Raw genomic sequence first — 144,179 nt, 5'->3', positions numbered from 1 at the left:
TGTATTTCAGTTTTTGAAATTTTTATTGACAAAAAAAAATCTTACTTCAAGCTTCCTGATTCTTTTCTTGGCTGTGTCCAGTCTGCTGATAAGCCCATGAAAGCATTCTTCATTTATTTTACCAAGTTTTTGATTCTCAGCATTTCCTTTCGCTTCTTAGAACTTTTAATATCTCTGCTTACATTACTCATCTGTTCTTTCATGCTGTCTACTTTTCCTCTGAAGCTTTTAGCATATTAATCATAGTTATTTTAATTCTTAAATCTCTGCCATGTCTGCATCTAGTTCTGATGCTTGCGTTGTCTCTTAAGACTGTGAGTTATTTTGTCTTTTGCCTTTAGTTTGCTACATCATTTTTTATTGAAAGCCAGACATGATGTACCGGATAAAAGGAACTGAGTAAGAGAGGCCTTTGGTGTAAAGTTTTATATGTATCTGACCAGGAGTTAGGTGGTGTTTATCGTCTGCTGTAGCTGTGGTGTCAGAGACAAAAATTTCCTCTAGTGCCCTGTTTTTGTCTCCCCTTTTGTTTTGGGTTTTCCTAGAAACTTCTTAAATAGGGTCTGAGGCCTGTAGTTCTTTTAGCTGTAATCCTCTATTATTATACAGGAACTAGATTGATGTGGTAGTGAGGTGGGGGTGGGGGGAAGTTTTCTATAGTCCTATAATTAGATTTCAGTCTTTTAGTGAACATGAGTTGGGTATTTCCCTTTCCCCAGGGTGGTTAGGGTTTGGTAAAACCTCAGTAGATTAAACACTTGTAAGTTAATTTCCCTTGAGGGTAGGTCTTGTTGAGAACAGAGAACTCTGGGCATATTTCAAAATGGTTGCTTTTCCCTTCCCTCTGCTGGAAGCATGAGGGGATTTTTCTCTAGTCTTCACTGTGACAAACTGATAAGATGCCTGGAAATAAAACTCACAAATGTGTGGAGGCCCCCTAAAACTAGGCTCCTCAGAATTTTTAACCCTCATGCTTGTGTCCACTGAGTCTTCAGCAATTTGTCAATTACAATTTAAAATACTCCTACCAACACTAATTACATCGAAGAGTTTCTGCTCCTGGGTTTCTGTTCCATGTAAGCCACAGTTTTCTATATCCACACCCCTATCTCTCCTGTTTTCAGGACAGCAGTTTCCCCTATGACTTCAATTCTCTGAGGGATCTAAGGAGAGTTATTGATTTTTAGTTGGATCAGCTTTTTTCTTGTTACGAGGTCAGGAGCGATGACTTCCAAGCTATTTACATGTTGGCCCAGAAACCAGAAATTCACCAGGTCTATTTTTGAAAGTTAAATTAAGATAGTGAACCACCATATGTCCATATTCGCAGGAAGTAGTATGCCTTTACATCGGAACCCCTGACTATATTGTCTTAGAATCCTGGCACTTCATCTAGTTGGTTGAGTTTTCAAATATCCCATAGGGAGGAACTGCAGAATCTGACCAGCCCACATACAGATTTCCGCTTTTACCACTGTTTCTATCACAGCAATGACTATATTAGACCATGTCACATGGCTTGTTCCATGGCTTTTCCAGTCCAACGTATCCCTGCCTACAACTGCCATAATGCTACTCATAGTTGAGACTGCAGTAGACTTTTTGTTTTTAATGTCAGTGTCATGATGTGTATATGTACTTCACTCTTGGACTTCTGAGGTCAGAACTGCCCCACTTACATGTATAGCCAATGTTCCAAAGTGAACCCATCATGCCAGGGAGATCCTTTCATCAGGGCATCTACAAACCCATATTTCCCTATCTTCATGGTACATTCCCTCTCACTTGAGCTTCCTTTCCTATAAGTAGGCCTCACTCAGGACTACCTCAGGTCATCAGATCTTCAAAAGGGAAGGGTTTAGGTTTAGATCCATTTGATGTACTCACTTGCAATGCAGAGACTAGTTCTGTATTCCAAGAGATATATATAGAGATAGAGCTAGTTAAGGCTGCTGTGGGTGTTAGAAGACTACCCCGATGCTGGAACTAAATGGCTTGCATTAATTAGCACAAAGCTAGAAGTGCCTGGGAATTTTCATCTAGCCTCCCCCACCAACAGTGGCCCTTTACTGATCCGGAAAACCCAATTCCCTTGCGTCATGTTGGACAACTATGAGATGTAATTAACACTCCAAGGCTCCCCTGTGGGATCAGAGTGAAGCTGCCTCATATCCTGGCTTAGTTTCCTTCCTTTCCTTGTCGTGTTTCCTCCACATCCTTACCCATTTCCCCTGGAAGCATTGCCCTAACCAACTGCTTCCACATGGCTGTCATCACAGAGCCTGCTCCTGGGAAACTCAAGACACTGTCCCAAGGGTTCAAGGTGGTGAATGTCTTCTTGTCTTACATTTTCTTAGCCAAAAGAGTCCTGCTAACCTACTCCAAAGTGATCTACTTTCTCTAGTTGAAGTCGCTGACACTGGTTAAATGGCAGCGGCTCCTACAAACAAACTTTTCTGTTTCTGCCCAACCAAATTCTTTGCTATTGGCTCTTTCCAATCTTTTTACTTAATATTTTTCTTGTGACTAGCCCCTTAGAGGCCTGAAAAGGTTAGGGCCCGCAGTCGCCAAATAATTCATTTGCTTGACCGCTATATTCAAGGAAGCTTGCATGAACATTTACTCTGAAATCAGTTAAGACTTTCGAATCTGGCCTTTCCAGCTTCTCCTTTTCTCTCTTAGTGCCTTCATTCAAGCAAAAATGTTACTCATCTCTCTCCCCATTTGCCCAGTCAAAACTTATTCATGAGAAATGATTAAACCAATTAGTGGCTGAAATGCAGTTTTTCTTTCCTTTTCCTTTCTCTCTCTCTCTCTCTTTCTTTTCTTCTTCTTCTTCTTCTTCTTCTTCTTCTTCTTCTTCTTCTTCTTCTTCTTCTTCTTCTTTCTTCTTCTTCGTCTTTTTCTTCTCCTTCCTCGTCTTCTTTATTCTTCTTCCTCTTTTTTTTTTTTTTGCAGTGGGTTTTGGGGAATTTTTATGGTTTTTTTTTCAATTGCAGCTGACATATAAAATATTATATTAGTTTCAGATGTACAGCATAGTGATTATATAACTTACAAAGTGATTGCCCCAATAAGTCTAGTGCCCACCTGACACCACACATAGTTATTACAATAATATTGACTATATTCCCTATGCTGTACTTCACATTCCCATGATTGTTTTTATATCTGGCAATTTGTTCCTACTTTTATTCTCTCAGGAAGGGATGGGAGGGGAAGGTCAGTGTATTTAAAATACACTTTTTTTTTTTACATAATGAAAAGCTCTGGATGTTATTCAAGGTATTTCAGGGACCAGACAATAACATGAGGAGAATTTTGGAGCACAGGGGCCCTTGAAGGTACCCCAGGCATCTGTCCTTGTTGAGTGAAAGCTAGTTGTAGGCAATTCCTCATTTACAAAGTTTGTAGATTAATCACAGTGTAAATGGGAGTAGCTCTCTCTGGATGGACCTCCCTCTGCCCCCTCTCTGTATCTCAGCTGGTGCTGGTAAAAGCTCAGCAACAGGTAACTTCAGCTTCTGCTCAGCAATGCTAGTGGCCAGGGATAGTCTACAGGTATGGTAGACACGGCATCAGGTTCAGCAGAAGACAGAGACTTGGTTCAAATTGTGGCTTTGCACTTGGTAGCTGTGTGATCTTAAGAAGGACACTTAACCTCTCTGTGACTCCCCCAAAATATAATAAAGACAACGATACCTTCACAGCCTGTTACAAAACATAAACATGAGATCAAGCATGTACAATGGCTGGCACCAAGTAAACACCTAAGGAATATGCATCCCTCCTTTCCCTCTGTTTCACACGTTTCAGCAAATGACGATGGGTTTATCTGAATCATTTTCTGCTTCCCTCGTTCAGAAACTGACCCCCAGTTAACTCCCAAAATTAACATTCTGGAACATCAAAATTAGAAGTCAGTTTCCTATCATCTTGTTCAACTTATCCATTTTGCAGATGATGAAACTGAGGCCTACTAGGTTTAGGGGCCTTGTTCAAAAGCCTGCTGTTCATCCTCTGTTGCTCTCTGCCCCACACCTCGTTAATTATCACCTTTTTAAAGTTTGTGTTTACGAATCCTGGCTAACCTTTAGCTGTTTGCCTTTCCAGTATTATTTTGTGAAGCATTGCCACATGGGGTTATTTTAGGTCTTTTGCAGTAGTCTCCTAAAAGGGTCATGCTGAGGGTTCCTCACAGCTCACCAGAGGTGCCAGGCTGGTGCATGGCCACTGACCATGGGTCCCAGCTGCTTCTTTCCTGAGAGAGGGCTGTTCTCTCTGGGCACATTTGTCCTCGGGCAGAAACACATTCTTTCATGGCGGCAGTGCTGAGGCTGGTGGAGACAGCCTCCAAGAGACTAGAACAGTTCATTCGGTTTCCTGGCCTCTAATGGGTGGCTTTGCTCTGGGGAGGTAGCCTGCCCTTTGTCTCAACCCCATGGTCTGTTGGAGATCCAGAGATACAGAGGAATATCTTCAAGGCCAGAGGACTCAAGCAGCCTCGAGAGCTTCCTCGCCTGCCAGCTTGCCCTTTTCCACAAAGCAGCCCCACCAGTGCTCGGGGGCTCCCCAGTGTCTCCAGTGTCCCCAGTATCCCTCCTAGAGGGATAACATTGTGAAAACGGCCCAATAAGTCAGGAGGGTCCAGAAGCCTCCAAAAGAGTTGTCCTCACAGTGTGGAATGCTGTTAAGTTCCTACAGGCAGAACAGGAGAGACCCTCGGAGACTTGTCAAACCACAGCACCCCATTGCAATGTCACCCTCACTCCCTAGCTTCTGGGAGAGCCCTGGGAGGAGAGAAAAATCCTGAATGTTGGCAGGTAGGCAGGTAGACACATTAGGATCTGGTTGGGGGACAGAGGACAGGCTGGGAAAAAGTCCCCAGGTGACTGTGATGAGCTTCTCCCACTCCCCAGGGGAGCTGGATTTAGCAAATAAAAAGACAGGCCACCCAGTTAAATTTCACTTTCAGATAAACAATGAATGCTTTGTAGCATAAGTATGTCCTATATGATATTGGGGGCATGCTTATACTAAAAAATGTTGTTTATCTGAAAGTCAAATCTAACTGGACATCATGTATTTCATTCATCTGGCAACTGTCCCATCCTCCCCTCCCCCAGACAGGAAAGCGACATTTTCAAATGCAATTCTAAAAAAATCATGCACTCACTGTTAAACACGTAGAGAAATATGAAAAATAAAATTATAAGTAGTCATAATTTTACTATCCAGAGTTGTTAACCAATGTTAACATGTTATTTTTTTGTTTATTAAATATGTGCATGCACACACACACACACACACCTGTGTATGTGATTTATTGTTAGTTATATATTTATAAAATTTGGATTATACCAAACATCCCAATATTCAGTTTTTTGTTTTTTCTTCCAATATTCAGTTTTATATTTTGCTTTTTCCCTATGACATTATAAGTATGTATATATACATACATATAATATAATGCTTTATTTCACATTTCCTGTCATACAGTAGGTGCTCAGTAAATATTGAAATAGAAGTCTGCTTTTTAGGGATTTATACTCCACCCAATTCCAAAAAGTTTTGAAATTGTGTACAAAGCTACATATATCATTAAAACACAAATATAAATGAGGAAATCAGAGAAAGGGAATGTGAAGGAAGGGAAATAATATAAAACTAGGGTGAAAGCGAGTGGTTAAAAACCCTTAATGAGTAGTTTTGAACAGAGGTGAATTACAAAGTCTTCTACAATAGCAGCCAGTGAAAAGAGTGCAAAGGTCATTTGCTAGATCCACAGAAACAAAATTAAGAACAGCCACAAGAAGCCAGTGGCTCGGGAAAAGGCTAGCTTTTTCTACTATTGAGTCTAAGCCATTTTTTTATGGGTCTTCATAAAAAGATTTTCCATGAAACAGTATATAATAACATTCCTACAACAGTAAGGTTGTGAGTTTCAAATGGCTATTTCTTGAAATACCCTGGGAGCATTATCCAGGCATATCTGAGCATAATTCCATCAAGATGCCCAGGCTGGGGTGAGGTGGGGGAGGCACTGTATGCCATTCTGATCCACATCTTGCTGGGGACCACAGTGTAGGACAGTAGAGGGACTGAGATGGGGGTGGCCGGGATGCCAGTGTTTGAGCTCCGTGGGACCAGGTGCATGCAGGCGTTCGCACATCTTTGGAAAGGAAAGGAGTAACTCAGAATGCAGGCGATGCCTCCCTCTTACACCTGCGTTGGGCCATCTTCTGCCCTCCTGGAGCAAAATGATGGGAAGGGGAGAAGGCCTCCACAGAGGAGGGATTTGTAAAGGGGGATCTTCAGGAAGTGCTATAGTAAACACCTCATATTTCAACTCTGTGAAGAAAGAGTCTCCTGGCAGACAAGCTCATGAAATGTGCAGTTAGTGATGGGGTCGTCCTGGGCCTGCACGAGCTCCATCAGGGCACCCCATTTTCTGGGCCACAAAAGCATGCTCCTGACTGACGGCTGACATACGAGGTGATAGGCAAGGAAATGGTTTCCTTTGGCTGCATATGTGTGTGTGTGTCCCAATTTACAGCTCCCCTGGAATTAGCAAGGGCAGATGACTTCACTGCTATTGCATAAATATAGACCCCAGTGGCTTTTTCATGGAGGAGAACCCTTGATTTGGAAGACAAAATCATGGTGAATTCAAAACAGAAAAGTAACGTCTCTTTTAAAAATATTGTTATTTTTGAATGAATCGTAAGCATGGTTTACATTCACTGGCTCTACCAAGATCTGAGTGTCCAGATGTAACCTGGGCTATGCTCTGAGGCTGTCGTGCACTTGAGAGTTTTGTCTTTTGCCAAGTGCATTGTCTTGTTGGATCCTAACATTGCCTGTAGATGGGAAAATGGGGGCGTGGCAAATGTTACACAACTTCTCCAAGGCCATACAAGGTGGCTCCTAACCCCGTTTCCCAACTTCTAGTTGAGACCTCTTTCCATAGGATACTGTCGATGGAGTACCTGACACTAGCAACAGGAGTCAGTAACTATTCATTTTCCCACCTCTTCTTATCTTCCTCTTCTCCTTTCTACTGAAGGGACACTCTTAGATTGAGGGCTGAGGGTGTAGCTGCTTCCATGGTCTTACCTGTTATTTCTGCTTTGGTAAGATGTCTGCTTTTCCACCAGTCGCAGCTGGAAATGCTCCAAACACGCGTGCTTCATAAAATGTCAAGGAGGGTTGTGGAAGGTTGTCGAGGCTCAAGTGTACAAAGTTGGTGTTGGAATCCCCTCCTACCCTTCTGACCCAAGCTTGTCACTGACTGTCTGCCCCCAGACCTGCCCCCATGTCCCTCTTCTCCACACAGCATTCCCAAAACCACCAAGGGTTTTGTTAGCGCTCACATCTGAACTGGGAGAAGTGAAACATCAGTGTCACAGGCTGTACATTCCAGTGAGGAGTACGAGGCAAGAGACACATTCATAAATTCTCAGACAATAAGGTCAAGGAAATACCAAATTCTACGGGTGACACTAAGGGGTGGTGGTGGAATTTATTAGCGTGATTATAGTGCTGAATTTAAACTGTTTTCAGCTTAGATTGGAAAGTCAATAACCATTCACTGTTTGGGGTACTTTCTATGTGATCAGGCTCCTTCCACTAGGCATGTCATTTAGTAATTATTACAGGTTTAGGAATACATTCGGACTTCAAATTATGTACATATTAGTTTTAGGTGCTAGTGTGGGGAGGGGGGGTAGATGGTGGGGGTAGAACAAATCCACAGTGTCAAGCAACACTGACCCTAAAGACATTATTCTCTAAGCAAATGTCCCCTGAAGGTCCATCTGTTGAATAAACAGACCTAGCTTGGGGGGCGTGGGGGGTGGCCTGGTGCTACAAAGAATTATGAAAGACACATATTTATAGCCATTTTTTTAAAAAATGCAGAAGAACACAAATATCTATAGACGACTCAAGGTGAATAGAATGGGGACCAAAATGCAAATTGAGCAGTGCCTCAAACATGGAAAAAGAGACTAAGGCCCTTTCAAAGGATTTCACCATCAAGGCTTGGAACAGAGAAGGTTTCTCCTTCTAGTGACCAGAAAACTCTATTAGCCAGAAAACGCTATAAACCATTCCCTGAGCCCTAAGGATTTGTCTATTTGCAGATCCTGATCCCTAAGTCTCCTAGTCAGCAAATTCCCCAACTATGATTACTTCCGATGTATGCGCTCATTTCTCTGCCTTTACTCCCAAATAGTCAACATCGATTTGCAACATTAATGAAGTAAGTACCCAACTATCCTTGTTCATGAGCTATTACCTCAGTATCGATTGTAGCCTTCATTGATAATTACTTGAATGAGTTGGGCTACACTGAACTTTTATTAATTTTCTGTTGTGATGTTCATTACTAAACTTCACTGCAATCATGTAACAATGTAAACTCCCCACTGTGGCTAACTGAACTGTAAAATTCCACTGGCCATTCTCCAAGCCTGTTTATCCTGGAAAATAAAGAATTTGGTATTGTTACATTCAATATCAGGAGTCTAGGCCTCGATTCTGTGGGAAGAGAGTTGTGACTTTGGCTGTGACAATAAATAGGATTTGCTAAATTATTTGCCTTCACTGTTATTTCTGAGGACGTGTGTTATCATCCAGAGGCTTGATTGTCCCCCTCCCTGTGCTGCTTATGGAAACAGTAACTCCATGCTACTGTAAAATTATATTCGTTCTTCTGTCTCCCTTTTGTTGTTGTTGTTAAATTTAAGGGTGGGGAAGGTGCAGTGAGTTGGAGGAGATTATGCGGTTTTAGGAATTTTCATTTCCTTCAGCTGAGCCTCCCTGTAACTAGATTTTTTTTTTTGCCACTCTTGCAAACAAAGAAAATCTCTGATTTCAAACGTCTTAAAATAATAAGCAAAATATACTAACTATAAAGACCCTGTTGGAAATGGAAGTCAGAGCATCATCACGAGGGAGCTGTTAGGAAAAGGAAGGGCTTGCTCCCCAGTACACATTTGGGTATAATTTCTCCCAGAGGCACATTTGGATATCACCTCCTTCTCACAGGCAGACCTCAGAAATCAGATCAACTTCAGCCTTTGGTTCTTAGAGAGCCTCACACTGGCCTCCCTTCAGCACTGTCACATGCCCTTGACTGTCTCTGACCATGTTGGGACTGTAAACGTGCATGTTGGCTGAATTACAACGCTCTCGGAAAATGGGAAAATGTAATTGTAGGGTCACTCTTTCTGTTCTATGGTTGGAGCCAGTTGAGTTTGGGAGCTGTAAGGATGAACAAGCACTTTTCCCTTACCCTTTTAGTTTTGGTAGCCAGGACCTGTAAATTGAACTAATGAAGGACAGATTAATAGGAAAAAATTCATATATATTAAGTTTTAATTTTATGAGCATAGAGGCTTCACAGAAAAGAAGTCAATACTGAGGAAGCGGTTAGACTTGGAGGCTTATATACTATTTTAACAAAGAGCAATAGATTGTGGAGAAGTGACTAGACAAATTAGAGAAGGGTTTTGGCTTCTAAGGATGGTAAATTGTGGGAAGGTAGATATATAAGGAAACTAATGGTAGGTAAGGGCCATTTAGTAAGGCTTGTTTATTCATCCCCATCTCAGTGCTGTCTCCATCTCTAGGGATAAGGACTGTTCTTTCCTTCCTGGTATGGGGGAGGGGAGGGAACACTTTCACATAGGATAATTTATGCTCTGCTCTTAGGAAGATGGGGGAAAGCAGAGAGCCTCTTGTGCCCACCATTGCTCAATTGCCCTCAGCTCAAAATAATCATTATACCAAAGTGGTTTATTATGTGGTGGAATATTCTGATCGCCTTCAAAGGTGATTCAGACATGTGATAATATGGTATCTGAGCCAGAGCAATGAATGTAATATGATATAAAATTGATTAGAGTTGGAATTTACTTTATTATGAGCTAATAAAATGAAGTCACTCCTGTGGTTTCCTGGGATAATAACTGGTACAGCACAAAGGGAGGGGATTAAAAAGCTTATCCATAAGGAAATGTCGAATTCTTGGTCTTGCTGCTCTAGAAATATATCCAGTGAATATCCACAAAAGTTTCAGAAAAAATACTGAGTGGCATCCAACAAATTCAACTTTCGATTACTCAGGCTGGTATAGCTTTTGTTTGTTATATTGACTATTACACACTCATGGGAAGTCAATGAGAAGAAAACAGGCTCCTATCAGAAAGGATGTTTTGAAAGAAAAAGGATGAGTTTCCTTTGAGTACAATCATCTTTGCCTTGTATGTAAGGCTATGCAGTGTGATGGGAAATGTCCTTCCCTAGGAATTCAAATTCTTATGGCTTAATGTCTCTAGGCCTCCTTGTAAAAGGAGGCATTTGGTCCGTATAACCTCTGAGGGACTTTCTGTGCCCTGAAGTGCCACAATTTTGGTCTTGAGACACTGAATTGCACAAAGGTAAAATAGTGGGAAAAGTACTATGCTTTGAGTTTTCCTTCTCCCAGCCAGGTGTGTGACCTTGGACATGATACTTCATCTTCCTAGGCCTCACTTTTCTCCTCTGTATCATGAGGCAACCTGTATGATCCCTTCCACTTCTCAGGTTCTTCAATTCAACGTGGTAAGTAATGGCTCCTGTTAAGGTTACTCCTATGTGAGGCTTGGAGAGGCTACGGTCCCCAGCTACTCAAACACTAATCAGGTGTTACTGCGAAAGTGACTTTGCAGGGATGATTGACGTCTACGAGCAGCTGATTTTAAGTAAAGGACATTACCCTTAATAATGTGGGCAGGCTTTGTCCAACCCATTGGAAGCTCTTAAGAGCAAACACAGGTTTCTTGGAAAAGAAAAAGTTCTGCTTCAAGACAGCAGAATCAACTCCTCCCTGAAGTATCCAGTTTGCCAGACTGACCTATGGGCTTTGGATTTGCCAACCCCCACAATCATATGTCACATGTACACATATATCTTATTGGTTTTGTTTCTCTGGAGAAGCCTGACTGATAACAGCTCTCCAGGTGAGATGGGAAGTTTGCGGCCATCAAACAAAGATGTACTGACATTTCTTCTACTTTCTACAGTAAGAGAGTAGGGATAAAAAACACAAAGCACAGGTTATCTCAGTAAGTATACACAGGACACAAATATTTTTTATTCTTGGGCCTACACAGCTTGTTTGTTTTGAATTAGTTGACATTTAAAAATACGAATATATCAGTTAAAGTGTGAATTTCTCGTTCCCTTAAATAATTAGCAACCTGGGGCTTGTATTCCTGTAAGGAAAAATCAGCTTGAACTAAATCCTCAAACTGGGTTACTTGTCACCCTGGGGGCACTCAAAGACTTTCCAAGGAGCATCAATTTCCAGACATTCAACTTCCACATGTTCTCATTTCTAAAGCTGATCTGCTTGACAACCTACCTCCTTGCCTTCTGAGCCTTGCGTTCATCCTCTTTTTCCTCACTCCTCTACAATCACCCTTTTCAAACTTTACAAAATGCGGTAAATACAAAGGTACACCACCCACGTACCCCTTCAACATAGGACTTGCTGCCAGTCATGGGTTAGATAGGGAACCCCAAAAGATATGTCTACGTGGAACCTCAGGATGTTACCTTCTGTAGAATAAAGGTGTTTGTAGGTATAATTGAGGTAAGAATCTTTTTTTTTTTAAAGATTTTATTGGGGAATTGGGGGAGGGGAACAGCATTGGGGAATCAGGAAAGGGGAACAGACAAGTTGCTGTCCTTTTGTTCTTCAGTGTAGTTGTGGAGGACGTCGCTTTACTGACCCATGTTGGTATTATCATTGTGCTCTTCCCAGGTGAGGCAGATTGCTCGCTGGCCTCTGAATGGCCGCTCACGGAGGTTCTTGGCAGCTCACACCGGCTGCTGGCAGCTCACGCCAGCTGCTGGCTGCTCACCCTGGCTGCCGCCCACACTCGGTAGCTTATGTCAGCCCACTGCAGCAGGGGCTGCAGCCTACACTGTCCCTGATGACTCACAGCAGCCCAGCTCCAGGTTGAGCTGCTGTTCAGCATCTTAGCTGTAGAGCGCAGTGTCACTGGCCCTCATGTGGGATCTGAACTGGGGCCCTGCTGCTCAGAGCTGGTGTCCCAAGCCAACTCCTAACCAATGTGCCACTCGGCTGGCCCAAGATAAGAATCTTGAGATGACATCATCCTGGATTAGTCCTAAATCCAATAATGAACGTCCTTCTAAGAGACAGAAAAGTAGAAAACAGACACAGAGGGAGGCAGGGGCAGAGCTGCACCTACGAGCCCATGGACGTATGGAAGCTCCACAGGGAATCAACCTTGTTGACACTTGGATTTCGAGCCTCTGGCCTTCAGAGCTGCGAGAGGATACTTTTTGTAACTTTAAGCCACCAACTTTGTGGTAATTGGTTATGGCAGGCATGTACTACTAATACACTGCCTACCCCTCTGTGGAGAGCTGCTTCAGGGTCTGCCTCAGCTGCTGAGAGCCACCCTGTTCTAAGGCCACACTCTTCCTAGGACAGCCCTATGTCTGGTGATGTAGCCTGTGGCATATAAAGACCTGCCATGTCAGCCTGTCACCAAGACAACTCTAATGGGCAGTGTTCACTTCAGAGCTTCCTACTGGTCTGGCCCAGGCTTCACCAATTTCTCCTCTGTCCAGGCTTACTTGTTTCCACCTCCTTTTCACAGGTGTTGATCTCTAATAAACATCTTCCCTTCCCCCATTCTGTCTCAGTGTCTTCTTCCAAGAACCCAACCTGCCATGTAGAAGAAATGCACACCTTTCACCCATTTCAAGCCTCACTGTGGTGGATTGCCCTCAGGAGGTTACAACTTTCTGGGAGACAATAAGACAAATTGAAATATTGATGTTGATGTTGCTGTGATGAAAAGGTTCCTGTTCCCATTTCCTTATTTGTATAAACCAGGATTCTCAGCTTTTATATCTATAAACACTAAACACAGGAACAGTTTTTGGTGTTGAACCCCATTTCATTCTCTTATCAAGTACTAATCATCCATGTATATATGAACTAATGGAAAAAATAAAGCCCCATCTATCTCATATTGATGTGCACTTTAAATAAAAATTTAATTTTATGTTTAATAATTATTCATAAATATTTATAAGTATATTTAGGTTGTTTTCACTAATATTTCCAGGAGAAAAAATAATTAATAATTATGGCCTTATGGTCACAGGAGATAAACTTTCAATTTGTATTTTTATGTTGCAAAGAAGTATGAAAGTGTGATAAATAAAAGACTTTAACTCAAACATTACATTTGAATAAAATTTTGTGGGGGAAGAGGAACTCAAATATGAGTTCAAGGACAACAAGGAAGTGAAATTTCTGCTTGTCAAATAAGAACTTGTGTAACTTTTTTATGGTTAATGGTGCTTATCAAAGTGCTATGAAGTTTAGATTTTATTAGAGTGATGTAATTTTTTTTATTTTGAAATTCACTATTTACAGTACACCATTAATTATTTTTTAAAATAACTACTAAGATTATGATTAAAAAATTTAGATGGTTACCTAAGAATCTGATAAAGGGTACGTAGTTTTCCAAAAAATTTTTAGGAGGTTCATGAGAAAAATGTTTGCCTGCCCCTTGATTTGTGTTGTCTGCTGGCACCTGTAGGCATTTCAGTCTGTGACCCCTGCTCTAGCTACACAACTGAGTATCTCTGTGCTAAAGCCTGTGTTACTCCCCAGGGGCAGTTTCTGGGAGGAATATCTCCCCCAGATCTCTGAGGAACCAACATACCTGTCAGGGAGAAAGGAGCTGTAATACAGAGGTGGGGTAGCTTCTCTAATTCCCACCAAAGCTCTTTAAAAGCAAGAGCACAGGAGAATGCTCTAAGTGGCAAGAGAGAGACTGACTTACAAATTTCCCCAAAGGAATTTAAGAGAAGCTGTCCCTTCGGCACCCTACCCCTCACCCCCTCACCTCTCAGCTTTCTCTCGCTACCTTCTGTATGAGATTTCATTCCATGCTGAAGAGAATGAGCTATCTGAGGAGAATATATTAACTTTGCACCATTGCTATTCCTTCCAAAACAATAACTGTAACTATAATGTAATAATGACTGTCATTTATTGCATACTTACTATGTGCCAGGTGGAAAAACGAATGGTCTTAACAGTTGACATCAGAATTCCTCATAGGAAGGGAATTGTCATTTGAGACTCTCTTCATAAAAACCCTGTTAGGGGCTGATTCTAAAAATCATCCAGAAGAGGCATAGGAGAGCAAGACCATTTTGGAGAAAAATTATGGCAAATAATAACCAGCCAACACCTTTATTAATGCTTACTATGTGCCAGGCACTGTTTAAGTTGTTTATATATAGAAATTTATGAAACCCTCACAGTCACCCTGTTATTATCCTTATTTTAAAGATGGGGAAATTGAGGAATAGAGAGATTAAGCAATTTATCTCAGTGCTATTAAGTGGTAAAATGTCGACTGGCTGCAGAGTCTCTGCTCTTATCTACTCCGCCGTATTTACTCCCTTAATCACTGTGCTATGCTATATCAAGACCTTTTCATAAAACAATAGTAATTACACCAATACAGTGCCATTTTATCATACAGTAAGGAAATAGAATGGAGATGGGAATCAGACCCAGATATAGAAAATTAACATATGATAATTAGACATTTCAAATCAGTAGGCAAAAATGAAAATAAATTTCTACTTCACACCTAAACCAACTTATATTCCAGATGGATCAAATGTATAGAAATGTAAATGTATCAAACTTTTTAAGTTCTAAGAGAAAACACTGGAATATTTTTATAATGTTGGCATTTCCTTCAAGGCATATGAAGCCCAGTATCTCTATTAAAAAAAAATTTGTACTTTTAACTACGTATATAGTAAAAATTTCTTTATGAAAGAAAATACACTATAATCTAAGTTGGAAGAAAAACAATACTCTGAGAAAATAAATATTGCAAATATATAATAAACAAAGAGACAAACCACCATGCATAAAGAGCTTCTACAAATCAATAAGAAAAAACCCAAACTACCCATTAAGGTGAGAAAAGAAACACAAACGTGAATCGATAGAAAACCAAATGCAAATGGCCAGTAAACACAGAAATAGAAGCACAATCACATCAAAAGTCAAATATATACAAAATTTTTAAAATATGGGGTATCATTTTAAAAGAAAAAATATTAGCAAATATTAAAATGTTTGAAAATATAGTAGATGGAAAACTAAGATCTTTTTGGTAGTATAAAATGACAAGTCTTTTGGAGAGAATATTGGTAGTAGCTATTTCAACAAAAAATGCACATTCCCTTTGTCCTAGTAATTGTAGGGGCAAATTATCATGCCTCCAATGTTCAAGAACACAGAATGAGTCCACACTTCTCTCCTGGGTCAAGTTTCTGCATCTCATCCTGGTATGCAAGGCCCTCCATAATCTGTGGCCACTTACCCATCCACTGCTACTCCCCCCACAACAGCTTGTCACCCTATGTCTGACAGGTCTTACGTAGCACTCTGGTCCTCCATGTCTTTCTTCACGCTGTTTCATCTTTTCAAAGGGCCCTCCCTCCTTGCTTCTACCTCTCCCCCCTTGTTTCCAGGTTAAGCCCAAGCTCCATCTTCTTCATGAAGCCAGGTCCTTAGCACAGCCCAACACCGAGTAAGGGCGCAATAAATGCAAGCGTTTACTTTAGTAAAATAATAGTAATAGTAAAGATCATACTTTACTATTATCAACCCTTAAGCATCTGCTCTCTCAGGTGACTCCCTAATTCTTTTGGATGTGTTTTCTTTACAATAATGTTGAAAGTTTCTTGAAGACAAGAACTACTTTGAGCTTCCCATAAAAAGGCAGTACAGTTTACAGGGTTTTAATATCAGACAGAGCTGGGTTGGACCTTGATCTGCCATTTTTTTACCTATGTTTCAAGTTATTTCATCTGTATGCACCCGCTTATAATACACGCTAAATTAATTGTCACTATAACAATGTTTACCTGCTCTCCGCATCATATTTGACCCTTCCCATCAATGCCAAAATAGAATCAAGCCCATGGAAGGTGGTCAGCAAATTCTTCTAGCAAGTTGATTAGCTAGAGGTCCAAATTGTCATGTGTTCCAGATACATGTAGAAAAAAAGAAAAAAGAAATTGGACCACTTACACCACATACAAAAATAAACTCAAAACGAGTTAAAGACTTAAATGTAAGACCTGAAACCATAAAACTTCTAGAAAAAAACAAAAGTCAGTAATTTTTTGACATCAGCCTTACCAATATCTTTTTGAGTATGTCTCCTTGGGCAAGGGCAACAAAAGCAAAAATAAACAAATGGAAATACATCAAACTAAAAAGGGTTTGTATAGCAAAGGAAACAAGAAAATGAAAAGACAACCTACTGAATGGAGTAAGATATTCGCAAATAATACATCTAATGAGAGGTTAACATAAAAAATATATAAGGAACTCATACAGCTTAACACCAAGAAAACAAACAACCCAATTTAAAAATGGTTAGGAGACCTGAATGGCATTTCTCCAGAGGACATACACATGGCCAATAGACATATGAAAAGATGCTCAACATCACTAATCATCAGGGAAATGCAAACCAAAACCAGTGAGATATTATCACCTCACACCTGTCAGAATGGTTATCATCAATATTCAATAAACAACAAGTGCTGGTGAGGACGTGGAGAAAAGGAAACCTTGGTGCACTGTTGATGGGATTGAAAATTGGTGTAGTCACTATGGAAAACAGTATCGATATTCTTCAAAAAAATTAAAAATATAATTGTCAGATGACCTAGCAATACCACTTCTGGATATATATCTGAAGAAAACAAAAACACTAACTTGAAAATGACATATGCACCTCATGTTCATTGCACTATTATTTACAATAGCCAAGATATGGGTGCAACTTAGGTGTCCATCGATAGGAGAATGGATAAAAAATTATGAGATATATACATATTATAAATAATAGCATATTACTCATCAATAAAAATGAATGAAATCTTGCCATTTGCAACAACATGGGTGAGTTGAGAGGGTGTTTTGCTAAGCAAGATAAGTCGGAGAAAGATCAAATAGCATATGATTTCACTTATACGTGGTATCTAAAAAGAATGAACAAACAAAACAGAAACAGACCCATAGGTAAGAGAACAAGATGATGGTTGCCAAAGGGAAGGGGGTGGAGGGATGGGCAAAAAGAAAAAAAAAATTAAATTAAAAATAAAATTGCCATGTGTTCTCTCACATACACTCTGTGACACACTGTGTTTGTGCATATGTGTGTGTTTTCTCACTCATTCATTCACTCACTCATTTATCTCAGAAGAATTCCTTTTAGTTTGCCTTTAAGCAGGCTAGTAACTATTCTCAGTTTCGAACTAGCCAAAGAATCAATCTTGACTTGGTTGCTAGGAAACTCTGTCTTTGGAGCAGAAGTTAAGAATCAATTTCCCCATGCTTTAAAGAACGTATATTTAACTAAATGACTTCCTCAGAAATATTGATTCATTCCAAAAGCATTTAAATAATATGGAAAACAAGCAGAGCTTTTTTTACGTGGAAGCTTCATCTCGACAGTGAAGTAGACACAAGTTTCAGAAAAACGTATTTACACATATAATCCACATCTTCTGAGAAAAAATAGACTTTAATGTAGTAATAGGACTATTTATATAATGAACTCTCATGGGCTATTGCATAAATAATAGTTCCCGAACCGTAGGAATGTTTTAATGTGAAACTGCCTTGGTGAACTTTCATAAGAATTTGGTTTTGTGATTACATCAAAGGCTGAATTTATATGAGCAAATGAAGCTTTGTGAAGACATGAAGACATTTTCTAATGGAAGCCTCATAATTAGAAGCACATTTTCTCAAAAGATGTGTTTTGAAAATGCTCGTGCCTCTTCACGGTGCTAATGTCTTGCAAAGGATTCTCTTGGTCAGCAATGGGCTTCACAGGCAATTCTCGGACCTCAGCGCGCACTGCTCCAGGGACGGCTGCCAGCCAGCCTGTGAGATGTTTCTGCAAGAACTTTTGGCTGCCTTAGCTGCTTAAAGCAAATGTTTGTTTGCGGCAGTACGTGAATCAAATGCTTTTGTGTGAAAACACTTGCTAGAGAAACAAATGTTTGTTTTGGTAATCGACATTTGGACTGTTGGAACATTACCACTTAAGATATTGGTTTGAGAAATATACATTTAATTCGGAAAGCACCAGTTCGCATCAAGCATGTGACACAAATCGAGGCTGTTAGGAAATGAGGTTGAAATTGGGCCCAAATTTTTCACTTCTCTTTGTCAGATCCGACTAGGAAAGTGGTGCCTTGTTGTTTTTTTCGCATGTTGCTGTATAATGTTACTGAGCAACAGCATAAAAGAAAAAAGGGGTTTACTTCCTTCTAGAAGGGTATGACTTATAAATTATCAAAGATAGCAGCATGAGTGTATTTATCCAGTATTAATATTTAAATGCCATTTTCCTACTGAAGGTACCACATGCTCCATGTTAAACTTTTAGATTAGACTTAATACAAATTGATGTTTCTTAAATGGAAGGTTTCTCCTTACAGTTCACTTTTGATTATTCCAAAGTAACTGGCAGGAGGAAAGGTACAAATACCCCCAAAACAGCAGGTGATACAGAAATAAGCTTTGGCTTCAGAGAGTATTAAATTTTTAGTAGCAGAAACTAATTACGTTTTTTAAGGGAGAGAGATGTTCAAAAGGAAGCGTGAAGGACAAGAGGGTCGTTTTTATTTTAAATATATTATATTTGATCATAGATAATCCATAAATAGAAAGTCAAACTATATAGTATACTAGGGTTGAGCCTGAATACCATAGCAAAAAGTTTTTTTAATTAACTATTTTCTTTCTTTCCTGCATATTTTTAAGCATATTTTTAGTTCTGATGAAAGCCAGGAGTTTATGTAAATGCGTTTGATTTTTTTTACCACTACATTTGAGTTTTTCTCTTTTGTGAAAATAAACCGCAGGATTCAGATTCATCTGAAAATTTATGAGCTGAAACCTATAATCAAATCATTATGTACTTAATAATGAAATAAAATTATAGTTCAAATTCTTTGCCGCTGGCCTTAGTCCTATTTGATTTTTAGCTAAAAAAATAAAAAATAAAAACATCATATTTTGAAGCAGACAAGGAAGCCAGTATCAGTTCGGAATAGCCAAGTAGAAGGATTATTCGTTAGAATGTCAAGAAAAATGACTTTGTATCCTGAGTCCACCCATTGCTGTTTCCAGTTGTAAATTTCATTCCACTGTTGAGAAAGATAAGTGATATAATTCATGTATATTTGAAGTACTTTGAGCTCCCCAGAACTTAATAATTCAAAGTATTACAGTAAATTCCCATTTATTCTGAATCCAAACTACCAGAAAGCTGAAATAATGAGAATTTTTTGTGCAATTTATAAAATGGTAATGTCCCTGGAGCATTAAAAGATTCTAAATTCTTTTGAATAGTGACAGAAAGACTAAATTTTGTTCAGCATAATTTTCTGGTAAGAATGTTTGATAGAGTTCTAATTCTCTGAAGATAGTAATTAATCCATGTGTAGCCAGCCTATGGTAATTCTTCTTTTTAACTTCAATATAGAAACAGTATCTTTGCGTTTCCAGGAAACTTTGGCTTTGTATTTCTGGCCTAATCATACCCTAAAATGTACAGCACGTCAGAAATTTTACAAGTTTGATAACGGATCACATGTGTCCTACTTTATTAGCTATAAATGATTCATGTGGTTTCAAATAAGAAGCACCCACACAAGCTAACTGAAGGAAAAGATATTATTTATTACTATGATACTGGGCTCTTTCATAGAACCGCAGCCTGAGCTCAGGCACAAACTGAAACCAAGAACTGGAGGTTTGTGGAAATTTGTATTTTCTCTCTGCCTCTCATCTCTACTTCTCTTTGTATATCTGCTTCATTCTCTTCTCAATCTGCAAACTAATATTTGCTCTTAGTCCCTTCATTAAGTAGAAAGTGGGCCCTATGTGGTAACTGGCATTGGATCAGGCTTTGAAGAGACACCCATACTCTCTAGGCCTCAGTTGAATTGTAAGAGGAGAATAAGATAGGCCGGTTGGAGTCAGGCATCCACTCAGTCTCTCCACCTCCCAACAGCTGCATTCCTCAACACAAGGATGGGGAGGAGGAGACATCCATAGCCTAGGTAAATAATCAAACCCCATAAATAGAGGAAAGGGCAATTACCAGAGAGACAGGCTCAGTGTGAGCTGGAAGATCTACACCAACGTTTCTCAAATTTTTTAGTGTCAGAATCCCATTATCGTCTTAAAAATTATTGAGGACCCTAAAGAGGGTTTATGTGTATTATAGATAACAAGGTTTATCCTGTTAGAAATTCAAACAGATATTTAGAAATATTTAATTTTTAATTCATTAAAAAAATTACAAACCCATTATATGTTAACATGGATAACAGCTTATTAAAAACAACTATATTTTCTAAAATAAAAAGAAATTAGTGAGAAAACTACCATTGTTTTACATTTTTTGCAAATCTCCTTAAGCCTGGCTTGGTAAGAAACAGCCAGATTCTCATCTCTGCTTTTGCATTTAATGTTATGATATATTATTTTGGCTGAAGTATATGTAGAAAGCTGGCCTCACATAGATATGTATTTGAGAAAGGCTACAAATATCAAAGTTGGTAGCCTTTTCATATAATCATCGCTATTCTTTTTTGATAACACCCCAAAATCTGACAAGAGATAGTTACAATCTAGAATCTGAAATCACACCAATGGAAATTTTGTACTCTTTACAAAAGTATCCATTGATTTATCTTGCACTTTTTCCCATGCCTGGTTTTGTAATATCATGCATTGCTCATTTGGAAAATGTTGGTTGAGTTCTGCAAACGTTGATGCATTTCATTATAGGATACATAAAAACCACATTTTATAATATCACTACTGATCTCATGAGAAAAGTTTTAAACATTGGGAAGCTGTTACATTCTTGGTGGCAGATATAAGTTTTCCAATATTCTAATTTTCACCTGAAAGCTTAAAATTTAGCACTGGCAGCCAATACTGTCAATTGCATGACTTGTATGCATTTTGAGAAAATGTCTGCCAAATAACCAGGTCTAAATAACCATCATTTATCTGTCAGTTGTTCTTTTAAGTAAAAATGTTTCATTAAAAATAAAGAAAAGAAAACAAACAAACAGAGGCTAGTTGAACTCATAGCTCAAGCAATCACACAGTGCTTTTTTTGGAGACAACCATCATACTTTAGTATGCAGTGCTTTATACATACGTCCTATTTCATCAGACAGAATATTAAAAATACCTATAATTAAGGGTCAATATTTAATAAAATTAATATTTTTTAATTGATCCATCAAGGACATTAAACAAAACTATATATTTTTCCCCACATGGCAGTCAAAAATAATGACTGCTAATATAGTCTTGTGTTCCTGCTAAGACACAAGCAGTTTTATCTATTATTGCTTTTTTAACGTCAGTGCAAATGTCAACATAGTGAAGGCAAATTGTCTTTTTAGTGTTTTTATGAAAATAATTTTACTTTCTCATGTTGCTGAAAGGATCTCAGAGATCCCCTCGCTATCACTATTGCCAGGGATCTGTGGACCACACTTAGATATCCCCTATTATACACCACCCTGCTAAATATACATTCATATTAGCTGAAATCATTGAGCAAGCAAATATTATTCTTTTGGTATAACATCTTCTTGGCAACAAGAAAATGTATATCCATATTACACAGGAAAACATCACTTTTAAAAAGTTACAAACATGGCTGGCTGAATGGCTCAGGTGGTTAAGAGTGCGAGCTCTGAGCAACAAGGCCAGTTTGATTCCCACATGGGCCAAGTGAGCTGCGCCTGGCTGAGAAGCTGCTGAGCTGCCAACAGGTGGCAGGATGACTCAGCTGGTTAGAGCACATGCTCCTAACAAGGTTGCCGATTGGACTCCCGATTGAGATGGTGGGCTATGCCTACCTTCAACTAAGATTGAGCACGGCACCTTGAACTGAGTGGCTGGCCACAGGCGGCTGGATAGTGACTGGACTTGGAGCTGAGCTAGCTGTGCCCTCCACTACTAAGATTGAAGGACGACTACTTGGGTTCCCCTTTCCCAATTGCCCAACACTGTTCCCCTTCCCCAATTCCCCAATAAAACTCTTAAAAAAAAAGTTACAAACACATGATACATTTTTAGTAATCAGTCCTGGGGAGAATTTTAAATCTCAGACTGGTAATGTTGATAAAGAACCTCAGAAATGATGGAATTCAGTGGAAGACATACCCTGTTTCCTCAAAAATAAGACCTAGCCCGAAAATAAGCCATAGCATGATTTCAGGTGCCAAAATATGGCACCTTGGCATTCTGAACATTTTAAGCTGAAGGAGTTTGTGGAAAAGGCCCCTTCTCCCTGAAACAGGTCATAAAACCCTCATGTGAGGGGTGTGCGCCCTCCATATCCAGGAGAAATCATGCTACAGCTTATTCTCTGTCTAGGTCTTATTTTCAGGGAAACATGGTATTTGAAACAATAAATGATGTGGTTTCTGTTTGATGGATACTTTGCAGGAACAGAGAGGGCCATACATGGAGCCATGTGGCATGGCAGTTTTCCAAATCTCATCAAATTAGAAATGCAAGGAAATTCTTAATGCTTAAAGTTACCACAAACAGGTTTATGAGTTAAAATAATAACAATAAAAACAATAACACAAAACTAAATTTCAAAGGAGGTAGTTACCACATAGAATATTGATTTGAGGTCATCGCTGTGAGATCCAGGGCTAAAGAAAAAGTGATTTAATCCAGGCTCAACAATTTACTAGCTGTGTAACCTTGAGCAAGTGTCACTGAAATTCTTAGACTCATTTTCACATGTGGAAAATGAGAGCAGTAGTCTGTACCTCATTGTCTTGTTGTATTATGTGAGCAAATGTATTTAAAATAACGAATAGTACCTGGCACATAGTAGATATTTAAAATGTTATTCCTGTAAAAATTTTTAAGAGGTAGGCAGTGATAAGGCAGAGAAATTGCATTGCTTATCTTACAAGATGGTATTTACTATACACTTTAGAGGAACTATTGAAGCAAGAGTTATAGCTAATAAGCCAACAAAGGTGATAAAATATAATCATTAATAATAATAATACTCAGTTAATCTAAAAGAAGGTGAAAAAAGAGAAAGGGGAACAATGAACTGATGGAATCAGTAGAAAACAAGTAGTAAGATTATAGATTTAAACTTTATCATATCAATAATCACATTAAATGTAAATGATCTAAATAAACAACCCAATTAAAAAGCAGAGATTGTCAGATTGGATTATAAAGCAAGACCTTAACTATATAATACCTACAAGAAACTTGCATTAAATATAAAGAACAAATAGGGTTAAATGTAAAAGGATATAAAAGGCTGAACAGAGATGTACTAAACTAATATTAATCAAAGGAAAGCTAGAGGGACTACACTAATATCAAATGAAGTAGATTTCAGAGCAAAGATAGTGACAGGCAATAAGAAGATCATTTCACAAAGACAAAGAGATCAGTTCATTAGGATATATGAAAATCCTAAACTTTAATGAACCTAATAACAGATTTTTGAAACACATGAGTAAAACCTGATAAAATTGCAAGGAGAAATAAATAAATCCACAATTATACTGAGGGATTTCAATAAACCCTTTCTCAATAATTGATTAAAGAAGTAGATTAAAAAATCAGTACATATACAGAAGACTTGAACAATATAATCAACCAACTGAACTTAATTAACATTTATAGAACACACCACTCAACAACAGTAGGATGGACATTTTTTTCAAGTGCACATATGTGGGACACTTATTAAGAGAGATGTTCTGGGCCATAAAACAAATCTCAATACATTTAAAAGAATTCAAGCTATATAAAGTATGTTCTCTGACACAGTGGTAATAAACTAGAAATCAGTATCAGAAAGACTTGTAGAAAATCTCCAAATGTTTAGAAATTAAATAACACTCTTCTAAATAACCTATATTCAAGGCATAAAAGGGAAAATTTAAAAGTGTTTTAAGCTGAATGAAATGAAAACACAGCATATCAAAATTTGTACGATGCTGCTAAAGCCATACTTACAGGGGAATTCATATACTAAATGCCTGTAGTAGAAACAAAGAGCATTCTCAAATTAGTGACCTCAGCTTCCACCTTAAGAAACTAGAAAATAAAAGCTAATAAAACTCAAAGTAAGCAGAAGAAAAATAATAGAGAATTTAGTGGAAATCAATGATCTCGAAAACAAAGAAGCAATAAAGAAATTCAATAAAATAAAAGCTAATTTTTTGAGATCAATAAAATTAATAGCCAGCCTGATCAGGAAAAAATAAGAAACAAATTATCAGTATCAGGAATAAGAGAGGTGACACCACTACAGAATCTATAGATATTAAAAAGAAATATTAAACAATATTATGGCAATAAATTTGACAACCTTGATGAAATGCATAAATTCTTTAAACTAGGAAAGCTCTCAAGAAAAAATAGATAACCTGAATAGATCTGTATCTATTAAAAGAATTTAAAAAAAAATCCAGACCCAGTTGTGTTTATTGGTGAATTTTACAAAACATTTAAGAAATAAATAATTGTACGCAACTTCTTCCAGAAAACCAAAAAGGATGAAATACTTTCCAACTCATTCTTTTGGGCCCCAAATTAATCTGTACATTAACTGTAATCCCAATCAAAATGCCAGCAGGAATTTTGCAGAAATTCACAAGCTGATCCTAAAATTCATATGGAAATGCCAAGGATCTCAAAACAACTTTGTAAAGGAATAAAGTTGTAGGACTAACAACCCGATTTCAAGACTTATAAAGTTGAAGTAATCAAGGGATAAAAATGGGACTCATTTTTCATCACACAACTTTCTGCGCTGTTTGAAAATTTTATCATATGCCTGTGTTACTTTTATATTTCAAAAGACAAACTTTATCTTGAAAGATTATTTGGATTATTAAAAGGCTGATTTAATACCTCAAACAGAAAGCTTGAAGACAAGGTCTGTGAAACTGGGTTCCCTGAGATGCAGTGAGGAGTATCCTGTGTGCCTGGTCAGCCTGGGAAGCAGGCTCTGCAGGCATCACGGCCACTAATTCCTCTTCTCAATGCCACAGGTAGGGTCTGTATCCTATTCTTGCACAGCACAAGAAAGACACACAAATGCAAATAATGTTATTTCATTATGTTCTCTCTCTCTTTCATTTCTTTATTTGCTCACTCCACAGGTGTTTACGGAGCATCTACCTTGTTCCAAGCACTACTGTAGGCACTGGAGATATAGCAGTCAACAAAACCAATAAAAATTCTTGTCGTTAATGGAGCTTACATTCTAGTCTGGGAATGTTTCCTGTAGCTATTGCGGCTTAACAAACTGCCGCAAGATGTAGTGTCTTCAAACAACAATTTTTATTTCCTCGCAATTCTCTAAGTCAGGAATTCAGGGCCTGCTTGCTAGCTCTGTGCCATACAGTGTCACCTGGGTCATTCACTTGACTCCATTCAGCTGACGGAGCTTGGATAGTTCAAGAAATCTTTACTCACATGTCTGGAGACTAGGTACTGGAGACATAGACCTCTGTCCACCTGGGCTTGGGCTTCCTTACAACTTGATGGTCTCAGTGTGCTTGGTTTTCTTCCATGACTGTGGCTTCCACGAGAAAGCATTCCCAACATCGAAGGCAGAAGCCCAGGTTCCAGTGGGAGGGCATAGACTCCATTTCTTGATGGGAAATAGCACTGTCACATTAGAAAAGAGCATGCGGGATGGAAGCTAATGTTGTAGTCCTCTTTGGAAATGACGTACCTCAGACAGATAGATAACTACTAAGACAAGTAAAAATCAAATCTTAGGAGAAAACTAAAGCCAAGAAGGGCATAGAAAGGATGGGTCTAGGGATGGGGCTGCAATATTAAGTAAAATAGCTAGGGAAGGATTCATTGAGAAAGTTACATTTAAATTAAGAACTGAAGAAAGTGAGGATAAATGGGGCCAGGACATTCCAGGCAGAGTAAACAGCAAGTGTAAAGGCCCTGAGGCAGGAACATGCCCAGCATGTTGAAGACAGCAAAAAGGCCATTATGTCTGAAGCCAAGAGAGTCACGGGCGATCACGCATAGTAGGGGATAAAGTCAGAGCGGTAAGGGGTCGGCAGATCATGTAAAGTCTCACAGGTCGTTGTTAAGAACCTTAGCTTTTACTCTGAATTAAACAGGGAGCCTTTGAATGGTTTTGAGTATGGTAGAGACACAATACAACTTGTGTTTGCTCAGGATCCCTCTGTCTGCTATACTGAGTACAGGCAACAGGGAGCCAAATAGAAGTAGGGAGACCAATTAGAAGACTATTGTAATAATTCTGGCAAGAGACGGTGGTGGCTTGAGTTAGGGTGGAAGCAACGGAGATGGTGATAAGTGGTTGGAGTCTTGATATGTTTTGAATAGAAAGATTTGCTGATGAATTGGACATAGATAGAGTGGGGAGGAAATAGAGAAGCCAAAGACGATTTCAAGATATTTGACCAATAGGAGGCATAAAATTGGTATTTACCAGATAAAGAAAATAAAAGACCAGGAGTAGGAGAGAATAGAAGGTCATGGTAAGTTTGGAATGACTCTTAGATTTTCAAGTGTAGCCATATAATAGGAAGTAGAACATATACTTAATTATATGCGTATGTGTTTGTACGTGTATACACCACACACTTTTAAATGCATAACAATTTTTGAAATATATATTAAAAACTGTTACCAGTGGTTACCTCTGGGTAATTGAAATCTTCAAAAGTGTCACTGAGATGTGAGGAGGGAGTAATACATATCTTTTGTTTGTTTTTTAAATTTAATACCCTCTGTACTATGTATATATTATATATACATGCATATTATTTATAACATACATATATTACTGTGTCCTGCATTACTTTTATTACTAAAACTATTACATAAAATTTGTGTGGCTGGTGAAATGAATCAAGTCACCACAAATAAATCTCATCAGGAAAGCCCGCATCGGACCAGGGTGCTGACAATCTCCTTTTAAGTTCCGAAGCTGATTTCTACAACTGGGAATTAACTGCCAATTCTTAGCCTCACTTCCTCCTGAGGCTTCTGTGAAATTTGGAGTGTGTAAACAGCCTCTCTAATTCACTTGCCTCATCTTGAAAACAGTACCAAGAGCTCTCTGTGCTTACCTACCTCACAGGAAATTTGAGGTTGGATGAGATAAGGTGTTCAAATACTTTGAGTTACCACAAAGACAGGTGCTCATGTAGGCAGGTTATTATGAGTCCTGGAATATTAAAAGACATAGTAAAAAGAAGCTATTTCTGCCTTTTGATCACATAGGAATTTTGATACTTTTGAACTATTACTCTTCATTTAGTCTGCTGTAGAATGAGTGTTTCTTCCCAAACAGTATTCATTTTAGCATTTTTTTTCATGCCTTCTGTCAAACAAGCTTTCCTTAGCCTTTGATTTTTATCAAGATTTACTTGACTTTATTCTTCAAAGCATTTAATTCAAAGTTCACTCTATCAGTGGGTGGATTAGTTGAGTAACTGAAATAACAGTGTTGAATGCCATAATAGTTTGTTATAATATTTCTCTTCACAGGAGATATACTTACCAAAGTCATGTACTAATGAACAATGAAGTGACTGTCTAAATAGCAGACATCTTTAAAAGAAAGTTACTGGTTAATGCTGAATGGAAAATAATAAACAACGACAACTCCACAAAACGTTCATTTCATGCCTCCTAAGTATTTTTCTAAGGCCATTATTATGTGCCAGGTACTGTATTAGGTGCTAAGAACACAAAAAGAAAACACACATCTTTTCCCTCATGAAGCTTATATTCTGCCAGACAGATGCCACATTGTATTTTAAGTTTTGCATAACTGTTCTAATCAAATATTTGAGATGCTGTGTGAAGAGGAATTTGGAGGTTGCTGACAGTATCCATTTCTGGAGATTATGTAATTGATTACTAGTATTTTGGGAAAAAAACAAAAAAAACCAACACCTTTAGTCCCACAAAGGTGAGAAGAAGACAACAAAGTCACCACAGAGCAGAATCACAAAGGGCAGTCAGTGGAAAAGGTTGCACGTTTCAGAAAAGATGAGCCATCTCAACATGTAAAAGACCTTTCTTGGAACTGGAACTTGTAAGAAATCAGGCTGAATGTTCTAAAAACAAACAACCTAAAAATGAGAAAAACACAAAACAAAACACCCAAACAGACATAATGCCAACTAGAGGCTGGACATTCATGGATATTACGGATTGGGGAAATGGTTTCTGCCTCCAGAAGGAGGTTGGCGTAGATTGCCTTTGAGGTTCCTTCCCAGCGTAAGGAATATAAAATACAGCAATTGTGAAGTTATATTTTCTCTAGAGAAAGATTTCTCAACAACCAAATACACCCAGGATGCTAATATTCTATTTATATTTTATAATTATTTAACAATCTCAAACCAGAGATGAGTAGAGAAAACAAACAGGCCTTGTTAATTACTGAAGAGAGAATAAAAATGTAGCTTTTACCAGATGTTCTTTTGCCTGAGGCTCATGAGGAATCTCCCCATTCGCGGATCAAATGTCTGTCAAATTTAATAGCTAAACTACTAATTGGTCAATGGTCAGTGCAGGGCCCTCCCCCCACCATTACCACCTCAGTTCCTTGGAAATCTTGCTAAAATCTTTCCCATTGCTTTTGCCTCCCTGTTCTAATTAATTTGCCACCCACATTTCTGATGTCAGTGCCAACTTCAGATCACTCTTGTTTCATCTTGTGATAATTTAACTTGCCACTCCTCGCTTCCATAATTTATCATAAATAAGACCTCCACAGTAAAAATAAAAACTCACATTATTGATTGGCAGCCTCTCTAAGTTGACTGGCACAAAGGTAATGAGCATTTGATTGCATCAGTTCCTCAGGCTCTGATGCAAAAAACGCCTCTGGCAAAGACATCGTCTCTCTTTCAAATGTGGTGAGACATCAAAAGAGGAGCTCTTGGTTTGGTTCCTTTAGGAAGAACCCAGGTTCACCTAATGTCAGAATTCATGTCAGGTTCCATATGCCCACGGGTCCTCACCTTGCAGTTACCCTAAGTTGGGTTGTCTCCTTAATAAAGATGTCTCTTGTGCTTAGAACCTCAGGGGTTGGGGCAATAATAATAACCTTAGGAGACAACATTTATTGGACACTTACTGTTTTCTTGAAACTTTACAGATAGCTTTATATACAGCTTCTTATAGAATCCCTGAAATAACCCTCTGAAGAAGGTGCTATTTACTACGATTTTACAGGGACTGGGGTTTAGCAGAGTTAGTGAAGGCAGCACCATCTGGGACTGGGGGTGGTGTGCTGCAATCGATGAGACTGTAAGAGGTGACTGACTACAGGAGGAACCTGGCCCATTACACTGTTGCCTTTCTCTACTTCAAGCCTGACTCCCCTACGTCCGGGATATCTTTCACCTATCCTTAACATATAGGTGTTTAGTTTGTATTTACTTTGTTTTACATTAGGGACATATTCTATAATTCAGCTAAAGTTTCTACTCAATGCATTGATATATTGTGAAGTTGCTGCATATCTATATAAAATTTTCTGAAGAAAGACGAGTTCGGTGAGCAATTTACCAGAAACAGGATTGATGAAGGAAACTCACTCCTCTTGATTTGAAGGGGACAAATGTGGAGCATTTGCAACCAAGGAGCGAGACAGCATAATGACTATCTCTGCATTCTTCTGTTTAACTGGACTTGGCATTGGCACAATAGGGAATGTGGCTAGGAGATGAGAGGAGATGTGTGGTTTAAGGAAATACATTCTCTCCTTGATTCATGGTTCCAGGAATCAGTTGAGAGCTAATTAGCAGGGAATTAAGCTTTGGGGAGACTCTAGGCACTCAAGATTTTGGTGCCCTCTTCTCTTCACCCTATATAATTAAAAAATAACACAATACCAACCCATAACATAAATCTTACACATGTGCTGGAATTAATATAGTTTTTTCTTAGTGAAAAAAAATCTGATCTTTCTCTTTTGCATGTGTGCGTGCACGCGCGCGTGCGCATGTGTTTAGTTGGATTGAGCATTGCTTAGTTTTGTCTACTGAGTAATCCAGTACTGAACAGTCAAAATGTAAGGTTCTAGCATGCTAATTAATTGTAACAAGGAAAAGGAATTAGTCTAAAGTTCATCAGCTTCTAAATTGAATGTCTAGCAGGACTTCATTAAGACACAAGCAATGCACTAGTCAGCTGTTTTCAAATGGTTTTGGGAAACCCTAAGGCCCTCTGGCGAAGCTTCTGGGACTACTGGGGCGTAAGATGGGTGAGGAAGCAGGTTGGGGAAGCCGAGTGCTCCTCACTCACTTCCCACTCCCGTGTAGGGCCACTTTGATCTGTTCTGTATATCAAAAGGCCTACCTGAGATTTTGTTAGGAAATGAGGTTCTGTTGCTGAAACAAAACAAAAGCATATCATTTGTTTGTACTATTGTCATTTTAGTGCTGGTTACTGGTCAGAAAAATATTCATGTTTTTTTCTGACACTGGAGCTAAATGCCGTGAACCAGTCCAACTAATCTATAATTTCCAGGAGGACAGAGGCTACCCATCGTGCTCATTGTCATGTGCCTGGGTACCTAGCAGACTCCTACACATGATGGGAACTAGCCAAGAGTTGGCTGAATACATGTTTTGTTTTGTTTTTCCCCAAAATATTTAATAGTATAAGTTACCAACTGCTTCCCAGGAAGTTCATGGCAGAAAACTAAACAACAGACTATTTTCACTGGTGTTGATAAGGCTTATGGTACATTTAGTTCAACACTTTCCCGGTCCTCCACGCTAAGCATTTTATTTTAGCAATTGATTTGGGTTGAAATCAATCCAAACTAATCTGAAGTGGAATCATATTTCCAAACTTTTATTGAGTCTAATTTCTTAGAATGTTTTGCTGCATGATATAAGCAAAAGGGTTGAAGTATACCAGGCGCACTATTCTAATTTCCCAGAGAAACTTTGAGTAGTGGCTGACTTGGGGATGATGGAAGCTTTGCTTTCATAATTGACTATTTAAGAAACACTTCTGGTATCACAAATGACAAAACCAAAAAAGAAAAAAAAATCCCCAGTCAAAAAAAAAAAAAAAGTACAGTTGAATTTCCCACAGAGTGGAGCAGAACTCAGGAACTCCATTCAAAGCCTGTGGTGGATGCATGGAAATGAGGTTTGCCCTGGGCCCCTGAATGTTTCCTCCCTTCAATCTGTTCACCCCTCTGTGTCACTCACTCTTCACAACCCTTTAGGCCTTTCCTTCCCTCTTGCTTACTGAAAAGAGAATTTGATAAACGCAGTCATGCTAAGATGTCGCAGGTGGAAGCAATTTAATGTGTCACCCCCTCCTTGCAAAAAGGCTGGCAGGTAAGAAAAATCAAGGAAATGGTGTCACATTAGTGACCTGGATATGTGAGTTTTTTTTTCCCTCTACTTAAACATTTTTTTTTTTATAAAGTCAGGGGAGGCTTGATCCTTTCAGCACCTTTACATTGACAAAGCATGACAAAAAAGAAAAAAATGGCCCCTGCCCTCCATGAACTTATTATGTAGTTGTGGCATTTATAGGCTACTTTTTCTCCTCTTTTAGAGACAATTCAATGATAAGCATGCTCCCCAACACTAAATGTGGCTACTGCTGCCCTTACCACTCTAACAGAGAATAAGTCAAACGTGATCTGGGTGTACTAAGCCTGCATTGCACATTTCTTCAACTACCAAATAAAAGGCAAACACTTTCCCCTGATGTTCAAGGCCTTCCATGATCTCCCTCCACCTTCCCCGTCGACCTTGTTTCTCACTAATCCCCAAGCAGATGCAACTGAACAACTTCAAGCCCTCGGCATATCCATAGTTTCATGCTTTCTTAAGTCATCTGTTGCGCTGGAAACAAATTACCTCCAAACGTATTGGTTAAAACAATTAAAAAATAAATGATCTTATTATCAGTTTCTGTGGGTCAAGAATTTAAGAGGCCCCTGGCTGGGTGCTTCTGGCTTGGAATTTCTCAGGAGGCTGCAGTCATGCCTGGGCTGGAAGATCTGTTTCTGAGGCGGCTTCTGTGCTCCTTGTGGGAGACGGGTCCCAGTTCCTCTCCACACAGGTCTCTTCCGGGGCTGTTTGAATATACTTGCTGGCTTCTGTCAAGGTGAGTGATCCAAGAGAGAGTGCTTAGGTGTAAGCTATCCTTTTTATGACCTAGCCTCATGAGTCACAAATCATCACTTCCGCCATATTTTATTTGTTAGAAGTGAATCACTATGTCCATATTTAAGAGGAGGGGAATTAGGCTCACCTTTGAAGAGGGGTATCAAAGGATTTGTGGACCTATTTTCAATCACCGTAATCCTCCTGCCCCATGGTTCATTCTGTTCCCCCTGCACCAAATGCACTTCCCCATATTTGTATAACTCAGTCCTAACTGCCCTTATATTTAGCAGCATCCCTGGTCTCTTCCTACCAGAGTCAAGTAGCACCTTACACTCCCAGTAGAGACAATCAAAAATGTTTCCAGACATTGTCAAATGTTCCATGGTGGATACAAATCACCCCTGGTTTAGAACTACAGTTCTGGATATTAAGTTCTGTGATGCATTTGTAACCCTGATATGAAACAGTTTTAATATGGTGATGTAGTCACCACCCTAAAAGACTATTCTAACAAGCTAGGAGAAGAACAAGACTTTCTTCTTTCAGTCTTTATGTTGCTGAGGACCCTGACTTATCCATGCAATCATTCCTGGGCTTCTTTCTAACAGCCTTTCAATAAATTTCTCCACCTTTACTTCTTTTTTTTTTTTTTTTTGCTTTTGTTGTTTTCTACCGAAAAAAATGTAATTAATGAAAACCAACTCATACTACAAGGCCTAGCTAAATACCACTTGTTTGATGTCCTTGTATGAAATATATTGTTTCCTCCCCTTCATTTCTATTATAATGCTTTCCACAGCCTGGCAATAGAGTCAGGTTTACATACACCCTAACCTTCCCCTCCAAACGCCTCCAGGGCCAGGCATTGTACCTCAAATAGTATATGCTAGATCTAATTGTAACTGAAATGGATTTTCGTTTGCGGCTTTCATATATAGAGATATACCAAGTGACCACATCACTAGGGAAAAAGAGTTTGGAGCTAGTCTGCTTTCAGTGCTTTTTTTTTTCTTTTCCATATTTACTACCTGGAGGCTGTTTTAGCACAATGAGGAGGTTTAGTACTCATGTTGGACCACAATTTAGTTCAAATCCTGTCTCACTCACTCTGAGACCTTGGGCAAGTTGCTTAATTGTTCTGTGCCTCAAACGGCTCATCTGTAAAATGGTGGTTGTTATAATACCATCTCATGAGGTTAAAACATAAAACTGATTAACTTGGAGCTGAATTAGGAGAGAGAGAACCAGAGGCTCACTCACTTGGCATCACCCCCCACTGTTTGGCACCTCTGAAGGCATCAACTCAGGAGCCCAGGGCTCTCTAGATTCATTTGAGACAAACACCGACAGTCATTCTAGTGGTTTTACTATAACGAAGTTGAACAGGTGAATCAATAGGTTGCCCTAGACGACACAGTTAGTTAATGGTAAACCAGAGACTAGAACCCAATCCCCACTCATAAGCTTAGTGCTCTTTCCACTATCTCTCCCAACTCTAGTCCTAGTGTCAACTGTTCCTACTTAGTTTGTCTTGTTTCCTTGACTTGGCATTCAAGGTCCTGCATGTGGTCCAACAGATCCCACCTTTCCTCCATTGCCACTTTCACGTCAGCCATGTCAACCTGTTTGTGTTACCAACATGTTTTCTTGATTCTTACCTTAACAGTAGGCTTACTACCCTATGCAGTCCATTCTTTTGCACAACTTCCATGATTACTAATCTCTCTTAAATTTGAATGCTGTAAAATTACTCTTCCAGGGCCCTCCTGGATAAACTGACTTCTATTGTACTTATTTCTCCTAGATTTGAAAAATCTTCCTATTATGACTTGTTCTCACATCGTTCCAAGACATTCATAATCTATAATTTTGCACTGCTTAACTCATTTTAGTAGTGAAAAGATACAAGGCCTTTGGCACGTGTTAAAAAATTGCTTTGTAAAACGTTCTCATACCCTTCACTGATCTCTCATAGCACTTAAAATTAGATGCTTAGTTGTATTATAGTATTTTTATATTGCTCACTGTTGTTTTATATATTATTTAACCTTTTCAACTAATCTCTTAAGTTCACTGTTAGGTAGGGATTGTTTTAAATGTCTGTATGCAGATATATTTGTTAGATATATTGGAGGCAAGTTCAAACAGCAATTCATCTCAGTATTCTTGAAAATGGTTGATCCCACCAACTAGAATATTCACTGCTCAAGAATAAGTATTCTTTTCAACTTAATGAACTCCAATAGTGTCTAATATAGATAGGGTTCTAATATAGGGACAATATGTATTTTGACACATGTTTAGGTATCTCTTAAATTCTCATGCATTCTAAGTCCAAAATGTTCACATCAAGCAAAAAATGAAAATGGGGTCAGGGTTATGAGTTCTTTTAAATATAAATATGTATATATACATAATATAAATATAAATGTATATATATATAGATACACACACACACACACACACACACACACACACACACACACATATATATATATATATATGAATGATATCTTGTTACTCATCCCTGTCTACATTTGTTACCTGCTATATGCTATGCTATAGAAACAATGTAACAATTTATGTGGTAGGCCCTGGACTATGTGTTACAGGCATTATCTTGCTTAATAATCATTGAGGTAAGTACTATTTTTATCTTAAAGAAAAAAATACTTCGATGAGGTTAAAAAAAAACAGCCTCAAATAACACAGCTAGGTCATGGCAGAGATCGAATTTAATCCAGGTCTAATTCCAGAATTCATACTCTTAACTACCATGCAGTGTGGCCTAGGGCAAGTCTTTAGCAGGGTTAATAGGAGGGATGTGGAAAGGTTGAAAGGAGTGAATTCATGTGCTTAGCACAATACCTTACACATAATACATACCCAATCATCTGCCCTCATTATCACTGAACCATGACAGGGTTAAAAGGTCCAATAAGACATGCTCCCTGCCCTTGAAAAACTTGTCTCACTTGTGGTAGGCAGAATTCTAAAATGGCACCCCTAGATGTCCTGTCCTATGAATATATCATGCCCGTGATTATATTACATGTCAAAGGGATTTTCCCAGATGTAATTAAGGTTACTTATCAGTGGACCCTGATTTTAATCAAAAGGGAAATTATTCTGGTGAGCTACATGTAATCACCTGGGCCCTTGAAAAGCAGTTTTCTCCAGCTGTTGGTGGATGAAAAAGTCAGATTTGAATTGGACAGATTCAAATCCTCCATGAGGAGGATACGATATGCCGGCGCTATTTACTGAGCTGCTTCTAGCTTTGAGGATGCAAGGACCGGAGAGAGGTCTTGGGGCTGAGACACCCTGGCCAACACACAAGCAGAGGAACTGAATTCTCTGACCACCTGAAAAAGCCTGGAGGCAGATTTGTCCCAGAGACTCCAGAGTAGCCTGGTCAACATTCTGGTATCAGCCTTGTGAAATTCTCAGCAAAGAGCTTGTCAGAGCCCACCTGGACTTCTCATCTAATGAAATGTGAGATAATGAGTGGATGCCGTTTTAAGTTGATCACTTCATGGCAGTTGGTTATGCACGGGACAAATTCGCAAAATTAATACATGGAAGAAATAAAAAATATGAACAAGGGCTTAGGCTATGTGCATAAAGGTAGACAGATATAAAGCACAAAGGAAGGCGTATCACTACCTAGGTGGAGACGCTGAGGATACGAAGTCTTGGCTAATCTCGAGGTGCTACCACCATTTTGAAGAACGAATACAATTTGCTGTGTGTTGAGGGGAGCTTGCATGAAGAAGAGAAGGAGGAAAGCTATTTTAGGCAAAGAGTATAGTAAGAAAATGACGAGCAAGCAGAGGCTGCACAGACTGTGGAGGCAACGTCCAAAACGAGAGCCGTGAGTACAGGGCCAGGCTGGAGATGGGTCGTGATGCTTTCTGAAGCTATGGAAAGAGCTTTGGACTTCCATTCATTCCACTTGCACTGGCAGCACATTTTAAAAAAATCTTTCAAAACCGATTGAAAATATCTGCATTGAAGACTTTGAGCATTTGTATGGAATCATCTAGTTTTATATTTCATATATATAGAAACATGTTTTAATACTTGAGGTAAGTGGATGGATAATTTTTTTAAATGCTTTTTCTCCCCTTTAATAGAAAACCAAAAATGCTACAACTAATCCAGTTAAAATAATGTTTATTAAGAAGGCTAAATTTAACAAAACTGTATCCATTGACAAAAACATAAGAATGTTTTCTTTTGAGTAAACAACAAAAAAAATCTCAACTCAGAAAACGATCCATTTTGAACAAAACAATCTATTTTGAAACATGTTTCAAACATAGCATAATTATGAATATATAAGACCTTTGCAATCTCTTTCTCCTTGGTAGTTACATTATGAGATTACCATATCTCTCAAAGCAATCTGATGCAACTTAAAACACAATTTTCAGCAAGATTTGAAATGATTTTGCTTAGCTTTCTAATTATCAAACATTCCAGAATTGATATTTTTTCCTATATTCAGATAAAAAATGTTAATATTTCTGTAATTATTTAATTTTTGTTAATTGAACCTTAAAGTGCTTTGTTTATCTGAGCACATTGATTAGCAGGCCTCTCTCCTTAGAGAAAGAGAAGTTTTTTTCTAAAAGGAAATGTTAAATATTTCTGGTCACATTACAGGTTTAGAAATAAAATGTTCAAGTAATATCATTGAGCCAGGATTGTTCATCTCTCCCTGCTCCCCTGAGGTGCTCCATGGGCATAAATTAAGTACTGAGAGAGGTGCTTTAAAATCAGGAGTCTCTTTGTGGCTAACAGCAACTGAGTATCCTGAGTCCCTATTTTTTTTTTTTTTTATCAGAGTGACATAAATTCTGGGGAAATTCTGCATCACTAGCCTAAAATTAAGGTGACATCAATGAAGATTTTTATAAAAGTACACTGCAAGAAGGATTATATACAAACATTTTAATAAGTGTTAGTTATACCAAAGCTATCGAATATTAGTCTTAATAATTAGCACCAGCTATTAGCTATCTCTTTCTCTGATTAAACTGACTTCTCAACACTGTTTACTTCTATGAATCTAGCCCAGAGAAGGAACCTAAGAAAAAAAGCTAGAAAATGTCTTCATGAATCAGTTCTCTTAATGTACAGACATTTTCATCACATGACCTTGGGTTTCTTACCAATCTTCAGCACTTTAAAAAATACATAATCTGTGATATATTTTTTAATCCAGAAGTTTGACCCACATTTAATTAATACAAAATACATACAATGTGAATTATATAAGTGTACCATAGAAAAGAACACGCCTTACCATATTTTCAAATGAAATCTTGCCTTTCAAAAAGTCTAAGGTAACATCTTTTCTAGTAACTAAGAATATGCATGATCCAGAATAAACCATTTTCACATAATTATCAGCAATGAAACAGTTATACATAAACAGGTAAACATTTAAAAATAGTAATATCTTTGAAGTGTAAGTGACAAAAGTCAACTCTGTCTACATTATAGTTTAAGACTAATAATAGAACACTGAAGATAACTACAAGAATACAAATGGTCATCAGTTAAAGCTGAATTACTGTTCAATAATTCACTGTTTAAAAAAACAGATTTTGATAAACTCTGACCCCCAGGGACAGATATTTTTCCTGCCAAAGCACTTCTCTTCTTGTTCATGGTACGGCACTCTATCTCCATCTGGTAAGGTTGTTCCTCACTCATGGTAACACAGGTGATTACATTCAAATGGCATTTAACATGAATTGCACCAAACTGCCTTACAATTTCATTTTGGACTGAATTAATTAACTTCACTGTAGGTGGATGAAATATTGAACATAAGCCTAAAGAACTATTTCACTGCTTAGCCTACCATACGTGAATTGTCTGTAAATCAAATAGTACCGGGTAAAATAACATTCAGTGGGATCTTACAGGGTAAAGATAGAGCATTTATAATAGATGGATTTAGTTTTCCATATATATGCATATCCATCTAAAAGAAATCAGGAGGCCTTGCAGACAGTTAAGAAGGAGTTAATAAAAACACCAAGGGTTGGCATGCCTGATATTTTGAAAGACTGTTTACCTTAGAAGGTATGCGTTTATAACAACAAAATGCCTTCTTTGTTCTTGCAAGATGTTTAAATAAGAGGTTCACCATTTTGCAGCAATTAAAAAATACTATCTTAATGCTATTGTAAGTAATTTATATCCCAGAGCTTGAAACGTAAATGTAATTTTCTAAGATATTATCTTTTGATCATCAGTATTATAATAAAATATCTATTCTTTCTATTATGTTTCTCCAATTATAATATTATCAAGATCTGACAGCTAATTCTTTGTTTCAAGTTTATAGTCTTCATATATCAAGAAACAAATTAAAAAGACAAAGAATGTGAAAAGCCAGCTCATAAAAAGCTGAAACGTCTTTTATTACATGGCATATTTTTCTGTCATAAACTCCCAGTTTAGAAAATGAGAAAACAAATACTTCTTTTGATGAACTCCTTAACAAACTGTTTAACTCAGTATTTTTATTTTATTATTTTGTATTTTTTTAACTGTGGGAGGAAGGGAGGGAGGGAGGGAGAAACAAAAAGGAGGGAGGGAAAAACCTCAACTTTGTATACCTTTTGGGGGGACCTGAACTAACATTTAATGAACACAATGTCAAAGAAAGTACGGCTGAAGACTTCATCCCAATTTCAAAAGCTTTGTAATATACAGTAAGATGGGCCCCCAGAAAGATGGGCCCTCTGAATAATTTTGGTGGGGGAGGTGGTCCTTGGTCAGCCCTCACCTAAATGGTTTAAGAAAGAAGGGCTTCAGCCTTGTTTCAAAGTGCCCCACTGAGGGCACCACTGCTAGGTAATTTCTCTATGAATAAATTCTCTTTCCTGTACAACTTAAATTCTTCTTGATATAATATGCATAAGGAGAAATGACAAGAATATAATTTGGAAGTTTTAACACTGGTTTGTTATAAGGCTTCAACTAAAACAAAAAGATTGCTTAGATGCCACTTTCAGAAACAGTTTTGCCTACAGCATCTTCTAGCTCGATAATTTAGTGGCAATGACAGTCACAAATGCTGTCAAAAACAGCAGCGAGGTTTAAAAAAAAAATTCAAATAACAATACCCTTTCGATTTTGAATACATCATTTACTGAATTGGCAATCACACAGAGATTTAGAAGAGCCTTCCAGTTATAAAAAAATTCATCCTACCTTTTTAGATTTTCATATATGTGTTGTTTCTAAATTCTATCAGGCAATCATATAGGTGTCCTTCTCATCAAATACTATGTCTATCCTGATGTTGCCAATCACAAGAGACCTTTCATATCATTGCTCCCTTGAGCCCCAATTCTGACTAGAGTCCTGGGCAAACACAAAAGTAACCTGGCAGTTACATCATTCTATATAAATGAAAAAAGACTCTGCTATATAAAAATAAAGAAAGGCTCCATTTAAATTGTTATTTTTTGTCAAGTGTCCATTTTACTTTGTAATAACCTAGTTCTGATCCAAAAAGAATTCTTATGGGCATTAAAAAGATCTCTAGATATTATACGCAGGGCAGTAATTTCTTATTTCTTGAAATGACATTTAGGGTTCACTGTGAATTGAGATTTTTAGTGCAGTTGCTGACACATTATGGAAACTGTTTTATTGGGAAATTCTGATTAGATTTTAAAAACTGTTCAGCTCTTGTTTACACGAAGCATTATTATAACAAATGGATTTGTTCCTTTAAGGTATTCAATCTCTTGCTATTTATTCCTCGCTTGATTTTATAATTCTGTTTGGGTCACTATGATTAGTTGCTATGGAAATTACCTCCTATGGAAATGATTCCGATGTCATTATTGTAAGAATATGACTTATAATGAATAATATCAATAGCAGACATCAACCCTTACCAGAAAAAGGAAATCTAATTAAAATTTTTAAAAAGGATTAATTCTGAAATTTATTATCATGGCCCACTTTTTATATTTTTGAATTGGCCACCTGTTTTTTAAATAAGTATTAAATGAATTTTCAGGTGTTAATCAGCTTCTCATTTCCCCAAATTCCAATGTCACAATGGAAATTAGCACTATGTGTAGAAAAATGGAAGTGAAGAACATTTTATCTACCTTTTCTCTAAACTAATAAATGTTACACTTTACTTACTTATAAGAGTTAATGTCTACAGGATCTCAGGGTTCATCAAGGAAACACCTTTGAATAGCACATTACAAATTCCCTTTAAAAATGAAGAATTTAATATTCTAAAATTTATCCAGGAATTTAACAGGTCAGTGAGATAATGAGTCAAACAATAGATGAGAGCCAGTGAAGCATTAGATGAGAATTCCAGAATGCTAAGAAGTTTTCTTGGGTGGATTTTATAATTTGTGGTTTGAATAATACTTTTGAAACATTCCATTAGAATTAAAATTCTCACAATGAGACTATGGTTCATATTTAACACATTTTGAATTACTCAACAGTCTCTCCCCAAAGAAATTTTAATGCTTTCTTCTGCCTAGTGCTTGTTCACTGCCTGGTACTAATTTAGGAATAAATTAACCCTTCCAACAATTAAGATATTGTCTAGAAGCTGCCTCTTACACTCTGCTAGGAAAAATCACTTATATTCTGAAAAAAAAAGTGAAAGAGAAATTCATTTCTTCATTATAAAACATTTTATACCTAATAGCTTATTATTGATGCACATAACTAGCTTATTTATCTACATAATTTAATATTACCACATCTATAGTGCTTCTGCATCAAGACTCACAGTTACAGATTTTGTTCAATGTTTTATACATTAAGGGTTTTCTATACTTGGGCCTGCAACCATGATCTAGGGTCCAAAATGTCTTTGATAGATTTCTGCCTTGGAGCTGGTACTGGCTTGGCTTCACAACTGGTTTTAGTGTCTGTGTGTTCACCATTGGTTAAACTGTTTTTCCAGACAGGAAGAAGTTTTCGAGGAGCAGCCATTGGTTTCTGTAAATGATGCATTAAGGTTGATAATTTGGTATCTAAAGACGAAGTTTGAGATACACTTGTTTTTTCCCAGTGGTCTTTAGCCGATTCATCTGTACTGCTCTGTGTTTTTAAGCTGAATGGAGCTTTATCAGAAGGAGGAAGAGGTGCTCGCCTCTTTTTCCGTTTCCCATCCTGTAACTGCTTGCTTGCAGAAGGTAATACCTTTTTCTGGATGACCACTGGATGATCACCATCAAAAAGTGCTACCCAAGGAGGAGGTGAGGGTTCTTCGTGCTGACCGATGAGGAACTGTCCATTCGTCTCTTCAACTTTTCTTTGTATTGTATCAGTTAAACTTTCAAGTTTTATAGGTGAATCAATGCCTGTAATAATTTAAAGAAATAAAAATACATGGGAAAAAATTCAGAACAGTATACATTTTACTAGAGTAAGTTATTATTTTCCAAACCAATATGCTATCTTTAATAGTCATCAAAAATACACTAGGATAAGCAATAAGCAAGTGGGTTTTTTTCTATGCATTTAGTTGTAAAAATAACCGTACCAATCAACCAAAAATCAAGATCATGCATTGTGCACTGTGCACACATGTGCACGTACACACACACACACACACACACACACACACACACACACACACACCCCTAAATAAGTAAAATCCAGCTTTCAAAGGAGTGGAGTTACATCAGACTTTTTAAAAAATTCTATAGATTCAGTATTTATTAAGTAACTTTCCTTGAATTTAAAATCCATTCTGACTTCTAGGTAAGAGTAGATTCCAGTTTTATAAAAGCCTGATGTGTAAACCAGGATGAATGCAACTGAATTAGTATTCTTTCCTGTAGACCAGAAAAGTCTCTGTTAATAGAGTAAAAATACAAAACCAAAAACCCAAAGAAATACAGTGAACCCCTGATACCATTTAGGTGATAAGAATGCTGGGAGAAATTTTCCGTGGCAAAAATTAGAGAACAGAAATAAATGTCTATTAAATGAATCACTGGTATTTTCAAATGTATAAACCTAAATGCATCATTTTTAATCTAACATTTAAAATTATATGTCAGTGCAGGGACATGAGTGGCAAAATAGACCAGATTTTAGTGTTGACTTGTGCTTGTTCACAACACTGTTCACTGAGGCATCCTACAAAGATAAATAAATATCCTTCAATGTGTGAGAAAAAGGAACATTAATGAGTCTAGAAATTTTACATTTTCTAAAGTATTAAACTTAACCAATTTTTTTGGCCTGAGATGAAAGCTTCCATTTATTAATATGCATTTATCAACAGTACTTTAAAACAAATTTAATAAAATACAGAAAAAAATTAATGAACGTGACATTTTAGAATCTGCATGTTTACATTTTCAGAATTTTCATCAGCTACTCAGCTAATATTTATTTTCAGTGTACCCGTATACATTTTGAAGCTTTAACATTTTTGTTTGATCTTAAGCATTCAAACTACGAAAAATGTGTATTCATTAATTTTGTATTAATTCATCTATTAAACATGAGTTCCTTAGTCTATAATCATAGTCTTTTTTCATTCATTTTGACTGTGCCCTGAAAATTTTAGCATTTTAATGTCAATAGAATAAGCTGCTTGAGTGTGGACAATGTTGTTTTTGTTACCCTGCAGCTTAGAGAAGACAAACCCCACTTACTCATATCATGGTAGACTGAAGTCGCCTCTTTTGTCAAGAACAAAGGTGGTTTCCGTGGTGACATAATCTCAATTTTCATAAGTTCTTCACAACAATGCTTCCATTGGCCTAAAGAAAGACAGAAAAAGGCAGGCTAGTTTAACACATAAATGTGAAGATGTATATTTCATTTTCTATAGATATCCACACATTTTTCAATTTGAAAAATAACAGTGAATTTATAAAGCATTACCTTTAGGAAACCACAAAATCTAGTACTCTCCATAATTTCAAAGTCCAAGTCTAGGCATAAAAGTAATCTATTTTTAAAATGAAGTTCTCTGCACAGACCTTAAGCTAAAGGTCTCTAGCCTATTAAATACTATACTATTTCACTAAATGGTCAATAACTACAATTTCTATTCATGGCAAAAGTTAATACAAGTTCTCTTCTTTTAAATATTAAATAAAAAGTCCAGTATTTAAGATAGTTGAAAGGTAAAAATCAACTGAAATATAGTTACCTAAGAGGAAGTAGAAAAAAAGTAAGAAGTAGTGGTTCTCAAAAATTATTTTAACTTTGAAAATTCTAATTAAGAAATAAAAATTGGTTATTTAACAATTACCTCTTCAAGATGATTATCATGCTTTTAAAAAATCATATAACTCCAGAAAAACGCTGTAACTTCATTTAAGTAAAAGCTATATAAAAGCCTATTATTATAAAGACAGAACACTCAAAATTCTAACTGAATCTAATTTATTTTAGGAAGGACACTTTAAATAAGGCCATTAAGCATTCAGAATAAAAATATACTCTAGAATAAGTTGTTTCGATTATTAAGTTCAACTTTAAAAGTGTGGCCAACATTAATTTTTCTTTTAATTATATTTTACTATTTTCATCTTAAAATAAAATTCTCACCTTTATTTCTTCTGAGTGGATATAAAAAAAATTTAACCTTTCCATATTTATTGTGCTCCTGCATGCTGGGTAACAACTATGTGAGAAACTGTGTCTATATATTCATATTATGAAAGTTTAAGTTATTGAGGTTCATTGTTCTTAAATTCCATCTTACATCAGTAGAAAAGTAAATGTAAATACACATGTGCCTTTTAGGCTGATTTATGATCTGTATTTGTTTTCCTTTTACTATATTCTCAATATCCATATTCAATATCCAACTTAATTATTTTTCCATGGCTTAAAAATTAAAGACATTTCATGTTTGGTCAAATTATCTGTTTGTTTTTGTTGTTTTAAGTCTAATATACTGTCACAGTAATATAGTAATATATTGAATACATTTTAAATCCATCACCTTAAATAGCTAAGCAACATAAAAAGTCTTTTAGTATGCTTTATTACAAAGCTAAATACAGAATATCATAAAAATTTCAAAATAACCTACATAACAACTCATAAAGGGAATAAAACCTTGAGTTTGAGGCTTCAAAGGTTGTTCTGCAGAATGTAAATCTAATAGGATCTGAGATCTGATAACTTATTCCTCCCCTCCACTTCCTTTTTTAGATGAATATATAAAAGCCAGCGTTTCCTTCTTGGGGGCAGAAAAAAAGGCCATATCTAATGGAAAAATAATGAAACACTTTAAACTAGCAAACATTTCTGTCAAATCTTAGACAAATTATAAAGTGCAGTATTTTCTCTATATTGATAGATGAAAGCTTTTGATGGTTAAACTGGTAGCAGAATACTAATCATGCTGAAAATTGGAATATAAAGCCACATTATCCCATGTGTTACTGAAGTCAGAGGTACAAAATTGTGGTATGCTCACTGGTCAAGACTTTACAACGGAAACATTTTTACCAGTGAAGAAATTAGTATTCCTAGTTATATTGTATGTGCTACCAATATGCTCACATAAAAATCAAGAGCCAGTATGAAATATTAAATAAGTGTTTCATTTACACAAAATCTGTATATTGAAGATGTTTCCTACAGTATTTATTGTTACAATGTTCCCAGTGAAAACAATCTTTTATGCTAAGCTGCTTATGTAACTCAATATTTATTTTATTAAATATTTGAAAAAAATGTATCTTTCGCCCACTATTCCTAGGCTCTATCTACCCTTTTTGATCATCCAGAACAAGTGTCCTTCCCCTTTTACATGTTTGTTAGCTCTCAAATATTAAAAATTAACTTACACCCCCCTTGCCTCCCAACCTCCACTCCTCAGGCTGTTCTTCTACAGGCTGAACAGACCTCATTTCATTCATGTTTTCTCCTGATTTCTAATTATGTCATCCTCCTGATTTCCTACACTTAAGCAGAGTCAAATAATTGAAATCTGCTCTAAATGTTAAATTCCTCTTCATTGTGCTTTGGATATCTATCCTTTACTTTGTTCCACATATCATATTTCACTTAAGATCACAAGAGGCTAGCTACACTTATCACTAGGAAGGTAAAAATGTTAAAGTGCAAGTCAATCTTCAGGACAGTATAAACACTTCCATCTTTGCTTTGTATCTCCATACACAATGAATTCTAAAGTACAAATGCATGAGAATTTATACTTTGAAAATCAGATGGGGAGATTTTATTCCCACAGCACTCAGTACTAAAGAAATAGCCAGACCTAAGAACCCTGTTGTCATCACTTTCTTATTACTTTGACAGTACAAAAATGCCATCAGATTCTTCCACTCCCCTTTTTAGCACGATAAATTATTTTACATAATCTGCAGAATGAAAAATCATACGATCTGATAGTAGTCTATATCCAAACTATAATATCCTGGCATTTTTACCTCCTTCCTGTTTTTATGTACATAAAAATTATAAAACACCAGGATTGTTTCTAAAAATAATATGATCTTTTGTAAGACAGACTCTCTAAATCAGAGCATTTCAGAAAGCAGTTAAAATTTCAGCAGTGATCAGCAAACAAAAGGAAGTTGTTATCTTTTAAGTCACACCTAAGATCAGCAGAAATTTTAAAAGAAAAAAATGTAGTGTATGCTGATAAGCGTGGAACAAATATGTAAACACTTATTGAGTGTCTAGAGATAGCATTTAAGGAAGACAAGTCTTAAGGATCCCAAGAAGGCCAAGGAGGGAGTCTTCCAGTTCCCTGCAGCAAACCAGAAACCTTCTCAGGACTCAGTTTTCTCATCTTTAGAGTAGAGGAAAATAATTTCTACATCACTAGGTTGTTATGAGAAATAAATGAAACCATATGGTACGTGGAAGGTAATCAATAAATTTAGTTCCCTTTTTGCCTCCTCCCCAACCATCAATCACTATAATACTTGACCAGGCAATGGATCAGAGTAGGTTTATAAAACTTAATCTGAGGACTGCAGATATTAACTCTTTCACAGATTTCCCAAAAACAGCTTATAAGAAGTCATAAAATGTCTCTGGGAGTATTTCTAGGAGTTGCAGAAGTAACTATTGTTCAGAAATGGCTCTACTTGTAATTCTACAGATAAGCATTCTAGAGACATAAAATACTGGTTAAATCGAACAGCAGGCTTAATTTGATTAGAAATCGCCATTATCAATAGTCACGTTTTCAATATACAATTTCAGTATTTTCCTTTTGATAAAATTCCTCTTTAAATTGAGAATGTTAGAGCCTCAAATATTTTACATACTGGAACTCTTATTACATTACTATCACATTGTTTTTATAATCCATCCATTGGACTGTATTATTGAAACTCAAAAACCATATGTATGGTTTAAAAAAAAAATCTCCTTGGATGATGTCCACAATGATATTATAATGAATCTGGAGTTAACAGAAGGTGACAGAAAAATAAGCCTCCTTCTGAATGTTTCAATATTTTAGGATCATCACTATCCTAGAGAAGTTTCTTATTCCTCAAACGTCTTCTTATTCCTTTGACCAAGCACATTGCCTTAAGCAGCTAAAACCTAATATTTTGAGAAAATGGGGTCTAGTTGTTTTAGGGATCAGAAGAACTTAAAAGTAAGAGCCCTGTAGGGATACTAGGAATTCAAAGGTATGCTATTCTATAGTCAGTCAGGCACTCGGGAAAGGTTGAGAGAAAACAGCATCATTGCTTGGATATATACCACCATTTTATTCAAGAACATAAAAGATTTTGATACAAACTATAAGATTATAATTTTAAGGTTGAGACTGCTGTGTGCATGCTTTCATGCTAAATGAATATACTACTAGAAAATCCAAACATCAACTTACTAAGGTCAAAGAAATGCTGCCAGAAGGCTTCCATCCACTTGTGAAGGTCTTCTCTATTGTCAGCCGCAAAAATATGAGTCATGGCCTGTCCGGCAACAGGGTTGATGACAGAGAAATTTTGGATTCTTGCCTTGGCATTCTTATCCATTGCCCGAATTCTCGTTTCCTAAGTATTAAGACAAAATTGGTGTTTTACAAGAGAATGTTTCTGTAATGATGAAAGGTTTTATTGCTTAGCTACCATATTTACACCAGATGCAATTATAATCTTATTGCGGATCATTTGAAGTTTAAAATATGTAGTTTTGAGAATTTTCAATATACAAAGTGAAATCTAGGTTTTGAACAAAATGCTTTATATTACAAATACTTTATATTAAAAAAGTAATGTTTCAAAGCATGTTACATATAGCACGTTAAATTACATGAGATTAAGACATACCGTATTCCCCCATGTATAAGACGCACCCTTTTCCAAAAAATTTGGGGTCTAAAAACTGGGTGCATCTTATACGATGGTTGTAGATTTTTTTTACTTGCATTTCTCACTTTCTTTGCGCTTGCTTTTGCGCTCATACAACCAATGTATAAGACGCACCTAGTTTTTAGACCCCAAATTTTTCGAAAAGGGGTGCGTCTTATACATGGGGAAATACCTGTTTGATTTCTCAGTTTAAGTTTGCTGTCTTTTTTATATATATCTTAAATTTTACAATAAAACAAGTACAGCATGTCATAACTGTAGTGTGAATTATGTTAACTATATTTCCAACAGTAACAAAATAGAAGAATCAGTAAAGTATGTTTCTTATTCTAATATTCATGGATAATATACAGTGTTATCAGTTAAAGTAGTAAAACCATAACTTAGTGTTTACTATAGCAAAACTGTTAGGCTTTCCTCATTAACATTTATCTCATATGTGACAGTCATTTACAAAACTCGTAGCCAAAGATCCATAAAGTAATATAACTCTCATAATGGTAAAAATGATTTTTTCAAATGCCAAATGCAAGACTCTAGAATAAAGGCAATGCTTTCATTCACGTTGATAGGCTAGACCTTTGTCCTGGGTGGTAACAAGTATGACACTGTGGTGATGCCTATTGTGTCTACATGTAGAAAAGTCCATTCCCAAGTCACATACAGGCACTGCCACGCCAAATGACAAGCTGGTGGCTACATGTAGTCGCCAAGGATTCTTGGGGGGAAAAGTCTGGAATAGAACTATCTGTTATGCAAAGACAGGGATCTGGATGACTGACATTACATTACTCTAGAGCAGTGGTGTCCATTAAGAAATATAACGTGAGCCACATATGTAATTTAAGATTTTCTAATAACCACATTAAAGGTAAAATGAAAATGGTGACAATCATGTAATGATTATTACATTATTTTAAAATAATGTAGTTTATGTAATCCAACATAGCTAAAATATTGACATAAAATGGACAAAAAACTGTTTTGAGGCATTTTACATTCTTTTTTCATACTGTCTCCAAAATCCAATCTATCTTATACTTAGAGCACATCTCAATTTAGATCACTCACACTTTAAGAACCTAACAGCCACTGCTGGCTAGTGGCTACTGTGTTGGGTAGAATGGCTCTATAGAAACATGGTTACACCTACTGTAATGTGTGCAGAAGAATATTTGGCTGGCAGTTACAAGAGCTGACCGAGAATGGGAAGAAATCCTTCACATCATTGAGTATAGAGTGAAGAGAGACTGTATGTACAGTCACACACCAAAAACCAACATGCTCATATAGTGATGTCTATGTGGACATTATAGAGTTAGCAGAGGTAGGAAGAAAATCGATTCATTCCCTGAAAAATGGGAATATATGGGTAGGTCAACACCATATGTACTACATAAGAAGTTATTTTTAGAAGGAAGGGATTCTAACTCAAAAAGCACGTGATAAAAAATGTGTGTTGTATAAAGCAGCAACATAACTTAATGAGCATCACCAAATATAAGGATTGATAACCAGTCAGTTAAAAAAAGTAGGAATGTGAGTTCAGAGGATTATAATGGACTTATGGCCACTGCTGAAATTTTATCATAACAGGGTCTTTTTACACTGGTATGCATTGGAAATAAACTTTGTGAATTAACTCTTTTAAGTAATTATTTATAAATATTAAAAAATGCTGTCCTAAACAGCATCCTTGGAGCCTGAAAACGCATGTAATCAATCTCTGTACGTTTCAAGTTTATTATCACTACCAGAAAATGATTTAGCTCTAGGAGGAATCTTTGATATGCTTTTCTGTCCGACTAATTGAAGGCTGTCTCTCAGTGAGGGGCAAGGGGAGAACCCTCTATTATTATTAGCATCAAAAAACACCCAAATAATAAAATATGAAGTATATTTGTTGTTGAAATTGTGTTTCCCTTGACCCAAACCCATTTTAATACAAATTTCTGACTACCTTTTGTATATAGAGTAAAAATAAAAATAAATTCAACTTTTAACTAAGAGAACTGTGATTTTTTTAAATAGATGAGTGTGAACATTTTTAATACCAAGATATCATTTCACATGAAAATCACTATATAGAAAATCTGATGACTTGAATTATTTATATCCTTCTAATATAATGCAATAATATATAAATACTGATACTTCATTAACTCTGATCACCAAAAATATTGCATTTTTTTAAAAACATGAAGTTTTTAAAGGTGCAAATGAAACATAGGACAGGTTATTTAAATTAACTTCTATATTTTATCATCCCAAATAATTTAACTAATGAGAAATTTTTTAAACCAAAAAGCTTCATGTCAAAGAAAAAGTGATTAAACAAAGGTGAATGTTAAATAATGTTAGAAAGTTAATGCAAGCTATTTTTCAGTATGGGAAAGTATCAGTAACAGTGCTCAGGACTTCACTTCTCAAACAAGAAATGGATTAGAAAATACAAGGTGAATTTTAGGACTGTTATCATTAAGGCCACACACAATGAATAGATGATGGAAGTATCTCCTCTTAGCAGGGTATGGAAGGAAAAAAAACTTGGGTATTTTTGCCCACACTATTTCTACCTCCGAAAATATTCCCTGGCACCCATTAAGTGATTGAAAAATATTTAATGAATAAAAGAATAAGAAAGCAAAAGATCAATTCGGATAATGATAAAAAGTTTTACACTGATTGACTCAGATCCTAGAAAGAATCTGTAATCCAACTTCTTAATTTATAGATGAGGAAATTTATGTTCTAAGTGTTCTATCCAAGGTCAGAGTTTTCAGTTTTGCTTTTGATAATGCCAAACCTTTTAGTTGATTTGGGAGGTTTTACAGTCAGCTTTTATTGATTTGTGGATAGAGTTGAGATTATTCACTGTGAAATTTTAATCCTTGTTGGCTCAACTTTTATCAATCAGCACATATTGAACTACAATTTCCACTGCAAGAGATGGTGGCTACCCAGAGGCGGCCAAAAGTATAATCTGAGGAACCAGTTTTGTAGCAAAATGTAAGTCAAAGGAAAGTTTCTTTTAGGTTGTTCATTATTTTGAATTAAAACTGTACTTCAACCTCTCCAATTTCTGTGGTAATGGAAAATTACTAGATCAGAACAGATATATGAATTGTTCTAACTTTACTTTTGACTACACGACTTTAAAAAATCTACTATGTGCCCAGATTATGGTCTTTAAATACTCTTTGCTACTAAAAAGAATCAGAGCTCATTAGATGGCTGATTACCAGTCAAGGTCAGGAAGTGTATAGGATGATCCTGGAATATCTTGTCCTACCAGAAATGAAAGATTACTAAGGTTGTATCAAATGGACCAACTTGAAGAAGTTTCCAGTAGCTAAAATAGGACAATCTGAATATCAATAAGAATAACAATGGTAATGGACTGATGCATGAAATGTCTTCAAATCCATAAATTCATAATGATACTTAAAAATGTATTAGTCATCTTTGAAGGATGCTAGGAAACCACCTTCATTGTTTTGGTAACTAGTATATAAATGCAAAAAATCAAGCCATTAGATTGTCTTTCCTATAAGAATTGTACCTCAACCAAATAGATGATGAAGTACAGCTATTTCCACTAATAAATGAAAAAAGAAATTTAAAATATCACCAGTTTGCAATTCCTAATGAAATAAAGGAGCTAAGTAAATGTTCATCAGTAGATGTTAATATGAGTGGATGACCCATATTGTTATTATTTAATTTAAAAAAAATTTTTTCAGTTACAGTTGACATACAATATTAGTTCCAGATGTACAACATAGTGATTATGCATTTATATAACTTACAAAGTGATCACCTCAATAAATCTAGTACCCAGGCATATATATGCCTCCTGACAGAAGAAAACAATATTTCCTAAAACATATTTACTAATTAACCAACCAAACAACCAACCTAAATCTGAACTAAAAATAGAAGAAAAAAGACAACCCGATGCAATCCGCAAAATTCAGACGATGTAGGATAAACGATCCACTTTCTTCAACAAATAAATGCGTGTGTGTGTGTGTGTGTGTGTGAGAGAGAGAGAGAGAGAGAGAGAGAGAGAGAGAGAGAGAGAGAGAGAGAGAGAATTAAAGCCAACAGATTAAGAGATTTAAGAGACCTAATCAACTAAAATGTATGGCCCTTGTTTGGATCCTGACTCAAAAAACTTAAAAAAAATTACAAGACTGGAAAATTTGAACTGCCTGGATTTTTTATGATATAGTGACTGCACATATACCTATACATTTTCTTAAGTATGAGAAGTGTAATATTTACAAGTAAAATGATATGGTCTCTAGGATTTCCTTCAAAATAATTCTATGGTGGGGGTAATGTGTGAGGGTACAGATGGTTCATTTATATTATTCTCTTTATAGATTATCTTGAAATTAAAAAAAACAATAAAAAATACAGTACAAAAACCTAAGTGTCTGCTGTCTCATCTATAATGCAAAGATCTTATTTCACTCACACCTTCCTCAGAAACTTTTTCTAAGGATAAATGAGTTTTTTGAAAGGTGTTTGGTTTAAAGTTAAGCAGGAATGGAGACAAAATGTTGCTGGCTAAAAACAAGATTTAGACTATATATATATATATATATATATCTATATATATATATATATATATATATATATACACATATATATATATATACATACTCTAATAACAAAGAATGCATACTTTCATAATATATGACAAGGAATGTAAAGTATAACCATAAATTAAACCAAGCACTACGTATAATTAGTACTAGTGTGACATAATTATTTTCAATTTATGTCAATGAAACCAGGAATAAATTGCTAACGGAAAAGGCTGTTTCAAAAATTATTTTTGCTGTATAAAGGAGAATATGAATAGCTGGTAGAGTTAAGACATTAGGACTAACATAATCAGAAGAGAATCCCCAGTGCTTCACAATAATTTTGCTTGCTAGGGTCCATGGTAAACATAATGGTTATAAGCACTTTCAAGACAATTTAACAAAGGTCTATCACCCCAAGTAGTGTTATGACTTGTTTAGTACAGATTTTATTATTCATTAAAATGAAGTGATGCATAATATTTAAATCAAGAAAAGAGTCCTGATCTCAAAGAACCACACTTCTTTTCCCTTCCACTCCCCACCCCATTGGAAGTGGATAAAACTTTGGCTAATAAAATGCTTTCTACAATGTATAGGAGATTCAGTGGCCCCAGTTAAGTACCCATTATGGAGAATGTCTTACTCAACAACATTCACAAGGAAGTTTTTTGAAGTTGAAGCAATCACTTTGAAGTAAATCATCCTTTCAAATTTGGATTGAAAAGAAGAAGGGAATAGCTTTTAGGCTTTTCTTCCCTTAATGTGACTATTTCCACAGATGGCTCCCTATGAAAATTAATGAACTGACTAAGCCGTACAGGAAGTGCCATTTAGAAGGACAAGAATTATAGAGAACAGATTCTGTGATCAAAATAACACAGCTATTATTTATATTCCTTAGCAACAGCAAAATGTATGTTTTCACATAATTTTTAAAGTAGCATTAAGCAAAATTATTATTTTCTAAATCATAAGAGAAGGCAACCAAAATAAAGGCGCTCTGATCTGTATTTAATATTTAACATTATTAAGCATAAAAAGATCTTAGACACCCACCATTGGAAGTATACTAAAAACTGAAACAAAGCACTATTCTTAAAAGTTTTATTTGGTGTTTACCTGCTCTACAGATCAGAAAATACCAACTTGGCATTTATCAAAGCTTCTGTTTATTTAAGAATACACTAATAACATGTGTCCCTTGAAAATTTCCAAAGTAAGCAAAGCAATTAAAACATCTATCTCATATTTAAAAACCACGTAATTTAAAACATTCAATAGATACAAATCTGTAAGTTTATCATAATATTTGTGGGGTGGTGAGACATGACAGTAATTTGTTACTTCTGGAAGGGTTAATACCATTCTAATACATATTGCAAATATCAATACCAATATTCAATACCAATTGGCAATTAAAACAGTAAGCATTTATCCTGCCTTTTCAGGAGGAACTGTAGTAGTTCATTCTTAGTTGATAAAAAGTCCTCAAAAAAAAAAATACAAAAGAATGCCAGCTAATATATGTACAAGAAAGGATAGCATGAGAAAAATGTATGCAATCTCCAAGGTAATAACTGATTCAGGCAAGGGCAATCACAAACCATTATACCTCCTAGACTATTTGCTAACTGTAAAGAGGAAAGCTTACCTATATACCAGAAAGCTTACCTATATACTGGTGGTTGCCACCATAACAGAATCTTTAAACTAGGTACTGCCAATAGTAAGATAACCTGATGACATGTGCCTCTGAACAGGGTGCTCTATAAAGTGTTTGTCATCAACTATGAAATATTCTTATAAAAAAATGTTTTAAAAGAATCTAATGAAGTCTCTAGACCTAATTAACAGTTTAGAAGAACAAAGGATTCACAATACTTAAATATTCCTAGATCGAAAGCAAAAGTTAAAAGGACATTTTGGGGACAATGAGATTGAATATTAACTGGATATTAGATGATATAAGAAAATTAATTTGACTAGCTGTGATAATGATATTGTAAATATGTATATACATATGTGTTTGTATATATATACTTTTTCAAATAGGTGAGCAAAAATATGGATAAGTAGAGGCTTTATAAGTTTTTAGAGATAAGATAAATGAGGTCTAAGGATCGAATGTAAAACATGGTGACTATAGTTGACAACACTCTATTATTGTATAACTGAAATTTGCTGAGAACTTAAATGTTCTCACAAAAAAGTAAAAACAAAAAAATACTGTAATCTGATGATTATAGTAATGATTACATAACTGTATATTTGTCAAAATTATCAGAATGTACACTTAAAACTGGGGAATTTTATTTAAGTCAACTAGGCCACAATAAAGCTGATTAAAAATGAAATAAAATATAAGGTGTTTAGCCCCACATTACAAAAAAAAAAGAAAAAAAAGATAAAGCAAATATGACAAAATGTTAACTGTTGAATCTAGATGGTATATAAGCGATTGCAATAGTATTTTTTTCAACTTTTCTGTCAATTTGAATAATTTTATAAGTTTAAAAAATAAGTAAAAATTACTTTAATAGGAGATATAATTATGTAACAAATGTGCTTTCAGAAGTTAATAGATTTCTTGTCTGAGATGATATTTGACATATTTAAATAAGGAGGCCAATGGCATTCACTGTTAAGAGCAAAATTTCATAAATAGAAAAGTTCAAAGGAAACCTGAGGTAGAAGTAGGAATTGCAAAGAGAAAAGTTTCTACAGAGAAAGGGCATGAATCAAGAGAAAACTAAGATGACAATACTGTAAAGCTAGAGAATAGAAGACTTCCCATCAGTTTAATCTTCCAGATTAACAACTAAATTAATCTTTCCAACCTTAATTCTTACCTCATAGTTTAAATTCTCTTTTGTACTTTAGACAAAAGTCATGAACAATGGAAGAGAGATTTGTCATCAGTCTTTAGGGTCAAATATAGCCACACTGTTCCCAAGTATAAGACTGAGTTTCTACAAATTACTAGATTCATCATTTTCCTGGGAATTTGTAATGGTCAATTGTTGAACTACCACTGGGATTTCTAAGTATGCTGATTTCAGTCATCTGAATAATGGTGTTGATTGACTCCAGAATCCTATCAATTGCGAGGTCATCAGCCTTTTATTACTAGGAAAAATGAGTCAACTGAAAAAAGGTTAATTTAAGCAGGCCATGTAAACACTGTTAACCACTTTTAGGGAATTAGACCCTTATCATCAGACAAGAAAATAAAGATGCACTGCCTATAATAACAGTAGTTTCCTTATAGCTATCCCCTAAAATATAAATGGTAAAGATTCAACACATGCCTAAGCCATGGGTAGATTGTGACTTCAGGCTCAGAACCTCATTTCAGAGCTAGTGTTTACTTCCAAAACTGAATCAGAGCAGGAATGAAGACAGGAAAGTCTAATTTGCTTTCCAAATCTAGTCTAGCAGTATGTTTATGAGGAAATAGAAAAACAGTCCACGAATTATTATCTACTTTTTTCCTACCCATTAAGAAAAGAGTAAGCCATATAATTTTCCTTACTAGCTAGGCAAGTTCTATCTCATCTCTGAGTCTATTTCATCACTTGTAAAACAGAAATAATATACCTGTAAAACAGGGCAGACTTACCTGTTCTGACTACCTTAAAGGGCTGAGATAAAGTAAAATGAATACCTTGAAGACTGTTTTCAAATAAAACAAATGATTTTAAAAATATAATTTGTTTAGATTGCATTTTATTTGGTGTATGATTATCCATATTCCATTGTACAATGTGTAAGAAAAATATTGGTAGGATTCCATTTTTACTACCTACCTTAGTAAAAAACAGGTTAGACAAAATCATTTGTGTAGAACTCTTGCCAAAAATATTTAACCTGAATCTAGTAAAATAGTCAAATACAATTTGAGGACTGGCCTGGACTTTTCAAAAAAATTTCAATGTAATGAAAGACCCTTCCCTTAAGTGAAGGGCACAATTTAGATGAAAAGGAAACAAACAAACGACATGGTGACCAGGTGCAATTTGTGATCCTTGACTGGGCCTTGGATCAAACAATAAATGAAAATTAGAAAGAACATTTTGGGAACAATTGGGGCAATTTGCCCTGTATATGAGATATTATTTTAATCAACAAATTTCTTGAGTGTGCTAACAATATTATGGTTATGAAGGAAATGTCCTTGTTTTTAGGAGAAATATGCTGAAATATTCTAGGGAAGAAATGTTATGCTTTTTGTTACTTACATTCAAATGGTTTAGAAAACAATTTTAAACTAGAAAGAAAGCAAATGTGGCAAAATGTTAGCAAGAGCTAAGGAATCTAAGCGAAGGGTACACAGGTGTTCATTATTCTATTCTTTCAACTTTTCTGTACATTTGAAATTTGAAAAAGACTAAGGTGGTAAAAAGTGAATGCTGAATTAATAAAATGAAAAGTTGGCAAATAATAAAAAAATTGTATCAATTTTCCAATAAAATTGTACTTTCATAAACCTGATTTCCTAAACCAAAATAAATTCACTATGTGGTAATATTGAGGCTTATTATTCAAGAGCAACACTAATCTTTCTAATACACAAAACAGATAAATACGGTGAACTTATTTATATAATATAGGTCTCACTGAAGGATTTCCTTTAAGTAAAAAGCAGTGTAATTTCTAAAAGCAGGATAGAAACAGGCCAAATGTTATTAGTAGAAAAGATCATAGAAACTAACTTAAGTCCTTATAGATTAGCAGACCAGTTTCTACATGTTTTTCAGGGTATTACATTTTTCTTCAAAAGAAAATTTAAACACAAGTAGAACATGCAGAGTTCACAGATGTGATGGCTCATATTTTGTCAGATACTTTAATTCAACCACACCAAAGGCAAGCAAATTAAAACACTAGAAACAATTATAAGTGTAGTCCATAGGCAGAAAACATAATATTCTGCTCTAGAAAGGCCATTAAAGTATTCTTGAGTTATAAAAAGAGGGGGAAAAACCCTCTAATAAACACTAGACTTGGATGATAGATGAAGACAAATTTAAGATCCTGGGATAAAAGAAAGTCTGGCTTATGGTGATAAGTTTTGCTACAGATTTGTGGGTGAAAAATATGTAACTAAATTTTAATAATCTCCTTTGTGTGTGTGTGTGTGTGTGTGTGTGTGTGTGTGTGTGTGTGTGTTTAATAGATTCTCTAGGTGGTGTAGCACTACTTTTAAAATGCAGTATAAGTAATCAAGTACTCTAAATGGAGTGTCAGGCTTTCCTGTTCTGACAGAAGGTTGGACAATTGCCCATCAATCCTATAAGAAATCAGAAAGTATACTCAGGAATGTCTTTTTATAGGTTCATTTGAATATTAACCAGAAAAAATATCACTATAACATGAGCTAACAATTTATGTTTATATAATCTCTTAATTACATAAATTGATGAAAAATTTTAATATCCTGTTATGGAGTTACAGCCTCTGCTTTAAAAACTATTTACTGGTCTAGATTTCCAATTACTTTGTTTTCTTAGGAAATATATAGTATTTCCTTTACCAGATAAGCTCTATAATGGAAAGAAAAATAAGATTAGTTATCTTTATGAACTACCTATTTTTAGCAGTACTTCCCTTTTCTTTATAAGATAGCAACAATGCAAATTGTATAAAAAGGAACAAACTTCATAAAATGTTATATCTTTATTTTCAAAATATCATCTTATTTACCTTGTTAATGGACACTATCAAAGCCGGTTCCACTTTAGCTTCAATTTCTTCTGGAGTATAAAAACAGTAGAGTTTACCCCCTCTCAGAACACAATACAACCTTCTCCAACTAATCAGACCTTCTACCACTTGCTGGAAAAAAAAAATCAAGAAACTATCAATCTTAAATCATTATTTACCATCATAACTCCAAACTCAATAAAAAACTAAATTATCAAAGTTAAATTAGCTGTTTGAAATTTTTAAATGTGATAGAGTTACCCATTAATTTACTGTGTAATAAGTCAATAGCCCAAAATCAAAGAAAGACTAAGTTAATTTAGAGAAGAAAGGTTTGGAATTCTCCAAAGGATTAAATAAGCAAAATGGAGGTAATGATTACCACATAACTTTTACACACATAAAATCATAAATCAATGCAGTTTTTGAGAAGCTAGTCTATTAAAAATGAGTGCTTAGAATTCCGCAGCAATTCATCTAAGGGCTCGGAAAAATTATAAAAATAACTCATTCAAAATACAATTTTTCCCTTACTGTTCTTAGAACATCGGAAAATGTTGGCTACCCGGAAGAATGCAAATTTTCTTTCCTCTTAGCGGATTCTTTTAGAAAAAGCTATTGATTCATTGGAGCCCATAATTAATTATTTACTGCATATAAATAACTACGGCTATAAATAAATCAGTAGGAGGTGGCACGGAGACAGCTTTGGAAGCCCAGAGGCCTAAACTGTGCCAAAAGCTGTCCGCCAGAAAGGCCTTTATGTGAAAGGTGCTGAGTGGTCCTCATCAGTGTCCACAAGGACTCCTCTGTTGCTGATTATCTTGTTACTGGTATTAATGAAGCAGAGGCACCTGGAGAGGTAGCTCCTTCGCCATCCAAAGGGCATCGGACCCCTCCCCTTCCCACCTTCTCATCCCCAGGTCTCCCCCACCACCTCCAAGTCTACATCTAACACTGAGAAAACCGTGATTTAAAAGGAGACTTTAAAAAATAAATCTCAGCATCAGAAGGGGTAAGATCTACATTGGGGCTATACTTATTGTAGGATATTTCGAGTCCTCTAACCTGCTGATTAAGAAATCCTGCAAATGCATCCTCAGCCATACAAGCCGGCTGGGCGACTAATCGGCAGCACATGTTGCCATATAAGGGAAGCCAAAATGAAGACTCCTCTATTTAAACAAGAGAGAAAAAAAATCAAGTTACAAATATATGTTTATTTAAAGTCATTATACAGTTTGGATTTTCTTTTTACAAAATTTTTTTTTTTTGCTTTTGATAAGAACATATGTAAAGGTTCATCCTACTCAAATACCAGCACCATATTTAAAATCAAATCAGAGATGATATTAAACTGACAGTTTATAGCATGCTATCAGCTGGAACAAGGCATGGAACTTTTAGTCTCTTGGTCTTGTTTGATCTTAAAGTAATTAATCAATAGAGGCAGTTCAGGGCATATAAAGTAAACTCATTTAATATAAAAAAAACATTCTAATAAAGTGATTTTTATATGCTGAATTCCACTTTTGCTCTGACTTTCATTATAATAATTAGAAAAGTGATCCTCTGAATAAAACATTTCAGAGCACAACTTGAAGAGAATAATTTAATAAACCTTTTTGGCTTTTCCTCTTCCCCTTCCCTTCCTGAACAATTCAGTTAGAAGCCATTAGGTGGAGCCCTCTGAGATGGGCATCTGTGCCAGAGGTTTGGGATGGAGCTGGGGAATTCCACAGCTGGGAGCCAGAGGATGAGAGCTAGTAGGAGAACTGCTAGGCACAAGGTCTCAGGAGAGCTGAGGACAGGTCACAGGGGGCACAGCCTAGAGCCCAAAGGGGATCTGTGCTCAGGGGATGGCCTGGCCGGGGAGGCAGGCCCAAGCTGAGGAAGGACGGCATGCACATTTGTGGCACAGCGCAGCCATGGGAGTCAGACTCTGAAAGCAGTGAGGAAGCCATCCACGCTTTCGATGACCCAGAACAGTGTGTCAGCGCCCTGGAAGGACATTCAAGCAGAGGGGCAGCTGGGAATGGGGAGTCAGAGCACAGGTAGGCTGAGGAGGAGGAGGGCAGCCAGGCCTGGGGAGCTAAATCCTAAGCAGAAGGAGGAATGTATACAAGGGGCAAGGGCCCACCCAGAATGAAGAGTCAGAGCTCCAGCAAGGAGAAGAAAGCATCTTGTGGGGGAGATGGGAGAATGGTTGCTTTCAGGGAGACTGATCAAAGAAGAAAAAACATTAAAGAAAACAGAAGACAGGTTTCTCAATGTCAGAGAAAGGAATTACAAATATGCAGAATGAACTCTCTGTGGTGTGGGATTAGAACTCGATGTACTGGTATAAACTCACGGTTTTCAACATATTGAGATTAACATGACAAAATATACATACATGTGTGTAGCTCTGTCTACTGAGGGAACTTAGGGAAAGCAATTCCCTAACAGTGATACTCCAACAGCAATGAATATACCTAGAGCCCAGATCATGTCTTCTTAATATTATTGCCATTAAAAAGAACCAGCATTCCTGGGAGAAGTAGCTGATTCCAGATCTGGGGCAGGGAAAGTACATGATGAACATGCAATATACTGTTATGCCATAGAGCAAGGAAGTACTCAATAATGACGAGGACGTGTCAAAAAAAATACAAAAGCCATCTTGACTGCGCTCCCACTGGCCAAATTAGAGACAATTTGAACCTCAAAATAAACAATGATATTAATAGATTATGATGCATTGAATAAAATAGAAAAATGTAAGTCTATATTAATATAAATATATCAATGAATACATTGAAAGTCCAGTAAGAAATAATATACCTACATTGTTTCAATGTACCCCCCCCAACACACAAAACATGTATTTATTACAAAGGGAAAACAAAAGAGTAACTTTACAATAGAGAAGCTTGGCAGATACCACTATAATCAAGTGATCAAAGTGAACATCATGAGTAATGGGACGAATCAAAATTATATGCCACCTGATAGGATGCAATGAGAACGCAGAATCACTTCTGTGACATTTCCGCTGTAGATGCATATCTAGAATCTTATCCCAACAATACATCAGACAAACCCAAACAACTATGATGTTTAAAAATGTCAAAGTTGTGAAAGCCAAGGAAAGACTGAAGAGCTGGTCTAGATTGAAAGAAACTAAGGAAGCATGATCATTACAGGCAATGCTTGATTCTGCACTGGATCCTTTTGCCATAAGGAACATTAGTGGGACAATGGGCTACACTTGAATGGAGCCTGAGAATTAGACAGTACTGATGTATTATTATTCATTTCCTGATTTGGATGGTTGTAGTGAGGTAGCCGGATGTCTTCTTAGTAGGAAATACGTATTATCGTATTTGGGGGTAATGGAGCATTATATAAGCAACTTGTTATCATATATATTTTGGGGAAAAAATATCTTGACATTCAACTTGAAACTTTTCAATAAGTTTGCAATTGTTTTAAAAAGTTTTTTCAAAAAACATTAAGATACTCCAATAGTAATAGTGTGCAGACAGGTATATAGCCTTCATATCTATATGGAAGGAAGGCACTGCATAATTTATTCTGTGAATCAGGAGTGTAAATATGGCCCTTTGTTCACACTGGACCACACAAAAATGAATTTTAAAGTTTTCACTGTACTTCCGTTGGTAGTGTCTATAAAATGGCTAGCCATTGGTTGTTACTATTATTGACCAAAAAAGTCTTAATACTCTGGAAAATAAAACATTTCTAGTAAAAGTAAAATTATTTAATATATAGACGCAATACAGCCAAGGTTTAGTACATTTGTTAAATGAAAAAGACCAGTCTAAAATGAAGAGTACAAAGTAAAACAAAACCGGTTTTTTATTAAGTTACCTGCTCAACACTCTATTATAGAATAGCACACAACACATTGTCGGGGACTAGTCAAATCTTTTTTTATTAATACCATGTTAAAGATGCTATCTTTTAGAAATAGTTTGACCTGGGAGAAATAAACGCATATATACAATACAAAGATTCCAAAATGCATACACACATACATGCATACATGCATACACACATACACACACATACATGCATATGTGCAAACACACATACACACATACATACATGCACACACATATGTACGTGCATACACATGTGCACACATACACACATACATGCATACACACATACATGCATACATAATCTTCTTTCCTAAAATAGGCAGGAAAGGAAATAAACGTTCTATAAAAGCATGCATCTGAGTAACACATCTGAAATCAACTTTGTGAATTTAAAGTTTGAAAGCAAATTTCTTTATCAGCAATCCCAGATTTATTAATAACTTATGTTCTAAATATCTGTAAGCTAGTTGTTTTTAAATTAGGATGCACTTCCTAAAAACATAGAATCATAAATGATTAGTGTTTCAGACCAGTTCATACAGTTTGCTCAATCAGTATGAACTGGAACCTAAATATCACATGTAACAATGTGCTTCTCTGATAAAATGCTTAGGTTTCATGGCACACCAAGAAAACTTTACTCCTTCCTGATTGCAGTCCTTGAAAAGGCATATTGGATGTAGACTTCCTTGCCACATACCGTGCAATTACCTGTTACTTCTAATCTAGGCTTCTTTACAGATTAGGAGCACTGTGGATTAAAATGTAGTCTAGCTCCTCTCTACTTCTAACAAGAAATATGGCATCTAGGCTAGCTACTTAACTTATCTCAGTATAAATTTCTCATTTAAATACTACTACTTATCTTAAGTAGGAGGGTTGTGAAAAATCAAATAAGATGTGTATATGACATCTATCATTGTGTCTGGCACATAACAGATGCTTCTTATAATTTCATATCCAGGGTAGTCTTATTCCCCAAACCATACCCTTTCCATTTTTCAGTGCTGTCTCAGTCCTTGTGTCAACACATTTAATCGAAATACTCAATTCTTCTTTTCTAACCAAGGGAGTTATAAGGACAAGATGAAATGAATGAAATGAAACAGGAAGTGAAAGAGCAGTTTGACTTTTCATTACTTAAAGATATTATCTAATTCATCTGTAGTTTCAAATGGGGAACAAAATGGAGTTTAAAAACGGCAGCAACAACAAAAACAATACACAGGCAAGAGAAAGAATCCAGATAACATCTCAGTTCCGTGTGAGTCAATCTTCACAATGTGGTTTCATTGTTTTATAAAATGTATAAAAATTTCTTGATGACAAATATAAACCGTATCATTTTGGCTTTTCCCTTCAACTAGCAAGAGTAACAAAGTTGAATTATAAATTTCAGAATCCTTGTATTCCCTCTTGATTTTATAGTTTTTGGTCGACATTAACATAACTTTATTTAGGAAAAATCCATTACATTAATGTAGACTTATATTAATGAAAAAATTAGGTTTGTTTTTCTGTATAAAACTTTTCATTTTTAAGGTTTAATTACAAGTTTTTAATTTACACACTTCTAGGAATATACCTATTACATAAAAAGAGTTAGGCATATAGGTTAGTGTTTCTTAGATTATTTTCCAGTGGAATTTACAAATTCCAAAATCAACAATTTTGGGGTGTTATTGCTTTAAGCATAGGTCTTCTCAGTCTTGAATATGTTAATCTGTATTGTGTTTCTATAAGAAAGAGCTGTAATCACAGTTCCCAGGCTTATTTGCCCATAAGCATTTTATTCAAGGAGAATCTAGTAATATCTTAAAGAACTCTGAAGACAACTGAGGAATCACTGCTAAAATTGATGCTCCCTTTGTGAACTGTATTCCTTTCCACAACCTTTCAGATGATTTGGTTGAAAGAATGGGGCCTTTTATTATCAAGTCCATTATTCACACATTGATAGTATTTTGAGTCTTGCAGTTGCTTTAACAGTAACCATGCCTGACCAGAAACCATAACAGAAAGAGCACAGCCTGTTCTGGATTATTTAAAGTCTAGCTCAACCACTTGTGAGCTGCATGATCTATTGTGGTATATGATAGCCTCTAAACTGTATCTTACTCATCTGTAGACTGTAAATGATAATGAGGAACTTGTGAAAGTACAGAGCCAGCCAGTGGCAGAACCAGAATATGAATCCAGGGCTGTGGCCCCACTATTAACCACTTCACTGTAACGTTTCCTTATAACTACATCTCACAGTGACTAAGAACAAAAACTGCGTTAAATGTGCTTGTTTGCTTATTTATTTATTTCTATTTTATTGTGGTAAGAACAGGTTAATAGGAGGTTTATCCTCTTCACAGATGTTTAAGTGTACAATACAGCATAGTTCACAAAAGGCACTACGTTGTCCAGCAGATCTCTAGAACTTGTTCATCTTCATAACTGAAACTTGACACCTGTTGATTAGCAACTCCCCATTTCCCCTACCTCCAGCCCCTGGGAAATACCATTCTACTCTCTGCTTCTATGAATTTTACTATGTTAGACACCTCATTGATGTGGAATCATGCAGTATTTGTCCTTCTGTGACTGGCTATGTCAGTTAGCATAATGTCCTCAAGGTTCATTCATGTTGTCACATATCGTAGAATTTCCTTCTTTTTGAAGGTTGAATAATATTTCATAGAATAGCGTCTGACACATATGAGGCACTCAACATATGGTAGTAAAATGTATGATTCTACAGAACTGACACAAGTGGGATGACAATACACTTCATTTACCAAATTTTCTGATAAAATTGATAATGCTAATACTATTGCAGACTTCAAGTATGGGGTGACGAAAGGCGAGACTGTTCAGACCAATCCTCCCACTGAAAATGCTGAGTCAACAATATTTAATTTTAATTTTTTTTTTCCCCAGAGCAACAAAGAGGTAACAAGACTATAAGAAATTACCAATACAAACTGGACAAATGAGAACCAGTGAGCACAGAAGCTGTGTTTGTCTTGACAGCATTTGCTAATCCCAGCAAATATGAATTTATGATTTAATGATTCTGCAAGATGAGGGAAGCAGAATGAAATCAAAGTCTAGGGCCTGAACAACGTAAGCAGTTTAATGGGATATTTTTGTTATACTAACTAAGCTGATATCCCAAAGGAATCACCAACAGGGTAGTGGTGAGCCAGCAGCAAACCAACCCTGCTACCCAGAATTCCCACTGCCTAGAGGTGGGGAGGAGGGGTCCAGAGAAACCCAGACATGGTCTTTGGATAAAGTGGGCCTAGACTGATAGCACCCCCAGGTGCCTGCCAGAAGCAAACAGAAACACTAACCATCAACTTATTCCTATACTTAAACTTTCAATTACAATAACAAGTGCAAAAAGATAACCAGATATGCAAGGAATTGAGAAATCATGAGTGAGAACCACTAGAAAAATCAACAGAAACCAACCTAGAAAGACTTTATATATCTAGTCACAGATTATAAAACAGCTATGCTTACACTTTTAATAAAAACCTAAAAGATAGTATTAACAATGTATGCAGGGAATACAAAGTGGAATAGCAGATTTGAAAAAGTAAAATAAAACTTCTAGAGTTGAGAAATACAATAACTGAAATAAAGAATTTTGTATATAAGTTTAACAGCAAGTCAGACAGAGCTGCAGAGAGAATAAAAGAAATGGAAGACAGTTCAGTAAAAATCCAGAAAAGTATCAAAGACAGACAAAAAGATGAAAAGCACATCATGGAGAGTAATCAACACAGTGAGAAAGACTAAGATATGTTTAACAGGAATGCGAGGAGAAAAGCAAGCAAACGGAGCAGAGGCTTTCTTAATAGACAAGTGACATTTTGTCCAGAATTAATGAAAGCTACCCATCAACAATTTAAAGGAGTTCCAAAAGCAGCATAAATAAAATTAAATTCTATACCTATAATATAGTGAAACTTCAGAAAATCAAAGTCAAAAAGAAGATAAAAAGTTAGCTTCACAGAAGTGACACACTGACAAATGATTTTCAACAGCTAGTAAAAGAAGCCAGAAGCTAGTGGAATTATATTTTTAATATTCAAAAATAATTTTAACTGCCAAACGTCTACATTATACAAAAAATACTTTCAAAAATCAAAATAAGGTAATCTTCAAACAAATACAAACAACCAAGAAGTATACCAGCAGAATACACTAAAAGAAACTCTAAATAACACTTTAAGCAAAAAAATGATCCCAGATGTAAGGTTTTTAAGATACAAGTGGTGCATAGAAACATGTAGGTAAATCTAAATAAATATTATATGCATAAAACATCTTGTGAAATTTAAAAATCAAATAGAATTATAACACACAATAATAGCACGTAGGTCAGAGAAATGGTATCTAACTGCTCTAGCATTGTCTGAGGAAAAGGTAAAATTATCTTTTAATTTTAGCTTTTAATAAGTATAATTAATAAAATTTCTAGAGTAATATATAAAAGATGAGAAGAAGAATTATAACTTTAATTAGAAAAAGAAAAAACTAAGGTGATAAAACCATCAATTCTTTAAAAGGCAAGAAAGAACAAAGGACCACCATGGGAGAGGTAAGACAAATAGAAAATACATGATATAATGCTAGATTTAAACCAAAATATTTAATATAATGTGGTTTATAAACTATTTGCTATTTAATTCAAAATGACCAAATGCTCCAGTAAAAAAAACACACACAAATATTGTCAAATTGGATAAAAATTAAAATTCAATATATAATCCTGCTTGAAGCATATCTACAACATAAATATAAGTAGTTTGAGGTAAAAGAGTGGAAGGAAATGCACAATTAAAAACTGTGTGCACCAGGACTGGCTGAGTGGCGTGTTGGTTAAGAGTTGGGTTAGGACGCCAGCTCTGAGCAGCAGGGCCCTGGTTCGGATCCCACATGAGGGCCAGTGACACTGCCCTCTACAGCTAAGATAGTGAACAACAGCTCGACCTGGAGCCGGGCTGCCGTGAGTCTCCGGCGATGGCAGAGGCTGCAGTGAAGCTGCAGTGGGCTGCCATAAGCTACCGTGAGTGGCTGGCAGCCAGCATGAGCTGCCAATAGCCGCCGTGAGCGGCCGTCCAGTGGCCGGCGACTGATCTGCCTCACCTGGGAAGAGTGCAATGATAATACCAACATGGGCCAGTGAAGCGACATCCTCCACAACTAGACTGAAGAACAAAAGGACAGCAACTTGTCTGTTCCCCTTCCCTGATTCCCCAATGCTGTTCCCCTCCCCCAGTACCCAATAAAATCTTAAAAAAAAAAACCCAAAAAACTGCACCAAATAGTAAAGGCTCAAGTTATATAAAGCAAACATAGACATAACTATGAGAACTAGAAAAATATATAACTATAGATTTTATTATAATTGTAATTAAACTACAATCATTATTTCTAACAAATAATTAGCATATATAGAACACACCAATGAATAGAAACTGACAAACGTACTGCAAGACTGACAATAAAAAAACAGAAGGTACAAAAAGTCAGTATCAGGAATAGAAAGGAGGAACACTGCTACAGATGCTGCAGAAATTCAATAAAGCAGTCATGAAGAAGTTAATGCTTATAATCCTCAAATTCTAGATTAAATAGATCCATATTTATAAAAATATAACTTAACTAAACCTGATTCAAGAAAAGGTAAACCTGAAAAACCCAAAAACTTACTATAAAAATAACTGAACAAGAGATAATTATAATTATGCAATGAAAAATAATAATACAATAAAATACTACAAGCAAAGAAATGCAATATATACTGAAAAATAAACATAAAGCAAGTCACCAAGAAGCCATAATGGGATTCTATCTACATAGAGTTCAATCCAGGAAAAGATAAATTATATTATTGGATCATCGGAAAAGTCATGACGCATTTTTGCATTGAAAAACATAGAAAAATACATCATGACCATCCTGACTACCCAACATTTAGGGAAGCACACATAGATGGTAAAACCATAAAGAAATGCAAGGAAGTGAATACCATAAAAGTTGGGACATATTTACACCTAGGGTAATTGAAGGGAAGTAGTGTTGGCAACGTTCTATTTAGTGACATGGAGGTACACACATTTATCTCATACTTATTTGTTAAACTATACACTTACAATTTATGAACTTTCCTCTATTTTTAATGCAATTTTTAGTGTGAAACAAAAAATACTGTTGTAAAATTGTCCATTTCATCAGTACAGAGCCACTCACCTTTACAACAATAGATATTAGTAAAGTATAATCTACTCATAATTGTATATATTCTGCTTCAGAATACAAACAAGAATAAATAACCCAAATCATATTTGCAAACGACTTTACCAACACCACTCTATATTCTTCATCACAGGTAAAATAATCTGGGAGAGTGGAGAGTGCTCATGCTAAGTTTTACAAACCTTCGTAATACCTAACTCCCTTCTTCACCTTGCCACATATTTCTTTTGGACAAATTACAACTACCAACCACATATTTCTTTTGCATAAATGACAACTACCAATATCATCCAGAGAGAAAATGGTTAAGATTGATTTAACCCTATCAGCTCGTATCCTCTGATTCCTACAAAGGAAGAGTTGACTTTCTCAATTTTAAATTTAAAAATAAGACAGGTCTTTGATTGCCAATTAGTAGGGTGGTGAAGTCATCAATTTCAAGTCAAAGACAAGGATTCAGGATATACAAAACCTTTCTGTTCTCACGAAGCTAGTCTCACACACAAATCTCTGGCAAACAGCATGGAGAGAGGAAAACAAACTTTTCACTTGTGGGGAAAAGGGATGGAAATATTTGAAAGAACTTACAGAATCACTCATGCCTACATTATTTAAGCCAATATCCACTTCAGAGGAACATGTTAAAATTAGAAATTATTACTGTCGCCACATATATCGACGTAATATATGTAATAAGCAAAATATAGACTGTACTTACCATTTCCATTAATAGACAGGTTATGTGTCTTGAAACTGTCCTCAGCACTTTCCAAGGTCAAGGTAGTATGAGCTAGCAAATTATACTTTGCACCACTAATAGTGAGAAAGAAGACATGGCTTAAGTATTTCAGTATATCTTCTATTACATAAAATATTCAGATGTTCAACAGCAACAAAAAAACCTGATTAAAAAATGGCTAAAGGACTTGAATACATTTCTCTAAAAGAGAAATACAAATGGCCAATAAAAACATGGAAAGATGCTCACAATCACTACTCATGCAAATCAAAACAACGAGGAGATTATCACTTCACACCCTTTAGATGGCTATTATTAAAAATCAACAAAGAAAAACAGAAAATAACAGATGCTGCCTGGGATGTGGAAAAACTGGAACCTTGTACAAAGCTGATGGGAGTATAAAACGGTGTAACTACTATGGAAAACAGTGTGGTGGTTCCTCAAAAAATTGGAAATAGCATTAACATATAATTTAGCAATTACACTTCTGGGTTTATAGCCAAAAGAACTGAAAGTGAGGACTCAAGTAGATATACAATATGTATACCCATGTCAATAGCAGCATTATTCACAATAGCCAAATAGTGGAAGAAGTCCCAGCGTCCATTCAAAGGTGAAAGGATAAACAAAGGTGGTATATACATACAATGGAGTATTATTTAGCCTTAAAAAGGAAGAAAATTCTGACACTTGCTACAACATGGTGGTACTACAAAGACATTATGCTAAATGAAATAAGCCAGTTTCAAAATGACAAATGCTGTATGACTCCATTTATATGGGGTATCTAGAGTAGTCAAATTCATAGAGACAGAACGTACAGTGGAGGTTGCCAGGGGCTGGGTGGAGTGGGGGAAACAGGGTGCTATTGTTTAATGGGTATAGAGTTGCAGCTTGGGAAGATAAAAAAGCTCTGGAGATGGATGGTGGTAATGGTTGCACAACACTGTGCATGTACTTAATGCCACTGAGCTACATTTAAAAATGGTTAAAATGGTAAATGTTATGTATACTTTAACACAATAAAACAATGAATAAAAAACTACATTTAGATGTTATGAGTATATAGTTTACATAAATGATTAATCAACTTGGCATGTTTATCTCTTTATGCTATTTTACCTTAAGAAAATATGAAAATTATTTGGTTTAACTTATAAATATTTCTTTTGAATGATCTCCATTCAAAAATATTAACTGAACCCTAATATGTGTCAAGTCTTATGCAAGGTGATGGGCATTCACGGTAAATAAGACTCAGCATTATAGTCTGATGCAGGGGGGAGAAAAAAAAGAATAAGCAGAGGAATTTATCAAATATTGGCATTTGAAAGTTATAACACAACTTTTTCTATGAAAGAAACAAAGGGGATGAGAAAACTGCGGGCCTATGTTAGGTAGGGGAACTGGGAAAAGACTCTCTGAAGAGGTAACAGTTATGAACTAATAAAAGGAGCGAGCCAAGCAAAGAAGGCAGGAAAACTTATTCTAAGCAGAGAGAACACGCGCAAAGAGGCTGAAAGAAGATGAGTGTGGCTGGAGCACAGAGAGCAAGTGGGAAACATGGCACAAAATCAGGTTGAAAATACAGACAGGGGTTAGATCACCTAAGACTTTCTGAGCCTGGGAAGAAGCGTGGATTTAATTCCAAGTGTAACGGGAAGTCACTGGAGAAGGTTAATTAGAAGGGCAGTGATGAAATCTGATTCATATTTATTTCTTGGGGGTAAGTAATGGCTCATATTTTCAGATGAAGAAGCGCAAGTTCAGAGACTGTCACTAACTTGCCTCTAGCAAGTGCTGTATTAAAAAGGGAACCCCATTGTACTACCTACATTTATACTTCATTAAGAAATAGTTTTAAATTAAGGTACTTTTAAAACAGACACAGAGTGACCATATTTTACTACCGCAGGAATTTTGAATGCAGGGAGCATGACTTATTAACCTTTGAATCCAATGTACCACATGATATAACTGCTGAATAATCACTTCTAAGATCATTAAATGAATGAATACATTATACTCAGTAGCTGAGGAATTCCTTAGTTATGTTTGAACACTGCATCATCTCTCACACCACCAAACCATTATTGCCCTTGTTCCTCAGAACATAAATAATCCATTTTATTCTGGACAAGTGTTAGCATAGCTGCTTTGTAACTTCCATCTAATTTAAAATGTAGTATAGTGGCTTTTTTTTAAAGATAATACACCTGTTTGTCAAGTAGATAATCACTCTCAATTTTACCAGTTTTCACAAGATGATTGTTTAAAATGATGTACATTTACACAATGAAGAATGATGTACTAAATAGTTCTTAAGGAGCGGAAAATAGTTAATTCAGCTATTGGAGGCACTGGGAAAATCTAGCTACAAGAATTTCAGTAAGCTAAATTCCACAAATTAAATGAATAAATGAATCACATGAGGGAGCGTGCTAAAAATGACCAAAAATGTTCAGTGTCTTCTTTCAGATCAAACAATACTTTATGATGATATTTCAAGTTATTTCATTTTTAAACCATGACTAATTACAATGGCAATACTTCCAAAACCAACAATGATCTCACTTTTAAAACATTCTTGTCAGGATAACATTTTCTTACTAAAACATTACACTCATTCCTTTTGGCCAACCCTAATACTGAGTTCCCAAAAGTTTAATCAGCTACATTTTTTAAATCAAATAGGTCAACTGTTATAACACTGTGTGTGTGTGGGGGGGTGTCCAAAAATGTTATGAAAAAATAAATAACTACTTTAAATGGCAGTCTGAAAAATGTACTCTTTTGTCAGGAAGAACAGCTATATTTTGTCATAGGCCATATTACTAGATAAGATATACATGTATATTTTGCCCAAATTTGATCTCTTATGCCCTTTTTGGCTAAAAATTAAAAGCTGTATTAGGAATCTTCTTATTGAACTAGATCACAATTAAAAAAATAAAATAGAATGCTATTCTCAAACTCCTATGGTGGTGCTGAAGTGCTTAGTTAAGGAAGTATCAGGTAAGAGTGCTCCTGCGCCATGAGTTTAACCTCGTGAACTCTGGATTCACACCAGAAGCTCAATAGTATGCCGGTATTAGAAGTAAATGATTTGGTGAAATGTTGTAAAAGGTTTTATTCTCTCTTCTGACCAAGTTTAATGGTATTATATAAATAAGCAAATGGCATGCAAGTTTCACGAGAAATGTTGTTCATAAAGGAAATTAGGGTTTGGATTCAGGTATAAACCAAGTAGAATGGCAGATCTAAACAGGAGAATGAGACAAATATGTCAATCCCTAGTAAAAAGAGCTCAATACCAATAATGTGTCTCAAAAATTCCTTTAGGCCTCCAAGAGGAATATAGGTTAAACACAAGTTCTAGCATCACTTAGATCGTCTTCTATGAAACTATAACAATGACTTTAAATTTTTAAATATCTGCCTATATTTTATAATCCTATGTCAAGTTTCTAAACTGCAATGCTTCAGCATGAGTTTGAGAAAAAAATGTTCAGAAAAAGCACTGGTCTTGGAACATTAAAATAGTAACAATAATGGTAAGAGCCACATTTATTAAATGCTTACAATATACCAAGTTCATGAATTATCTTTTTGAATGTCATAATAATCCTAAATTGTTAGATATGATTACATTACCATTATTTCCATTTTACAGAGGGAAAAACAAAACCCAGAGAGTAAATTAATCTGCCCTGGGTTGCACAAATAGATGACAGGATAAAAAAATTTAAATATTCACTGACAAACAATAAAGTTTTAAAATTGTTTGAGAGGTCTATTCATTGTTCTTATATGCTTTAAAGGTATATGAAACCTTAAAAGTGTCTCTAAGGATCCTTCTAAAAGAAGTGAGTATGTCTAAGCATCCTTACCTTTCATATGAGAAAAACAGAGGCCCTGGGAATAATGTAACTTATCCAGAACACTATTGCTATTGTCCTGTCATTTTTTTCTAACTAAGGAATTTTGCTGCTTAAAAAACTTCTAAAACTACCGAACTCGGTGATTATCTCTAATGTCTCAGTTCTAAAATCTATGTTTTGTAATTGTTCATTTATTCGTCAACAAGAAATAGTTCCACTATCTTATAGTTGAATTAAAGCACCCATTAGCAAACACTTGACATAATCTTAACCTAGAAAAGTTTTAAGATGGCCTTAATTCTAGAGGAAGAAAATTAAAGAGTCCCCTTTCTCCTTTTGAATGACATTTATATTAGAGAAGACATATATTCTGTGACTGTTTTTCCAGTGGATGGGACCCGTTCATGGGTAATGAAATCAATTTAATAATTCATAAACAGATTTTTTAATGGAAAATAACTAGAATATAAAGTCTGATAACTATATTATAAATAGCAAGAGCTACGTATTGCTTCATGAAACCTGCTTATGTAGCTGTGCAATCAGTCATGATGTAAAATTAAAATGTATTTCTTTGTATGGGTCCCAGCAAAATAGACTGAAAGCCACAATGCTCGAGTCCCAAGGCATTTTCCACATGGAATATATATGACATGAAAAATTATTTAATTACATTCTGATGATTGATATTTCCAGGATCTATACTTAAAATATTTTGCTTTTTGTAATTATAGTAAAATTACTGGTATGCTGAAGGGCTAACTCGACTAAGACATGGAAAGAAATTCTAGGGAATGTAGCCTGATCAACAGGTTTTTTTCAAGATACGTAAACATAAAACTATTTGTGAAGCAACAAACACAATGTTTAAAGTAAGTATCTGAAAGAAACCAGGGCTACTTGAAAAAATGGTAATTCCAAGTCTGAGCAGAGAAGTATAAGACGAATGTGGAACATCTTGTGTAGAAAGCAAAGAAGCTGTGAGAGATTATGGTACGTCAAAAAGATGCAGGAGTCAGCTTGCCAAGTGTCCTACTGATCAAAGATGGGATTATTTGGCTTCAAGGAGAATAATAAATATAATAGCTTGAAACAGAAATACATAAAAATTCAAGAGTTCAAATAAAACAAAATGTTGATCACATCCATGCTTGAGAAGACATCAACTTATTATTCTAAAATGGAGTAATAAGAAAAGCAAGTATTTTTTTCCCTTTCTTTCATTAATTTTTTGCATTTATATCCAGAGTTGATGAAGGAAAGTTCTTTGAGAGAATTCCAGGTGAAACAAATTAAGGAAGTTACCAAATGAAATAATGAAATAGTGAATGATCAGCAATGGCTGCTAAGACCACGAGATAAAAGATTGATAGGGAACTTGATAAACCCACTGATCAATTATAACATGACTAAAAGTGGGGCAAGACCTCCTAATGGGAGACAGTAGGAAGTACACATAATCAATATGAAATATTATTGCCCTAGAAAAGAACCTGAATCTAATCTAATCAGTCCTCTAAATCTACCAGTTGTAGGAAATACAGGGTATAAAAAAAGATGTTGAAAAAAACCACAAAGATGCAATTAGCTAAATTTAAAAATATGGGAAATTCTATAAGATATGGTTTCTTCAATAACTAATGGCGAGGAAAAAAAGGTAGATGGGAAATTCTTAAAGATTAAAAGAAACTTAAAAGACTCACTTAAATGTACCACTGTAGACCTTGTTTGGATCCTGATTTGCACAAATAAACCACAACAGGACTTTTTCAGAATTGGAGCAATTTGAATACAGACTGGATATAAGATAATATTAAAGACTTATTTTTTATTCTGTTAGGAGTGAAAATGGTAATGTGGTTTTGTTATAAAGAGACAAAATATTTTTAAAAATCTGTAAGAATAAAGCATGACATAAATATAGATATCCAATTAGCAGGCTGATATGTAGCAAATACTTTGACATATAGATAGTCCCTTTTCAAGAAAAACATTTCATCTTTCTGGTAGATACTAGAATTCCAAATCACTAAAAACACAATCACTCAACTTCTTTCAAAGTAAGGTATTAAGGCTACCTCAGCTGTGTAAATGTCAGACAACCAAGTTTTGTTTCTGCTTCAGGATGTTTTTTCCATTTAAAACGTAAACACACACTCCACATGCAATACTTTAAAATGTCACAAATATATAATCATACTATGTCACTATAAATATTGTATTAGAAACTTACAAAACAGCAGAACTGAAGGACAAGCACGTTTCATGATCTTCTTGAAGCACTGAATTTATTTTCTTTCCTGTAGCTTTACTTATAGATGTCTTCAGTTTCTTAGCTAATTTTTTTGGTGTGTTGGTTATAGAAGACTCCTCTGTACAGCAACTATATAGTTCCACCTTTATCTGAAAGTCTGGCCTTGCTTCATTACTATAATAAAAACAAGAGCATTCTTAATGTTAGGAATCTAACTCAGTAAAAATAAAATTATAACATCTTTTGATGTTTTCATACATTTAAAATCAGCATTTGAAATAGGTTTATGTTAATATATGTTAATGAGATGAAAATCTCCCTGTGTTTATTTAGTATCTAAATGGCCTGAGTCACTGCAACTTTCAGAGCTACCAGCTTCTAAAGTAGGTCAGTCTTAACTCAGTTAACCAATATGTACAGGCATATGACTTCAAGAAAAAGAATAAAATGCCCTGGTAATTTTGTTGCCAATATTATTTCTCCTTGTTACCCCTTTAATAGCTACATTTAAGGTATTTACATTATATACGTGATTTCCTGAAATGACTATTCTCCCAAAAGAAAAAGGTTGAAAACAAAAAAGGACAGAAAACAAAAAGGGAAAAAACAAAGGTTTCTTCTTTTAAAACCTTTAGTTTTCATTTATTTTTCATAGAGTCACTTACACTCACCACCTTGCCACTATCTTCCCCCACAACCTGCCCCTCCTTTGTACCTAATAACTGGAAAATAAGGTTTCATTATTTAGTTATGCAGGGGAAAACAAACAAACATACAAAAAATAATATAAAGAGATATATTCAAGGTATGAACTCCTTGAAGGCAAGTGCTGTCTTGGTGATCTTTGTATATTCTTAATCATAAAAAGTACTCAATAACTACTTATTAAGCCAATATGCAGAAATTCTGCAATTTTAGCAAACACTAAGATTGGCTTTGCCCCTTTCAGATACAATTAACTACCTTTCCTATAAAAGACTGGTGGAGTTATTACCAATAAAATATACTTAGAACTGCAAAAGAGGTTCATCAGCAGGAGATGTTGCCTGTAGACGATCCATCAGCCTCAGAGATTTTCAAAGTGCACCACAGGCTTTTTAAGATTTAAATGGCCAATCCAAAGTTTGGATAAATCCGAGGAATAACTTCCAGATATTTTTTATAGTTTATTATTTGGCAACTTTTAAACATACAGTATTCCTGGTAATGACTAACAAATGTCAATATTTAGAGGAAAACCAGAGATTCATAAATATTGAATACTTATTAAAAACAATCATAACAAAAAGCACATTTTTAAACAACATTTAGAACATCTGACCGCAGTTATTTTTAGGACAATTTAAAATATTTACAGAATTTTTAAAAAAATTATAAATTATGTGTTGTCTTCCCAAGTAACTTGCATTGTTCTGTCCCTGAAAAAAAATAATCTTTGTGTAGTAAAACGAACAATAGCAAAGTGATGAGAAGAAAAGAGCCCACTGACAGGATGATTTTATAACAACAACAAAAAAAGTACGATTTTATAACAACAACAAAAAAAGTACTAGCAACAGTTGATAATGGAAATAAATGTATTTAGGTTAACTAAGGGAAATTATTTTTTTAGCCTCAATTATGTAAGCATTTGGTAATATTTCGGGGGTCCTTAATGAACTGGTTTGGTTCAACAGAGCTTGTAAGAGGGCCTGTACTGCAGCTAACAGCTCAGAACAGCGCATTTGATTTTTCCGTGCTATGCAGTTACTAATGGGACACTGGACAGAAGCCACAAAACATGGTTCACAATAGTTTTCTTTAATGTTATGTGAGTGGCAAAACTAGTACCCACAAATCTCAACTGTAGTGCTCCATAGCTGAAAATGGCAAAAACCATGTATTTGAATAGTTACACAGCTATTCATATTTAGATATGAAGATAGTATCTTTAAAACCCTGAAAGAAATACAAATCACACACTGATTTAGGCCAATAGAGCCTTTGACAGAGGCCAGGAAAAACTTATGTTAGTTAAAACTGATTCCTATGGCTACCTGAGGAGTTCTTTCTGGTGCTGTATTATGACCACAATAAAATGAGCCTGTAAAAGAGCAGACGTAATAAAAACAGCCCTGAGGATCACCCAATTTTTTATTGTTCTGGAGTACATGAAAGAAGTGCACCATAAGAAAAAGAACATTTTGAAATTTTACTAAAGTGCTTTTCCTATGGTATATATTTCAGGACTCTTATAAATAAAGTTGTAATGCCATTTTAGTAATTCTGAAACTAAATCTCCTATATGAGACATAAGAACTTGTTTTATGCCCAAATTCACTCTATATACAATATAATGAGATTCCATTGTATTCAGAGCATAGTAAATAAACTATATTTATAAAAATTTATAATATCCAATGAGCCAAATATTTACTACTAAGATTACATGATTTCTATTTATTTTAAGTTGGAAAATTTTAAATGTAGAAATGGGCTTGTTTTGAATAAGTTTTGTAAAAAATCCATTTAAACATTTAAAGCTCTTAATGCTTCAAAAATAATCCAAAGACCCAACAATTATAACCTCCTTTAAAAAAGGAAGAATTAAAGATTATTTTCGTTCTCTCAAGATTAAAAAATACTTACAATATGGTTACATTTTCAAAACATATATCTGTGATTGTTTTATCCACAATCACCATGTCAGTGTCAAAAAGTTCAGCTCCCATTCTGAATAAGCAAAACATGGCATAGCGCTGTGATCCTAGAGGAAAAAAAAAAATCATTTTAAGCCATGATCCACGTGATAAATCATGCCTATATTATGGTAAAATGTATTTGAAAATTTAAAAACTTAGCTTAAATATTTAATAGATTCTTATTTTCATATATTGTACATTGTAATCTTTTACTTTTTATAGTGACTGTTCTGTCAGTATATATTAATACCTTACCCAACTACAACAATTAAACCAGGAGAAAGCAAAAAATAGAGTTAAAAATAGGCCTCTCCGCAGCCTAAAATAACCACCAAACTCATACATTTTATCCCTAGAAAACTCTTTTAAGCTTTAATTCATAGCAAATTTATTATTATATATATGCTAATACCTTTGTCATTTTGGTTTCCAAGTCTATTTAAGAAAAAAACGTTTTCTATTACAAGAGGTTAAGAGCAGGCACGTCAACAACAGCAAAACATTTTCCACCAAACTAAAAGCAAAGGAGGAAACCACAAAAACAATAAAAAGTAGACATGAGGATACAAAAAACATAGCTGCTGGGCCTTTTAATATGGTGATGTTTTTAAAAAAAGTATCAGGTGATTAAAGGGCTAAATCCTCATGATTGAGAAAATGTAGCTTTTCAGAAAAACTTATTCTCTATAGTAAAAAGAAAGATGCACTTAATTCCCACATGTATTCTTTGTAAAGTAAATTATATTTCCTAATTGAATAACACATATACTAACCTGATTTTGGGTTCTTCATATAAAACTAATTATGCTCAATATGATTCAGTTTTTTAACTATGAGTAACAAAGCTATCACAATTGACAAGAAATATAAAGGATTATCATATCTTTACTGCTTTGCCTCTTAACAGCTAGAAATCATTTGAGGTTAATTTCCATGACCTAAGCATTACATGGATTTTTGAAGACTATATAAAGCCATAAAATGCTGAAGGGGGAAAAGAAAGTCAGATCAAGCTAAAAATCTCTCTCTCTTACATCCTGTTAAATAATCTGAAGTAACAAAACAAGGCAGAAAAGATCTAGATTCTGGTCAAATATAATAAATGTCTTTACCTTTACTCCTTAAACATTTTGTTTTGTTTCACACTTTCCCTTATAACTCCTTACAGACTGTCCTTACAGAAGTTTCTACAACTAAAAGTACATTACATATGCATTACCTTAATTAGTATTAAGCAATTACAACATATTTATACTAAAAATCAGAAAAAAAAACAGTTCAGTGAGATTTTGCTTATTGTCAAATGACATAAATTTTTTTCAGTACGGAAGCAGCTTTTTCTCCCAATACTCACAAATTTACTATACACTAAAGAAAACATTTCAATTACAAGTTAAAATCATACATACCTTCTTTATTGCTGAAGTGATCAGAGTCTTTCCACATTAGTGGTATTCGAATATCTATAAAGAGGGGGAAATAGAAATGACAAGTAATAATTTTGGTAACTTGCATTTCTTAGAGTGAAATGAACCTCTGACTTCCATAACGGAGTATGACCATTAAAGCCATATTATTTAAATATTGTAACACAGGTGATATTTTCTGTAAAAAAAAATTGCTTAGACTAGAAATATAATATCCGTTATGTTTATTTAAATAAATTACTTCAAAAAAGTACCAACCATTATTCAAGAAATTAACTTATTAAGTGAGATCTGTAATAAGCTTATGCCATAATATTTTCATTGTGTGATTTGTTTTTTAAATAGGTGAATTACAGGGAACCCAGTGTTGAATTTCTATTTTGGGTAAGTCGTAGCAGCAAAAACAGTTAGATACATTTCAAAATCACAGAACAGTAGAGGCAGAAAGCGCTTTAGAACTTTCATCCACTAGACAAATTTTAAAGATGAAGAAAATAAGTGACTTGTCTAAGATCATTGGTTTCTGGGAGAGACCCAGCTCTTGACAAACAGACCCAAACTCTTTCCATTAAGATTTAACTTGTCTACAAAAGAATTGGCACATCTTTGTATATTCATGTTACAAACTAGCATTTCCCTTAAGAAATAAAGCTAAAAAGAAGAATGCATTACTTCTTTCAGTCCAAGAAAAGGGCATATGTTCTAAAAGTGACCTAAACATATTTTCTGTCATTTACACATTCTTTCAAACTCTAAAGTAATTGTGTTTAATAATCTTTATTCCAGAAGTTACGTAATCTAGAGCTTTGACACAAATTTTTTTCTTCCTAATTTCCTCCACTCTTCCCTTTCCTTCTAAAACTAAGATTAATAGTAGTAACAATTTCCCTGACATTCCCATGCTATTTAGATATTTTCAAAATTAGAGGATCAAGGTTCTACCTAATAGACGTGCCAACTACAGCATACCGTATTTCCCCATGTATAAGACGCTCCCATGTATAAGATGCACCTTAATTTTGGGGCCCAAAATTTGAAAAAAAATTTACTACATAAAGTTATTGAACTCAAGTTTTATTCATCATAAAATTCACACAACTCCTCATCACTGTCAAAACTCCCAACCATTAGCTTGTCCTCATCTGTGTCTGTATATTGCCTTGTCCTCAGTTCCATCTATGGCATGTGAAATGCCACACTTCTTAAATGACTTGACAACCACCTACAACCACTGTATAAGACGCACCCAGTTTTTAGACCCCAAATTTTTGGAAAAAGGGGTGCGTCTTATACATGGGGAAATACGGTAATATAGCACAGTAGAGATTTCAATGGTAAAGTGAAGTTAGTTTTAATTACTCAGAGTACAAAAACTGTATAAATACCCCAAGCCTTTGTGGAAAATGTTTCTAGTTAAGACCTGTTATACCACGGAAGTTTATGTGCATATTTTTCATACTTATTATGCCACTTTAAATAATTACAAATCTTTATGAAAATAAGCTGTTTGGCTACATTTAGGTTGTGCTTCACTTTTAGATCCCATAATCCTCTGTCTACATCTTTGTTTGTTTAGAAGTGTATTTTTAAGGTTTTTAATGACTATTTCCAATTTCCTTTCTAGAAAAGCTTTATATCACTCCTTCATCCCTACCCTACCCAACGAGGCAGGTATGTATGAGTACCCTGCCCACTGATGCCTTAGCAGTTTTGATAAAAATATTACTTATTGAGCTTTCTCCATATGCCAAGCTAAACACTTCACATACAATTCATCAAACAATAATTTTAAAACTTTACCAATTTAATAGTCAAGTGACAGGATTTAATTGTTTAGATTTGCATTTTCTTAACAACAAAAATATTTGTACATTTTATTGGCCAGTTCCGTGAATCTGTATCTGTGGCCCATTCTCTCTCTCTCTCTTTCTCTCTCTCTCAACGTATTACTTATGATTTGTACTTTTAAAAGTTAATATTTAATCTATGTGAGAATTTGGGTATGTGAGGTAAAATTTAAAAATAATTATTCTTCTTATAAAAATAGTAGACAAGTTAATAGACAAGTTCCAACTCCATTCATATCTAATAGGACATCTTTTTCCTTACTGATTTAATGATGCCATCTTTACCATATATAGCATTCTAAGTGTCTGTTCCTTGGCTATATACTTTATGATCTAATTGAATCATGTATTAATGACTGTCTATCCTAATATCAATACCATACTATTATACACATTGAACCTTTATAATATAGTATCTGTTAGAAAGCGTTCCCAAAACATCTTTTCTTACTTGCTAATTTATGTGAATTTTTTAATATTTTATCAAAATTCCCCCTTCAAAATGTTTCATTGTAATTCTATTGTCAAAATTAATTTGGGAACTGATATTATTATAATATCGTCTTTACCCGGAGTATCTTGATACAGTTACCCTTACATTTTTATTAAGGTTATTCTTGGGGGTTGTTAATGTTTTTGTTTTCTATTGTTTTAATTGTAAAGGAGATCTTTTTTGCCATCATATTTCCTAACTAGTTACTGCTGGTTTTGACAGCAGCTACCACTTTTTGTATATTTATCTTGAATCTAGCTATTTTTACTGAATTCTTTATTAATTCAAATAGTGTGTCAGTAAATTTCCTTAGGTTTTCTAGGTCTGCTATCTATTATCTTCAAATAGTTTTTAACTTGTCTATTTGTTTTCAGTAGTTTCATCTTTCATTCTTACTATTTTAGCTCGAGATTTCTAAAACTGTGTTAAATTATATTGATACAATAGACATTGTTATTTTGTTCTTGATTTTAATGGGATTGCCTTTATTGTTTTACAATTGTGACTTGGCTGATGTCCTGTCAAACAGCCTGCTTCTTGCTTGACCACAGTTGCTGACTCATTTCATTTCACAACTGTTCTTGTTCACAGCTGTTCTTGTTCTATTAGGGTGGTATTAACTCTTTACACTGTTTTGGGAGGAGCATGGAACCCGACTTCCTTTACCGTATACCCACAACCTGTGGGTCGGTCTTGCCCTTTCCCATGCCCAACTGTGTCAGAGCCTCAAGAGGAGAAGGTAGACACTTCTTATCTATTTCCCAGATGGTCATGTACTGTCAGATGGCAAAGGATGTGTAAGCCACCAACTGTTTCTTAATTCAGCTTCAAACAGTAAAAATTCCTACCTGGCTCTTGCAAATGGCTGACGCAGGCTTAGTTTACAGTGCCCTTACCTTTGTCTTTTTTTGTGTCTTCATTGCCATTTTAATGGTAAACCGAAAGAGTCTTAATAGGATGGCTAACTTGATGCTATCAGGGCCTAGATGTCTATCATAATTTTGAAAAGTGAAAAAAAGAGGCACTTTGTGAACTGACTTGGCTTTAGTCACTGAATTAACAATTAGTGAGAAAGCTCAGACAATTACCACAGTGTAGTTATTTGATGTTTAGCAGAAATGATCAGGATAAACCTCAGTTATTCTTTTTACTTTGATAAAGATTTGGCCAGTGAATGGTGAAGCTGGAAATGAAAAACCCAGGTATCTCCTAAAAATCAATATAATCTCAGAAATGTTATCAAACTTTGTTGCAAATATCCATTTTGATCAAAACAAAAGTCACATTTTCATCCCAATATCAAAAGAAAATAGATCTATAAAGGTGAATTAGTTTTTAATTTTCTTTGCTTTTATGTTTTACAAATAAACGGATGAGATATAATTAAGTCTAAGCAAAGATGAAATGAAATTACATATGTATCCCATTTTCTGAGACTTTCAGTTCCTTAATTTAATTTAAAATTATCTCTTGGAAAGAAGGAACATATGCAGAAATAAGTTTAATTTCTATACTTGAGTGTTTGTGTTCAGGAAAATAGTTTTTTCTCTTTAAATGCTTTTACTTAAGCACTCTTCTAAATGTAGTTAATGCTAATTTCATGAGTTGCTGCAGTCAATAAACTATTTATTATGAAATGACAATAGATGTTAACTCCAACACGTCACTTGATTCTTTAATAGCAATTTAACATTATGTCATTTGCGTACTAAGTGGCACTACATTGGAGGCAAGGAATGAAGGATTATGTTTAAGTATTTTTAGAAAATCCCCTCTACAGATCTATAATATTTTATCTATCATGTTAAAATCTACTAAAGAACTACTTATGTAAAAGTACTGTTTCACGTTGAAAGGCTACAAGGAAGTACAAAACGTGTTTTATTCCAGTCTTATAACTGGAAAGATGAAAACATGAATATAACTATAAAACAAGCAACCGATTTTTATACAGTTCAGTTATTTTTCTGACAAATGTTTTGGATGAGGGGGATTCCTCTGATTTAGGGCAATTACATCCTATGAGAAATTCAGGTCTAGACTTCCTGTATGAGAATTTTTGTTTATACATAAAGACATTTCTGAAAAACAGTTCCTTGGGTGAGAGGGCCTGAAATACAGCGCAGGGTCCCTGGAGATAAGAAAACACAGCGTTTGGCCAATGAAACAATCTAGTTATTACTTAAGGATTGATGGAGGTGTGTTGTTTCCAAAGCGTGCTGATGAGGTATTTGTAAAGGTGCATTATCTAACTAGCATACACACAAGTCAGCCATGTATTCACTTCGATCTGTAGCATCTCCAGGCCATTGTCTTTGGCTTCCTTAACACTTTGGAGAAACTGAGACAACACAGCATAAGTGCCATCTAGTGGTAAAGGGTATCCTAAATGCATTAGGAATTCAGAGAAGGGAAACTTCCTTTCCAGCTGGAATGGTAACAGGGAAGGCTTTACAGATGAGCAAACAGATCCCGAAGACAATACAATTATTTCAAGAGCTAACTGGGTGTCAGAAGCATGGGGTGTGCAGATGGAACAGGGAGACAAATGTCTGGCTAAACCAGGCAGCTCATGTATAGGAGTAATGGAAGATATGGCTAGAAAAATAGCTGGGTCAGAATAGAAAACTCGGAGGTGAAAAATTTGGTCTGTATCCTATGGGCAATGAAGAACAGTCATCCATTCAATCAATACTCACTGAGCAATTACTATGTGCAAGCACTGTGTGAGCTGCTGGGTATATAGCGATGAACAAAACAAATATAGTTCCAACCCTCATGGAACTTCTAGCCTAGCAAACACTAAAAACATTATTGAAACTTCTGAGCAGAAAAGGAATGGAGAGTCAAAAGACTTGAGTTTGCAGCCCAGCTCAACCACTTACAGGAAGTCATTTAACCTCTGAGTCTGTAGAAAAAGAGAACTACTCTACATATTTCACAAAGCTGCACTGAGGACAAAACTGCAATAATATATGTACTATATGAAACAGCTTTTTCTAACGATTTGTAAAATTCAATGCATATGTAGTGCATAATGATGAAAACAGTGTTTTAGAACAAATATGATGATAGAGGTATGCAAAATAAAATGAAGGAAGAGAATGGACGTAGGGAATTAAAAACCCACCAACTCTAGAAACTTACTTTATAGAATTTATTCAGCAGTACAAAAACAATCCATCTGTAGCATACCTGATAAGGCAATCTTTCCTTTACATGCGGTTCGTTCTTTACTTTCAAAATTCACATCACTGTCAAAAGGAAAAAGCCTAATGAAAAAAAAAGTATCTTTTCTAATAAGCAATTGTTTTAGCAATCTTTCACAAATGTCTAAATATTAAAAGCAAACATATATCCATGAATAATAATGACTTCCACTTAATATAAGCAACCTGACTCAAACTTTAAGATGTTCAGTCAACAGCTAGCTGCTTTAAGAGAAATATATGGAACTACTCTCTTTGATTTTTTTTCATATAAGCTTTACATTCCCTGATGATTATATACTGGCTGATTCCACAGTGAAAACCTTTTGTGATTATTTACATTTTATAAACAAGATGTATAATATTTGTCCAACTCCCAAGAAGTGTAATACCTTGGATAACCATTTCATAAATTACATTTCTAGCTTACCAGATTATAGTTGCCTGAAAAAGTTAATGAATATCCCAATCATGAACTTGTTGCCCAGGAGTACCTTATCCTTATAAAGTATAACAAATATCAGAAAAATTACTCTCTATTCTATATTTATACACAGTAATATATTTAGTTTCCTTGATATTAAAAAAAAAACTAAGCATGTACTAAAACAATAAATTAATTAACTAAGATGGAAAAGGAAGGGAATAGCTCTGAGGAAAGAATAAAATGTGGAGAGGGAAATATTATGACAATAGAAAAAAGTCTCAAAGTGTATTCTTGAGATATAAGACACTTCCAGATCTGACTTTAGAATATACCATTACCATTAAAACAAACAAACAAAAAACCTTTCAAAATAGTCATCTCCTAATAGACCAAATCAATCCCAACCTTGAGTATTTCTCCAATATCCGATTTACTAATATCCTGCATTTAAAGGTTAGCATTCCATTTCTATGGGAATATTTCCAAGAGTATTCTTTGCATCTTTTTTGGTCTTTATTTAAATTAGTTAGCTAATTAACTGCTGGCTAATTTAATTAGGTACTTAAATACATGGTAAGATAGAAACTTTTCATCTGAATACTGTTTGATTTCTAAGAGGGCTTTTAGAGAAGGACGGAGTGGGAGTTTGAAGTGTATCTAACTGATTTTCAGAAGAGTATACCACCACCTCATTGCATTTCAGTAGGCTTGTTAAAAAGACTGCATCTATTCAGTATCATGTGTCCAAATTTGAAAATAAAATATATCAGCCAACTTCTCTTTGGACCCTCTTACTGGATTAAGCACATAAGTATTATAGGTGAAATATATTCCAAATAAACTAAAATAATTTATTAATGTACTTAAGTTGGTAAGCTTATATTGAACATAATATAGTATTTACAGACCCGCATACTAGGTATAACTAGAGTAATGTAGTAGACTTAAAGACACAAGTTCTCAGAATCCTATCTAATTATTGTACTTTATGGTCACACTGGTATTTAAGTTAAAATATAGAATTGACTCTGTGAAAAATAAAGGTGCTCATTGATTACTTCACAATGTTTCATTGAATCACACATTTTATACTTTTTACTTTGTCATGTTGGAGAACATTTGCTTGCTTATTAGTTCATTATAGAGTGAAAAAGTCTATTGAATAGTCTGCTACATTTTGGTGAAAATAATATATTGACAGGCCCACTAGAAATCAAACACAAATCTCAATTTCCACAAATTGGAACAAGAAATACAATATAAATGCAGTTGGTTGGCATTTGTAAGTCATATTTCTGAAAACACCTTCTATATGAGCAATGTATAATATAAATTTTTAAAATACTTATTTCAGTGAAAAAATACAAGAAAACTCTAATATGGTAAGTAACTTGAGTATTATGGAGTAGGTCATAGATTATGCTAAAGTTGAGATCCATTAGGTATTACTAAATTGGATTAAACTTGAGGCTTTGGCAGGCAAGTGATATTCTAAAATACCAGAATCACCAAAAGCAAACTTGCTGAATATTTACCAAAAAGAAAAAAATGTTCCCCTCCCTACTATTCAATCACCTTGCAGAGTATAGCTTTCTTCCCTGTAATTACAAATTGCATAGGCATTTCCAGGACCAGTCAACAAACTTATTATATATAAATATTATTAAACGATAATATAAATTCAATTAGCCATATAATCTTACAGAATAATTAAGTTTGTCTTTAAAACAGTGAGAGATGAAATGAAGTAATTTAGCCTCATTTTTCTGGAGCTTAAATTATTTTCAATTCAAATAACTCCTCAAACTGTTATTTAGGGTGCTAAAATGTGATGTTTCCTAATTAATCCAAATTGACAATAAAATTGTTAAACATTATCTGCTTAATAATGTGCTACTGTAGCTAATAGTTTGCTACAGTTAAATAAATACTTGTTTGAAAATTTGCAATGTTAATGCCAATTCTAAATGTTACAATTAGAGAGCCAGCCTGAGGAAAAAACAAATAACCAGAAAATTATCCAAACAAAAGCACAGCTAAACAATAGTGTTATCTTATTCTTATGAACCCAGGTTGGAGTATTATTTTGGTGAGGCCTGTAAATAATTAAAAAAAAAAAACAGATAAAAATATAAAAGACAAACTTAACTTTATTACTTATATTACTGCCTGTAGGTAAATAAAATGTCCAACAGAGGGTGCCAATCAGCCACCATGTTGCTCAAAAATCTGTATTAAAACTGACTGAGTAAATACAGATTACCCTATTTTATATTGTTCCATATGGGAATGTAAAATAGCATTTCTTTGCCAAAATGAACACACTATGATGAGAAACAGCACAATGATGAAAGTATTTTATATTTTCTTAATGAAGTACTAAAAGAATTCTAAATGGAATTCTATTATTTGAAAGCAGGTTATAAAATCCTTCACCTCTAATGCAAATCAGTGAAAACTGTAACGCTCAGAAATGCTTAACATGGAATTTTAAACCATTCTAAAACTATGTGGTATAAAATTAATACTTTCATAAGTATCTTAAATTCAGTTTTCTATTTCAAATCTTGATATAAATGCTTTTCAACAGACACTAAATTATATAAAGTTTAAAAAATAAAATCAGGAATGTCTGTCATTAATATATACCATGTTTTATTGTAGAAATACCAGTATACAATTTTCACCTGCAACTTACACTTTTTTCTTTTTTTTTAAGTTATAGTATATAGGAAATAAACTAGGCAACTGGAGTATAAGAAACTAATTATTATGGCATTATTAAAATCAAAATTATTTTAAATGACACATATAATTAGGTTATATAAGTGACTTTGACTAGCACTGTTTTTACAAAGCCAAATAAAGTATTTCAGAAGTTAAGACAAGAGACAGGTTGGCAGGTTGGAGTAAGGGGAGAATATCATCGCTAAAATGTAAGCTCTGTAAGCTTAGGGCTTTGTTTTGTTCACTGCTGAATCACCAGTGCCTGCTATATAGCTCAGTACATTCTAAGGAGCTCAATAAATGTTTAGTAAATATTATATGAAATAAAATAGGATATGGTCATTTTGATGGAGCAGACACTAGATTTAGTAGATTTATACTAAAGTCTTAGGGTTGAATCTTACCCATCAATAACTAGATATGTTGAAGAGTTGCTGTTAACCTCTTAGCCTCAGCATCCTCATATCTACTGAATGAAACAATATTTTATATGTATTCAGTCGTTCTTTAACCCTCTGATGGGCACAACTGATCTCACAGATTCATTGCACACAAATTTTCAAGTATCTAACGGTTAACTTAAGTATCATGACTCATCGCTTCCGTATCTTCCTCCTCTACCATAACCTATCGCCAATCATGTTTGTGACTTAGTACAATAAAGACGTATTTCATAGTGGCATCTTTGTGTGCAATGAATCTGTGAGAATCTGACGGAGGGTTAAAATGTTACACAAGGGCCAGCCGAGTGGCGCATTGGTTAATAGCTGGCTTGGGACGCCAGCTCTGTGCAGCAAGGCCCCAGTTTGAATCCCACATGAGGGCCACTGACACTGCCCTCTACAGCTAAGATGGTGAACAACGGCTCGACCTGGAGCTGGGCTGCCGTTGAGTCGCTGGCAACGGCGTAGGTTGCAGCCCCTGCTGCAGTGGGCTGCCACAAGCTACCGTGTGTGGCCATCAGCCAGCGTGAGCAGCCGGCAGCCAGTGTGAGCTGCCTAGAGCCGCCATGAGTGGCCGTCCAGAGGCTGGTGGCCGATCTGCCTCACCCGGGAAGAACACAATGATGGTATCAACATGGGCCAGTGAAGTAACGTCCTCCACAACGAGACTGAAGAACAAAAGGACAGCAACTTGTCTGTTCCCCTTCCCCGATTCCCCAACACTGTTTCCCTCCCCCAACTCCCCAATTAAAAAAAAAATGTTACACAAATACAAGCATTACTTTGGGAGTATTGATATTTTTGGCCTTAGTATTTAACTTGGAGCTTATGTGAAAGAGGCACTAAAATATCTGTTAAAGTGATCAGAGTATGACTTCCTAGTTCCTGTAAGATAATGGTAGTCACCTAAATCGGAATCTCTTCAGCCATCGTACAAAAGCTTTCAGATCAACAAGCAAGGCAAATAAAATTACCTATAGCCCATACCATAGCAGAGTTAGGAAACAGAGACCACTACAAACTTTATTTTACACATAAGTAAGAAAATTAATCAAACCATCAAAGCCAACTCCTGGAGGCCTTACCCAAGTAAAGAGTCACTGCAAAACACAGTATCAACTGTGATCTCCCTAGAAGAAAAAAGAATGGATATAAGACCTGGTGGATACAACAGCACTGGTTTCTGGGTAGTTGAAATGAAGGGGCTCTAAAAGAATTCTAGTTCAGAAGTTGTTAGTCTTGTAGAGAAGAGTGACACACAATGGAGAAGGTATCCTTTGAAAGTTTCGTCATGAAAAAAAAAAAAAAAGAAGAAGGAGAAGAGGCAATTGAAATTAAAAACCCCAAGAAACAAACCAGTATCAAAGAATCAGAAAATCAACCAACCAATCAACCAACATTCCAAAGGCACCATTTATTAAAAGAAGTTGTTCTACATAGTTCCACTTACAGAAAACACTCTTGAACTAAGAAACCAAATAAGCCCTTCTACCCACCCTCCCCATCAGTTGGCCCAGAAAAATCCCACATCCTATATATTTCATTAAGGACCAAAAAAGGACCCAAATAGCCATACAAAGCTATTACAAAATGAAATTTGAGAGAATCAAAATGCTTCAGCTGAAAAAATTACTCCACCAACCACTCTCCAAAAAAATAAAATAACAAAAACTATAACATGATACTCCAAAATGAATTATGTACAGTTAAATAAGCTATTGCAAATATGGAAAGAAACTGGGAATCTCAAATCTAAAACCTCAGACTAGTAAAGGACAAACAGGTAAATATGCAGAAAGAAAAAAAAAATGAAAGACCCAGGAAAGAAATTAGAAGAAAAAATACAAAATCATTTCTGAAATGAAAATACAAAGTGCCCAACGACAAAGAGATAAAACTGAAAGTACACTAAAAGGCATAGTAAGTGTGAATGAAAAACAAAACAAAAATGTAGTAAAAAGCTTAAAAACATTAAAGAGAAAGTGACAGGCATAGAAGACAGGCAAAGAAATCAAACTTTTGTGCAATTGGAGTCCTTAAATAGGAAAAAACAAAATAATGAGATAAAATTTATGCTTTATTCTGGAGGCTTTAACTCCAGAGAAACTTTCTAAAAATAAAAGAATTGAACCTACCTATTGAGAGGGTCCTAACTGAGCCAAAATGCTCAACCTTAGATATATCCCAGTAAAATTCTCAGACTTTAAGATAAAGGAATCTATTTTCAGCCTCCAGACAAAAAAACTAAGTCATTTACAAAGGAAAAATAATTAGACATTATATTTATTAATAACAAGACAACAATGGAGCAGTTTTCAAGAAACTCAAGGAAAGAAAGTGTTTGCCAAGAATTTTGCACCCAGCCAAGCTGCCCTTTAAGTACACTAAAGAAAAATACCGTATTTGCCGGCGTATAAGACAACTGGGTGTATAAGACGACCCCCTAACATTTCCACTCAAAATACAGAGTTTGTTATATGGTCGGCTGTGTGCGATTTTGCGAGTGTGGTAAAATCGCATAACAGCCGAGCATACACCCAGCAGCGCTGCTGATGCCTGAACAGTATGTGGAATGAAGTGGGCGGGCATCGGGAGGCCACTATGGCACGGGGCAAGCACTATGGGCAGTCTATCTGAAGTGTACCTGGCGTATAAGACGACCCCCCACTTGGAGGCATATTTTTCAGGGCCAAAAAATCGTCTTATACGCCGGCAAATACGGTACTTTAAACGTGCAAGAATGTGAAGAAAACTACTTATGTTGAAGAATCCACTAGCTCATGTGAGCTTTCCCCAAACAAGAGATGATTTTGGAAGGTACAACAAAGGACATATAGCAAACATTATACATATTTAATTGCAGATCAAAGACTTAAACAAAGGTGGTGATACAATTCATATGTAAATATGATCCACTCCACCAAAGGAGAAATAAGAAATGATCATTTTCTGAATAGAATCACCAAGGAAACTGATGGTGCAGCACAAAAGAGGTCTTGGTAAGTGGAAATGAAAGACAGGGCACATCAGTATACGCAAAGGCACTAGAGGCAAGAAAATTCAAGCACTGTTTTGGGGATACAGATCTACAATAGCATTTGGCTGAAATAAATTTGTAAAATAGAAATTCGAGAGATGAGGCTGAAAGTGTTTGAAATCAGACCACAATGATCCTGGAATGCAATGCCTATCTAAGGAATTTTAGTAAATGGAAACCATTAGCTGTTTCTTAAGAAGTGAACTGACATAAGCAGTCTTTTAAGTAGATGTATCTGGTTATAATAAGCAGGGAAAAGTTGGGGAGATAGTCTAGGTTACCAGTCAAAAGACTAGCAAATTGATGGACTGCTGTAACTAAGCAATCCTATCATCTAAACTGAGGTGGTCAGTTGTCTCTATTCCACCCCTCACCCTAACTATCTCCTGTTAGATATCTAGAAACCTAAATCTAGAAAGCTTTTTGTATCTCACTTTCTCGACTCACCCTGACTATTGTGAATTGTACACAAACCTGGGTATTTTTTGTATATTTAGACATCAAAAATAGGTGGCATATCAGAAGGTGTTTCATAACTTCACACAATTTAGGACAACAAAGCTTTTGTTATATAATTAGAACATTATGATAACAGAGCATTTAACAGTTACCGATATTCCCAGATATGTGTGTGTGTGTTGTTGTTTTTTTAAAAAAGAACAAATGATATGACTATATCTATCATTGATTTCTCAGTGGGGATTCCTCAAGTTAGCCGCAGAATGACTATTTTCTCAATTTTTGCAAGAATGGGGCAAAACTAGCACTATTCTAGAAATATGGAAATTAAGTCACTGTTTACAATGCGTGGCTTGGGGCATTAAGGGCTTAATTCTTGCCTGAAGCCCTGGTTTTAAAAAGCTGTAAAATGAAGTAAGATTATTTGCTTACTTTAATACATTCATAATAAATTGATAAATAACTGAAACTGTTTGCAGAATGGTTGTTTTTGTATAAAGACCACCTTGAGTGGAAAATCTATTATTAAAGCCCAAAACTCAAGCACTATTTTTTATCTCAATTCTCTCATCAAATTATTTACTCAATCATTTCTATGTCTGCCTATTCCTTAATAATTCCCCTAAAACTTGGTTATTTAAATCATTTTGTCTAATCATCCTTTCAACAATCTACTACCAGATAACCCACCCATACACCCCTTTTATCATGTCTCTTTTTTGCTGAAAATAAAATAAAAGATAAACAATGAAATAAATGTAAAGCCCTATAATAACTCACCAGGGCAGCCTGAGGTAGTACAAAATACATGAACTTCTTTTTGGCGGGTGAGGGGTACTCAGGCTTTTAAGTCATCTGGGTTTACATCCTAGCCACCCCCTAGTCAGTGTGTGCTCTTCGAAATGCTATGCTAAGTTCCAGTGCTTAGGTCTTGAAAAAAGATGTTTATACCTCTCTCTCAGTTTGTAATAAATTTGTGAACACCTTAGCACAATATCTGCCGCCCCTTTCCTTTTCAACTGTGCCTTGATCTTCATCTCAGCCAAACACATCTCTTCACTGCGCTTGAATCATTCATGCTCATCTTCCACCCTCAGCTTTTATTTTGCTATTTTCCTTTCTTGGAATGCTGCTTTCTCCTACTCATCTCTATCATCTTTCATGATCTAGAAGATTCAGATCCAACTCTTCCATTACTCCTTCCTCAGTTCTACCATTTCATACTGATTTAATTCTCCTTTGAAAAGTCTACATGTATTATCTGTATTCGTTTTTTTGACATTTTATCATAAAATTTTAGAGAAGGTAGGCTAGCTGTAGGCAGTAGACTCATTAAAATGCTGTTTTAATTCTGGTAGCATTGCAAAAACAGAGCATTTTTCTTATCTTAAAGATTATCAAAGCCAAGATAAGGAACAGACTTGCTAAGTCTCTAGAATATATGATTGCTGAATATACATATATTCTCATATTTTGATAAATTGTGTTTTTTTAATTTGGATATACTAGCACAGTGCTTAGTAAGTGTTCTACAAGTAGTAGATATTTGGTAATTATTTGACTGACTGATCAAATGAGATAATTTACATAACTTTCTTCAAGGAACTAAAAAAACTATCACAAGATTCTCATTAATCTTTAGATCATTTTTATATAATAAGAAAACAAGTACTATAATTTCCAGTTACATTCAATCCGTGAACTCATGTTGTTTCTGCATATAACAAAATGAAGTTATAAACAAAAGAATTCATGCGGAATACTCAGGTTTTTTTGAAGAAATAGAAATCATTCAATAATTAAAGGAGACAATGTTTTTACATGAACGATGAAAAAATATAAATGTGTATAGCATGAAAGTTATTTTCATCTATCAAAGATAATCAGTAAAGAAACTGAAAATCATATATATTTTCAGTTGAGAATCCTAGATATTTTTTCTAGTTTTGTTATATAAATCCAACAGGGATTCAGATTATGTAACATTTTTTTTTATAAATCAGCAACTTCAGAATAGTCATACTGCCAAATTAAGGAAATGGCCAACTCACAATTCATTTTACAGCAGTACCTCCCTACTCCGTGGTTTCACTTTCCACGGTTTCAGTTACCCACGGTCAACTGCGGTCCAAAAATATTAAATGGAAAATTCCAGAAATAAACAATTCATAAGTTTTAAATTACATGCATTTCTGAGTAGCGTGATAAAATCTCGTACTGTCCCACCTGAGATGTGAATCATCCCTGTATACATCATCTGCCATTAGTCACTTAGTAGCTATATTGGTTATCAAATCGGCTGTTGTGGTATCACAGTGCTTGTGTTCAACTAACCTTTATTTTACTTAATGACCCCAAAGCACAAGAAGAGTGATGCTGGCAAGTCAGATATGCCAAAGAAAAGCTGTAAAGTGCTTCCTTTTAGTGAAAAGCTGAAGCTTCTTGACTCAATAGTAAAGAAAATATAGTGTATGCTGAGGTTACTAAGAACAAATCTTCTATCCATGAAATTGTGAAGAAGGAAAAAGAAATGCATGATAGTTTTTCTGTTGCATCTCAAACTGCAAAAGTTACAGCCACAGTGCATGGTAAGTGCTTAGTTGCGATGGAAAAGGCATTACATTAGTGGGTAGAAGAAATGAACAGAAAACGTGTTCTGATTGAGGGTAACATTGTCCAAGAAAGCACTGAGCCTATAAAAGGAATTCGGCAAGGGAATCCCCTGAAACAAAGGACACCAAGCCATTTACTGCAAGTTAAGGGATGGTTACACAGATTCAGGAACAGCTTTGGACTGAAAAATATTAAATTACTGGAGAGGCTGTGTCTGTTAATGAAGAAACTTGCTGCCCCATTTCAGGCAGAATTGAAGAAGTTAATTAGGGTACTATCCGTGGTTTCAGCCATCCACTGGGGGTCTTAGAATATATCCCTAATGATAAAGGGGGTCTACTGTAAATATTTAAAGAACAGAAATATAGAGGACAGATCTGATTCTCAGAGGAATATTCCATAAAACTGTGAGAGATGATACAACATTGTTTAGTCTTATACTGTCCTTAAACCAGTGTTTCTTAAACTTTTCCACTGAAATAGCCCCCCTTGACAAAATGCCCTTATAAAGGCTAGGGAGAAGGAACATATATTCCCATGAGTAGAATAACCCAAAACTATGCCACAATTCTAAATTTCTCATTCTTTAAATTAAAAATTCATGCTATAAGAAGATATGTCATATTTATGCTACGGCTTTGCATATCTCCTAACACATACGATAATTCTGTACTCTCAGTGACTCATCTGACCTAGTTTGAGAAGCACTGACTTAAACCGATGTATGTCTATCTGAAAAATATTTTCCTAGATTATGATACTAGGATAATTTCATTTTATAATGCCAGGGATAAATAATAAGAAGAATTATTTGAGGGTCGGCCGAGTGGCACATTGGTTAAGAGTTGCCTTGAGACACCAGCTCTGAACAGCAGGGCCCCGGTTCAGATCCCACATGAGGGCCAGTGATGCTGTGCCCTCTACAGCTAAGATGGTGAACAACAGCTCGACCTGGAGCTGGGCTGCTGTGAGTCACTGGTGACGGCACAGGCTGCAGAAAAGCTGCAGTGGGCTGCCATGAGCGGCCGTCCAGTGGCCGGTGACTGATCTGCCTCACCCAGGAAGAGTGCAATGATAAAAATACCAACATGGGCCAGTGAAGCGACGTCCTCCACTACTAGACTGAAGAACAAAAGGACAGCAACTTGTCTGTTCCCCTCCCCCAATTCCCCAATAAAGTCTTAAAAAAAAAAAATTATTTGACAGGTGTTGAGCACTAATTATGCAAAAAGCATTACAATAGTTTTTACATATATAATCTTAATTTTCAAAATGTAAACATTGTCATGCCAACTTTAATGAAGAAAATGAAGCACAGAGAGATTACATAGCTATCCCAGGGAAATGCAGCTAACAAATATTAGCTACGTTGTATACAAGGCTTTATTACTTCACAGTCACATCAATATTTTATTTTTACAGAAATCTCTTTCTCTGACCTGTGTTTTTACCTTAGTTTTCAAGAATTTAACAGCACTGTGAATAGCCCAAAGGCCACTAATGTCTAAAAAGAAACGTTTTACTAATGCTAGAGCTTTAAGACTGATCAACAACAGGTGATATATGACTATTTATATGTTTAAAAAACAACAACATCTAGCCACTAAGTTGAGTCAATTCTTAAGTTCAAATAAGACTTGGCATTGTAAGTAGCATAGGATGTACATATCACACACAAATCCCAGACCTGATCCAAAAGGGCAGTTTGGAGTGACAGAACAAGAACCAGAAGTTCCTTAGCAAATCCCAAGTAACCTTTCATTAGCTTCTATCACTAGCTAGTTACATGTCCTTGAGTAAATTGCTTGCCTCTCTAGGATTTACATTCTCCATATGAAAAGGATGTAGTGGATTTTTAAGTTCCCCTCCATTCAAAAGATTTTATATCTTTTCAATTTTGCTGTCCACTCATTTCAATTTCTATACCTAAGTTGCCATTACACTTAGCAAGTACCTTCTTTATTAGCATACTTTTCAACAGTTAGTTTTTTTTCTTTAATTTACATTTCTTTATATTCAACTATGAGTCTCAGTCTTTCTTTTTAAAATATTGTCAGTTCTTGCTTCTTAACTATTTAATTTAGAATCTGGAAGTATTAAACACAACAAAACTGCCCAGTGAAAAATGCTGCCTTAAAATAATAAGTTTATTCTGAGCGCCACTGTCAAAATGTTTATGTTATCAGAGGGTACTTCAGTTTATTTTTAAAAGCTTTGGTGATTTGACAATTGACGTTAAGGTTAAATTATATAATGTTTTTAATTCAAATATTTAAGTACATTAAAAGCTATAGGTAAACTATGCCACTAACCATCTTCCAGTTTGATCTGCAGCCTGTTCTTCTAATTTCTGTAGTTCCGATGTGTAAGCCATTATTCGAGCATTGCACACCATGAGATTCTTTACTGCACGTAAAATTTGGTCTTTCTGAGTGCTCAGAGAAAGGAGTTTCCATATTCCTTGTCGCATTCGAATTTCTAAATCTATTTTTTCTTGAATGCTGCAGTCCTTAAAAAAAAGAGAGAAAAACATTTTTAAAAGATAGTAAAAATCCAAAACTGTAACATTTCTTTTTATCCCTAATAGATGGCGGTGTATTAGATATCACTGTAATTTTATACCATATTGGGAAAGTGGCAAAGTTTTAATGTATGATAGTATAAAAATATAGCTATTTTAAAAAGCTTTTTGCAAAACCTTCATTTCTGGCTTTATTAGGAAGTCTTTATAATCTGCTGGACAAACAGAATAGAAACAAAGGTGAGAAACATTACATAGTCTTACTGTAATGTTACAAGATTGAATAGTATCTCCCAAATATTCCTGTCCTCCCAGAACCTCCGAATATGACCTTATTTGGCTATCAGGTTTTACAGATGTAATTAGTTGAGACCTGTGGCATGGGCCCTAAACCCAGGAACTGGTGCCCTTGTAGGAAGGTCATGTGAAGACACAGAGCGAGAACTCCATGTGGAGATGGAGGCAGAGACTGGAGTAATGAGACTATAAGCCGAGGGACACCAAGGATTGCCAACAACCACCAGAAGCTGGAAAAGGCCAGGAAGGAGCTTCCCTAGGACCTTCCGTGGAAGCACGGCCCTGCAAATACCTTAACTTCAGATTTCTGGCCTCCAGAACGAGGAGACATACATTTCTGCTGTGTTAAGCTACTCAGTTCTGGTAATTTGTTATGGTAGCCTCTGAAAACTAATACAATAATATAATAACTAATGTGAACAATATAGCACATGTACATCTTATTTAAGTTGTATTGTGGAATGGCAAGATGTGGTTGATGACACCAAATTAACCAAGGAAAAACTTTCTAAAATAGCCGATGCTGAATAAAGAAACTAAGGTTTAGCATCAGGAAGGTAGCAATGTAAAGCAATGGTAAGCAATGTAAATAAAATCTCAGAAGCAACAGAGTAAAAACAAAAACACTGGCTTAGAAAATGTGAGAAGGTTTAGTTACCTGAAACAGAGATTTAAAACATAGTTTTGGATATATTTTAGTTTTAAGCGTCAAAATGAAACTACTAAATCATTTAGTTCTGAAAGTTTTTTATTCCATAAAATGATATTGTAATGGCCTGACTCTATATACTAGTTTTGTATGTAACACTAAAATTCTGTAAACTGAAATGTACTGTTCTGATTTAATTTACAGTGGTTTTTAAAAAAGTTTAAGTCATCAGATACTATACTATAGTGTCTATTTTTAAAATAAAGTGACCATCCTTCTTTCTGTGGTTAAAAACATGAATGTTGTAATTTACCTTTTTTTTGTTTGTTTTTTAAAGGTTTTTTATTGTTTGTTTTTTTATTGGGGCATTGGAGAAGGGGAACAGTGTTGGGGAATTGGGGAAGGGGAACAGCCAAGTTGTTGTCCTTCAGTCTTAGTTGTGGAGGGCACGGCTAGCTCAGCTCCAAGTCCAGTAGCCATCTGGCTGCCCGATTGCAGCTCAGCAGCTCAGCAGCTCGCGGCCGCTCAGCTCAAGGTGCCATGTTCAATCTTAGTTGTGGGTGGGCATAGCCCACCATTCCATGCGGGAGTCGAACTGGCAACCTTGTTGTTAGGAGCACGTGCTCTCACCAGCTGAGCCATCCTGCCACCTGTTGGCAGCTCAGTGGCAGCTCAGCTCAGGCACAGCATCACTGGACCATGTGAGAATCGAACCGGCGACCCTGTTGTTCAGAGCTCATGCTCTTAACCAACTGAGCGACTTGGCTGGCCCCTAATTTACCTTTTATTTGAATCAGAATCTATATAAAAATGTGAATGGAATCTAGTAACAAAAGTTTTGTCATTAAAAAGACAATTTTTTCAAAAAGAAAATCACAAAGTTAGGACAGCAATAGTGTATAAAGATTACTCAAAAAGAGAAACTGCAGTAGGTGATTTAACTTGACTATCTAAATTAAATATACTAGTTGAATGAAGAAAACATATCTGTTTAATTACCTTCTGTAATTACATCATGTAATCACCATATAAAATCTCCTCTTGTAGTATAACTCAAAACTGGTGTACTATATAAATGCAGTCATTTGCTGGTTTTCCTTCTTTACACATGACTGAATTTCAACAACTCTATTTCATCGTTTTATGACTTGTCAGCCCCAAAGTAAATTCTTATTTAATGTAATTAATAATTAATTACAAGGATTATCCACGTGACCCATATATCTACAGGAATAAACTCTGGCAGCCTGGTTAGTATTGGAAGAGTGCACATACATAGCAACTTGAAGTTGGGATGAATAGCTTTACCCCACAACTCAAATATAAACAAATACCATCTGGTGCCATTAAATTCAATTTTGCTTTGTAAGTGCTACAGCGATGCAGCCAGTTGAACCAGTACAGTGGCTCTTAAAGCTGATGGTACATTTAGAATTACCTCAGGCAGATAGGAAGGGCCTTATAAAAGTACCTAAGTTTATGACCTACCACCACACAATTAGGATCTCTGGAGGAGGAGCCTGAGCTTTTTTTCTTTTTTTTCCCAAATTCCTCTGGTGATTCAATATTCAGCCAAAATAGAGAACTACTAACTGCTGGACTACTTAAAATTCCACAGCAATCTGGAAAGTTGCAACCACCTTAAAGAACCAGTAGATGGCCATAGCCACATTAAGGAATCAGTCTGGGCTTCCAGGGTTTCCATCTTGTAAATGAAGACTGCCTTCTCTTCATCATTTATTCATAAAGACTTTATAAAATTATAGAGGCTTGGGAAACAGCGGAGAAAAAAATGTAAAGTCAGGGTTTTTTTTAAACGTGTTTATAAGATTAAATATTCATTAAGGATAGAGTTACATCTAGCAAATATTAATATCAGGATTCTGTCCTTCAGAGCAGGAATCAGCAAACTATAGCCTGGCTGGTGCCTGGCTTTGTATATAAAGTTGTACTGGAGCACAGTCACGCCCATTTGTATTCAAGCTACAAATGCAGAGCTGTGCAATTTCAAAAGACTGTCTAGCCAGCAAAGCTGAAAATATTTACTATGTCCTTTTACAGAAATAATTTGCTGATCCCTAACCCAGCCATTTTAACATACATAGTAAACTACGGCTCTACCTACTCTATCTACAGTGAGTGGATGTGGATTTGGGAGGGCTACGTGTTAGCCAGTTTTGTCTTCTCCATGCAACTTCTTTCAGTGCACGTCTCTATTTTATATGCAGAGAAAACCTCTCTGGTCAAGCCATACTACTCTAGCTAAGAAAGGCTTAATGGAATCGAAAGACTTGTCTTTGGTTAATAAGGGGTGCAAAGTATGCTTAGGGTAGGAGTTGGTGTCTAGTGCTATCCACAACGAAAATAATGATCATGCAATTAGGGCACCCACTGAGCATTCAATTGATGCTTACTGACCTCAAAGAGGAAGAGAAAAGGGCTAAAATCTTCACTGCTGCTGCCTCGACCATCATGGCAGAGTCAAGACTGATTAGAACCCATGACAGAAGCATGTTTCCCTGTACCTATCCCTCTTAGAAGTGCCTGAATGCAAATCTCCAGGAAGAGAAGAGAATGGGAGGTGATCCATCCTCTTGCTATTTCTTCTTCAATTTTCAGAATAAGGGCTTGCTTGTATACATGGCAAACAGAGGCCCATGGCACTGTCCCAATCCTGTAGGTATTTAAAGTCAGGCTGATAAAATTAAACGGACAGGGCAAGGCTAAAAATGAAATAGGGAGATGACTTAAAAGTGAAAATCTAAATCATGTAGAAAACAGAAACAGTAGGATTTAGAAGCTAGAATAGCACAAAGGAAGTGCAAAGAAAATGGCCTTAGTGTCAGAATTAAGCACTGACTTAAAAAAAAAAAAAAAGTTGGGCTGCTGGTTAAGACAACTGTACTAATCCAGACAGAAACTATCATCCACTTAATGGAAATAGTTAAACCACGTTAGCTAAGAGACCAAGATGAAAAAGAAGATTGAACAAGGGTATATTCAGTATACATTCTTCTAAAAGAAATTGTGTGTGTTTTAAGAATTGTTCATGTACAGAATAAAATCTGGAAATTGTTAATAGTGGTCATGCTGGGAAATGGAATTGGAGAAAGAATTCTTAAATTTATGTTTCTATACACATTCATTTTTCTGCAATGAGCCTGTATTACTTCTCGAATTTTATTTGTATTAAGGTTTCAAAAGCTTAAACATTTGTAAGACAAGGTAGGTGGCTGCTCCAACTGCTCGGATGAATAAGACAAAAAGAGATAATAACAAAAACAGTCATCTCTCAAGCATGTTCTGAGAGCAAAATACCGTGCTAAGTACTTTAAAAAGGTCCTCGAATTCCAACAACTTTCTGGGATAGGCATTTTACCCATTCTGCAACTAAGAAAATGAGATTCAGAAAACACAGGTAACTTATTCAGGGTTGCACAATAAGCAGGTTTGGAGTTGACCTCAACCTGACTCCAAAGCCAATATTCTGTACTGTGAGTAGTCACAGATGATTTCAAGGTTTGAGGAGAGGTCTTACAACAGTGTATGACCACGTCAAAATGTTTGGTCCTATCCCTATTAGATGGCAGGCTCATTAGTATCAAAGGAAGTACACCAAATAAAAATTCAGTGTTAGTCAAATGTAAAATTCTCTTATTGACCTTCAATATTCCTGTTAGGTTGAAACCTATTACTATTTTGCAATTTTTCTCCAAGATTCAAACAGAAGGAATCCCACAACTAAATTATTTTAATTTCTTGCTGCCTGAGCAATCATTGAGTATTGTACATTCTCGCATGTAAATAATACAGCTCTTATGTATATGTATTTAAATATTTATCTTCATTCCATGTAGCTAAACTTCTTTCATAACCATGTCCTCTTGCCTATTTGGCATCATTCCTAAATATTACTGCTGCACAGAGCTCAATAAATGTACTTCTGTGGCTACACCAACAACCTATCTGATACGTGCAAGAACCTCAATAAATCGCCAGTTCACTAGAAATCAAGATTTCATTAACAATCAAGACAAAGTACATAACATAGGGCAGAAAAGAAGTACTTCACATCAAAATGTTTGAAACATTTGAACATGTCATCATAGAACAGCATAAATTACTGACAAAGACACTGGGCTCTTTTGCATAATGATTCTTAATGTTTTGCTTCATTTTTCCCAGTAGACTTGAAGCCTTCCTAACAATTTTGTATCCGCGGAGGTTTTTAAGGTTTCTAGAAAAGATAAAGGTTTCTAAGCAAAGACTTTACCAGGTTTCTAAACAAAGATAAGCTGGACCATACAAATGTGCTAACATTGTACCAATTTCGTCCTACAAAACTGGCAATTTCATACAGCTTAACCTAATTCAGAAGTAAGTTAAAGGGGGTGGAGATTAAAATGGAGGTGACGATCCAGCTTAATGACATCAGGATTTTCCTTTAAGACCTTAAAGTTCTGGTTAAGAGTGGAAAGGATAACACTTTAATAACTGATTTTGCCAAGAAACAATGTTGGTCTATTTTAGGAAAAAAAGGTTTCTAACACATTTTAGGTGACTTAATAGAAAACAGCGAACTTCTATCCAACTCAAAATGAATCCACAACCAAACCAACTTTTTCTAAAGTTCAAGAGTTGCAGTTTGCTTCTCCACCCCGCCCACATAAGTTTATGTCGTGTGCTGACATCGCTCCAACAATTGGGCTTTCCATCAATCTGGTAAAAGAAGCAAACTGCTTTCTGTTGGCCTCGGGTGGGCTTCTCGTAAGTCCTAGGGCTCCCGTTTACTCTACGTTACCTTCACTTTTAACTAGACGAGCGTCCAAACCTTGCGGGAGGAGGGCGGGCAGCGGACAGGTGCGCCCGGAACTGCGGCGCTCCGGCATCGCTTCCCAATTCCGGACCTGTTTCCTCCCCAAGAAATCAGGGGGCGGGGGTGTGTGAAGAGTTGCAAGCTCCATTCGACCCTCAAAAGTGCAGTCTCCTAGTCCTTCCCTTTGTGTCTGGCCACGGCTGAATACGAGATGCGGACGGAGTGAGGGCTTTCCCGACGACCAGACAAAACGACAGCTTGAGGACTTGAAGCCCGGCCCCCTCCTCACTCACCTGCTGTGCAGGATGCCCCGCCAGGTAGAGTTCGGGACCCCTTAGGGTCTGCCCCTCCATCTCCAGCGCTTCAGCTGAGACCGCCGCCACTCGGCCAAAGATAAGATTTGAAAAGCCCGCCCCTGTCTGGAGCAGCCGAGGACGCCAACCGTCCGGCCGTACCAAGTCTCGGCCGTACCAAGTCCGGCTGCAAGGGGAGGGGGTGCAGGGGGCTTCCGAACGGGCGCGCGCACGCGCAGTGGGCGCTCCCTGCGCCCCTCGCCTCCCCTGCCGGAAGTTTGCCGAGACTCGAGTTCTCAGTTCGCGCTGGGATGTGTGTGGGGAGCGGCACGCTGATTTAAGGCACTGATTGGGATGTGGGCGGGCCTGGAGCAGGAGTGGGCGGGGCTGTAGGGAAAAATGTCTGCCACTGAGCTCACCTGACCCAGCTCAGGGTTTAGGCTGGTGGTTTTCGAGGCACGCCCTTTGCATGGGGAGCCTTCTGCCTGCATCCCACTGGTGGCCTTCCAAAGCACTCGGAGGCCGCTGACTGAAGAGTGAAGTCGCTGGGCTCCAACAAACAGCTCATGAACACAAGTTGTCACTAAGAGCCCATGGCCTAGCTTCCAAAGAACCGAGTGACATTGTTTTCAGCGATCACTCACACAGCACAGAATTAGCTAGGGTCACTCAAATCACAGCCTTTTTTATTGATCAGACTGGTGAGACACCATGTCAGGCGTTTCACAGGATCTGTTCTTTTGCCCCCAAGGTTTTTTTTATTTCAGATGCCTCTTACCCAAGTAGTCTATTCTTTCTTGCAGAACACCTCTTTCCTTACTCTTTCCCCACCAACATGCATGATGACAGCAGAATGGGTTATATTCCCAGAACTCCATTTCTTGCTGTCCCTAAAGACCAAATACGAAGATTCTTTTTAATTAAATAGCTCTGTAATTAATCACAATGGGAAAGTATGGAATCTTTAAAAATTAAAATTGTAGTGCCAAAGATTTCAGGTCCTTGTAAGGTCCTTAAAATCCATTGTCTCTGGCATTTTCCTGACTGCCTCTTGAAAGGGAAATAGGATACCTCTTTGGCCTCTGACATTTTTTATCCAAAGGGAAGAATCTACCAAACCATCTCTCCCACCCTCATCTCATGGAATGCCTCGAACACTTTTTCCTCTATAAATAGGGCAACCATATTTTTCATTTGCCTGAGACAGCTCCCTGTTTGGATATGTGTCTCAGTTTCCCACCGATCTTGCACTTGTCCCATAGTGTATATTAAATTATATGGTCACATTATCCACAAAGACCTTTAAAAAGCAGTTGGTTTGAAGATGTACTTATAAAAATATAAGTGCCTTTCCTCTCCAATGGGTAATTTGCCTCTCTGAGACCCTTTGGACTAGGTGATAAAATAAGCTGTCCAGCAAAGAATGACCCTTCCCTTATATTAGGAATGGCCCATTTCCTTACCCACAACTATAAAATACGTAAAGCTCAAAATTACCAACACAGAGTTCACTTCATTCTCTCCAAACACAGATCTGTATTTCAGAGTCATTAGGTACCCTTCCCCTAGTGCACTCCTCTCTCTTACACTTACTATTCTGTAATAAAATTATCCCCTATTCAAGGTAAGCTGCATGAGGCTCCTATGGTACCTGACTCATAAAAGAAGTATACACAGGGAGCTCATCATCAGTTGTATGTTATTCTTCATATAACACACACAGCTCTCAGGCTCACATCAAAATACTTAACAAAATCATCATTTCATGGAAACAGGGGCAAGCCAACAACTTTTAAATTAGACACCAATGTAGGAATATTTGATGAGTAAATACTAGGTATATGTATCTGCAGATGCATTTATGTATAGTACTCAAAGAAAGAGATCTAGGAGAGGTCCTATTTAGTAATTAATTATCTGTAGATAATTACTAACCCTACTCTGTAGAAAAAGTGTTCGAGGCCTTCCATGAGGTGAGGGTGGGAGAGCTGGCTTGGTAGATTCTTCCCTTTGGATAAAAAATACTGATGTTCTACTTAACACAGTTGCTATTAAAGAACTTTCTCTTTGGAGAAGATATGAGGTGGTCCTATCTCTTTAGTATTCATCAAAGTATGTATCCAGGAAATCCTTAAGATATAACTATTACATGGTGATTAAAATACCTCAGAGTAGGAATGTTGTTTCCTTATTTATCCCTAGGACCTTTCTTGTTATTGCTAGTTTCAGCATCAGTTTTCTCTTGTGTATGTAATGTGCGTAAAATAAAACTAGAATAATCCATGGAAACTACCAAAAGGTTGAAGATTTCACATGTAGTAGTTTGATTAGCTTGAGAATGAATGAAACAACCCCCATAAAGTAAGAAGTACAGTATTACTTTTACTATTTCAAATGTTTGAGGATTAACATTTAGGCACCTCTCATTTGAGAAACAACATCCCACCCTTCTTGGGCTCCCACTGTAGGTGGACACTTACCCAACTGATGCCTACACTCAGGTAGGAGCCTCTGCTGGAGGTTGAGTGATGGAATTACTGTCCTACCAATATTACTTCCCCATTATATGTTGAACATTTAATGCTAATTATAAGTATTAGTTATATCTAATATAACAAATAGACAATATTTAATAATTGACCAATTAAATAGAAAATCAGTATTTGATGTAGGTACAACAGCCAATTTAGATAATAGTCATAAATGTTAAAATATATTTTTCTTCTCTTTATTCCATGTATTTTTCTTTGTAACTCTCTAAAGGCCAAAAGAAAATACTGAACTTGAAATCATCTCGTTTACATGATAGACCCATTATTTCCAAAAGTGTGATTTGCTCCAGAGTAGATAATTGTTATGGTTTTTAATATTTTCCTAAACTCTCTTAAATTAAAAAATACATATTCTATTAAAAATTCTCTTGGTGCTTCCTTTACTCATCATACGTTATATTATAGATAGAGTTTAGAATGAACTTCATAGACTGGAGCTAAAATTTGAATTATACATATTAAAAAAGAAGGAACTGAAGTAAAGATGCTAAACAGAGGTGCAGCATTTGCTTAAATGAATATGCCATCATTTAGAAATAGCTGAAACATCATATAAATATAAGGAGGATATAGAATACAAATTCAGAGGACTTAGCCCTTTAACCCTGAGCAAACCACTCAGTCTCCTTGTCTCTAAAACCAGTATAATAATACCCAGCTTGTTTTTTTAAAGCTCTTGGGAGAGTCAAATGAGGTAAGATTTGTGAGGGTGCTTTGTAAACTGGTTGTCTAACACAAACATGAGGCATTGCTACTGAAGGAAGAAAATATCAGTACCTATGGGCAAATGTACAAGACCCACAGGATGCTAAGAACTGATTGAGAAAAGCTTATGTAAAAAAGATTGGATATAATCAAGATATATCACCTACAACTGAAAAGTAATTAATACCTAGATTATATATAAAGAACCCTCACAAATCAATAAAAATCCAACTGGAAAATGGTCAAAAGTTATGGCAGGCATATGGTAGAAGAGTAAACCCAAATGGCAACAAAATATGTAATTTGAAATTTACTGATTAAGACCCCAAGGAGATAATATTTTATAATCACTAGATTGGTAAATATTAAGAAGTTTGGTAATACAAGAGTTGGTGAAGACACAAATCAAAAGGTAGAGGTGATGTCAGTTTGTACAATCACTCTGAAAACAAATTCAGAACTATCTTGTAAAGTTGAAAATGTGTATACACAGCATTTCTACCCTTAGGTATATATATATATCCTTAGGGAAATTCTTGCAAGTATGCACAAGCAACATTGCTTGTAATAGCAAAATTATTAAAACAATCCAAATGTTCATTTCAGAAGAATGGATTAAAAACTTAGGGTGATTTACCCAATGAAATATTATATTTCAGTAATAACAACCATATAATTCATTGCTGAATCTTAGAAATACTGAATAAATAAAGCAACTTACAGAGGAGTACATAGAATATATATTTTTTTATATATATTTTATCGGGGAATTGGGGAAGGGGAACAGACAAGATGCTGACCTTTTGTTGTTCAGTCTAGTTGTGAAGGACGTCGCTTCACTGGCCCAAGTTGGTATTATGATCATTGTACTCTTCCCAGCTGAGGCAGATCGGTCACCAGACCCTGAATGGCAGCTCATGGAGGCTCACAGCGGCTCATGCTGGTTGCCAGCTGCTCACGCTGTCTGCAGGCTACTCACGGTGGCTAACAGCAGCCCACTGCAGCAAGGACTACAGCCTACGCTGTTGCAGGCGACTCTAGGCAGCCCAGCTCCAGGTTGAGCTGTTGTTCACCATCTTAGCTGTAGAGGGCGCAGCGTCACTGGCCCTCATGTGGGATCCAAACTGGGGCCCTGATGCTCAGAGCTAGCGTCCCAAGCCAACTCTTAAGCAGTGCACCACTTGGCTGGCCCTAGAATGTATAATTTTTATAAAGCTGAATAATAAGAGAATCTAAACAATAGGTTGTTTAGGAATGCTTACATGTGATAAAGTTTATATTTAAAAGGAAGAGAGTGCTAAAGACAAAACTTGGGATAGTGATTATATGTGGCAGAGAGGCAGGGAATGGGATGGAGACAGAGCATGCAGATATAAAACTACTGCTCATATTTTAGTTCAAAAGTTGGCTGATGGGTGCAAGAGTATTCATTTTAATGTTTCCCTGATAGTTTACATATGTGTTACATATATATTCTATTGTATGCCTCAAACATTTCATAGTAAGAAATAATTCTAAAATATTCTTGTACAAGTTAAACAATAATGACAATGTATGGTATTTTAAAATATCCGTGCTAGGCCATGTAATACATTTTCGGCTTACAAAAGTTGACTTGGTTTCTGGTACATTTTACTATGTGAAAGTGTGCAAAACACAGCTGTTATGCCTATGCCCCGTGAGAGACAATTGCCATGTGGATTTACCTGTGAGCACTTAAGAGCCACTGCTTGGGGGCTTGGGTTGGGGGTGGAGTGGATGGAATTTGCAAAGGAGGAGAGGTTTCATCAGGAGATGGGGACAAAATTAAGTGTAATTTGAGTTATTACTGTTAATGTGACATGCATACTACTCACAGGCATAGGGATATTTGAATGACATGAAAATGAGAGGGCTCCTTACTGAGCAAGTAAATCAGCCAGAGAAATTAGTTACATGTCTTGAATAAATGGTCCTCAAACTGTGGCACACAGACTTTCCAAGGTTTATATAGGCTTCGGCAGTTTCAAAGGAATCATTTTAAGATCTTCAACTTATGGTCCCCATCCTAAAGCTGATCTACCTAAGAACTTGCTTGCTGTCTAGGCCTCACATTGGTCTCCCTTTTACAGTCACCTTTTCCCACTTGACAAAAGAAAAACATCACTTTCACCCATCTCTATTGCATTGCCCCAGGGTACAGAAACCATCTGGGGACTGAAGGGACGATTAAATTTATTGATATTGATATTGCTATAAGCAATCCACCAGGGGCTCAGTACTTACATTTATAAAAATGAAAACCAGATGTGGACTTGATGTTGAAACCTGTGTCATTCTAGCATTATTTAATATTCACCCACATATACACAAAATAATTGGAGGGGAAAAATGGTTCATCCATCTCATTATGAAATTTATTTCCAGGAAAAATTTACTTGCAATGTATAATATTGATCCATTATAATTTGTAATTCTATAGTTATTTTGTTTTTTATCAACTGTATACTAACAATAATTTTAATAATGCAATCCAAAAGAAAACTCTTGACAATTAAATCTTATAGTCACATGAAATATTAAAAAATATATATAAAATTCCAATTTATATGTGTATGTTTGCTGCAGAGAAACATGATGAGTAATAAAAAACATAAAAACATTTTATATGAGTATACTATTCTGTGGAAAAAGTGGAATAAAAATACAAGTTCAGATAGGAAAATGAACAATGTAAAGTTGTTCATATATATTTTTAAATGAATGATGGTGGCTGGGTATCAAATCTTTAACATTTTGGATTCCATTTTATACCCTTAATAAATATAATGTTTTAAATTTTAAATTGTAATTCTTTTCAATGCACCAGCCATTACATCCTTTGTAACTCTTTAAATGTAGGCTAAAACAACAGACGCCACCTTAAAAATACGTAAGGGGGGAAAGTTTCTAAAAATCCTTTTAGGTGTTCTGCACAAAAAGTTCGGAAAATTGCTGATGTGTGTATCTAATAGCATCACACTACAATAACTGGATGCCTCTAAGTCTAACAGAGGGACACATTTGCAGACTCGCTCCCTCCCATTTTTCTCTGATTCTGCTGTCTCTACTTACCATCACCCCTCAGAGTCTCTCATGCCACCTCTAGTTTCCTGGACAGACTCAGTTACTTCTCTAGCTACTTTTTTCTTTAGGTGCATTAATGCTATCAATTAGGCTAAGCACAAATTCTTCTCTTCCTTCTTTGGTTCTGGAAATATTTTCTTTATAGATATTCACCATTGTTTTCAAGAGTATCTTGGCTATTAATGGGCCTTTGCTCCTCTCTCACATAAAATTTTGAATCAGCTCCTTAAGTTCTGAAGAAACAAAAAAAGAAGATTGTTGGAATTTTTATTGGAATGGAATTGAATTTGGAAGGAACTTATATATTTAGGATATTGACATTCCTATCCATGAATATCACATGTTGCAAATTTTTATCTCCTTTAATGTCTTTCAATAAAGTTTTACAGTTTTTTCCCACATACGCCTTGCATATCTTTTTTGTGCCATATATTTTTGGATTCCTTATGCCTCTTCTTGCTATTTTAAATAATTCTTTAAAAATATGTCTTCTGTTTGTGGCTAAAGTATAGAAATAAAATTGATTTTTGTCTATTGGTTTTATATCCAGATACCTTGCTAAATTCTTTCACAATTTCTAGCAAACTGTAGGTTTTTAGGGGGAATCCTATGTAGACAACTAAGTGCAAATAATTTTGGTTTTAAGGGAAACTCACCATATTATCTTTGTTTTTCTCCTTCTGCAAATGTAGCCACCTGGAAAAGTTGATCAGTGTCCCACCAAGGTCATATTCATGGATGTTCACTTTGAATGTGTCCAAAGAGGAAAACGGAAAAGACAGAATCTTTCAGAGGGTAGAACAAAGAGCCATGGAGAAAAATGGACTGGAAAATCCCTTCCAGGTCTAACCAAGGAACATTTCTCTCCACGTGGTATGGGGAATCCTTATAATATCTGCCCAGCCGGCTTTCACACCTGCTACAGACTAGTAACTGCTATGTCTCCCATGCTTCTTCTTTCTAAGTGGGAATGGTTATTGAGGTTACTCAAACGTGTTGCACTTGTATATTGGATGTTTGGGGAGCAGATGACCTATTTAGTTCATAGATTTTGGGTCCAAGGGGAGCCACACCAGACATGAAGCACACCTCTCCCTGATGCAGAGACTACAGTATGTCACTCATAAACCATGCTCTTTGAGTCATGGCACTTTTGGTTTTTCTCCTTCCAAGAGGGATGAGTTGCCTATAGGAAAGAGAGTGAATTGACTCTTTAGAGCCTAGGGGGACTGACTATTGTAATCCGTGACATCCACCAAATATTTCTGGTTTGGCTCACTGCCTCATAGGTTTGCCCGTTTGCCATTAGCCATGACTATGAAGTATGCTTTGGCTGATGAGCCATGAGCAGAAGTGCCTGTGCATCAGCTTTAAGAGCAAGTGTGTGATTTGCTATGATTTTATTTCCCTCTGTCCTAGCAACAGGCAATTTGTCAGGCAGTGGGTAGTACAATATCCTGGATTTTAGACTGAGAGAACTAAAGAGAGCCCCTGAACATCTTGTGATGAATGTGGTTTAAGAGCAAGATATATGTTTTTATTGTTTTAAACCTCTAGATCTTGGGATTGTTTGTTGCTGCAGCATTACCTAGCCCATCCTAATTGATACAAGTATGTACCAAACTGAGAGACAGGATTTAAAGTGTAACCTTAGCCTTTCCACCTAATATCTATCTGTCACGTCACTTGATGTCTCTAAACCCAAGTTTCTTTGCCTGGGATGTAGGACTAATAACTATTAATTCTTGCCCTATCTGCTTCATAGGCTTGTTTTTGGTATCCGGTATTTGTGAACATGTTTGAAAAATGGAAAGCATGTGCAAAACTATGCCAGTAGTATCATTAACAACATTGCATTGGTTTATTCTTATTAAGGAAGGTATGAAAAATCAAGATTTAAATCAGATAACAGTGGAATGCATGACGTGATAACTTCAGCATGAAGTAGTGATATTCCCGTTTAAAATATTTTTTTAAAAAACTATCTAAACTTCTTTTATAACTATAAACTTCTTTAAAGAGTTTTTAATGATTTTGAAATTTTATTGTAATAGTTGTGACAAACAAAAATAAAACCAAAGGTAATTTCAGAAGAAAAAACGTTTATTTTGGCTTTAGAAAATATTATATTTTTATTTTATGTGATGTGAAGGTGAACATTGAGTTGGCTTGCTTTTCACAAATTCCAGAGTCAAACTTATTAAAGTGCTTTGTTTTCAAAATCCATCTGGCTTTGTCTCAACTCATAATTCCAAGTTCCCAGAGGTTGACCTTTGTCTTCCATTGAGATCACCACATTAGAAGGACAAATCATAGTCTTGTAACAATGCTCTTCTTATTTTCTGAAAACCCAAAGGCAGAAGAGAACATCCCGTAACCACTTTCCAGAGTGTGTGAGTCTGTTTAGAAGTTCTGAATTGGTTAATGAAGATCAGAAACTGATCATTAAAGAAAGCTGTCTGTGAGGAGGAACTCTGGGTCTTAGTAGATTGTTGATTTTAGCTTGTGATTTACTACGTTATGAACATCCAGGCAGGCTCCATGATAACTATACAGAGTGCTGTGTTGACTGGTGCTATCATAGTAATGATAATGATGATTATGTGTGATGAATAATTATAAAAGAAACACTTATTTCCTTCTCCTATATATCAGATACCTGAAATGGATCACTTATTTCTGCCCTTTCTCATTTTCCAGTGGGAAATCTAAAATGTAGGAATTCATTTTGGACTGTTTTACTGATTAGTTGTGTCCAAATTAAGTGTTAAATAATAGCTAATGCTAAGTGAAAGCCTGCTTTTTGCTCATCATTATTCTAATTTCTTTCCATTAATTAATTGTGCCATGAATAGAATTTCATTTCTTCAAACCATTTCTCCATTATTTACAGGAAGATACTCATTCATTTATAAAATATGCACTAAATTCTTTAGTTAAAATAAGTAAATAAAGTGTAACATAGTATATGGTACCAACAAGAAACTTTTTGTCATTTGTAACTCAAATAATGTGTCTCTGACTTCTTGAAAGAACTTTCGTGCATGCTAGAGAATATCATTATCAGATATCATCTTTATGTTTTATGTCCTAACCATATCTTCATCTTTTGCAGTTTTATTTCTTTGCTTTGTGGATTTTGGTATAACAATATCACTCTTTCTCCCTAGCACAGTATAAACAAAATCTGATATTTTTACCTGCAGGTTTAATATATCTTCCTTAACGTGTATCTCTAAGTTCTTTGAAAATTTCTGTATACTAATCATATACTTTACTCATATTTGGAAAGTGTCCAACCAAAATATTATTTTTAAATATTGTTGTGCCCAGAAGAAGTGCATATTAAATATAAAAGACCAGATAATCTCCCTACTGAAAGAATTTTTTTCCCAATGCCCAAAACTTATTTTTGTGCATGGTTTTAATTTAGTTGAATTCTACTTTGCTTCATAGTTTCTTATGCTCAAGCTAATTGTAGAAGTTACATACACAATGATATATATTTAATTATCTAAGGTGAGATTAGTTTCTGCTCTTGGACATTACTTATTTACTGGAACCAAATTTGCCTCCATTAACTGTGTTTCCAATTCACAAAATTAAAGAAATAGCAAGAATGGTTAAAAAAAATCAGGATTACCATAAATTACTTTTTAACATAATGCATTTTTAACAAAAATGAGTTTTATAAGTTTTGAAAATGACTGTAGAAAGGAATTTTTAAAATTATTAAAACCCCTTAGTGTATCTTATTGATTTTTTTCTATATCTTAATTCATTAATAGGGGAAACAAACTAATTCTTGATTATGCATGTTAACCACCTTTTATTATTCAAGCAAAATATTTCCCCCTGTAAATATTTAGGTTGTCCCAGAAAATTCATTTTAATAGAATGACTGGTTAGGTTAGATTTATTAAATAAATAGAAGGTTTTACTATATATATTTTGACTATAAGAATGGTTTAGTAATTATCACCAAATATACAAGGTAATGCTATATACTATGTTTTTCTAAGGTACAGAATGAAATCTATTGTGTAATAATGTTAGCAATAAAAGATATAAGTTGATGTCAATTCTTTATGGTTAATCAGGTCAGAATTGTTGTGATTATTCACAAAATGTTTCACAGGACTTTAAGAACAAAGAATCATAGAATTTTAGAAATTAGAACAAGCCTTAAAGAGTATATATCTAGTTCTATTTCACAGTTTTATAGAAGAGGGTAGAAACAATGCAATCATTATAAAATATTATAAAAATGACTAAAGAATTTACTACTTATTCAGTACCTTTAATATGTCACTGGGGCATATTGGCAATCTCTTCCTACAGATCTTTAGTAATATGATAAATTGCTAGTTTTCATTTATTATGTATTTAGTTTTCATTTATTATGTATTTGTATGAATAGTCATACATGTTATATGTCATCTTGAGGTACAATTCCTATATCTGATGAAAGAACATCTTAAAATATCATTTTCTGATGTGGCCTTTTTGATGACAACATTTACTAAAGGATATGAACCGGTTGTTAATGGTGGACTACCACAATATTTTTCCATCATTTAAAAATGACTGCTTACAATATTGGCAAAGGTTTCACCCAGGTAATAATACATGATTTCCCCCAAGGGCTATCTCCTTATGTTTATCTCTCAACTCCAACGCAATACATGAAAGGCTGTTCCCACGATTTGTCTCTCCAGCTGGGAGCCGAAAAGTTATAAGTGCTGTTAGATGTGTGGACAGCTAAATGAAAAAGAAACGAGGGAGTGAGAAAGAAAAGTTGCCCATTACTGAAGATCTTGCTGTGCTACTTGTTTTCCTGCCTTCTGTACCCAATTGTCATAGTTTATATAAGATTCATTAATCAACCAGGAGCTCAGCGGTCATGACAGTTGCAGTGTCTTTTAAATAAAATGTTTCCTTGACTGCACTGTGGTGCAGCGGCACATGCCACAGAACAAATATATCCATTCGTCCACTGAGAGAGTCATTTTTTTTCTTCCTTGCAGTAGCAGCAATTTTTCTCTTTGAAAATAAAGCAAAATCTGACTTTTATGACAGAACTCTTGAACAATAGTCACATCTCTCTTTCTAAAGCCAAGAGTCACCCTCAATCTTGTTGAATTTATTTTCAGGTTCTAGTAGAGAAAGATTACCATCAGTAGTGCAAACACACATAGCCTTTCATCTGTTGAATTTTAAGTCTTTTAATTTTTTTCAAATGGAATGTACAACAAAAATCCTTGACACCCTCAACCTGAACTCCCATATACTTTGTAAGATTCTATATGTTGAATCAAATAATTTCTCAAGATCGTTATTATTTATTTCTGTGGCTACCTTTCAAATATCGAATTAGCAAGATTAATATCAAAAGATTATATAACACTAGGTAAAATGTCAGTCTGATACCATAGTAATCAATTTTAAAAATGGGACCACAAATCCAAATCTATTATTACGGTCATATTTATGATTGTATGAATAAAGTTATTCATTCCAGGCTGTTAATAAGATGTCTTCATGTATCACTAAAATAACTTATGTCAAGTAGTTGGCTAAATTATTGACGTACTTTCAATATTAATGATTTCATGCAAATGTCTAGCAAGAATAACCAGTCAAAATTAATTAATGATCAATTAAGATAGATTATTTCTCTTGGCTCTCATTTGCTTTCCTAATAATCAACTTGCCTTTTTTCTAAAATAAGTCAATATGAAATGAGTCCTAGTCATTTACAGTTTTATTTTTTAATAAACCAAAACTCTTTAAAGAAATGAGTGATTCTCTTGTAAGTTATTAATCTTTATGGATATTATAAATCATGTTTCCCTCCTTTAAATTTGATATGCTCATTTTCTCTTTAATTACTGTATACGAATATGGTAATACCACAGTAATTTTATTAGTTCTGCTTCTAATACATTTTGTAAAAATTGACTTATTCTAAAATTAATCATATTTGACTTAATAGTACAAACATCCTTCTCATTTTTACACTATTTATTAGGTGAAACTATTTTCAGGATGTTCAGCTAAAAGTACAAAAGGGGACATTAATGTCTTTAATTTTTAATTATTTTGTACTCTGATTTGGATTTTTTGTGACTCAATGTTTGGTACATAACTGTCTCAAATTTAGGCTAAAATACAAGAGATTAAGAAACAAACTCTGACTTTTTTTAGCAGAGGATATAACATTAGCATGTCATATTATCTAGCAAGCTGTAGAAAAGAATACAGATCTGAAATGTCAAATAAGAATTAAACCTTTGAATCTTAGGCATGTTGAAGAGATGCTAGGATTCTGAAAAAGAAGCATTATGTTCTTCCATGGTTACTATATTTGAGAAAGGTCATTCCCTTTATGTATTTGTAGAATTTACCACTTCATTTAGCAATTTTTCTAAGTTACAGATGAATATTAAAATGGAAAAAAATTATGAAAATAACTGCAGAATAAAGATAAGCAGAATCATTATCCTGAAAACATAATTCTTTTTTAAAAATTCTACCAGCCAATTATTCTTAGTGTTAAGTTTATCATTTAACGTAATTGGGGTCAATTTCTTTCTCACCTACATTTCTGAAAACTTATATATTTTCCTAATGGCTTTGGGTTAATCGTTTATGTACCTATTCTTAATTTATTTCTATGGATCTTAGTATACTAAATAAATAGTATGCTTAGAAAAGCAGGCCATTTTTCTAAGTGTTTTCTACACCTTCTAAATATTCTCCCCATTTAAAATTGGAATTGGAGCCTGTTTGCTTAGATAATAACTTAATCTTTTTGGTAGCTCCATGATATAATGTATGAATTAGAGACTTTGCATATAATAATAATAGTAGCAGCAACAGCTAATATTTACTTGGTATCTTTGTTTTGCAGTCATGATGCTTAGTGCTTCATATGTTTTATCTTATTTAATCCTCACAACCCTGAGACAAATAAATAAGAAGAGGAAAGGAAGAAGAGTCCCAAGTTAAGTAACTTACTTAATTCACACAGCTAACAAGTGGCCAATCTGACTGGGACTTGAACAAGATCTGTTTGATTCTAGAGATTACTATACTACCTTTCCAACTGCAGTGGAATAGGATAGGATAGGAAAGGATAGGATAGGATAGGATAGGATAGGATAGGATAGGATAGGATAGGATAGGATAGGATAGGATAGAACGGAATACAATACAATACAAATCAATACAATACAATACCATGTTAGAATCACATGTGTGTTGCTATAAAGAAGAAATGTCAAAACTGTGGTCTCCACTATAGACAAGATTTTAAGAGATGTATTTTAACTTCAAAAGGCTTTCCTGTAATCACTCCTAAACCTGATAAAATTCAACTGGTTAAGGGAGGTGAAAAGTGTGAGTAGAAACAAAGAGAGTTTAGAAGCTGTATGTCCCTGGGAAAGGGGTGTTAACAGAAACCCAAGACAGGTTGGGGACCCAAGATCAAGAGAACCAATTGAGATTTGTAAGGTAATAAGGTCCCAGAACAGAAGTATCTGTGAGGTGTCTAGGTAGGTAGATGCACTGGAGAAGGGCTCGACAGTTTCCTTTGCCTTTCTGCAGGAACAGAGGAGCGTGCTCAAAGAGGAAGGTTCTTGACCATGCTCGCAGAGCCCAGCACAGCTTGGGAGCAGCGTGCAGATCCCAAGGCACCTTGACAGTGGCACTGAAGTTGCAGAGAGAGGGCTGAACCTGAAAGGACCTTGCTGGAGGGCCTGAAGGGACACTCCCAGTAACATGTGTGGAACTGCAACGAAGGAACAGGCAAGACAGTAGACATCTCAGAAGATGTCACTGAAAGTAGAAGTTGCTGGGGCCAGTATCAGGCCTAGGGCAGCTTAGCATAAAGCCCAAAGCTGCCCTAGGTCTGTTGCCACCTGCCGGCTACCTGTTAGGCTCAGCCACTGAAAGAGCCTCCTTAGTTGCTTGTTGACTGGTATTGACAATACCCTCAGTGATGTCACCCCAGTGGGTGGGGCAGGGATCCAGGGAGTCATGGGGTGTGATCTGTGGTTTTCACAAAGTTAATGCACATTTAGTTCCTGCTCTGGTGCTGAGCCTGTGACCACTCTGCAAAATGCCCAGAGAACACTATGGCCAGCCACTATTTGCCTCAGGCCCAAAGAACCCCAAGAGCCACCCAAGAAAGGCTAAAGTGTGAACATGGGCCTGACCACCCACCACAGAAAGTTTCCCAGGCTGTTGAGTGCCATCTGCTGCTGTACACACTTCCAGCAGCTTGTAGAATAGAGCCAGTGCCCAGGAGCTGAGAGTTGCCCTGTTAATGCCAAGATGGCTGGGTGGAATAGGGTTCAAGGGAGTTAACAAGGTGGTGCATGCTCACGTGGATTTTATCAGACCAATGGAGTCTTGGATTTGGCCCTTTGGGAGTGGGTTCAACACAGGAAAGATGGCATCCTCCTGTAAGTTACATGTGAGGTGGGCTCCACACAGGGATAATGGCAGCTATTCCTCTAGCCCTTGCCCTGCAGCCACACAACACAGACTTTCTCCCTATGTCTCTGGCACTTCTCAAATTGCCGCTCCTCAGGTGGAGCCCAGGGTGAGTGCTTGCGAGCGAGTGAGTCTGTGTGCAAGCCCTTTAGGAGGATGTCTGTGTTTCCAGCTGCCTTCCATCTCACCAGGACAGACAGATAGAATCCTCACTGATTTTCACTGCCAGATGTTCTGGGGACTCCTCTTCCTGTCACAGGAACCCTGGGCTGAGGGGGCCCCATGTGGGGCTGGGACCCCTCACGCTTCTGAGGTGTCCAACACTGGGGTGTCCCTCCCAGGATTCAACCACTGTTTGGGTTTGGAGTCAGCCCTTTATGCATCTCTGCCCCTCCTACTAGTCTTGATGTGGCCTCTTCTTTATATCCATAGTTATAGGGGTTCTGTTCAGCTAGTCTTCAGGTGTTTCTTGAGGTTGATTGTTCTATAATTTAGTTATAATTTTATTTTATTGTTTTTAATAGACAAGTATAGATAAACATTTTATTTTAATAATACTCTTTACCATTTCAATTTAAATCATTGTATCATGCAAATGTTTTAATTGAAGAGAGAATATTTCTTCAAAACTCTAAATTAAGTAGAGCTTTATCAGTTAAATTTACAGCAGTACAGTCTTTAGAAATACGTAATTCTTCATTTTACAATACTTCCCCTTTAAAAATGTGTTGTGGTTTGTCACAGATTTAAAATACAAGGCACCTAATGCTATGAAAGGATAATACAGCATATGTAGCGTAACTGAAGCAGATCTTTTCTCAAATATTCTTTCTAAAGTCCCGCCAAATTTGCATGAGCATACTTGTTACATAAATTAAATATTTCTTGTGTTGTTAATTGTCAATGTTCTACAAAACTCAAAAACAGAATCCATACTTATTATAGGTAGCTGATTTTAGCATTTCACCTTTAAGAAACACTGATCTACATACTTAAATGATTTCATGAAAATATTTCCATTATATAGTCCAGCATATAACAGTTAATATGTATAGATGAAGTCTCCAGAACATTAGGATTACATTCCTTGATTAGTTCAAATTATTTTATTAGCTGAATTCCTTGTGATGTGTAAGGCAGGTTGGTCCTTTAGATGGACTGTGAACTGAAACTTCCTATAACTGTAGTAATATATATATATAGCTACATAGCAAAGTAATTCATTATGAAAATGAAAAAAAAATTGATATGAGAAAAATATATTTTAGAGTTCCAAAGAATAGAAACCGATATTTTTCAGACTAGGCACTGGAATATTTTTCTACAAAAACTTGCCAGAGATTGTCTCTTTGCTGTATAATATTCCATTGTCAAGCTGGACTACACAGGCAATGGCTAACTAGCTCCATCCTCCTCTGAAACACTGTGTGTAAGAATGGCACTCTCACATCATCCGCTGTCTTGTGGAACCTCTGGATTTGAAGTTTTCTGCATATAAAGGCAAAACTTTTTCTGATTCCTACCATCACAGGATCCCAGTTATTATAATGACATAGGAGAGTTACAATAAAAATGAAGAAAATAGAGGGGTAGCACCTGCGAAAAATAACAAAGAGAACTGTACCTTTTCCATACACGTCAGCTATTATGGACAGAGGTATTATAAGGCTGAGTGCAAGTGTGCCTATCAATGATGAGGTAAGAAAGCAACCCCACAAACACTGCTCTAATAAGGCCACTAATGATAATGCACATTAATACTTCTTCATTGGGAAACTCAAAGTCCTCAAATCCAGTATAATGAAGTAAAAAGAAATCTGTCTTTTAAAAGACAGCAGATTAAACAGACCTACAAAACCAAAGAACATTGGGATATCCAATTTATCTTGTCTGTCTACTTTTCTCTTAATCATAACGATGTAGATATCATACAGCATGGCTCCAACAAGAGACCAAATGGAGCCTACTGTATTTCTTCCAGCAGGTTTTTCAGACCCTGACAGGTTTACCAGCACAGCCTCTCCAATGCTTAAAATTATAGCCAATAGTTTAGAAAGTGTAAAACTGTTACTTGGAAACACTGCAGCAAGGATTAAGGTAAAAACTCCAGAAGTCGAGGACAAAATATTAAGTGTAGCAACTTGTGTGTATTAAAGTGCTTCTCAATATGATGAATTTGCCAAAAACCACACGAATAAAACAAAAAAAAAAAAGGAAGCTAATTTTTGTACTTGAGTTGCAATAAGTTTCTCCACAGTTTTCAATAAGAATTCTTGTTTTTTTTCATAGTAGGGTATGACATGCGAGACAACTTAGCTTCCAATGCGTGGCTTGATGGAAGCTGTCAAATTTCCATGATATTACTGAACCTTACATGAGACATTTTGGGAGTTTTTTCAGTATCAATGTTTGTGTTCTCAGGTTTTTCACTTGGAAGATCATGACATTTCACAGGAATGTACAGAAGCTCATTCAAAGAACTATGCATAGTTGAGTGTGTTGTGCAAGCAGCAAAGTAACCTTCGGCATCTGCGAAAAAAGCAGCATGATTTCCTTGAAACCCTCTTGGACACTGTTGTCTCCATGGCTTCCAAATAATAAAGCCCAAAAGCTACAGAACAAACATAGGTGTTTTTGCAAAGGTGCTGAAGAATGATTTGGTGTACTGAGTAAAAACATACGAAGTTCTGAGGATGCAACCCATGTCACATCAACACGTAGGAGAATAACAGTCCCAAGAGCCATTTGCCTGTGCTGAGTGAAACCACTGCTCTGGAAATTCATCCGGTTCAAGATAAATACACACATCATTTGCAGTCTTGTTTTAAAAGCCTTTCTGAGGTCTTCAAGAGCAGTGCCTGAAAACTTGGCAAATGTGAATTTAAATGGAGGTGAAGAAAGAACTCAGTGCACCGGGCCTTCCTGCCCCATGACGGCATCTTGGCGACCCATGAGCGCACCTGGACTAGTCCTGCTGGCACCAAGCACCATGGCCGCGGCCTTGGACTCACAGCACTGTACTGGAAGTCTATCCCTTGAAGCCACGGTGCCACTTGGAGCAAGGGTGCCAATCACACCCGGCCCCACTCAGCCAGGGGATGGGGGTGGGGTAGGGGTGGAGCAGGCGAGGTGAGGGGACCACACAGGCGGCGAAGGCCACAAAGGCCAGGAGGGGACCCTGGCCCCCACCCAGCCCTTGGAAGGCCAGCCAGCCCAGAGGTCCTGTCCTGGCCCCAATCTAGTTGTAATTTTTTTTTTTTAAGGTGAGCCATCCTGCCACCTGTTGACAGCTCAGTGGCTGCTCAGCTTGGGCCGGGAATCGAGCCGCTGTTGCTCAGAGCTCAAACTATTGAGCGAGCTCTTAACCAACTGAGCCACTCGGCCGGCCCTTTAGTTGTAATTTTAATGTAACCTGGTACTGGGCAGACGTAGCATTTACCCATTCTGCCATCTTGGATCTACAGCTGATGTGTCTAAATATTTTAAAATTCTTAATTATGGCAAATATTAAGCATAATCCACAATAAAGAGAATAATTTAATGAATTCTCATGAACCCATCACCTAGTTTCAACACTCCCAAATCTTATTTTATATACTTTGCTCCCCTCCTTTTAGCCCCTTCCCTGGATCAGTTTGAAGCAAATCCAAAACAGCATATCATTTCTTCTAAAACATATTTTAGTAGGCTCCCTAAAAGATAAAATCTTTTTTTTGAAACATAATTACAATCCCATAATTCCAGTAGTTCTGCACAATCATCAGACACCCAGTTAGTGCATTCTTAGCTTTCTTGTTGAACAACATTTTTATACTTTGTTTCCATGAATCAGGGTCAAATATGTTCCATACATTGCAATTGGTTGATATGCTTCTTTCTTAATTTGTTTTTTTTCCTCTTTCTTACAATTTATTTGTAGAAAAAACCCAAGTCATTTGTAGAATTACTACAGTGTTGGGATTTTGTTGATTGCATCTCCTATCCTCTGAATTTCTTGTAAATTGATAGTTGGATCTAGAGTATTGGTTCTCATTTGGGGTGGCAATATTGTCCCCCAGGGGAGATTTATCAATGTCTAGAGACATTTTTGGCTGTCACAATGAAGGGGGGGGTGTTACTGGCATCTAGTGGGAAGAGACCAGCATACTGCTAAACATCCTACAATACATAGGACAGCAGGACAGCTCTCTCCCCCAACAAATATAATAAGTATCTGGCTCAAAGAGTCAATTGAGCCAAGGTTGAGAAACTCTAGAGCCATGGTCAAATTCAAGTTTGACTTTTTACTCCAACTTTTTCCAGTTTGTCTAAATATTTTTATCATCTTCACATTTTAAGTCCCAATTGTTTGCATTACATCAATTTTAATTATTTTTAACATATGATTTGAAATATACCATAGGTTAAAAAATATTCAAATAACTTTAGAGAGAGTTAAAAACTGCAGTTGGGATTAGTATTCACCTTAGTTCTATGATCATATTATATTTTTATTCATGAAAATTTAATTATATTCAGAAAAAATATATGTATAAAATTCTGCTTGGGGTAAAAGTTTCATTTTTTATGTTACTCATTACAAATTAATCCAGCTGCCTTGTTGATATCTATTTTTCTGAACCTCTTATGAAAGCTGAAAAAAATTGGTATTTATAAAATTGTCTTCAAAATTTGGATAAAATCCATGCAAAAGGCAGTAACGAGTTTGCTTCTCATATGTACAGCTATAATTAAATTTGAAAATAAAAAAGCCATCTGTCCTGGCTTTTGAAAAAATAAAGCAACATCATTTAGAAAAAAAAAATTGGAAAGAATATCTAATTTAAATGGTTCAAGTCTTTAAAAGTCACTGAAAAATGCACTGAAGAAATATATTTACTATTGAAAGTAGTCTACTTTTTTTGTGAAAAGAAAAATACATTCTGAGTCCCAATTCTGCCAGTCAGCTGAGAGCAGCTTTTATGTCTTTATGCACTATGCTCTTTTCCTGTAAGAAAAATTTTCAACAGTGAGCAATGGAAATGACATGCATTTGCAGAATGTGTGGTGGGTAAAAGAGCACATTAATTTTAAATTCTAAAAATATTCTTATCTCAAAGATTGAAATCAAGATAAAGATGAAGAAGCCTATAAAATATTAACTGATTTTGTGTTAACGTTGTACTAAAGCCTGTTTATAATGGCTCAATTATCTTCTCAGTAAGTGCATGAGTGTTCTACTTAAAAAACATGAATGTTTGGGTGAACCTATATGAAAATATGGACAGAAAACCAATTTTCTAAAAATGAATAACCTTTATAATTTTTATTAATTTGATAAAGTACACTAATTTCTAAAAGATTTCTCTTAAAAAGTTTAAATGTATAATAAAAACATAAATTTTAAATGAGGTATCTTATTATACATGATTGGTTGCAAAGGACAGAAACTGACTGAAAGTAGCTTAAATAAATGAACTATTTTTCCTCATATACCTGAAAAATCCATGGAAAATCAGCATGGTAGATGCTGCTAGTGGTCTACATCCCTGTACTACCATTTATTTTTCTTGCTGGAAGAGACTATCTCTCACTGTGGAGGTGAAAAATGACAAATCTGCACTTACCCAGCCTCCCGTACAGGTAGGGTATGGACACATGACCAATCCTAGCCAACGAGATATAAGGAGAAGTCAACTTGGGACTCTTGGAAAGGACTTTCCTTCCTGAGAAAAACCCACTTTTCTAACCTGTCTTTGGTCATGGTTGTGTAAGGATGTAATCCTACAGTAGGTTGGACAAGAAGTGTGGGTCAAGTGCCCCAATTTTATCTACTGAATCAGTGCTAGAACAATCTACCCCTGAACTCTTTGTTATATGAGGAAAACTGATATTATATCAGTTTTAATGGAATGTTTTATTATTTGCAACTAAAGTCATTCTAATTGATATTGATGATTTCAGGCATGGCCATGTTCAGAAGCTTAAGGGATATTATCAAATCTTTGTCTTTTTTTTCCACAACTCTGTTTTTTTGCAGTATTGGCTTCATGACCAGGCCCCAGGTAGTGACCCCAAGCAGGTTCAAACTAACATCAAATTTACTGGTATCAGTTTTAGCCTAAGGAGAACTTCCTCCAAAAGAGTACAGCCCTGAAAACAAAAGAAAACAGTCCTGAACTTTAGTCAGATTCCTCTAACTTGAGTTCTCTACCCTTCCTGTAACAATCTTTCCAGCCAAGGCCATGAAATAAAGTGGTCGGGAGCCAGTGGTTGGATGCACCCTACCCGAACTACCCAAATTGTAGAGCGATTTCCAATGTTGTTAGCTGAAAAATAGAGGTGGATGATATATAGACAAACAAAACAAATAAGCAACCAAAACAACAAAATCCAGATGTTCAGTGCAATAATAAAAACAAAGAAGTAAAAAAATAGATAAATGTTTATGTTGGCTAAATATAGACTGTATTGTAAAAAGTGTAGTCTTGGAAATAGGGAGACTTTGATTCTAATGACTGAATCTTTTAAAGGCAGTTTCTGGATATGATGCAGGACACAGACATTCAGACTCATGGCACCTGTCCATCAATTCAAATGAAGGAGATAGAGGGAAATCAGTAATTTCAACATAGCAGGTAAATTCCATGTACACTGTGTGTAATGGTTTTGCAAAGGGAAGGCAGAGAAGAGGCTCTGACTCAGTCTACTGGTGAGGTGAGAGTTTCCACAAAACTTTCCAAGAGTAGGTAAGATGACAACTGAGTTTTAGAAAGTTGAGATAGTGAGAACATCATGAGTGAAAATCAAAGAGGCAGGTGAACTTTTGGTGCATTTGGCTAATTCTAGGCTACTTCTAACTCTGCTGGTGGCCTTGGATAAGGTTTCTAGCTTCTCTGTTTTCTTATTAGTTAATAAACAGTGGACTGTAAAGTAGGAAGAGGGTGGATAGGGTAGGACTTTTCCAAGATTCTTTACAGATTTAAAAATCTGATTATTCTATTATAACTTCTTGTTATAGATATCTCTAATTGATATGACAAAAGCCTATAAAGACAAAGTTTTAATTTTGATTCAATCATGAAATTGACAACTGACCCAGTTTTCTAACTATTGCCAGAAAAAAACCCAAAACTTTAGTTTAACACTGACTAACAGATAATAAAAGTCATCATCATGTTTGGGAAATGTTCCTCTAAAATTAACTGCCTTATAGCTAACCCATTTTCTAAGGATACATTTTACTATTTTTCCCTCAGTGAGTTCACCAAGAAGCTAGGTTGTTAAAGTTAAAAGTTCATTTGGTGCTTTCCTAAGCTATTTTGTTTCAGTAATTCATCTTCTTAAAGCTAAAATTCTCAGCCTTCCTTTGAGGCTTCAAGGACACATTCACACTCATTTACCCATATGCTGGACCATATTTACTGTAATTACTGTGAATATCTGATTTACTAAGCCCCTACTACACTTCCACTGAATAGTATAGAAAAGTTCAAAATTGTATAAAAAGTTAAGAAAGTAAAGAGGAGAAAGTAAAGGAACAGAAATTCCTTAGGGGGATTAAAGTGGATGAGAGAAGATTTCTTCTGGGGTGGGTCTTATGATGAGAGGTGATGAACACCCGAGTCAGATTACTGATCATCCTGAACTTGGCACCTATTTATTCTAAGAAATAAGTAAAATAAAGCATCACTTCATTCCTTAATATCTTTTCTCTAATAAATACATATTTATTTTCTTTGACTTTGGCCATGCTATCAAAGTACTTTTACAAAATAACCCCATTTTAAACTTATTCTAAAATGTGTTCTAAGGTTCATATATTAACTTCAAATAGACCTATATTTATAGACATCTTGAACTTCATTTTAGAAAACATCTTCCTCTGTAGAAATATAGAAATTTCTCATCTCTTTTCCACGCTCTTTTCACTGCTTTAACAATCAACAGCAACAGAAAATTGTAATGTCTATGAAACTCAACATCTGAACATGAGAGAGAAGCTAATACTTATTGGCCAAATAGTGAAAGATTTCGGTTTTGAGGCTTACCATTTTAATGTCCTGTTTTTCTTATTAGATTCGAGAAATTATATTCAAAAAAGAAGGCATTTATTATGCTTGTGTTATTTTTTCAGAAATTAGATTGGTAGGAATAGAAATGAGCTTTGAAAATATTTGAAATTGTATAGATCTATTCTGCTACCATGGGCCTGTTTATTTCAAAGTTTGACAGCAAATTTATCAGAAGACAACAATGTCATACATATTAACTGCGTGCTACATTAATTTGAAAATATTCATTATGACAAGAAATGAGAGGAACAGAATGCTCTATTTGTTTAAGTGATCAAAAAACTCATTTGGAGGAATAATGGGCTTTCTCTGGAAATCTGACAGAAGAAACTATGAGAGTGCACACATAGCTTATTTAAAGCATGTCTTTGTGTTTGATTTTATTGGAAAGTTTTTTGTTGTAGATGAATCCAGGTAATTATTTTGGAAGACAGAGTGTTCTTATGTGGTGCCAAACTAACTGAATATTCAACTTGCTGCAGTCAGTGAAGTGGAACAAACACCCAGGACAGGGAAAAAAGAAATACTATAATGTATATTGGGATGAAAGAACTCACCTTAATTTACCACTCTGAACAAAAGGGATCTCCCCCTCCACTGAATTCCACCCTATTAAGGGAAGCTCTGTTAAGATGTGTCATACCATAAATCCCAGACATTATTGTTCCAATCCATCTTTCACTCACCATCTCAGCTGCTGCTACTTACAGAGCTGCACTTGGAGGAAAAGACCTTTGGAATGGCCACTTATGGTCACAGAGGCCTCCCTTTGCTGACCCCTCCAGCCATTACCACAGACACCGTGGGCACTACAATGCCCTGAGGCTCTTAAGTGGTTGAGGCTTTGCCACAACCATTGCATCAGCCATCTTTGGCAGCACCACAAGCATCAAAATTTTCTCTCAAATTAAAAATTTTGCTCTGTGAAGGATACTGTTAAGAGGATGAAGAGACAAGTTACAGATGAGGATACATATTTTCAAATCACATGTCCTACAAAAATGACTTGTAACTAGTATATACAAAGAATTTTTAAAACTCAACAATAAGAAAGTAGTCACCCCAAATTAAAAAGGAACAGAAGACTTGAGTAGACACTTTGCCAAAGAGAATACAGAAGCAAACATATACATTAAAAGATGTTCAACATCATTAATCACTTGGGAAACGCTAATTAAAACCACAATAAGATATCACTTCTAACTATTAGAATGACTTTTAGAAAAGACAATATCAAGTGCTCTCTGCCATTGAAACTCTCAAACATTGCTGATGGGAATAGAAAATGGCATAACCATGCTGGAAAAGAGTTTGGTATTTGCTTATAAAGTTTCACATACACTTATTATTCAGCAATCCCACTCCTTGGTATTTACCCAATTGAAATGAAAACCTGTGTTCACACAAAAACCCATGCACAAATGTTTATAGCAGCTTTCTTCATAATCACTAAAAACTAGAAACAATTCAAACGTCCTCCAAAAGGTGAATATGTAAACAAACTTTGGTACCTCCATACAATGGAATTCTACTCAGTAATAAAAAGGAACAAACTATTGATACATGCAACAACTTAGAAGAATATCAAAGACATTGTGCTGAATGAAAGAAGCCGAACTTAAAAAACAAGGAAAAACTCTAGCACTAGACAAAATATCTGTGATTGTGAAACATTAGGGATGGAAGAGAATGTGACTACAAAGGGATAGCATGAGAAAGTTTTGGGGCCATGGAACTGCCTATACCCTGACTTCGATGGTGGTTCCATGAATCTATGCTTGTGTTAAAACCCATAAAACTATACCCATCAAAAAAGTCAAACCAATCTGTTTTAATTCTCTAATACAGTGTATAACATTCATCCCTATTTGATGTTTTTCCGCTTATTCATTTGTTGTATGATGGTTATTTACTGTCACATCCCACCTGAAAGCAGGCATGCCGTTGGTCTTGGATATTATCATCTCCACCTACAGTGCCCAGCTCACAATAGGGGCTTAAGTCCTATCGATTTAAATGTATCCACCACATAGGTCCATAAATATGTGAACCCTGGAAACAGAGCTGGGGGGTAGAGAAAAAGGATTATCACCATTATTTATTATCTTAAGACCAAATAAGTACAAAACACTTTTAGGTCTATTTTGAAATCCAGTGTTGCAATGGTGATAAGACGTAATTTAATCCCATACAAAATTTCAAAAGTAAAGTCCCTCTTGCCAAGAGAAAATTGTTTGTTTTTACAGAGCATACTATTTCTTTTGAAAATTAACTACCTAATTATACCTCAGAAGTTGGTGTATCATGCTGTGGTGAGTCTGATTTTCCATTTAATATAAAGGAGCAGGTGTTCTGTGCATGCCAGGGACAGGGAAATCTGCCCTCCTTTCCCTGGTCTGCCATCCACAAGCCCACTGACTGTTCTCCACATTGTGGGCACATCCATCTCCAAATTGTGCAACACAGAATGCTACTAATTTCCTGACATTTAATCGTCATTTTGCTAAAAAACAATTGTAGGCTAATAATAGAGGTGAACTCCTCGTACAAGTCTGTAATAACCCAGGAGAAAATGAAGCTGAGGGATAAAGTTTAGAGGCAGAAAATGATTTGCAAGTGTTAAAAGACCAATTTAGAATGTGTTATTTGGAATCCAATTACATTTCCAATGGTGATTGCAGACCAAGGGCTAAAATCTTGATTCAAATCAGTAATAGAGTGAGAATTTATATTTTATGAGTTCTACTTAAATAATTTGGAAATCATGTCATTACTAAAAGTTTTATGCATGTGTCCTCTAATGTATTTTGTTTGTTTTGACTGATGTAGTCATTAGAATGTATTGATGGTTTGTTTCTTAGGAGTTTACTTTTAAAACATATAGAAGAGTGCTTTATATGTTTGGGTCCCATTTTCCACAGTAGAGTGGGCTGAGGTGTACAGAAGGAGCTACCCACTGGGGAGGCCTGGGCAGTGGAGGCTGTCGGGGGTTCACACAGAGAAGGCAGATGGCTGAGAAGTGATGGTGCCCCAGGAAATACTGTCCGTCTCAGATGGGGAGAGGGTTGACATCATTAGCCCTGTTGAAGGGGCAGAACAAAGATGAAAAATAGGGGGTGACCGGTTAACTCAGTTGGTTAGAGCTTGGTGCTGATAACACCAAAGTTTCTGGTTCCATCCCCGCATGGGCCACTGTGAGCTGCGCCCTTCTTCAAAAAAGAGTCAACTATACCATTGTAGCATGAAAGCAATGTGTAACCAATGACCATGGCTGTTCCCCAATTAAAAAAAAAAAGATGAAATGGTAGGAAAGTGATAATGTTGGTGGCCAGAAGGTTTCTAGATACTATGATTTTGGGTTTTATTTTTTTAATTGGGTGGACCCAATAGAGAGTTTTCCATTTTTCAGTTTCCCAAGTAAGAGCACTATGACAAACACTGCCTATTACCTACTCAGCAGCCTTTTCCACCCCACTAGAGTCAGACTTGTTCAGTTGGAGAGGGGAGATCCTTTGACCTTAGAAAAAGCAGGGTCTCTACTTCATGAGACCCTAGGCCAGTGTGCTCATTCATTCATTCATTCATTCATTCATTCATTCAATGTTAGTCAAGCACTTGCCCTGAGCCAGGCATAGTTGTAAGCATTAGGGATACAGCAGTGAACAAAGCAGACACCACTCCTGCCCTCAAGGAGCTTATATTCTAGTGGGAGGAGGCAAACAATAACTAAATATATAAGCAAATAGAGTATATCTGATGGTGGCCTAGGGAGAAAAATTAAGCAAGGCAAGATAAGGAGTGATGGGCAGAGGGGGAGGATGGTTGTTCTTCGCTTCACATTGATGGTTAGAGATGGCCTCAATGAGAAGGGAGTGAGTCATATGGAGGCAGAGGACACTGCAAGCACAGAGGCCTTGAGGAGGTGGCCTACTGGGAGTGTTCAAGGAATAATAAGGAGGCCAGGGTGTTTGGAACAGAGTGAGTGAGGAGGAGAATAGAAGACTATCAGACAGGAAATACAGTGGGGAAGTCAAATTGTACGGGGCTGAGTAGACTTTGGTTTTTACTTTAAGCACAGTGGGGAAACCATTGGAGGTGTAAGCTGAGGCATAACATGATCCAGGATTTGTTGTTTTTCTTTTCAAAAAGCTCAGTACCTGTCTTGATTAGTTCAGTGATTGGTTTATAGTCTGTTATGTAGCCTCATTCTCTCTGTTGAAATGTAAAGGGACATTTACTGGGGAGCGCTTCTTTGGCCAAATTTTTTTAAAAACTAAACATTATGAATAGAAGGCCTTTGCCCTTTCCCCTTTCTGCCTGGAACTTGAATGTGATGTCTGGAATAACAGCAGCTGCTTTGCTACATGAAGTGAGGAGGCACCATGCTAAGGATGAGGTAGCCTGCGCTAAAGATGGTGGAGCTAAAATTCAGAATGAGCCTGGGCCTTCGAGACTATCACTGAACCTTTAGAGCAGCCCTTGACTAGCCTACTGCCAAACTTTCTGTTAGATCTATTGTAGTGTGTTATTGTTCCTTGTAATTAAATTTGAAATTGAAACTGTTGAAAACAACAACCATTACACACTTGAAATTAGATGTAAATACCAAAAAAGAGTAGGAAGGGCATAACCTCAGCATATGACACAAATTTTTAATGGAATCAGTTTAGTTTTTAAGAAATATCATAATTGGGTATTAATTATTCTTATTTCCCTGGGTACCAGTAAAAGCGTCATCACAGACTAATCTCTAACGCATAAGGCTGGATGGAACAGCTGGGCAATTCAGCAAACTAGGTCTTTAAACAGTGGTCATGAACTTGATGTACCCTGCTAAAGTTTGGGTAAAGCTTCAAGTTTAAGTGGCTATATGTCAAGGTTTGCTAAGAACATTCCTGGCTTATGTTTGCTGTCCCTACATAATTGTTAGTAGTACCTTCTTTCACCCTCAAAAGTGTTGGTTTGGATAATAAATTACATCACACACACACACACACACACACACACACACACACACACACACTCACTCGCTCGCTCACCCACACACAGAAGTAAATGAATAAAACCTTCCTGAAAAGATATATAAGGAACTGAAAAAAGGTTTTCTTTGGAAATGGGACCAGGTTTGAGGAAGAGGTATAGTTTATGTATTATTTGTTTCAATTTTGTATCAAGTGTATATTTTACTTTCAAAATTAAAAAAAAATGTTGAAAACAATTGAAAGAAGCCCCTACAAAAGAAGGATTCTAAACTTTATCTTTCCTATGTAGGAAGTCAATCATGGACAAAAATGTCAGATTCTATTGGAAACAACATTTGAATGAAGCAAAAAGCTAATATTTGAGAATAAATGTCAGTTACTTGGCTCTGAGCATGTGGTCAACATATGGAGGGCAGGTTCCTAGGCGTCCCATTCTCGTGCCGGCTGCACCATCTACTCAGTGCTACCTCCCCGCAGGATCAACATGCTTCCTAACACTATTGTAGCTCAGCGATTGAAGATAGAATGGAAACATTTTCTGTAACAGTCAATAAACATCCAACACATGTTTTCTGAATTCTTACTATGCATGGGGCACTGCACTGGGCTCTGGGTAATTAAACTGACATGCTCCCCGCCCCTGTGGAACTTATAGTCCAGTAGGAAAGGAAGATGACAAACAAACAAACACATACGAGTATATAAGGAATTACAGATTGTAGTATTATGAAGCAAATAAAAAAGGCACAGTGCTAGAGAATAAATAAATAAATGAACTAACACGATAACACACATTTCTTTTGCTGGAATAACAACAAGGAGAGCTGAAAGCTTTTATTTCCTCCTTCTGTGATGGGAGGTGCAGTCCAGGAATGGAAAGGAGACAGGATTTGGTCAGAATAGTCCAGTTCTGGTTCCAACGCATAATAATATTTTGGCTGTAAAGATGACAAATTTTCTAAGTCTCATTTTTGTAGTCGGCCTTCTTTAGTCATAAGGTTGTTGTGAATAACGAAACAAAGTTAATCAATGCAAGAGAAATACTGTAAAGTACTACTTATTATCTATTCTCTAAACAACTATTTATTGAGTACCATCTTTGGGTTCAGCTTCTGGGCTAGGAGATTGATAATACAAGACTTCAAGGTACAGACAGTAGTCATGAAGAATTCATGTTTGATTTGGGGAGATAGATAAAATATGTAACTGTGTGTGTGTGTGTGTGTGTGTGTGTGTGAAGTTTACTCTTTTCTTTTTAAGGATTCTTTTAAAAATATGCTTTTTAAGCAGAAGTAAAAAGTTCATATACAAGATTGATTTAAAAAACCTTTTCAAAGTCTCACTCATGCAATAGTGGAGACCCAGCCCAATATTTATCATCATTGATATCTATCATCAGAGGCAATGAGAATAAATGTTTACAATGGGATACTGAGGTTCAATCTTTGTCATGTCATGTCATACAAGTCACCAAAGTTTAAACAATCACCAGTATATTTTTGTTTGCATTTTATAGACGTAAAAACAAATAATTTGTATGTAGTAAAAATGACCACTCTCTGGAATTTTAGTTTGGCATAACGTATTATTCCATGATGGCAATGCCAGATAAATGAGCTTTCTCTATTAAAACAAAACAAAACAAAACACTTTTGGGCTGAAATTATGGACCATGCAACACAAAGAATTTGTGGATGAGTTGAAGATGATTTTGCCAAAACTGGAGTCTTTTAAAGAAGAGAAGCAGTTGGAAAGACTGTTCCTACAGCTTGCCTTTCTCAAGTGTTCAAGCAGAGACTTTATTTAAATTATAATTAAAATAGAAAGTTTAAAATATCTCTTTTGCACTTTTAAACATGGAGACTCCACAATGTTAACTCAGTCATTAAGAGTTATTTTGTTCACAAGTTCTACAATTGGTTTGCCTCAAAAGGTTGAATTTTTTTGACTGGATGAGATATTTCGATTTGTTATCTCTATACCCATAGATGCTCAGAAATCACTCACGTCGACATACCCTCTCAAGTGGCTTACTTCTTTTTCAAAACTCTCACATTCCTACCTGAGTTTGGTTTGATCTTTATAAAGCATGTTATATGAATGCTACCTGAGACATGTGATACTCAATAAAATTCTTGAAATAATTAAGGACATGTTTTCAAAATTGAATAAACAACTCAAAGAAAGGGGTGAAACTTCTTGAAAATTCCTTTTGGCAATTTTATAACAACAAAATTTTACAAATGTCTATATTGCCTTGTGCTCTTATCCACATGGCCCTACTCTGCTTAACTGGGACTTAATTATTCCTGTTTCTGGATTATTATAGTTTCCTGCTTCCTTCCTTTCCCCCTATTACAACTTGACATTTGTCTTCAGCAAGAGACTAAATGATATGACTTTTAACATTTTCTCTATTAATAATTCTTGTTATGAATAAGATGGAGATGGAGGCTGAAGGCATTCATATAATAGAAAGGAAGCTCATGGATTACTGGTTGATAATTTCCTGTCGAGTGGTAACTCCAATGAGAGCAATGGCCATGCCCATCACATTCAATGCCACATCTCCAGGACCTGGTATGGGAATTGGTGCCTGACAGGTGTTCAGCAAATATCGATTGCATAAATGAACTCATCTCAGTCTTGGGTCTTGCTAATGTACATGACACAGGCTAACTGTATCATCATGGTAAAATCACTGTAGTAGGATTGATTGGCCAATAACTAGATATAACACTGGGTAAGGTGCTGTGTTTCTCAGGACATGGCTTTTTCATTTAAAAATGAGGGCTGAGGACAAGAGTACTACTTTGAAAACTTTTTTGTTTGTTAGTTTTTTTAAGGAGTGAAACACTTTTTCCCTAAACGATATCTTAAGTGTAATATCCAAATACTTTATGCAGTTACCAAAAGCAGGACAAATTTTGTTTGAAAGAGGGCCAGAGCCTCCCTTGCTGGGAAGTCCTAACCTCATTGCTTACTTTTCCAGGATGAGCTTTCAGTCACCTTTTATGGAACCCTAAGGCCCCAGAGAACATAATTTGAAAGTCAATGGATTTCATTATTTTTAATATTCCAGTTTGGAAGTTTTATGACCAACATGAAATGGTGTCATCAGGAAGAAAGAACACACAGTTCTCAATAATAGCTAGAGTCAAGCTCTAGCCCTGCATTACTGTGTGACTGTTTCTTATCTATCAAATAGAGCTGTGTTGCTTAAGAGTGGCCTGCTGAACAACAACAACATATCTTAGGAGGTAATTGTTCCGGTTACCTATTGCTATAATAGAAACTCCCCAAAACTTGGTGGTTAAAACAGCATCTCATGATTTTGTAAGTCCAGATCAGACAGAGTTTGACTGGGGGGGGGGAATGGGGTGTGTGTGTTCTATTTGCTTAATGTTATTCAACTGGAAAATGGGCTGGATTGGAGGTTCCAAGATAGCTTCATTGATGTGGCTTTCTCCTTGGTGGGAGTGGATGGCTGGAAGCTTGGACTTAGCTGGGACTGTCAACTAGGGTCCCTATCCCAGGCCTTTCTAGCATAGTAGATTTAAGGCAGTCAGATTCTTCAATGATGACTCAAGGTTCTAAGAAGAAAAGTTCCAACAAATAAGGCAAAAGCTGTGTGGCCTTCTATAACCCAGCCTTGGAAACCACATAGCATCCCTTCTGCTGTACTCTCTTAGTGGAAGCTATCACAAACTTGTCAAGATTCAAGGGGAAGGTCTGACACCTCACCCCTCAATGGGAGGAATGCCAAAGAATTTGCAGCCATGTTTTAAAATGGCCACTTCACCATCTGTCTTATTACTGCAGAAGTCAAGGAAAATTGGTAGGACTGAGTAATCTATTTCTCTCCACTGTCACAGGAGAATATTGCAAGTGATTTCATAGTTTCTTGAAACTTTTATGTTGAGATTAAATGTATCAAGCCAAATCAAATGACTACTGAGTTTCTTGAGTTATATGCTTTAGGCAAGCCTCATACCTGTGCTACAAAATGTTTTGGCAGAGCCCTTTGCCATTAGTATCATTCGCTATAAACAAGGCTTCTCTAGTTAAGATGTGCTATGAACCACTCAAGGATTGTTTGGGTAATAAAAACAGGACATGAACATTTGGAGGACTGCTTTTGGAATTGTGACTCTAAGGGTTCCTGGCATGTAGGCTTTGTTATGCAACCAGAACCATTTAGATTTTTTTTTCCAGCCTCCCAGTAATACTAGACTAGAAATAAATAAGTTGAAACTATAGAAGTTATGTTGTCTAGGGAAACATATTGGATGAGGTTTTGGACACAGCTCTTTTGAAAAATGTATTATGTGAAAAGAGAATGTGAAAGTGTTTAGGAGGCTAAATTACTTACTGTCTTTGATAGTGATAAATGGACTTGGCTGGGCTTTTTCTACCCAAATGAAAGGTAACAGGGAGTATTGTTCCACCACCCAAAATGATTTTCTTTTTTACCTCTGTTAATTCCACACGTTGCCTGGAGAATGTTTCTCCCAGGTGTATATAACTCAGAAGTTTTAAAGACACATAAGTGAAAAAAACTTCAGGAATCAAATTACTTTTGTGGAGAATTGCCACAGAATTTTTTCACAAAATGAAATATGAGACTTTTTTTTAGTGTCTTGCACAAGACCACTTTCTACCAAGTGGGTCTGCAGTCAATAAGGATATAACCACCAAAATGTTTCTTAATCATCACAGCAGTCTCTATAACTACCAGAAAAGTTTAACCCCTTTGTTTAAATTAAGGTAATGGATCAACTAGAGTTCTTGCTACCCCTCAGAGATAATAATTAAAAGTTTTCAATGTTTGTTTGTTACTTTCAGTTTTATATGCCACATATGAGTGAAGTCATATCGTTATCGACTTTTTCGCAGACAACAGCTATCAGAAGGTAAGTGGGAAAGGGGGATGGTAGAAGAGGGAAAAGGGGGTCAAATATATGAAGAACTGATTCTGGGTGGTGAACACACAATGCAATCTAAAGACGATGTTTTATAGAATAATACATTTGAAACCTATATAATTTTACTAACCAATGTCACCCCAATAAATTTAATAAAAATTGAAAAATAAATAAATAACATTTTCAGTAAGTGCTCTAGAGCTCAGTATTATTAGCTAGGTAACATGCCATCACTGAAGGGAAGGGATAGCAGTGTTCAGAGAGCTTGTGACACAAGGGAAATAAAGAAAGGTGATATTTTCCTGAGTGCATTTTACCTTAAATAAAGCTTGCTATTATTAAGAAAGAAGATCAGCATTCCCTTGACCAAATAGGATGGATATCAAAGACCACATTGTGAGACCTGAGAAAGATAGTTATGGGAGAGCCACATAAGCTATCTCCCTTTATCCGTTTCCTAGACTGGTCTGAAATAACCAAATAAACTATAATCTGAGACAATTACCTGGATAGTGGGAAAAAAGAAATGACTCAGCTAATGGGAAGTGAGATTTTATGCCCTTTTCTGGGCCAAAGCCAAGTGTATCAGAAAAGTTTGGGGTGGTGGTGATGTTAAAGGCAAGGGCTTTTGCGAGATTCACATTTGGGTCCCTGGGAGAGAGAGCCTGTAAGCTTCCCATGTACAAACCTGGGGCTACATCAGAGTGTAAACTTGGAAGTTTTCTCCATGGTAGATACAGGGAAGACTGAAGTTTAGCTTTCCAGAACTCTTTTAATCCCTGTGTGGCATGGATTGGACCAATGGGTGCTTGAAAGCTGAAGTAGAGGATGGGGTAGAAGATGGGGGTCAAATCAGAAGGTTGTTCTATCGAAGTCAGCAGACCTGGGTAGGGATGATCTCATAGCAGACACTGTGGGATCAGGCTCAAGGCAAAGCCAAGTGGAGGAGATGGTAGAGACCCAGGTCTTGAACACCAGCAAGCCCTGTGATAGACCAAGTCAGCCTGATAGCACCACTGAGCCTGAACACAGTAAGAAAGGCTAGAGAATAAAGGACACTGGTTGCCAACTTCAGCTGCAGATGCCAGCATGGAAAGCATGGCCAGGCAGAAATTAGTGATCAGGGATCCTAGTTTCCCTCACTCTACCACGATGAGATGATTTATTCTATCCCTAACCCGATATCGTTTAGGAGGATTAAGATAAATCTGGGGAACCAATATTTTACCCAGAACCACACTAAAGAAAACTATTTAAATCACTCTCATAGTGCTTAATACTATTGCTTTTTAAAACTGTGCTTCATTTTTATAGTAATGTAGTCACATGGTCCACAAGTGAAGCAATCTACAGAGATTTACAGGAAAAAGTCTTGCCTCCCATCCACCCCATTCTTACTACTCCCCTAACAGCACTCCTCCCAAAGGAGGCCATTTTCATTGGCTTGTGTATTTTTTCAGAGCTTCTTTATGCTATTGCTAGCACAGGTGAATGAATATTCTTAATCTTATTTTTTTCTTTTCTTAAGTCAAAGGTAGCATAATTGTTTTTGACCCTCATTTTCCCATTTAAAAATATATCATTGGGGTTTCCATATCAGTAAGTACATAGTGCACTCATTCTTTTGTTTTCTGAAGAGTATTTCATTATAAGGATGTGTTATAACTTATTTAACTTTCCTTATTGACGTACATAGATAAAATTTTGCTATGACAAACAATACTGCAATGAATAGCTTTATAAATATGTTATTTTGTATACATGCAGGCGTATCTTTAACAAAAACCTAGGGGGTAAACTTTAAATGAATGTGTAAGCTGGATGGAGACATTTATGCCACAGAACACTAACATTGCCAAATCTAATTGTCTTAGCCACCCAGTGAGAACTCTCTTTATGTGGTCAGATCAGTTAATGGGGAAATAAAGCCACATAATCTTGATACATCTAAGAATATTGTTAGTAAGTTTGTGACTACTTCATATCCATCCATCCATACATATATATAGATATAGATAGATATAGATATAGATATATTAAAATATAAAATTGGGCTCAGAGTCTGTAGACTGTTATACTGTTGTTATTAACAATTGAAAGATAGAGACCCCCTAAGGCCAGTCCATGTAAAGGGCTTACTGAAAGGATTTACAAATAATGACAAGGAAATTGTTTTAGAAATCTCAGAGCAGGGGCCAGATTAGGGCCTGCCCCTTGTGGAATGTGCTAGAGTGTGGGTCCGGATCCCAAGCAGCTGCCAAAACCTGGGTATCAGGAGCTGGAGTCCTAGTAGCAGATCTGTGCTGACAACATGGCTGGTTACCCATCATTTGTCTTTTGCCCTGCTTTCAATTGCTTTTGGCTACTGAGTCTTAATTTCTTCTCCCCCATATTTTTGGTTTAATACTTCTTATAATGGCTACTGTAGTTTTATCTCTACCTTGTGACCTTTATTGTCCTGTACTGTACTTCCTGGGTGTTTAGTACAACTTCAAACTTTGCTCTCCTCATATTCCATCAAGCCCAAACAGATAATAGGTTGCTGGAAAGTCTACTGATTGGCTACTCTTGGAACTGTTACTCACTCCTGATTGGTCGCTCTTGGACCTGTTACTTCTGCGCCAATCAGCAATAGTGGAGGGAGGAGCCATGTCGTAAAACAAGGTTCCCCCTCCCTGACTTTTGACGTAGCTAATTTCCGTTATAACTAAGGGTGGACAGGGCAGGCATGTTAGCTTTTCCAACATACCACATCATGATAACATTTTTCCATGTTTAATATCCCCACATAATTATAAATAACCGCTTAGTTGTATATCATGTGGAAATTCTGTCATTTATATTATGAATTCCTATTGCGAGACATTTAGATTTTCTTACATTATTTTGAAAATCCTGTTACAACGTAAATGAGACCAGGCTTGAAAATACCCCAAGCAGAAAAAACAATTTAAGCCACATAAGCAAAACTAAATCTAGCTTATTTTATGAACATAAGTGAAACTTAGGTTATTTCTTGTCATTGCCTCTGATAATCATAAAACTTAAGTAATCTTCCTAACATTGTGTAAGGTAATAACTTTTAACCTATTCCCTGCCTGGAAACCCCCACTGAAATAACCAATCATTATGAATTAGGCTAAACCACTTCCTCATTTTCACTTTATAAGCACTCTTGTAATATTATGCCTTGAACTTCATACCAGTTTTGGATTTGAAGTCTCCCTGTCCTTCAACAGCGTGTTCCTCACTCTAAAAATACTCATAACAAGCAAAGCTCTCTGAATATTCTTTTGACAATACAAACAATAGTCCAATAAAAATCAAGGGAAGAGATGAGACAAGTGTTCGAAACAAGTCCAGCTTCAAATGTATAACCTATGCAATCGCCCAGGGCCGCTGAATTCGGAAGGGCCCTGCACTTGGTTTAATGTTCTGCAGAAGTTAGTAATAATTTTTTAACAAGGGGTCTTGCATTTTTGTTTTGTGTTGGGTCCCTCAAATTATGTAGCAGACCCTGGTTAGAGAATATATGCAAGAAGGAGAAAGAGACGAAACGGTGATGCGTGTTGAAGGGAGGTCAAGAAACTTATCTGAACCTGACTGACATTTCTCCCGTATGTTATGCAGAAAGATACGAGATTGATGTATTACGCCCATCCTCCTTTGTCTCCTATGACTCTCCCGACTTCCACTGAGGCAGCTTTTGGGAAAACATGACACAAGAGAAAGAAAGAACAAGTAAGCAATTCTTCATGCTAGGGTTTTAAAATAGACCTTTGGAATCATAGCAGAAACAATTGTCTTGAGAGAAAAGGTGCTTTGGGTTGCAAGAGCGTGGATTCTGAAAGCTTCAGAACAGAATAATGGTTTTGAAAGAAAATGTTCTCAGTTCAAGACAGATTTCTCACCCTCTTCACTATAATGTCCATAAGAAAGAAGAATCAGAAGACATAGACACTGATGTTTTCTAAAGAGAGAACCTGTGCCTCCATTCGTGCTGCTGGGGCTGGTCCTGGAGAAAGCTTTGGGAGAAGATCTCATCATAGAAGAGCTGTGTGCCTCACTTTCAGTGTGGATTTAGGAGCAGCAGCAAGCTTTATGGGTTCCCTCTCAGCAGCGTGGTGGGGAAGCAATAGAACAGATATGGTGGAAGGGTGCCTGCATAGAAGAGCCTGATACACCCTCACATGGTCCCCCAAAACCTAGGAGAGCTGGGGGAGCCAAGAATGGTTTCTGGAGAGACCAAGTGATGGGCAAAGGCCATTGATAGAGAGCTGGACCTAAGGGACTTTATAGTCAAAAGTAAACAGGATCCTCATGTACCCATGACCTGAGACTAGAAGGGAAAGAGAATATTTCAGAGAATGCCATCACAAACAGACAAGGAGGACCAGGGACCAGAGTCCTTCCCTGATGCCTCAGAATTGCCTAAATCCTCTGGATTAGACATAACTAGGGGATTAGGGACAAGGTACATTCAACGTCAGGGTAATAGGACACAAAAATAAAAATTAAGTTGGTTACAGAAAAATGAAACACATTTCGAAAACTTGCACTTGTGGCCTGAGATTCCTACCTGCTACACATATTTTTCATGAGTGCAAATATTTGAGCTTAAGTAGCCCTTGGAGCTCATCAAACACCTGAGAAATATGTGACTTAAGAATAAACACTCCTCTGTTCTTTTAAGTGTTTTTACATTTCATTAATAGCTGAACATTTCATTAGTAGGTGTCTGGCTCCTAAGATACTTGATAAACATCGCAGAAGTGGACACAAGATGTTCACATTTTTAGAGAAGTGATTTTTTTTCAGATTTGGCATCCCTTAGCAATGGAGCCCTCTCTTCAAACAAAATATGAAGAACCTCAATATACAAATAGCTGAGAGAGGGGTGTTCTGAAGGGAAATCAGTCTCCTCCCCCGTCACTGTTCCTTTTCACCCCTTAATATGGCCCTGGAAACACCCCTTGTAACCTTGACTCATGCACAAGCTGGAAAAGCACTACTTGATCAGACTGCTCCAGTCCTGATGGCTTCGAAGATAAGAAATGAAATAATGACATCGTCCTTAGCCACTGGTCCTCAGTCTCGTCTGTAAAGTGATCAGGATGAAATAGCTCAATGGTGTAAGAGTCATTAGAATCTCCCAAGTGGCTTCAAGGATATCTATGCCCGCCTTCACTGAGATTAGTCTGGAGTGGGGTCCAGGAATCTGTGTTTTTAACCAACCCCCTCTGCTCCCCACAGTTCTAATATGCAGCCACCATGAGAACTGTGGAGGAAGGTGATCTTTGAGGACTGCAATTAACAATAAAATTCCATAAGTAAGAATTTGGGGAGAAGAGACATCCCATTTTAACCAAATCTTTAAGTGATTGGAATAATTTGCTGGTTTACCTTAATTTGATGATCCAATTGAAACAAACTCGAGAGGGTAGGAGAGTCCTTTGAGGGATCCTAGGAAATAGACATCATACATTTTCAATTTCAGTGGTGTTAACTCAGACAGTGAAGCAGAACAAATTCTATTCTCCTAAGAAAGCAAGAATTTCTCTCTAGCAAAAAGTCCTTGAAATAATTATTTGTCCTTGGCTCCTTGGAAAACCATGGCTCATTGCCAGGTGGATATAGGAGAAAGCTGATTTTATTCATGAGAATGTCAATATTGCCTTCAGGAGGTAGAAATGTTAAAAACAGTGTTTGAAAATTTTGGAGCCTCGTTACCACATAATTAAATTAAAACTCAGCTACAATCTTGCCTTCTCTATTTTTGTTAAATATTTAAAAATTAACCTATAAGGAAATGAAAATCATCATTTTAATCTTACCTCATATTTGTTTAATAATCTCAAATGATTAATTCCCTAATTAAGGAAATGGAATTGATTTTGGAAAATTATCATGTAGTATTCATGGTTGAAGTGTTCAATATTTCATTATGACATTTAGCCCAGTTTAATAAAAATTCTTCTGCAGTTTTCTAAAAGAGCATTCCCAAAGTGTGTCTTATTGCTGCTGCAAGAGGTTAATAGAGGTCACACACACAAAACATTTCTGTATTGAAAGACGTTTGGGAAACCCAACATACATATATATATATATATATATATATATATATATATATATATATATATATATATATATATATATATATATATATATATATATATATATATAAGTTTGTGTTTGAATTTCAATACATTAATTAAAATTCTTAGAAATTTCCTTTATAATAGGGGTTTTTAAAAATTCTGTTTTACCTCAAGACTATTTATAGATGTAGAATAAAAGGCAAAGACAGATTTTTTTTGAGTTGTTATTCTCAGCCTCATCTCTATTTACTCAAGGATCACAACAAATGGGAACCTACGTCTTCTGCTTCTTGGTTCTCCAAATGGAGATGTTGACAGATTATATGGTCATTCTAAGCAGCTTTTTTGGGACTCTCAACCAGATCAAGGTCTGAGTAATGAGGTTCCTTTCATAATTCTGAGGAGGAAGCAGATGAAAATATACAATTTTGGGGTGAGTTATTGATTTTTATCCCTTCATCAGGGTGAATTCTGACATATGAGGTAGTGAGTGCACTGTCCAATATGGCAGTCCCTGGCCACATGGGGCTATTTAAATTTAAATGTAACTAACTAAAATGAAATGAAAACTAAAATTCAGCTGCAAAGGTGCACAGGCCACATTTCAAGTGCTTAATAGACACAAGTGAACCTTTCCATCATTGCAGAAAGTTCTATTGAAAACACAAACCTAGAATGTTGGTTCCAGGCATTGAACCCTAACTCAAGGTAAGAGTTTTCTGTACTTTCTGTTGGCCTGGGGCCTTCCCCTATCCATCTACAAAGCTCCCTTGTGTTGAAAATTGGTGTTTATTTTATATTTCACATAATTTTATCTCTAGGTACTATTTAAGTCTCAGCCTTAGTGTTTGGACATCTATTTTATCTTCATGATTCTGAAAGTTAGCTGGGCTCAGTTGGTTCTTCCTCTTCACATGATATTGACTAGGATCCCTTGTGAGACTGCACTCAGCTGGGAGTTTCATGTGACCTGGAATGTCCAAGATGGCTTCACCTTAGCTGAGGTGGGTGGAATGGATGGGAGTTGGCTGAATCTTTCTCTGTCTTAAATTATAGTTCAACCCTTGTTTCACCTTATAAACAAGTGAAAGCAGAAGCTGCCACACCTCGTAAGGGATGGGCTTAGAACTGGCCCAACATGGCTTCCATTATATTCTACAGGTTACAGCAAGTCACAAAACCAACTGGAGTCAAGAGGAGGGAATATAGTCTTCACTGCTTGATGGGAGGAATAGTTTACTTTGCAGACAATCTATTACACTACCTAACCCCTTTTTTGGTCATCACACAAGATAGTTCTTAAGGATAAATATATAACATAACTGTATAATGAACTTTTACTTTACAGTTTTTTCATGTAGTAATATACACTCATAAATAATATTTCCACAGCATTTAGGAACCAGAAGTTGTAGAGTCATAAACTGAGATGCTTAAAAAAAATTCTTAGGCAGTTCATAAGTAAAAGGAATATGTGATATACTAAAACTCATTCATAATTTAAGGATGGAATTAAAAAACAAGATATCATGTTCTACAAATTATATTTTCCATAATTAGAACATTAATGACTTTCAGGATGAAAATGTGTGTCTGGAGAGGGTGTGGGGTTCAGGACAATATAAACTTGTGGAAATGTACACTTCAACAACTTTTTAGAGGGCATTTTGACAATATTTATCAAAATTTAAAAGGCATATCAGTTAAGTCAGCATTTCCACTTATAGGAATTTAACTTCATTCCATTAAATCCTTAGTAAAATCTCCCTTTTAACACACTCCATTTAATTATCTTTTGTCTCTTGAGGAAAAAGAGAATTATCAAGTTGTGAGATAACAGTTGTTCACAAGTAAATTATATCAGGATCAGCATGCTTCTTTCTTAGAAAGAACTGCTTCATATTATTGCCACAAATTGAACACATAATGATTATAGAGTTTATGGAAAAAAACTGTTAAAGAAACTGATCCAGCATGCTGTTTAATTCGCATGAAGGATCTGGGACACCCCATCGATTTCTCCCTTAAGGAAGGTAATTAAAAAAAAGCAGACTTGGCCTTTGAAGATGTCACTCTGTAGGCAAAACCCTCCATGATCATCTTGATAAGACAGGGTGAGCCCATTCAGCTCAGATATTTGAAGCAATTTTGCTCACCAGTAGCAGACTAAAGTCAATATGGTAATATCTGAATATTGAATAATGTTGCTTTGAGTAGAGAATAAAGATACTGTACAACAACTCTTTTTAACTGGCTTTTAGATCTCTTGGGGCCCTGAAATGTATGCCC

General features: G+C 35.9%; 1 protein-coding gene and 1 pseudogene across 4 annotated transcripts; both read right to left on the bottom strand.

The window, feature by feature from the left end:
- Positions 1 to 36,508: 36,508 nt before the first annotated feature.
- Positions 36,509 to 103,278, bottom strand: RTKN2 (rhotekin 2). Of its 4 annotated transcripts, none has more exons than XM_019638433.1 (12): positions 102,971 to 103,278; positions 96,707 to 96,903; positions 84,675 to 84,733; positions 79,122 to 79,175; positions 77,660 to 77,777; positions 75,011 to 75,205; positions 68,873 to 68,967; positions 59,075 to 59,181; positions 58,007 to 58,138; positions 47,222 to 47,387; positions 43,035 to 43,142; positions 36,509 to 41,726 (listed from the first exon to the last, which is right to left on the bottom strand). In XM_019638433.1, the coding sequence occupies exons 1-12, from the start codon at positions 103,028 to 103,030 to the stop codon at positions 41,191 to 41,193; spliced, it is 1,827 nt and encodes a 608-aa protein (XP_019493978.1). In that variant the 5' UTR covers positions 103,031 to 103,278; the 3' UTR covers positions 36,509 to 41,190. The 4 variants fall into 4 exon arrangements, with proteins under 4 accessions (XP_019493978.1, XP_019493979.1, XP_019493980.1 ...); XM_019638434.1 differs by lacking the exon at positions 102,971 to 103,278 and adding an exon at positions 102,663 to 102,730; XM_019638435.1 differs by lacking the exons at positions 84,675 to 84,733; positions 102,971 to 103,278 and having other exon boundaries at positions 96,707 to 96,793.
- A 15,948-nt stretch (positions 103,279 to 119,226) lies between these two features.
- Positions 119,227 to 123,574, bottom strand: LOC109380615 (solute carrier family 35 member F5-like; annotated as a pseudogene).
- Between the last annotated feature and the right edge of the window lie 20,605 nt (positions 123,575 to 144,179).

The sequence above is a fragment of the Hipposideros armiger genome, unplaced genomic scaffold (assembly GCF_001890085.2).
Source record: "Hipposideros armiger isolate ML-2016 unplaced genomic scaffold, ASM189008v1 scaffold_39, whole genome shotgun sequence".
Lineage (NCBI taxonomy): Eukaryota > Metazoa > Chordata > Mammalia > Chiroptera > Hipposideridae > Hipposideros > Hipposideros armiger.
The sequence above is the reverse complement of the archived record's forward strand: the minus strand, read 5'-3'. Positions and strand labels throughout refer to the sequence as shown.

Excerpts from the sequence above, each read along its gene's own strand:
- RTKN2 (XM_019638433.1), bottom strand. The coding sequence starts at position 103,030 with ATGGAGGGGCAGACCCTAAGGGGTCCCGAACTCTACCTGGCGGGGCAT. Across the intron at positions 77,778-79,121 it reads TCACTTCAGCAATAAAGAAG|GATCACAGCGCTATGCCATG; the intron begins GTATGTATGATT and ends TTTTTCCTCTAG. Across the intron at positions 59,182-68,872 it reads CCTGTCTATTAATGGAAATG|AGGAGTCTTCATTTTGGCTT; the intron begins GTAAGTACAGTC and ends TTGTTTAAATAG.